General features: G+C 33.9%; 2 protein-coding genes across 5 annotated transcripts; both read left to right on the top strand.

Moving 5' to 3' along the window:
* Nucleotides 1-569: 569 nt before the first annotated feature.
* On the top strand, nt 570-60531 carry LOC143229901 (ethanolaminephosphotransferase 1-like). 4 transcript variants are annotated; one of them, XR_013016119.1, is made up of 10 exons: nt 570-593; nt 19977-20045; nt 23419-23487; nt 24079-24271; nt 36657-36919; nt 38014-38125; nt 40784-40832; nt 43908-44088; nt 47111-47335; nt 58312-60531. XR_013016119.1 is itself a non-coding variant. In XM_076462765.1 (10 exons), exons 1-10 carry the CDS (start codon nt 585-587, stop codon nt 58375-58377), a joined length of 1197 nt encoding a protein of 398 aa, XP_076318880.1. In that variant the 5' UTR covers nt 570-584; the 3' UTR covers nt 58378-60531. The 4 variants fall into 4 exon arrangements, 3 of the variants coding, with proteins under 3 accessions (XP_076318880.1, XP_076318881.1, XP_076318882.1); XM_076462765.1 differs by having other exon boundaries at nt 47150-47335; XM_076462766.1 differs by lacking the exon at nt 58312-60531 and adding an exon at nt 56137-56423 and having other exon boundaries at nt 47150-47335.
* A 12784-nt stretch (nt 60532-73315) lies between these two features.
* LOC143229902 (signal peptide peptidase-like) lies at nt 73316-102343 on the top strand. Its single transcript, XM_076462768.1, has 11 exons — nt 73316-73574; nt 76470-76568; nt 77589-77671; nt 78344-78432; nt 81512-81597; nt 82991-83116; nt 87277-87334; nt 88706-88826; nt 97554-97656; nt 98757-98842; nt 100621-102343. Exons 1-11 carry the CDS (start codon nt 73380-73382, stop codon nt 100697-100699), a joined length of 1125 nt encoding a protein of 374 aa, XP_076318883.1. The 5' UTR covers nt 73316-73379; the 3' UTR covers nt 100700-102343.
* Nucleotides 102344-103331: the final 988 nt, after the last annotated feature.

Here is a 103331-nt window from a genome sequence, read left to right on the forward strand (position 1 = left end):
TGTGAGAATCAATCCCACTATTCGTTGGTAAAAGAGTAGCTCAAGAGTTGGCGGTGGGTGGTGATGACTAGCTGCCTTCCCTCTAGTCTAACACTGCTAAAATTAGGGATGGCAAGCGTAGATAGCCCTCGAGTAGCTTTGCGCGAAATTAAAAAAAATGTTTAGTAACTTTATAAATGTTATAACTTCTACATCTATGAAAACAGCCAGTAATGAAATTCGAGTTAGTTAAGGAATATAATGCTGTTGGTAGACCAACTTCTCAGTCCATATTTTCATTTACACTGTGATTAATTTTGGTAAACATAAAATCAACTTACAATGCTAGTGCAACGCTAGAAAAATATTTCCTAGTGGTGTAAAACAACTGTGCACACACAGCTGTCTATCTTCGCTTCCTGTAACTTTTACATTGCACTTGTTCATACGGAGCACGCACGCTCTAGCACATATTTCTGTACAAATTTGGTATAGGTATTTTATTTTATGTGTCTTTGAAAACGATATCTGGCCCTATTTTGTTCGTTATAACGCGAGTTATTAACTGTGTCCGTCAACCGAAGTAACTACATCGATGTAAGTAAATGTTTAAGGTGAGGAAAATAGAATTATTAAAAAATTGGCTGTTTATTATCAGGGTTTTATTTGATAGACACTGTTATTGTTTGTTCGTTTACCGATAATTACAAAATGAACTTATTGTTTGCAACTGTTTTATCAGATGGAAACAATAAATATTAACAGTGTTTTTACGGCCCAGGCACCCAGGATTTTGCAGACTCTAATTTTTCGAGTGATTCCGGATTGTTTATGTATTAGCTAACACTTTTACCAAAATCTGATTGGACAAAAAGCAGGCGACTGTTGCACTCTCTGTGAAAACCGGATCCACAAAAATATCGACATATTATTGGCATCGATTTAGTAAGTGTACTGATCTTGTACTGATAAAGCAACGCTAATACAAGAAGAAAATATCTGGTAAGTGCAGAGTTTATATGTGAGTTACTTGTATGGAACGTCCGAGATGTCAGTGTGGGTGCAGTGGTTTAATATCAGAGGTCAAAATGCCTCTAAAAGCAGGCGGGAAACAGTCGCAGAGCAAATTAAAGACACGAATAAAGAAAAATACGAAGTATTTATTTCGACATTACATTGGAGAGTGATGAAAATGAAATGTCTATCGATACTTCTGAGGATCCCTTGGATTTTGTGACACCGAAGAAATGACACAAATCATCCAAAAAACTCAAATGTGAAAAAAAGGTGTTTTTCATAACTGTCTTAAAGATTCTATGCACCATGTTACTTCTCAGAGATCCAGAGGGCCTTGTGAACGTGATTAGAAACGGAGTTTGTAAGAAATCTGATGATACAAGACCATTTTCACCTCCCAACGATATAAAAGTTCTACCGGAGAAATGTATTAAGAGAAAAGCTACACTTGCACTGCTATATTAGTTAATTAAATTTAAAGAAATGAAATATTGAAGACTGGAACTGCTAGATAGCACTATCGTCGATCGAAGTCGAGGTTTCAGCTAGAACCTATTGTGCTATTTGTCCAGCATGACTATAAGCGAGCCGCACTGAAAGCAGTAGAGTAACATTGATCAAGATTATGAGAATTATCCCATTGACGCCAAGGACAAGACCTTCGTATCTACTCTGAAAACTACGAACAATAGTCTGAACAAATATCCACGAACACAACGAACTATGCTTGATCTTAGCCAAGAGACCGAGTGGGTAAGTCGACAACATAACACCACGTGTACATCCCAGTTTACTACTGTGTATAATGGGAGTCAAAAACTTGAGATAGCTTCACTAAACCTGATTTTTTTCGTGAAACTTTATGTGGAGTTTTAGTTCAACCTCAAAATGTTAAAAACAGAGTTTTAGCTCATTCCGGAATAATGTTATATATTAAGGTCTGCGATACAGCCCAAATCCTGAGTGCCTAGAAACACTGTCAACAACACAATAACACTAAAATCATATTTAATTATAGACGTTTCAGAATATCTTCAAATTCCATCATTTTGAGACAGTGTGTGACCTTTTTGGTAGATTCTATTTTATTTATAGTGATAGAGTGTAAGAAATTAAAGGATGACCATTACTTTGTAATATGTTATGAATTTTTTACATTTCTTAGTAAAGACAGAAGTAGTCTGAAGAGATATTATAGTCTTTGTTTAGAAGATATAGAGCTAGGTTACGTTTGAAGGAGTCTGGTATGGAACTTTCAAAAATGAGTGTATAAACCAATAATATATTTCTTATGGTAAACAGATGTGACAAAGAGATTGATTGTTTTTGTTTATTTGAACGTCTAAAAAACTAAGTTGTTGTTTTATTCCATCTTATATGTAAAATTTATTCATAGATGTTGTGAGTTTTGGTGTTCTAAAACCTTTTTGACGTAATCAATGTTGTTATAGAGTAGAATGGTATCATTAACGCACTTTCTATATAATATTGGTTTGTAATAAATGTGGTAATTATCGAGACATTGACGTTTGTAACATAGACCTAGAGGTGATTTCATCACCACTCCATCTGTCTGGTCATAAAGATGACCATTAAAAACGAAGTGATTGTCCTTTGAGAACCAAGTTAAGAAGCTGTCATAATATATGTTGGTTAAAATTAGAGTTCAGAACATTTTGGCTTGGAACATTTGTTTAATAATATTTTATTGTTTCATCAAGTGAGATGTTAGTGAATAAGGACTGAATATCAAAGCTGGCCACAATGAATTGGTCTGCATTAGGAAATTTAAATGTCTACTGAATAAAGGAAAAGAAATTGTTAACAATAAATTCGTTCTCAGTTAGTGAGCTTAGTATACACGCAACATATTCAACAAATTTTTATCTAATTTAACAGTGTAAGACTAAAGGGAGGGTAGCTAATCATCACCACCCACCGCCAACTTTTGGGCTACTCTTTTATCAATGAATTGTGGGATTGACCATAACATTATAATGCCCACACGGCTGAAAGGACGGGAATGTTTCGTGTGACGGGGATTCGAACCCGCAACTCTCAGATTACGAGTCGAGTGCTTTAACCACCTGACCATGCTGGGCGTTAATTGGTGTACTTTCGACGTAAAGACTGTTTATTTTACTTTACTTGTTGTTTAATTTCAAAATTACAAAAAAAAAACTTTCTTGTCAAGGTTGTTCAAACTATAAAACCCTGAAATTTAGTTTAAAATTGAATGAAAATGATAAAGAGCATAAAGAATGTGTGATGGCATGGCTAGATTATGAAAAGTAAGAAAACAGTGGAAATACAAATGTACGAAGTTAAAATGGAATTTGAGAAACAACGAAGGAGAAACATTTTAGAAAATCTTCTTGCTATAGTTCTGTTTGTGTTATCACGTTAACTTAGCCTTCCGTGCTACTGAAACAAGGGATATAAATAATATGATAATTTCCTTGCACTGGTTAAATTATTGGCTAAATTTGAACCCCACATACAAGAGCATTTAGGCCGTGTCATAAGGAATGAAATACAAAACTCAGTAAAACCATCTTAAACAAATTAAAATTAATCGATTTTAATGGTTAAAAAGGCAAATGGTAAGGCATTAGGGTAAGTAATATCAGCAAAATAATACACACTTTTGTTGGACTGTGTGTGTGTGTGTGTGTATTCTTACAGCAAAGCCACATTGAGCTATCTGCTGTGTTCACCGCGGAGAGGCCTAGCATGGCTAAGTAATCTGAGGATCACGAGTTCGAATCTGTGTTATGTAAGAAGGTTTTTTTTAAGGATTAAAGTTGTAGAAGGAAGACAATGTCACATTTTGAAATTTAATTTTGATAAGGCATTCTATGTTTGGTGTGTTATCTTTGTTAACATCGCGTAAGGATTTACGAACTCTGATATAGCTTGGACACTCGACTTGTAATTTGAAGGTTTCGCGTTTGAATCATCGTAAAATCAAACATGCTTGTTCTTTCAGCCGTGGTGGGCATTATAATGTTAGGGTCAACCCCAGTATTTGTTGGTAAAAGAGTAGCCCAAGAGTTGGCGATGGGTAGTGATGACTAGTTGCCTTCCCTCTTGTCCTACACTGCTAAATTATGAAAGTGAGGGCCAATGTATCAAAGATTCTAAAGCAGCATTTAAGATTCATTATATTAATGTTATCATTGATACAATTTGTATAATTACTGCGACCTAATTTGAGGCTCTTAAAACATGCGGAAATGTTTGCCTTTTTTTTAAATAAGATACGCCGAAACATCACACTTGAGTAGAAAAACGTTTGCAACAGTGGAATGATCTTATGATTAAAAATCAGCTTCGAAGGTTCACGCGACATGAGTGAATTAAAGATACAAGAATAACACCGTTTCGCAGGATTATGTCACCTGGTACCAATATTAACTATGTATTGAAATTTATCATACAAAATGCCTTACGTGAGAGTTACCCAAATGTATAGGTAACCCTTCGCATCTTCCTGACTATTCCAGTAATTATTGCTTCGGCAGAAAGAAATTGTGTTTTTTTCATCTTAAGTTAATGAAGACTCTCGTCCTTTCTAACATGTCTTAAGAAAATTTAGAATCGCAAGCGATGTTATCTATAAAAATGATATATCAAACCCTGCACGTTTTTTTTGATCCCATCGAAGATTTTAACGAGCAAAAGAGAAGAAACCATTGATATGAAAAGAGTATTGTGAGTTTGATTAATATGCGTTTTCTTATACTAAAGCCATATTAGGCTATACGCCGTGTCACCGAGGGGATGATTAATGTGTGTTTTCTTATACTAAAGCCATATTGTGTTATATGCCGTGTCACCCGAGAGGATTTGAATTCCTAATTTTAACATTATAAATCTGTAAACTTACCGCTTTACCAATGGCAGAGATTTGATTAAAATTTTGTATATATTTCTTTTACAGACGTATGTTGGGCCTGGCATGGCCTAGCGCGTAAGGCATGCGATTCGTAATCCGAGGGTCGCGGGTTCGCGCCTGCGTCGCGCCAAACATGCTCGCCCTTACAGCCGTGGGGGCGTTATAATGTTACGGTCAATCCCACTATTCGTTGGTAAAAGAGTAGCCCAAGAGTTGGCGGTGGGTGGTGATGACTAGCTGCCTTCCCTCTAGTCTTACACTGCTAAATTAGGAACGGCTAGCGCAGATAGCTCTCGTATAGCTTTACGCCAAATTAAAAACAGACATACGTCTGTTTGTTTGTTTTGGAATTTCGCACACCTGTCCACGTACTGACGTATATAACGATACAATTTCGATTCCATAACTATAAGGCCCGGCATGGCCAAGCGTGTTGAGGCGTGCGACTCGTAATCCTGAGAGTCGCGGGTTCGCATCCCCGTCGCGCTAAACATGCTCGCCCTTATAGCCGTGGGGGCATTATAATGTTATGGTCAATCCCACAATTCATTGATAAAAGAGTAGCCCAAGAGTTGGCGGTGGGTGGTGATGACTACCTGCCTTCCTTCTAGTCTTACACTGTTAAATTAGATAAAAATTTGTTAAATATGTTGCGTGTATACTAAGCTCACTAACTGAGAACGAATTTATTGTTAACAATTTCTTTTCCTTTAATCAGTAGACATTTAAATTTCCTAATACAGACTCCTAAAAGAGTAGCCAAAAAGTTGGCGGTGGGTGGTGATGACTACCTGCCTTCCTTCTAGTCTTACACTGCTAAATTAGGGACGGCTAGCACAGATAGCCCTCGAGTAGCTTTGTGCGAAATTGAAAAAAACCAACAAAAAAAAACATCCATAACTATTAATTATGTATTTCAATTATCATTATATGTGTTCCGTAAATTATTTAAAAAAAAAATAACTAAGCTGTATAAAGAATGTTTGAAAATATTTTTTTTAGAAATTAGATTGGTTGCCAGTTTTCTTCTGAATGCTAATCACGTTCACTTGCATTTAGTATTGCAAGCTACTTGTGGCACAGCTGTATGTTTGCGGACTCACACCGCTAGAAACAGGTTTCGATACCCGTGGTGGACAGAAAACAGATAGCCCATTATGTAGCTTTGTTATTAATTAAAAAACAAACAGTATTGCAAAATACAGAGCCTAGCAATTTTCATGACCAGAATATTAGGGGTCAAGGGTATTCCACACGTCATATTCGCCTCTGACTCCGCGAAGTCAAGATTTAGACTTGCTTGTCATATTCCATTGAGCTTTGATGAGCTCTGGTATTGAGCAATATGCATAGTAGGAAATGGATGTAGTGGACTTTAGTGTGATTGAAATTCTATTATATATATTCTTTTTTCTTGGAAAAAGTCTGTAAGGTATCGAATAATGAATACGGTATCAACAAATACAATAAGCCTAATATGTGACTGTTGTAATTAATTATGATCACATTTTGTCAACAAAGCTTCATCAGCCGATTGTTTACAGGTTGTCATGAGATTTAATTATATTGTTTTTTTAGTTTCCCACAATTACATTATTCATTATTATTTGATATTAAGATCGATGTTTGTTTGTTTGTTATTGGTAAGCGAAGAGCTGCACAATAGTTTATCTATGCAGTGTCCACCATAGATATCGAAATCCAATTTTAAGCATTATAAGCATTCAGATTTACGGATGATCCACTAGAGGATATTAATATCGAAACTTGGCTGTGAGTATAATGTGGACTCACGCCATAATATCTAGGGATTCTATCTTATATTTTTTATACGAGATCAAAAATATAGTCTGAAGAGTTACGTTAAAACGTATTTCTGAGCGTTTGTTTGCATAATAACAACACCAAAGAATACCGTTATTTGCTTTTTATGTCCGGTGGGCGTTCCTGGCCTTGGTGAGACCTGAGACTACAAGACTAATAACTGGTGCTATACTTCACGTTTCTGCTGCCGTTCGTAGTCGCTGATTATATAATCACTTCCTTAAGAATAATTTTTTTATTTCGATATAAAATAAACAACAATTTGGTTGAAATAGAATACCAAGAGCGTTAAGATGGCGGGAATATTTCCATGTGGTTTATGAGAGTATTAAAAATAAGTATTAAATCAGTACAGAACGTCCAGCAATGGCTCTTAAAAATCACCGTAAGAAGAATTACTGAATTTTGATTTTACTTGTGATCATTATCACGAATTTAAACCAGGGAAGCAGCAAAGATAGCCAGGCAGCAAGGATAGTCAGGCAGCAAAGATATTCAAGCAGCAAGGATAGTCAGGCAGAAAATATAGTCAGGCAGCAAAGATAGTCAGGTAGCAAAGATAGTCATGTAGCAAAGACAGTCATGTAGCAAAGATAGTCATGTAGCAAAGACAGTCATGTAGCAAACACAGTCAGCAGCAAGGATAGTCACGCAGCAAAGATAGTCAAGCAGCAAGGATAGTCAGGCAGCAAAGATATTCAAGCAGCAAGGATAGTCAGGCAGAAAATATAGTCAGGCAGCAAGAATAACCAGGCAGCAAAGATAGCCAGGCAGCAAGGATAGTCAGGCAGCAAAGATAGTCATGTAGCAAAGACAGTCATGTAGCAAACACAGTCAGCAGCAAGGATAGTCACGCAGCAAAGATAGTCAAGCAGCAAGGATAGTCAGGCAGCAAAGATATTCAAGCAGCAAGGATAGTCAGGCAGAAAATATAGTCAGGCAGCAAGAATAACCAGGCAGCAAAGACAGCCAGGCAGCAAGGATAGTCAGGCAGCAAAGATAGTCATGTAGCAAAGACAGTCATGTAGCAAAGACAGTCAGGCAACAAAGATAGTCATGTAGCAAAGACAGTCATGTAGCAAACACAGTCAGCAGCAAGGATAGTCACGCAGCAAAGATAGTCAAGCAGCAAGGATAGTCAGGCAGCAAAGATATTCAAGCAGCAAGGATAGTCAGGCAGCAAATATAGTCAGGCAGCAAAGATAGTCAGGTAGCAAGGATAGTCAGGTAGCAAAGATAGTCAGGTAGCAAAGATAGTCAGGCAGCAAGAATAACCAGGCAGCAAAGATAGTCAAGCAGCAAGGATAGTCAGGCAGCAAAGATAGTCAGGCGGCAAAGATAGTCAAGCAGCAAAGATAGACAGGTAGCAAAGATAGTCAGGTAGCAAAGATAGTCCGGCAACAAGGATAGTCAGGCAGCAAAGGTATAGTAGTCAGGCAGCAAAGATAGTCAGACAGCAAGGATAGTCAGGCAGCAGCAAGGCAGCAAATAGTCAAGCAGCAAGGATAGTCAGGCAGCAAAGATAGTCAGGCAGCAAGATAGTCAGGCAGCAAAGATAGTCAGGCAGCAAAGATATCAGGCAGCAAAGATAGTCAGGCAGCAAAATAGAGGCAGCAAAGATAGTCAGGCAGCAAGGATAGTCAGGCAGCAAAGATAGTCAAGCAGCAAGATAGTCAAGCAGCAAGGATAGTCAGGCAGCAAAGATAGTCAGGCAGCAAGGATAGTCAGGGCAAAAGATAGTCAGGCAGCAAGATAGTCAGGCAGCAAAGATAGTCAGGCAGCAAAAATCAGGCAGCAAAAGATAGTCAGGCAGCAAAGATAGTCAAGATAGTAGTCAGGCAGCAAAGATAGTCAGGCAGCAAGATAGTCAGGCAGCAAAGATAGTCAGGCAGCAAAGGATAGTCAGGCAGCAAGGATAGATAGTCAGCAAAGATAGTCAGGCAGCAAAAGGTCATAAGGATAGTCAGGCAGTAAAGATAGTCAGGCAACAAGGATAGTCAGGCAGCAAAGATAGTCAGACAGGAAGGATAGTCAGGCAGCAAGAATTGTCAGGCAGCAAAGATAGTCAGGCAGCAAAGATAGTCAAGTAGCAAAGATAGTCAAGCAGCAAGGATAGTCAGGCAGCAAGGATAGTCAGGCAGCAAGGATAGTCAGGCAGCAAAAGATAGTCAGACAGCAAGGATAGTCAGGCAGCAACGATAGTCAGGCAGCAAGAATTGTCAGGCAGCAAAGATAGTCAGGCAGCAAAGATAGTCAGGTAGCAAAGATAGTCAAGCAGCAAGGATAGTCAGGCAGCAAAGATAGTCAGGCAGCAAGGATAGTCAGGCAGCAAAGATATTCAAGCAGCAAGGATAGTCACGCAGCAAAGATAGTCAAGCAGCAAGGATAGTCAGGCAGCAAAGATAGTCAAGCAGCAAGGATAGTCAGGCAGCAAAGATATTCAAGCAGCAAGGATAGTCAGGTAGCAAAGATAGTCAGGCAGCAAGGATAGTCAGGCAGCAAGAATAACCAGGCAGCAAAGATAGTCAAGCAGCAAGGATAGTCAGGCAGCAAGAATAGTCAGGCAGCAAAGATAGTCAGGCAGCAAGGATAGTCAGGCAGCAAGGATAGTCAGGCAGCAAAGATAGTCAGGCAGCAAGGATAGTCAGGCAGCAAGAATAGTCAGGCAGCAAAGATAGTCAGGCAGCAAGGATAGTCAGGCAGCAAAGATAGTCAGGCAGCAAGGATAGTCAGGCAGCAAGAATTGTCAGGCAGCAAAGATAGTCAGGCAGCAAGGATAGTCAGGCAGCAAAGATAGTCAGGTAGCAAAGATAGTCAAGCAGCAAAGATATTCAAGCAGCAAGGATAGTCAGGTAGGAATGATACTCAGGTAGCAAGGATAGTCAGGCAGCCATGGACTGACCATTTTTTGTTATATCTATAGCTATAATTTATCTATTAAAACTTCCTTCTTATTAATTCAGCAGATTACGTTGTGCGAATGCAGCAATTGTATTAAAATGGTTCGAGATTCATTCTCATATTTATTATATCATTTATCATCATTATATTTTAAAATATTTTCTGGAAGGCATGCCCTTAGCCACTCCTAAAAATGGCATGATTTCCGTACCTGCAGTATGCTCTGTACACATCAAGTGTCACATTGTTTAGCTGTGGCAATGGTCTGACCACTTAAAAAGCAATATAACCAGTTACAGTTGTTGTTATTGCTTAGGAAATAATTTTAATGTGGTCAGACCATTGTTATTATTGTAATGATGTTCTTTTGTTGAGTGGATTCTTTTAACTTAAACGTTAACATTTCTACAAGCTGCCGTCAGCAGAATAGTGTTGTAACTTGTAGGCCTAAGTAACTTCACAAATTACGATCAAATGGAAACACTGTGATAATACTGGTATAACTAACGAAAAAATGCTTGGCTTGTTAATTGACTAGCTAAGTATACACGAAAACTAACACTGATACAAATATATTATTAATCCTAAACACTTCACAGATTTAAGCTGTCTGACTACCACCTCCCCAAATTTCGTATTTATAACATGAGGTTTTTCAACACAGTTCGTAAACTTCTTTAGTTACTATATTCCCAAGCACTCTAAAGCTGTGGCCCGGCGTTGCCAGGTAGCTATGGCGCTTGACTCGTAAGTTGAAGGTCGCGGGTTTGATTCCCTATCACACCAAACATGCTTGCCCTTTTAGCCAGTTGAGAGCGTTATAATGTGAGGGTCAATCTAATTATTCGTTGATATAAGAGTAGCCCAAGAATTGGTGGGGGTGGTGATGACTAGCTGCCCTCCCTCTTGTCTCACTTTGCTAAATTAGGGACGGCTAGCGCAAATGGCTCTCGTGTAGCTTTGCGCGAAATTCAAAACAAACAAACAAACCACTCTAGGTATAATTCACTATCATGCGCCTTTTAGTTAACATGTAAATTAAAATATTTAAAATATAAACATTGCCCTTTCCTAGATTGTAGAGTACTTGGAGAGTCCTGATACTAAAATTAAACACTACACTAAACTGACTATTTACCAATTGTTTTTGGAAGCTTTCTTTTCTGGAGCTCGTGGTATTTATGAACGGTATGGCCTTCCTGATCTTCGTTATCACTGGTAAGTTTAATCCTGGGTAGATGTTTCGGTGAGTTGTAAACTTACTGATAGCTCCAACCTTGATAGTCCTCTGAAAGTAGTTTGAACAGGAACTAGCAAGTTGAGTTTCTTCTGAGTTCCATGAAATTGTCATGTTGACTGTTTCCTTATCAATGCATCTCTAATTACAATTATGGTGTATGAATTTTGTCTTGTATCAACTATTCTTTTGGATTCACGATTCCTTCCGAGCACCTCCTTAGTTTTGGAATTTGTCACTTCTTGTGGTTGAAAATGTACAATCATATCATGTTATCTCATTGGAATCCACCTTTAATAACATTACCATCACAGCGAATTTTCATATTATCACTAGTTTAGATAAAATCATGTATATCGTCAATGGTATTTCTTAATCTCTCTACACATTTGGTTCAAGACTTTTCTAAGCACTTCTTTCTATGAGAGTATAGAAGATCCTCCAATGAAACTTTAAATCATGTTACAAATATCTGTGATGATGAGTTATTGCCTGCAGCGTAATGTAACACCGTAAGCAACATAAAAAGATCTTGATGCCTCATTTTCCGGTGTTCATCCAAATAAATGAGTAATTAATTTAACATAATATGGTTGTATTTCTCTTCCATTCTATCAGAAGATGGATGAAGGATTGTTGTCCTGGCTCTTCTGAATTCCAAAGATCATTATACAAATTGAATGGCATGAGTTGGGACTGAATGAAGTCCATCTCATGTTCTAAAGGTAATTTCAACTTTGCTTTCTTCGTATAGTTTGGCTTGTTTGTATCCAGAGGCAATGCTTAGAGTACAGAAATATTGGATGTCTTCCAAGGAATCAAGAAATTAGTCTATTAATTACAACAAAACTAGCACATAATCCACTTATGTAATCCTTCACCCTGACAAACATCACGGGAAACAAACCATGCACTTTCAAAAGGTTGTATGATCTTATCCTTTATCATCGGCTGTATCTCTGCACTGACTATATCCCAACTTCTTTGAGGAAGCCTACATGGCAGTTGTTTAACAAAGCTCGCAATGCCTGTTTCTATGTTGTAACAGATTATTACGATGAGTAGTGAACAAATAATTATAATACAGACAAAAACAGCATATAACATGTATTCCTATGGGTAGCACTGAATGCACTTTGTGCTGTTGGCAAGTCTTGCATCATATAACTCATCTCTAGAAGGTCTGAACGCTCATCTGACACTGTTTCCTTGATTTTTAATTCCTAAAAGTACAAGAAGAGGTCATAGCAAGCTCTTATTAGAAGGTAATCCCTGGCTTCTCATCACTAATAGTTGATCTCATAGTTGCTGGAACCATGGGGGATATAATAATATAACTTGGCATGGCAGCATAGAAAATTGGAAACACATAAAACAATAAAATTTTGGCTAAATATTTCAATCAATATAGTTGAAAATACTGCTTATATCACCCGGTCAAGCATTTCGATTTGAGATAATCGAAATATTTTGCACTACAAGCACACTAGTGTTTTCCATAAGACATGCAGTTACAAAAGAAAGTGTTCGTACCCCTGCGTCGTGAGTAGCTTTTTCCTCATAGCTTAAAAAGTATCACGATTAGGATAATGAAAGTAGAGTGTATTATAGAATTATTACACTAACACACATCTACATAAATTTTATGTAAATTAAACGACAAATAAACTGTTTATAAACAAATAACCAGAAATATTAGAAGTAGAAAGTGTTCGTACAGTTCAGGACGTGTGAAAAACTAATATTCCCATAAAAAATTTGATAAGTTTGGAGAATAAACTTCATTATACCATTCCAGAAGTAGACACTGCGTTCATAATTATTGGAATTTAGCCAACACAAAAATTATTTCCGGCAATTTAGCGCCGTCTCCGTCATTATCTGCTTGGTCATCATGGCGAACAGGAAACAACTGTTCAGTGATTTAAAAAAAAACAACGAATTATTGTAAAATACAAGTCTCGTGTGTCTCTTTCCGGTATTGCTACACAACTTAATGAGCCGAAATCTACTGTTAAAAGCATAATTGCCAAGTTTAACTTTACAGAATCAACTGCTAACCTCTCTCGTTCCTGACGCCCCACCAAAATTCCAGAGAGAACCAAGAGGAAGGTTCTCAGAGCAGTTAGTAGGAACACTCGTTTAACACGTAATGACATACAGAAACTGGTAAGGAAAACTGGAGTTGAAGTAAGCACCTCTACAGTTACGAACATGTTACGCTCTTCTGAGTTCAAAGCATGCCGTTCTCGTAGAACTCCATATTTAAAGCCTGTTCATTTAGAAGCACAATTGAGGTATGCAAGAAAGCAGGTAGATAAACCCTTTACCTATTAAAGTCAAACGAGACTAAAATCGATTTTTTCGACCACAATGATGTTCGCTATATTTTCCGTAAGAAGGGGGAATGAAATCTTCCAAAGAACACCGTCCATACAGTTAAACACGGAGGTAGCTCGATCATGCTATAGGGTTCCTTTAACTCTTCTAGTGTAGGCAGCCTTCACCGAGTCAATAGAATCATGAAAAAAGAAGGGTACGTTGATATATTAGGCACTTATATCAAGAATGATGCTCGGAACTTGGGGCTTGGGCGTCATTGGATCTTTCAGCACGACAATGACCCTAAGCACACATCGAAATATGTGTAATCCTGATTGCAGAAGAACCATATAAGCGTTCTGGAGCGGCCATCGCAGTCACTCGATTTCAACCCAATTGAAAACATTTGGCATGAGTTGAAGACCAGGGTTTATCAGCGTCATCCGAAAAACTTGCAAGAGTTAGAGGCCTTCTGTAAAGAAGAATGGAAGAAAATACCAATCGAGTACTGTCAAATGATCATAGAGAGCTATGAGGAAAGATTGCGCCAAGTAATTCACCTGAAAAGCTACACAACTGATCATTAAAGTAGATCCACAAAAACTTTCTGCACATCCTATGTTTGGTTATTTATTTATAAACAACTTATTTGTCGTTCAATTTACATAAAAATTTATGTAGAAGTGTGTTAGTATAATATTTATAATATAGTTTACTTTCATTATTCTAATCATGATATTTTAAGTTATGAGCAAAACACTACTCTGGATGCAGGTGTACGAACACTTTCTGTCGTAACTGTATGTGAATCTCTACAACTTTTATTCATACAAATAATTATCTACCTGCCAAGTATTTCACTGCCTAAATTACACAATTATACTATGAATATGAAAACAAACAACATATACACTATTTTTAAATGCTATCTTACAGCTTAATAGTCACTGTTACCTTTAATCATAAAGTCTTATCATTCACATGTGCCTTAATAATTGTGTTTGTTACGTAATTCATTCATTAATGTAATACAACACTCATGAAAAGCTCCATATGATGTTTCTACATGTTTGTGATACCACACACGTGAATTTATTTAGACACTAACATTACTATACACCTTTGTTTCCATTACACATAATCACCACAAACGCAATACAATAACATATTTGGCAAACTACCTCTTGATCTCTAATCAGTTTTACAGTGCACATTTACGGTGTAGGGTAAGTGTTTATCCAAATTGATTTTGCAAGATATAATGAACTTAGTAAGCATAAGTTTGACAGTCTGTATCACTTATTTCACCAAGTAATCTGACAGAGTTAGATAAGGTAAAATATATGGCCTCACCACATCAAACACTTTACCCAACTCAGAGAAAATTGGCTATTACAGTTAGCTAACTGACATTGTAAACCTCTTTACGTGTTCCAAACAAAGCCCAGTCTTCAGTCAATGCATAAGCAATGGACTGTGTGTAAATATCAGCAAATGGATAAACATTAGCCCATTTTGTGAAGTATTCGATGCCCATGAGTATATACCTTTTCCCATTTCTGGAAGTGGACCAGCAATATTTAGAGCTACTCTCTGCAGAGGAAAACCAAATTATTTTTGCTGTTGTTTTGGAATTTCGCACAAAGCTACTCGAGGGCTATCTGTGCTAGCCGTCCCTAATTTAGCAGTGTAAGACTAGAGGGAAGGCAGCTAGTCATCACCACCCACCGCCAACTCTTGGGCTACTCTTTTACCAACGAATAGTGGGATTGACCGTCACATTATACACCCCCACGGCTGGGAGGGCGAGCATGTTTAGCGCGACGCGGGCGCGAACCCGCGACCCTCGGATTACGAGTCGCACGCCTTACGCGCTTGGCTGTGCCAGGTCTATTTTTGCTGAAGTGTGCCTTCTGTTCTTGATTGTTTGGTTTAAATTTCGCACAAAGCTGGTCAAGGACTATCTGCGCTAGCCATCCCTAATTTAGCAGTGTAAGGCAAGAGGGAAGGCAGCTAGTCATCACTACTTATCGCCAACTCTTCGGATACTCTTTGATCAACGAACAGTGGGACTGATCTTCACATTATAACGTCCCCACGGCAGAAAGGGCGAGCGTGTTTGGTGTGCAGGGGATTCGAACCCACCACCCACAGATTGCGAGTCGGGTGCCTTAACCGCCTGACCATGCCGGACATCATCTTTTCTGAAGATTAACTTTTCCTTTCGATTGCACACACCAGACAGTGCTCGAACTAATACTGATATCTTGGCTCGAATGTAGCTACAACAAATGTTGCATCTTACAAAATCTGAATAATTTTAATACCTTAAAGGTGAAAGACCAGTAGCTCTAAAATAAGTTGAAAACCATTATCTGGTGGTTGATAACAACAATACAACACACCTTCCTGCACTCATAATCGGTCATTCAAATGGCATTAATTATATGTGTCCATGCTTCATTCACCAGTCTCAGCAAGACATGATTTACCTTGCTGAATGTCAAGGAGTACCCATGGTAGATCAGATCTGAGTCCTTTAGTTACTTTTTCCGTAGCTCTCTTCAACATAAGAGACAATAGAAAAGATATTCAACTGGATGGATTTTTTTATGAGACCACAATAAATAATAATTTCAGTGGGACTTCTCTCATCTTGAGTATTTCTGAGATGTAACAAACATTTGAAAAGGAAAGCTATCATTCTTTATAATGTGCAACTAATAAACATAATGACCGTACTTGAAATTGCATGGAATAATTAGATATTTACTTGACAAATTATTAGATATATGTATTGCATTTCATTAATAATTATTGATTCTTAACATTTAACAACAATTAAATCCAATTCAATAAGAACCCTAGCATCAGTAAATGGCTGTACACTGATCTTTATTCACTAGCTAGTGTTGAAATTATCTTTTGTTACTGGTCAAAATATCCAAAAAGAGAGGTATCAATCAGACATCCTTATCAATAAGTCCGTTGAATTTTTATAAGCATTAGCATAATGTTAATTAAAACTACATCTCCTCATCAGTCGCATTTAATTTATATTTTTTTACTTCAACTTAACTGTTATTAAATATTCACTGAATGCCAATAATGATTGTTTAAGTACAAAATACATATGTAACACCATACCATTTGAATATCTATGCCATACAGTTTAAAGTATTATCGAAATAATTGTTCTAATTTTTTGTTCATATTCTTAAATACACTGAGTGAAACTATAATAAAGTTAACAAATATCTTTGGTAATTGTACGGAAATAAATAGCTCTACTTATGAACAATTTATAGCCATTTATGCCAACTAATAGATATATTTATACATCAAACACTATGTTTGAACACTAGCACAAAATGTTTCGCGTATCTACAAACACATCGAATATTGACTATATAATGCATTGTAGCTCCATCAGTTTCTGAAAAATGTGGGGTTTTTCACACAAGCTGAATGACATAATGAGAATTTGTACCCGTCATTTTGCTATCTAAACACAGTCTTAAGTCAGCTCTCATCACAGAGATCAATCAGATTGTCAGCATCCTTATGTCAGGTAAAAAATCATTAGGCTTCTTTCAACTTCTTTAGATATTCATTTGTTTGTGATAATGGAAAGGCATCAGTGTAGTTAACCATTTTCACTTGTCTTAACCAGGCATCACATTTCATTCTACTGACAATCACTTTTGAAACCAACTAATCATTATCTAAAGATTGTATGATTTCGTATTTTAACATTTACTGTATTTCGGCACTGGTTAAATTCACAGTGTTTTAGAGAAGCTTTTTTGGTTGTTAATTAATCAGATGCTCATCAGCTGTACCTGTGTGATGATTTGTGACTGTGATTTGATACAGCTGATCATCTAGTCCCTTTAATACATTAGTATATTCCAACAAAAAGTCTTTGAACTACTTCCACTATCTTAAGTTCTATTTGTCCAAACTATCTTAGATTAGAGATCTCAGGTGTTTTTATCTATGTATTTACTTTTGGATGCGGCACAACAGATGCAACCCTACCATTACTGCTAGCATCTGCTACTTCCACTTTACTTGTAACACTAATGACTATTCCGGCATGTAGACGGATAACAGATTATCCATATTTGTAGAGTAGCATTGGGAATTCTCCCTTTGGCAGATAACTGCATGAGATAATGCAATTTACTTTCCGGATAGTATCCAGTTTATTTAACATGTATGGTCTATAAGTATAAAGTGCCTGATAAACTTTGAGATCTACGAATGTTTCAGGTGCTCTTGTATCAATCAGGAAATCTATATTTCGCTTCTTTACTCTGACAGAAGCATACCAATAATCATTAAAACCTGATAGAGGTAGGTTGACAACCATATCTTTTGGTATAAGTTGTTCTTTGCGCTCTTTTCAAGAGCTTTAGCGGTAGCATTCACTGCCTACTCTGAACTCTCTGAACTTGTTTTACTGTTGGTCAAACCAGTACCCTTGTTTAGCTAGTTACTTGGCAAAATTGGAAATTTTCACAAGAAAATAACCCAATGCTCCTCAGACAAAGCATACTTCACTCCTTCCTTCCATGGCAACATTATGGCAGAAAAATACGTGCAATTGATTAAAGTATATAAATCACAGGAAGGCTTGGTAACCCCACCCATTTCCTGAATACAGTAATTGTCGTTCAATGTCATGATTTGTAGATGCCTGGTTAACACCAAACTGGATTTGAATTTCGAATCACTTGGGCTCCTGGGTAGAAAGGTCTATCTGCGGTAGAGTAACTGAAGCTGCTGCCAGAGCGTTTTTTATTCTCATGTAATCAACTTGATGTTACCACTTCATACCAAATAGTGAAAAAGCCTGTGTTGGTAAGGGCAGAATGTCTTTTACAACCAGATGATATTATATTATCTCAGTGGGTACACTTTCCACGAATTTGTCAATAAGGATATCATCATCATCTGCTGAGGCTATTTCAAGGTAAGCCTTACCTGCCAATGGCACATATAATTCATGCAACTCAGTAATTATTATTTAACAGTCCAAACATTGCTTCCTTTGTGAGTGTTTGATGTATTCTAAGGACAGGTCATATCGGTTCAGAGCCAACTGTTGTATAACCTGATCTGGAGTCCAGTTATTCTAAGCAATTACTTAACTGAAACTCTTCAAGATGAGTCCAGATTATCATTTTCTGTTCCTTTAAATATTGACAGAGTGACATGCTTTGCCACTTCACAGGCAACAGTGATCATAGCCAAATATTCTCCTTTTCTGACTTCCCAGCTATCAAATGATAGAGGTGTCCTCAACATCGTTGGGACATTGTAATAGAAGTTTTCAGGGAGTTTGACATATTATGAGCAGTAGACTCCTGATATAAAATGAATAGCAAAAAAAGGCGATGCTCAAAGCAATTTTTTCATCTGTTTTGCGTACTCCCTAGCTCTTCTGTGGATCATTTCCACGTTTGCAGTATATCTCTTAGTTCAAGGAGGTTCACCTTTGTTACATGACCCATCACTTTAGCATTTTTGCCCACCATCTACTTGTAAAATACCTCCAATTAACTTGTGCAAACCACCAATGATACTTCCTGTCTCTTTTTAGATATCCTTTGGTCGCCTAGAATAAAGATAAAGTTGAATTAACAAAGTTTTAAGGCGACTTGAAAAGGTAACAAGTTTAACGCAATAAGAAATGCAGAGGATTTTCACAAAATCGAAATATTGTACATTTGCTGCTACGTTAAACTTATAATAAAGTTTTCTTCATTACCTATTTGGTTGTCTCGAGTCAAGGAGTTTCATGTAGACCATTCAATCAATCTCATAATCATTAAGACAGCTCTCAGTACCTGTTTCTTTCATGCCAAGTTAATTTTCAGGGAAAAGCATGTTATATTGTTCTGTAGACGACATTAAAGAGATGTATATTTTTTTCACATTTTGCATGTCTTCATTATACATCAAGCACAGATACATTCTGTATACTTGTTTAAATGCTAAACATACGGACTTTCACTCTGTCTGGACCCTTTTCAGACTATATTCCTAAAAGATGACGTTTTAGAAAGATTGGCCAAATACAACATTTCTTAACATCAAAAAATACCTTTCATTTACCCGGAATGACCAATGTTACATACGTGACTGGTCATTCTTCTTAAGTTATAGACAGAACTGATATCACCTGAACAGCTGTTGAAGGATAGTGTTATCCATGTTCTTACACAAATTTAATGTTACGAAATATCCTTTTTAGGAGAAATAGGTGTTAGCTTCCTCGATAATAACAAAGAAACAAAAGTAATTTAGAATAATATCACCTTAGTGGCTTTTTTGGGCATGCATTATATGAAACCTTTCAATGTGTGGAAGTAAGGGTAAATTCAAAACAAATACTAAAGCATTACAAGACGGTAAAACACATTATATGTTCAAATATTACACAAACTAAACATAATGCCGGTCATTGCAAGGTCAAAAGATCATACCATAAATAAATGATACGTAGCTATACGTTGTTAACTCTTGAGAGCCAAAACAGATACCAAATTTGTTTGATACATCACTATATCAATGAAGTATGAAATAAAATAATTTTGTATTTAACTAAAATTATACAATACAAGTGATACATTTTCACGAATGAAAAATATTTTTTACACGTGAAGGAAATATAGTTTCCTTAAATTAAATGCTTTAATTAATTATTTATTAATATGTGTGGGTTTTATTATTTATCATTATTATTTGGAACTATAGAAATATTGAAAAACGCCCCTATTATGTTTTTAGATGTCGCTCAAAATGACGGAGGGGCGATATTTGAAGAAAGAACAATTGTCAGGATTTGAACATTACAAAGTATGTAATATATACTTTCAAGCACTATTTTGTATTAATCACATTTTGTATTTTAATTATTTTGAATGAGCAAGTAAAGAAATTTTAACAACGAATTGTAATTGTTATAAAAAAAAAAAAGAGTCGCACCACCAGCGGTGATGGTGCGGTTTTTTTTATGGTAACAATTACAATTCGTTGTTAAAATTTATTTAATACTAGTAATGGTATTTGAAGTACTGTTTACTACAAATGCTATTTATTAGTACTAATACTAATGGTATTAGTAATTAGGAATGGCTCGTAATAGTAAACTAGCGTTATTAATTATGTATCTCATTCCGTGGAATTTAAATTACAAAATTACACTTCGAAGATTAAAAAGTAAAACAAAGAAAATCATCAAAATTCTAATTATACATCTAATAGTACCAGTTGTAGTACTAGTAGTGTTAACTTGTATTGCTTAATCAGTTTGTCACTAAATTAAATACTGCTAGAATTGAAAAGATAAATTATATTTGTTATGCTAATGCTAGTTATTGTATTGAAATGTATGACATGAATTGTGATCACCAGTTTTCTTCTACTTTTGAATTCTACAGCTTCAACCACAAGTTTTAGTACTTCATACTAATTTACTGTAGTCATGAGCTATGGTCTTAAGTGTTATATTTAAAAAACATTGCACCAACATTGACTAACAGTAACAGGTAAACTTATGCTCATGATATTAATTGGATACACTGATATGTAACATTGGCTTTACACTTAATGGTTTCTTCACACTTTATTATCGGGGAAGAAAAATTTAAAATTTCACTTCTGTATGTAAAACAGAACATGACGAACATAGTCATTTACATAAGACTAATTAAAATAGTAAAACTAAAATTGCATTCATATGTAAAACAAACTTAAGTATAATCAACTTGCTTTGAAGATGAAACTGCCTTAACTCTTAACAGGAGCTTAGTATCTCTATTCCACATCTTAAACTTGTGACTTGTTCTTCTTTTCTTTTCAGTTCAGAGAAATCAGAAGCATTTATGATATTGATTTTATTGATAAACTTGAGAATTTTAAATAAGATTTCCCATTTATTTTCTCAAGAGAAAATAGTATAAAGTTGTAACTAACTCTTTAATAAAGTATGACTTGCAAGTTCTTATTGCCCATGCTATGTAATTCAAAGATCTACTTGATATATTTTATATTCTTGATAATTAAATTATTGATTTTAAATTAAGGAATTTTATTTGCATTAAACTATATGTTATAGTTTATGGAATATTATATTTACAATATTTCTAAGAATAGAAGACCTTGCCTAATCAAGGGTATAGGATCTGTATTTTTATTCACACACATATTAATGGTAGGAATCATTAACACAAATATTACTGTATGTCTGATGTCCCAAGTAAAATTAACCTATTTTCATGCATGTTTAATGTACACCACAAACTATGACACACAAATATTACTGTATGTCTGATGTCTCAAGTAAAATTAACTTATTTACATGCATGTGTAATGCACACCACAAACTTTATGATACACAATTAATGACCTTAAATTATACTCTTTGTTGCCTAGTAACACTTAAACTGTTGCCATTATGTACAGCTGAACTTGCTTCTCATGGCCTCAGTATAGTCAGTGTAGGGGCATTCTCTCTTTACAACTCACTGTTACAATCATTTATCTAGATATAGAGTACAGTAACTTAGCACTTGACCATTTTATTGTAAGTACCAATAGCAGTCAATGGTAGTCTAAAATTTTGCTCAAATTTCCAAAGAAGTGGACAGTTTACAACTGTATCACAGAAGTCATTTTTTTTCAAACAAAAATAATATACTGTTATTTCACATCATTAAACATTCACCTTAAATATTCAGTAGTACTAAATAACTTTATTTATTATTACTGCAGTGATAAAACTTTTTTATTCATAAACAAGTTGAGTAAGAAGGTAGGAATGCATAAGTTAAAAATATTTGTTTCAAATAATAGGGAAATTTGTAATTAATTATGCAGTTTACATGAATGGGTATTGTTCCACAAGATGTAAGAAGAAGAACATTGGTGAATGATGACATAGAATATATACATATCTCTAAATAAAAACTTGTTCTGGTTTAGTTTGTCTGATGTTTTTTGATAATTTCATTGCAACACAGCATTTTCTGCCTGATGAAGGGTATTTGCAAGGTTGTCAGTTTATTGTACATTATCATTTATCCAAGCTTATATGAATGGACTGCCCAGACAGAGTTGTGTATTGATTGGGCTAAAGAGTTAGATTAACATGGTGGGAAGTTAAAAAAAAAAATGAAAGTGTGTTAAATGGAAGAACACACATGAATACTATGCTCACAGAAGGAATGGCTATCTTATGCAGAGATATTATATAAGACACTGAAGATTCAGTAAACATAGTAATTACCAGAAGCTTTGGATAAAATCAGTGTGTATTCAGGTGTGATAATTTTGAGCTATCAAGTTTCAAGATATTATCATTATTTTTAATTATAAAAAAATCTTCATACCTTTATTTTAGTAATTATTGGCTACCATGACCTCACTATATTAGCACTAAAAACCCTACTAGATTTTGAAAAATGTCACATGATTTTATTCTGGTCAGCCACTCATTTTATGTTGTGTTTTACATTTATACATATCAAATTTTAATAGAGAGATAACTTGAATTGAGTACTGAAAAATCCTTCTGGATTTACTACTTTTAAGATGCTTCTATAATTCTTGCACTACAAATCTTCACTTAATGATCATAGGGTTTTGGTTTTCCAAATGTAACAGAAATCAAAATATTGAAATTTATATTTTTCAAGATGCATGGTTTTGAAGAAGCTTGAAGTTACTGAATGGTGACACATCTGTTGATTCCTAATTTGATTCTGTGAGTTATCAATGTCAACATTTTTTATGTTTATTGTTACCTGCTAACTCTATCAATGCTATGAGCGCACGTCTCTTAAGGCACTGCTCCAAGATTTTGGAATTATGTTCCACTATGAAGAAAAGATGTTTGTTCCCCTCTAAACTTTTCAGTATTTACTGTTTTGAAGTTTGAGATAAGTAATGGAATATTACAACATATTTCTGAAATGTTATTATTTTGTATCTAAAATGAACCTATACTGCCAGAGTTATTTATCTATACACATGGCAGTGAAATAGTTAAACAGTAAATGTATAACATTTACAAGTACATTTAAAAATACATTTTAATTTGACATAAACTGATATATCTATCATTTAAGTTTTGGTTTTTAATTGTGACACAAGAAGGCTAATAAGTGATTTTAAAAATGTTTTTTAACAAAAGAAAAACTATGGACTAAAATATATTTCTACCTTTCAGTACAATTCAGTGGACACTAGTCCTTTGAGCAACTATGTTATGCACCCATTTTGGAATCAGGTTGTCAAGGTATGTAATAGATAAAATATGTTTATGATTATCTTGTTTTTAAAATCCAAATCATATTATTATGTAAATGTTATATAACTCTTTAACACAACACTGGATGACTTCTTATGAACAACAAATTAGAATAGCGTAGCTTATATTACCTTCATCATGCGAGTTTGTAGCCACTCACCTTCAGAGTTAGTTACTGAAACTGAAATCTTGCAACATCTATGGAATGGATTTCCAAGTAAAGGTGAGTGATAAAAAAGTTAAAGAATTTTCTTGATTGTTTCATCAACCCACATGTACAAAAAGACAGATTATTATGAAGTAAAAAGTTATATATCAGTGTTTAGTGTTCATTTCATAATTATTAAATGTGAAGATGTACATTACCTCTTGTTATGGAGATGTGGTTCTTGCATATTCCTAGGTAAATAGCATCATGACTGTAATTAAAGGAATTTGGAAAATGTTCTGTGTCTTCTGTAAAAGCTTGTATATTTAAATTATCCTGTATTTCTTTTATTGTGTTTCAAAACTATAAATACTTAATACCTCATGTTGCATGCTTGTCTTATATATTTCCCTTTTCTTTTTTTTTTGTAGCTCGTTCCACTTTGGGTAGCTCCTAATGTGCTAACTTTTGTTGGGTTTTTGTTGACGGTTTTTAATGCCCTGTTGTTGGCCTTTTATGACTACCTTTTTCGTGCCTCAAGTGACGATTATCCAGAATTTGCTCCTATTCCCTCCTGGGTATGGATTGTATGTGCAATAAACCAATTTCTTGCTTATACTTTAGGTGAGTACTCGAGTTGTGTTTTTGTTCCAACTTGGATTTAATTTATGCATGTATGAAACTATTTACTTGTTTAGAATTTATTTCAGTACTCAGATTATTATTTTTTTCAATCTGAGTACATGTTGTGCCTGTAATAAACATGTTCCTAGTGCAAAACTGCAGTTGACAACTCAAGTTGTGGTTTTTCCTCCCCTCTGAGTTTGGTTTGTGCATCTGATAAAGTTATTTTCCTGAAATGATGTACACCTGTGCATGGAGATAAGCTATCTTCCTTGTGCATCTGCCTTAGAGATTTGCATGCCACTAACCTTTAGTCATCTTCCAAATAAATTTACAAAATTTATCTTGATTTATACTACTGCACAGTGATGTTATTATGCAGCAAAATCCCTCAACCAAAAGGAGAGTGACACAACTTCCTCATGTGCTAGATCCTTCTATGTTGCTGCACTCTTGAAACTGTATTGTTTTCCTTGGCATTACACATTTAGATATGTTTCAAAATTTTGTGTTACCAATGTAATAAGATCTTTGTAGTTTCTGGACTTCAATTTTTTTGTAAACTGTTAATTCTCGCGTTCATTTTACTACTTTTTTTAAGTTTCTTGGAGTGAAGAATTTTCTTACACAAGTCAAGTTTCGACAATGGCTGCTGGAAGCACATTAAGAGTGGATGATGATGATAAGAGTGGCCATTGTGCTTATGATAGTGAGTTTCTTTATGCAGCCAGAAATTCCATTTCTGGTTGGTTTGACTGGTGTTTCCGAGGGAAAGAATTGATAATAAAGTTATCCCATTTTGGGTGCTTAATCCTAATCCTGATTGTTGTTTTATACACCCCCTTCTCTTGATAGTGATGTGCACACTTATTCCTTTTCAGATTAATTATGTTCCAAGGATCATATGTTTTATCCTCCTCACTTTATTAATTCTTTCATCGCATCTTATAATCATTCTGACTTTTTCTATCTCTATTTTCAAACATTGGATTTCCTTTTGTCTGTTTGGGGTAGGTGGCTGACCCAATGGGTTCAGATCAACTATAAAATGTCCAGTTTTCCCATCTTTGCCTGATCCTTTTTCTGTGCTTCATTTTCTTTTCTCTCTTTACCTCATTCCCTCCTGTTTTTTACATTGCTCATTTTTCCTATTCTGCCTTCTCTTTACTCACTTAACTCATTTGTTGTCGGGCCTTGTTGGATAGGGATACACTTTTTTCCCAAGTTTGCTTTTCTTCTTCCTACCTGAAGCATCTTTGCCTTGCCCTATTTCTGCACCTACATATTTTTGGAATTTCTCCAAACACTGTTGAATCTAGGACAGAGGCTGAATGTCACAAATCTTCTCTTATTTTTTTATTCTCTGGGCTTTTTCAAACTCACCATTCCACTAGTATCTCTTGCTCTGTTCCCATGTTATCACTCTCCTAAATCTCATATTTCCACCTGTACAACTGTGGTTACAAATATCAACCAACAGATGAGTTACTCATTCTTACCCACAGTCTTTCACTTCATCTTTCAGCACATTCAGTTTTCTGCTATATTGAACCTCTCTACCTTCTCTAGTTGAAAGAAACAATATCTGAATTGTTGCACAAACAAGCTGTCAAGAATGTTTAATACTCTCCTCGAGGGTTTTCCTCAAGTTTTTATGGTCTCCAAAAAGTCCAGATTGGCATCCAATCATTGATCTCTTTCTTATCAATCATTTTCCAATGATTCTGCATTCTTGTATGGAAAATTTCTCTCTCCTTTGTTGGGCCTTTTCTCCTGGCCAATGTATCATCAAAATTGATGTGTTGGATGCTTATCATCATATTCCCATTACAGAGTCTTCTATGTTTTGGGTACTTTTGTTTCATGTTGTGTCAGTTCCCTATGTTTTCAACCATGTGTTCAGGGCTTTTGCTTGCCTTCTCCATTGACTGGGATTACAATTCCATTATTACATGGGTGATTGGTTTCTCCTGTCACTTACATGGAAAAAGTTTGCCAGTCATATCTCCCTTTTTCTGAAGAAGATGGTCTGTCTTGAATGGATAGGATTTGGAGATTTAGACTTTCTTGCTCTTGCCCTCTATGTTGTTCACCTGGCAATTTTCATCAACTCCTTACTTAGCTTACATAGCATAGCCTTTTCTCCTTTGTGTACAAGCTCTGGAACTTTCACTCACGAAGATACAAGATTACCATACTACTTGAGAGGTTCTGTCACTTTTGAAACCATGGCTTAATTAGAACTGCTTATCTCTAGCTCAAACTCATATGGGTCTCCTCCAGTGGTATTTACAAGAGCAGTAGAATATCTTAAGACCTTTTTGAGATCTCTGGTTTGCCTATACCTTTCTCTTCTCAAGGACCTGTTGTGGTGGTCATGTTCATCCATTACTGCTATCAAAATTTCCATACCTCTATTTCTTACTGGTTGGAGTGCACCTCTGAATGACAGTTTTTACATCAGGCACATGGACTGAGAATGAGTGATTCTTCCATATCAACATGCTCATACATTGGCAGCCTTTGCTGTTAAAGCTTTCAGTTGGGACTGGTCTCATCTTTTCTTGTTTTCACACTCACCTCTCCACTTTTTACCATGTATCCTAACAGTGTTTTGTGGTAATCCTTATTTTGCCCTTTTGGTAGCATTGCTTTGGCCCTATCAGCCTTGGTTCTCCCTTCGGTGAAACTTGTACAGCCTTTCCCTCCCTTGTCATCCTTATTACTCTAACCTTACTTGTCAGTGTTTTATTAAGGAATCTCATCCTGATATTTTCATATTTGGGATTTATATGGTCCATTGTCCATAGTTAGACTTTCCTGTGAGGTATTTTTTTTTTTACTTTCTGACTCCTGTTATCCTTCTATAGTATTTGATGATTATCCTAACATTAGCCATCTGTCATCCATTTTTACATAACTCAATCTGGATGTTGGTTTCTGAGTATTCTAGTGATGGATTAGAGCTAGGTCATACCTCAGAAATCTGAACACGTATGGTTCTCATCTGACCACAGACTGAATGATAAATTCCCATTGACACCAGGTTTGGATTAAAGTGAACTTTTATGTTGCATTCCTTTTTCTGCTGTCAATCTAATGTCAGATTCCTGGATGACATGGTTTCAGTTGTGTAATAGGTCTGTACATGTATGTCCTAATTTTTTTTTTAAGTATCAGCATAAATTGCCCTCCTCCCACAGCTGATGCTAGTTGAAGAATTTGTTCATTTACACTTAACACATTCAGCTCTCTGTGGCATAAATACTTTATCCTTTTCCCACAGCTGATGTTGGTCCAATAGTCTGATTATAAGGTAGAGGTGTGCTTGAAGTATGATTTGAATGTGCCTCAATCACACTACACACATTGGCTTTCCAACCATTGTGTGCAAGAACTAGAATGGCCACATTTCTTTTCTGCCTCTGTCTGTAACATACAGAGCTTCTTAACCTCTTCCTTTTATTTGAGAGATGTACCCTAGTAGAGGTGAGATGCAGTCTCCCATAGGTGTGCCCCTATGAAGCCCCTGCCATCAGGTGCCACACCCTATTCGTTTCTTTCAGGCACTTTCTGAAAGGAACTCATTTAGGTTAAATCTTTGCACAGGTCTCATCACACCTTCAACATGGAATTCTACCTGTGTGAAAAGATGTGTATTGTTTCAGAAGTTAACATTTTCCTTGTCTAAAAGCATATTTCCAAAAGATAATCACCTCCTTACACACTTTTCATCCTTCCTTTCCACTTCAGGGGCATTTCACTAACACTTGCTTTTATCAAAAATAAAGTTTCATGAACATTAATCTCTGAGACAAAGTTCTTGGCTTATCTTTGACTGCAAGCTGACCTTTATACCACACATCAAGAAGCTACAGGTGAAAGGTACAAGAACACTGAACATCTTCCATGTTGTCCTTTCTTCCACCACTTGGGGAGCAATCAATGTTCTATGCTAAAGATATATCGTGCTCTTATTTGATCGAAACTAGACTATGGATCACTGGTCTACAGCTCTGCCAGGACCTCGACCTTAAAGATGCTGGACTCTATTCATCATCAAGGACTTTGACTCTGCACTGGGACTTTACTCACTTTATCAGTTCAGACCTTATACACTGAGACTCATGAATTTTCTTTGCACCTCCTCCATTTGCAACTGTCTTTACTGTATGCTTCAAAACTTTATTCCTTACCAAAGCATCCCACCTGGGGTTGTGTTTTCCTTCCTTGCCACAATTTTCCAGAACAGACGATCTGCCATTGGTCCTTTTGGCCTTCATATCCAGGAGCAGTTCGAAGAATTGCGTCTGTTCTCGGATAACATTGCTGTATTCACTGGTCAGCCCATCCCGTAATGGCTTATTACAGTCCCCAAATGTGACCTATCTTTAAGTTATCTGAGAAAAGCAGACACTCCTGATTGGAAATACTGTCTGTTATTTGCTGATCATTTTTTGAACCATCCTTCCATTCCTGTTTATACAGTTGGATCGAAATCAGGTGACTGTGTGGGCTCTGCCATGGTTTGTTGTGGTTCAGTGGCTGCTTGCAAAATTCCCTTTACAGCTTCTGTGTTCACTGCTCAACTGTATGCCATTTCTTTTGCCCTGCATCATATAGAACTTAAGCTGTACTCACATTGCACTATTTATACTGACTTGCTTATTTCTCTACTGGCCCTGGAATTGATTAACATTAGTTCTCACCCTGTTCTCACCAATAGTCAGAACTGACTGGTCCATTTTTCTTTAATATCAACTTCTATCCAGTTTTTCTGGATACCAGGCCATGTTGGTATTTGTTGGAATGGGCTTGCTGATACTGCAGCTTAATCTGTCTGCTCTGGCACTATCACTGCTGTACCTGTTCCATACATGGACTATGGTCCTGTATTCAAGGTTCGGCTCTGTGCCAGTTGGCAGTCGACTTGGAGTGAGCAACGTGAAAACAAGCTTTTCCAAAGAAAACCTTCTATTTGACTTTGTCTGTCTTGCTTCCATTAGGATTGGAAAGAGTAAGTTATTCTAACTAAACAATGCATTGGTCACAGTTTTTTAACTCATCTTTTTCTTTTATCTGGAACTGGTGCACCAGTGTGTAGTTTGTGTAACACTCAGGTCACAATAAGCCACATTTTACTGTCATGTCACAGTTATAACTCTCAACTATGGCACCATTTTAAACATGTTCTGTTCCAAGGTATATCCATAACATAAAACAGTGTTATTGGTGATGGTGACACTGTCCAAAATGGAAATGTTTTTAGTTTTTTAAAGTCCATTAATCTTTTTAATGCTATTTAAGTTTCTTTTAATTTCTACATTAGACATTTTTTTATGTGATTCCCTTTTTAAGAATCAAAGTACATCTAGTTTGATTTGAAATTAGAAAATGGCTGTAATATCAAATAACTTGAAGCCAGGACTGGAAAGGCCAACTTCAGGTGACTGATGGTGGTTTTTGAACTTACCTGTTAGTCTTCCTGGCAAGTTATGATAATTACAGTTATGCTACAGAAAGTCCTTTACAACTTGTATTACTGTAGTTTTTCTTTTACTGCTGTAGACTAGATGTAAAAATTGGATTTAATGCTATTAATGTTTTTAATTGAAAAATTAAACTTTGCCTTATTTTACCTTAATTTCCTTTCATTAATTTTACTTTAATTTTAACTTTTTACCAGATGTTTGGCACAGATAACCTTGTTGCTTTGTGCCATTAAACACCAAACCAACCAATCAATCATGAGCATAAAAGTTTAGAGATAGCTAGCACACACGGAGGACTGTGCAGGTCTTTGTTGCACAATAACCTCATTGTGCAGTAGTGCAAGTTTCTTATGAGGGGTGTCTAATGGCTAGTGGCATGAAAATCTCCAAGGTAGATGCATGGGGAAGACAGCTTATCTGTGTGAAGAGGTATTTATCAAAAATATATTTTCATCTAAGGAATATTTTAATACTCATGTAATACATGAGTAATGAAGCTGTTGTTGTTTTTGTGTTCCATCCTTAGTTGATGCGTTTACAGAATATCTGTTGTATATGTAGTACTTTTAGTGCAAAGTATACACTTGTGGTACCTTGTATATGGGTGAAGTTATCAGACTTGAGCATGGGATCATTTTGAACTGCAGCAGATAATACATGACACTGAATACCGTATTGCTAAGAGGGAAACAGTACTCATATCAATTTTCTTTGTCTTTTTGTCAGTCCATTTGGTTTCAGTTATATAAAATAGTGGCTAAATGTTAATCAGCATCTGTCTTATTTGGGTAACATATTGGCAATATCCTTGAAAGGCAAACTTTGTACCAGAAATGAAGAAGGTGGATTCACTGTTTGGACCTTTGTTGATGGTATTAGTAACAGCTCTCAAGTCTTAGTCATTTTGTCTTCAAATTTTCATTGATCAGAATGATAATAATTTTGACTTGACTGTTGTTGATGTCTTTTGTATACTGCCATGGAATGCTGCTTGTGGGACTTGGCATAATATCATATTTTCACGCTTGAAACATTTCACAAATATGCAGTTAAAAATAATATCTAATAATTTCAATATACGTTATCCTCTTTACATGCAAACTATTTTTGCTTTCCACTGACTTTGCAACTCCTATGTTGTTCAGCTGCACTGTATCATGCAAATAAGAAAGTAACAACTCTCCACTAATAGGAGCATAACATGCAATCATGTTATACTTTGTTCCCTCTATTCTCTAGAACCCAATCTCCACTTCTTGATTTGGCACAACATTATTAACGTGTTAACATTTTTTCTCATGTTTTCACTTTAATTTGAGCTTAACAGTTTTTGGGCTGTTTATTGAACAACTTATTTAGTTGTTTTTTACTTCATTTTATATGGTTGAAAACTAGTAATAATTAATTTTGAACTTCACTCCAGTTGAACATGAATTCTGAATTTCTTGTCACTACTACTATTTCCATAGTGACAAATATTACAGCATTTTAACCTGCTATGTGTCAGACTTCAGGCCTTAGACTTTCAGCTGAGAAGGTCACAGGTTTTCAATATGTTTGTGTCCATCATGTATCTGGCTGTATCTCTCTAGCCCATACCTGATATTCCTTTCTTTGGTAAATCTGGACAAGAATAAGACAACTTGAATATCCTTTTCCTTGGCAGTGCAAATTTGAATTTCACCTTGGATGCTTCCAGACCATCCCCAGCCTTCCTTGATATGATGTCGCAGGTGTTTTACCTTTTACGTGTATTTTCTTTTTCATCTTATTTCTTTCCTTTCATCCTACATTTGGCTACTTTTTTGGAATACTTAGTTTTTCTTTCTTTTCCAGATATCAGAGTCTATGATGAACAATTTATGGCAAAATTGCATTCAGAGGAGGGAAGCAGTGTTGCTCAGACTTTGGATAACTGTGCTTTATATATTTTCATATCTTGTTTCCATATTTAAACTCCCAGCAATTTGAGTCATTTAAACATATATGGATCCTGATACTTCTGTAGGGTTTCCCTGTGTTTAATTGTACCAACTCTATATGAACCTTACCACATTTCTCAGTTACCTGTCTTTCAATAATATACTTTCCATAGTTATTCACCACTCCGTTGCAGTGTTTTTGAAAAATACTTGTGTTCTTAAGTTTTCCATGTTAGCATGTTTATCCTCCTCAGGTTTTCCTTTTAAACATAGGATTTCTTGAGTAAGGACATACTGTTATCCAATTCATAGACTATTATGAGTGAAGCAGAAGGGGATTACTGCCCATTATTCTGATCTTTGATTGAATATATTTGGACAAGCCTGCTTTTATGAAAAGGGTTTTGTGGTCACCCATTGCACTATCTCCAGTGTTTCATTTCTCCAGACTCTCTACTGCATTATTTTCCTCCTTTTACAAGTGAAGTAATGGAGTCCTTACCAAGTACCAGCTCCTAGCTGCTGAGGTGGCAGATTGTGGAGGCTTCACTCTTAATGTTTTCAATCCCATTCAGTTAAGAGTTGGATGGTGGTGTCCTGTCATTGTAGATGGTGTAAAACCCTATTCCCCTGTCATGGACTGGAAATAATCCACCAAAATGTAGTTCTTCCCTCAGGCTGTGGAGCTACATCATATTATCTCTTGGATGTCAGCTCCCAGATGGTCTGGTTTTGGAAAGGAGCTGGACCAACTACCAAAATACAGCTGTCTAATTTTGGATTTGAGTGAACTACCACATTGCACTTTCCCTTCCTATTGTTGCTTGGATGTAGGATCCTCAGGTGGTTGGTGTTGGTTGTAGATCCACACATGTGCCTTGACTAGGATTGCATTTCTTAACCTGTTTCTCTTGTACTTCTTTGTCTTGAGAAAAAATTATTAAGATCTTCTTCCTACCATGCATTGGATAATAAATACCTGATGCTGCCTGGTTTTAGACTGGAATTGACCCATTAATTAAGGTCAAATGTGCCCTGGCCACTTTACACCAGGGGCATATCCTTCTATATTAAACATAGTAATTGGCTAAGGAACCCCCATGCTACCATATTCTGCTGGGTGGTTGCTAGGAGATTTTGGTTTGGAGAAAAGTTGGACTAGCCAATAAATGTACTGGTTGGCTGGAGAACCTTCATCCTCCCATTTCCTAGAAGGTGGCTTCCAGGAAGGTTGGATTTTGGAAGGAGCTGGGCCAGCCAACATAACTACAATCATAAATGTGCTTGTGTGGTGCAATCTCCTTTCACCCCCCACTGGTACAGTGGTAAATCTATGTTATTTACAATGCTAAAATCAGGGGTTCGATTCCCCTTGGTGGGCTCAGCACATATTTTGATGTGGCTTTGCTATAAGAAAACATGATTTAAGTTTAAAGATTCAACAATATACAAATACACCTGTCCAACTATCGTAAGTATTGCATATATGATTGGAAAGAAGGTTTTTTACCAATAAATAATGAAGTAAGTTATTCCAATCTTTGACAGAATTAGAGCATCCATGTTTTGTTTTGATTAAGAAACCAGTATAACGAAAAATAGTGGCATTTAAAGAGTCTGAAATTGCTGAAACCACTGTATGTTGGAGGCTTTGCCACCCTCGTCTTCCCAAAGAAGTTCTGCCCCTTGATCTCACTGTGAGCCTGCAATCCCAAGACTCCAACTTCTTTTAGGATTGGTCAGTTAAAGCTTTTACAATGGGTCACTGGTTAAAGTTTGTCATTGTGTTTATTGACTTTAATTCAAAATTTTATTGAACTATTATTTTATAATTTATGTTAATAAGTTTGGTATCATATTGTAGATTATAATTCAATCTTAAACATTATATATGAGTTAATTTCTTAATTCAAAAAATAAGTATTAAAATAACACACCTAAATATAGATTTTAATGAGTCATATGGCATGTTGAATACAGCACTGTTTGAAATTATGTTTGTTTGATGTCAAAATACAAAGTCTGTAGTTTCATACAAATGAGGAATTCAAATTACCAATATTAACAAGCTATAATATAAAATAAGAACCTTGTATCTTTTTATATTGCTGAGATATGGCTTATGTACTGAATCACATACAGTGGCCTGTTCACCTCTTTCCATTTTAATCTGTGAAAAGGCTATCATTCTTTAGAACCAAGATTTAAAGAAGATAAGTTGTGTCTGTAGTCTGCTCAAAGTTTCATACTTTATTAAACCCAAATACAGCTTAGTTATTAAGCTTAATAAATTATAGTGTAATTCTGTGGTATCGGTATAGTTATTTATGATTTTTTAGTAATTCAACTGTTTATATGAAACTTAAAAAAAAGTTTTTGTTTGATATCTTCCATGTGGAAAATGTAAAAAGGCTTAGCAACCTTTGTCCACAAGCAACTGAATTCAAATGTTGTTCCTAGAAGAGATAATTGTTTGCCTTACTTCTTTATTTATTGTTCCATACTGTAAGAAAGTTTAATAATATTTTTAAAGATTAATAATTTATAAACATATAAAATGTATAATAATTGAAGCGTGACTGTATATTACAAAATACAAATCCACTAAAACTCAGCCAAGACAGGGAACACTAAAGGTCAGTTTTATATTATAGGATACATAACATGAGTACATATTCACTGTGTGAATGCATGTTATGTAATGTTAGCTAGGCATGAATGGAACATTAATATAATAAAAGGATATATCTATATGTTAGTATGTAGTGTTATGAGACTTAAGCTACTTAGACTAAACATTTGTGTTATAATACGCAGTCATTCTATCATGAAAATTACATAAATTATATTTATTTCCTGATTTTTCCTGAAATATCATTTCTTAACCTCAAAATTACAAGAACTGACACACAATTCAAAACAGAAATCCACCGAAAAATCACCCATACTGGACTATACATTCCTTGGGACTCAGCACATGAAACAAAACAAAAACTCAACATACTAAGAAACCAAATAAACACAGCCATAAAACTATGCTCACCAGATAAAATTAACGATGAATTAGACAAAATAAAACAATACTTCATCAACATCAATAAGTTTCCTCCACAAACCGTAGAAAACATTATATGCACACACCAAGACAGAAAGCAAAATCAACCAACTAAAGTAAATACAGCTCACAAATCAAAAAACCACGAAACCATATACTTCCGTATACCATATATTCCTGACATCAGCAAACAAATAACCAACATTTGGCAAAAATTAGTAACAAAATATGACATTCCAGTTAATACCAAATTTATTCAAAAACCAGGCACATAACTGCGGTCTATACTATGTAAAAACTACACTGACAAACACCACACCAACATTATTTATAAAATACAATGTGATAACTGCCACGACTTCTATATTGGAGAAACAAGTAGAAAAATGGAAACCAGATTCAAAGAACATAAAAAGTCACCTTCACACGTTTTCGAACACTGCAAGTCAAATAAACACAACATAACCATAGAAAACACTCAAATACTAAATAAAGAAACAAACATAAACAAACGCAAAATTAAAGAAGCCTTACTTATACAACAACTTAAACCCAAAATAAACCAATATAAAGGAACGCCTTTATACCTATATTAATATAATAAAATAAATAAAATTATATATTCAAACATCTAATACCGCCCTCTACATTTCGACACACAGTTACACAACCCCTTTCAAACATGTGGTCAGCTTCCGGTCAGTTACCTCTTTCTTTGTGAACCTGACGATGACCGAAGAAGGTCGAAACGTTGTTCGCTCTTCTATGTAAAATATTTTCTCAACCCAAACGAGCCGTTTTTGCATATAAATTTCTCAACAAGTGGGTTTCTCGACATCACTGATTATAACCAAGTGTTTTTGTTTGTATTCTTTTTGGCACTGCTGTCCCTACATTATTTTACATTTATAAAATGTTTTTCATTACTTGTTTTTTGACATTTTCCTCCCTGACTGAAGGTTAGTGTATTCTGTGACTATGTTTAAAAAAAAATTAATGTTATGTATATTGTTTTTTTTTTCTCCTTCAGTTCATGCATAATGTAGGTGTTAGCTCACTAAAGACCCTGCTTCTACAGTGTACCGAGCATTGAATACTCTACATGTTAATTATCTAATGTTCATCTATTATTGGCTAATAATTCCTGTTTCACTTAAGTTTTCTAAAGGAACACAAGATTTCTGTGATAAAAGCTAGCTTCAAGAGGTAATGACAACATCATTTACACTAGAATTATGATTTTGTTTTTATTAGCACTTGTTGTTATGATTAACCCTTAAACAGCAGCCATCATTAATTGATGCTGCTGTGTACAACATTTTTGCTGTTTGAGGGTTAAGCAAAGACATCATGCACTGCACAGAGTGAATTTAGGTTTAAAGTAACATCAGTGCTGAAACAATTGTATAGTTATCTTGACTGAAACAAGGAAAAAGATGAAATATATGATGAATTGGTTGCTTTTGGTGTCTTAGCAACGTATTTTTTTTTCTTGTTTAGAGAAACAAATAAAAGTGTGACAATCATATTTAAAGTACAACTCTGTCAGTGTTGATTTTTGGCATGCATATTTATATTATACTTGTTGAGTATCTTTGCCATTGCTACATCTAGAGTCAACTGATTCTATGACACACACACACACACACACACACACACACACACACACACACACACACACACACACTTTATATGTACTTACTTTTAAGGGTGGAAAATTAGTTGAGTTAAATAATGTGTATTTTTCTTTTATCTCCTGGACATAAATTTTAAACAGTGAAATTATAGCTTAATAATAGACTTATGTTTTTTTTTAGTAACATGACATTGGTTTGTAATTTTCACTCACTCATTTGTTTACAGTATGTTAAAAGTCTTTGGAATAGAAGTAAGTTTATACTTTATGGCATTTTCAGATGGGATTGATGGGAAACATGCCAGAAGAACTAATTCCACAGGACCACTTGGGGAACTTATGGACCATGGGATAGATAGTTGGTCATCCCTCTTCATGCCAATGTGCCTGTATTCAGTATTTGGTTGTGGAGAATATAGCTGCAAACCTTTGCGTGTCTTCTTCATTTTGTGGAATATTCACATATGCTTTGTTCTGTCACACTGGGAGAAATACAATACAGGAATCTTGTATCTACCATGGAGTTATGACATCTCACAATTTGTAAGAGTTGTTTTTTTTCTCTACAAATAGGCAAATATTATGTCTATGTGATATGCATTTTTCCCCTTTGTTATATAAAGATTTTTTAATGTTTTTAAAGCATATGTTTAATAATAAATGACTTGGAATTAACAGTTACTATGTGGTATAAACTATTGGGTTATAGCATTTGACCATTGTCCATCAACAGACACTTTGTTGTTTGTCAAAACAACAATCAAAATTATGAAAATAAGCTGGCTTCAAGGACAACATTTATGGAGGAATCATACCATGATAATCAAGCAGTAAGCCTTTTCCAGTAACTTGTTACACACCATTGTTGCACATTAAGATTGAATTCAAGTAATGTTTTTTTTTTTTTATTTGGAAATGTAATACAGTGGAACCCTTCTGAAGCAGCCACCTTTGGGACTGAGACAAACTGGCCTGATTAGAGGGGTTCCACTGTACATAATTAGGGATTATGTAAACAAAAAAAAAGGGACTGTGATTTAATGACCGCTTTCAAGTCATGACCAAATCTGAGGAGTAACTGCTTAGAGGGGTTCTACTGTAATTACATTAACACAAACACAATTATAAGATTTAATAGTACTATATTTGTAAAAAATATGCAATCAAAACCACAGCACTTTACATCAGCTGACTATTTATATCTTCTAAATTCATATATCACCTAATGTTAGCCTTTAATTGTGGCTGATAAATTAATTTGCCAATGGCCAAAATAAAATGAAGTTCAAGCTTTAATAAAGCTCATTGTATATAGTAACAATACATGTTATTGTGAATAGTTTTAAGTGATTTTTTTAACTGCTGAACAAAATTATTTGCCTTTGTTACAGTGTGGAAAGGTTACAGAGTTAAGTTTGTGGACTTAAAAATAATTTTTGCTATATGTTACTAAGTTATTATTTTTCAAATATTTCACCTTTCAGATTAATATTTCTAGGAGTTCTTTTGTAAAATATCTATTGTACCTGCTCTGAAAGTCCATTAGGGCTGTTGCTTATAAATCTGAAGTGTTAAATAAGGAAGTGCTTCAACATTTTAAATAAATGACTGATATTCAAGCCTTTTCGTTTTGGCAGGTGTTAGTAGTGGCTTATTTGATTGCATACTTCAAATCCTACAAATTTTGGAAATTTATGGTGCCTGTTTTAAATGTCACAAGTGGACAAGTAGTCGAGGTTTTTCTTCATGGTAAGTTCAGACGTGCATTGTAGAACTAGTTTAGATAGCATGGGTATAGTAATTATAAAGATGTCAAGTCTACCATTGTAAATATTTTTGGAGTAAAGGTAAAGATGTAGGACTAGCATGAATATCTTGTAAAGAGACAAGGCATAAAACTACAGCTGTGTAGAAATGTAGGGTTGAGGTACGAAAAATCTCTCTCAGTAGGTTGTGTGAAAATATCTTTTTGATAAAATGAGTCTTACAGTGGAAATATGATATTGTAAGATTTTTAAAATGTTGGCCATAATAAATCTGTAAGAGTTGTTTTTGTGAATATTAAGGGAACATTTACATGCTAAAACATATGTCTGGGTAAATAGATGTTTTAAAAAAGTGAGATTTCAATAATTATAAGACATGCTTTTTACTCGTGACCAAAGATTATTGCTCTAGCATTTAAGAGGTGAAAGTAAAATATGATTAAAATGTCTTTTATTTTTGTTTTTACTGTTGTTTTAAATGTCTAACTTATATTTACAAAACTTGTTGATTGTGGTATAATTGCTAAATTTAAAGAATAATTTAAATTGTTGAATTGGAATTTCAGTAATACCAAATATAGTACAACCAGCTTATTTGAATTTGACTGGGTTTGTGCTGATACACTCATCTGTCAAAAGTTTGTGAACAGCAAGTTTTAGGGGGACTTATTAATTAGTTTACCAACATAATACAGCAACACTTTGACATAAGTAATTGCTGCTATTCTCTAAGTCATTTTTCCAATGTGGTTATAGCAATTTGTCTTTGTTCTCATACCAAAACATTGCCCATTTATCTATTTTTCATTTTGGCTGAAGCTGATGGTTTGAGGTAGCCACAAGACTTGAAAACCTGAATAAGTCAAGGAAGTTGAAAATTAGGGGCAAAAGTTAAGGGTAAACCTGAAAGATTGTTCCAAAACATGGAAAAGTTAAGAGAAAATGTGAGATCCTCCATTTTTCAACTCTTCTTTATGTCATAACCATATTGGTTAGTTATGCTAGTTTTAGCATAATGTAATATTGATCACTCACTGTGTGCTATTGTAGTATTGTCACATTTTCCAGATTGTTACAAAATCTATAGGTTCAAGTTTCTAGTTTGCAGAGGGGTGGGAGGAAATGATTTGTTGCAGGTGGATTGAATGAGGCGAGATGCGGTGTTAAAGTCAGTAAAATTAAACATACTAGATTGTAGAGGAAAATTAACTGAAGGATATAGGTAGTCATCAAAGTTGTAAGACTTGCAAATAAGAAGTTAAAATGTGAAGGTAAATAAAGGAGGTAAACTATATTAAATTAAAGATGAATCTTCAACAATCAGAATTCAGAAATAGTTACTGAACTTCACTAGGATGTCTTGAAGCTTTCAGTTTTAGGGCTAAATCCTCTCTTCTCTGTGGTACAAAAAATGAGATGTAAAAGTATCAAAACTACATTCAAAAAGCACCTTTTCTTGCTACCTGACCAATTAGAAAAGCATCTAAATGTACAGGATGTTCAGAAAGTCACTGTGCAGTTTTATTTCATTCAGTCTATTTCAAGCCAGCAACTGATAGCGTTGTTTAGAAACAAAATAAGAAGGATCCAGGCCTGTATTGATGTCAACATGGTCACTTTCAACATTGTTTATAATTGTCATTCATATTTACCTCCTGTATTCTATATTGAAACATGTCTGTTAATAAATATATAAGTGCACAGTGACTTTCGAAACACCCTGTATAAATGTCTCTGTTATGTGTGATAGTCACGTAATAGTCCTTTATATACAAAAATAAAGCAGGATACATTACAACATTGAATAAAACAGTAGATAAAATCCTTTATTGGACCATGTGCAGAAAGTAACATCTCAATTTTAGTTTAGCACATAATCTCAACTAGATTGATTTATTTCCTGATTAACCATCTTGATATGGTAGCAGTTTTTGTGAAGATACATGAACATTAAAATGTGACAGTCACATTGGGATTGCAAAGTTGGTCATATTGACTGAACCCACAGTGAGACATGTAATGGATAGTATCTCTACAAGTTTCATTGTTAGTGTATTTGTGTAATGTCATACTGTATTATGGAACGTCATTATCAAATAAACTCAAAGATAGTGTGTCTATTTTTTTTTGATATTTTTACTTTCATAGTGAGTGAGCATTTGTAATGTCCTGACAGCACTTTCAAATGGCTTGAATAATTTTTTGTGATGTGTTGTTGAGTTCCCAGTAAATTAATGATCGTGTGGACAGTTTATGTTTGCAAATTACCAAGTGTTACAACTATTTCATACACTGATTTACATAATTTCATTGACATATGTACTCTCTTTCAAACTCGTGTTATTATTTACACTTTAGTATCTTACATATTCTTAAACACTTGCTTTAGCTGTTATGTGTTTGTATTTAATCTTATTGAAATCCTTTGTAGCATACAATGGACAAGCCAATCGCATCTTTATGGGGTGTTCCAGGACTTCCTGTGTGTTGCATACAAAGCTCCAACACAGTATATCGTTTAGTAAAATGATGCATTTACGTGCTATGAAATTATTCAAGATGTTTTTATATGAATTATTTTAATGTTTGATTAATAAAATTAATGTAATTAAAATATAATTAATTTCAAATTATATTTCAGTTTGCAGTTTGGGAATGTCTCTACCAGTGAGCCTGTACAATATTTACAAGTAAGTATTATGTATCTATTGTAAAAAGTTGAAAACAAGCTAAGATGTGTAGAGAATATTATTAAATATGTTATTTAATGTATATTTGGTATATTTTGATCCATTATGGTGGTAATATGATATTTGAGAAACTTAATATTTCTTGAGTAAAAGAAGAATGATGATTACAAATATACTTTAAGTGCTTTATAGGAGATTGTAATAAATGAAAATTATTATATATTATAATATTTTTATATATAATATTATTATATATTAATATATATATATCTTTATTATGGGCAGGCAAAATTACTGTCAAATCTTTTGATATATCATGCACAGTTTTCATTGTAAAAATTAATAAAAATTATAATTTTTTCAAGGAAAATTTGGTGCATAATATAGGGGTATAAGAGAAAGTTTAAAGACACTACTTGAATGTTCTAAAAAACCTGTACTAGTAGTAGAAAATTATTGCTCCATATGTGTTCATATTTCTAACATTTCGTGATGTTCTTACACTCCTCAACAGTAGTCAAAAACTACCACTATGATAATTAGGATCATCAGTGGTCAAAGATGTTACCACCATTGTGCACGGGTGGTTGGTCCTGTTCTAATTTTGGATCAAGAATTCCTAACCTTCTACTTCTGTTCCTGCAATTGAGCCTGCTCCATCGTCAGACTAATTTGACCAACTGTGTCCACCATTTACATATGTTTTTGGTTCTCTTTTACCAATAAGGATTGGGTAATTCAGCTTTCACCCTTTGCTGCTTTGGTTGCACAGCTATGTGAAAGTTTTTCTTTCTCAAGTTGTTTTTTTGCATAATCTTTGAGTACATTGTCACATGAACTTGAATCAAAAGAATCTCTTCTTTCAACTATGAAATCCATTTTTATTTGCCTCTTGCCCTCAGTCTCCTTCTCCTTAGCTATTATATTCCCATTTTTTATTTTCTTTCAGAGGCTTTATATTATGATCCTGTCACTTTTATTGGGTATAATTGCATGTACCTGTTCTCCTCCTTGGCCTCAAGTTTATTTTTCATTGTGTCTCAGAACATTGGGTTCTTTGTTTTTGAGCTTTCCTAGTTGAAAATGCCTTACCTTCTGATCTCTCTTATTTCAGGGTCCATTGTGTTGCACCTTTCTTTTATAATGTTCCTCATACTTTTAAATCTAAAGCTTAAGTAGCTTATCAACAGTCATCTATTTTCATATTGGTTTCTTACATTTCTGAAATTAGGAGGGTCCACAAGGTTTCTAGTATGTGAGAAGACTTACTGTCCATGGGTATTGGAGGTTGCTTGGTTCTATAGGCACCCCTTAGGTTTGGTACAGTGAGTTTATGGACTTCTTTAGCCAAAGATAATTGGGTTAGGACAGCTCCATGTGTGATCTTGCTGTCCTGCTGTACTTGTTTGTAGTAACCAGTTGCATGGCCTGTCGATGTGGGACCTTATTCGGATGTGATGTTTCATATTTGGTCTAATCACCTCTTTTGTGTTTTTCCCCATACAATTTACTAACTCCTCTTTTCTTCTGATAGAGAAAAAGAAGAGAACCCTTGCTTCCACGGTTCCAAATTATTGGAGAGGTTGATAAGGATAATCGTTCTTCAGGGGAATTCCACTGACTTGAGACATAGCAGAATGCACTCTCGTGATGTTCTCATCATGCAGATCATGGATGTTTCTTCTTGTACCTATTTATTTAATATATGATCATAGTCTGACTTATTGCCCTCATCACATTACACATCCATGCTTGGCAAATTTCCTGTGATGTAACAGTCTGTTGAACAGTTTTACATCTAGCTGCCCATATGTGCAATACTTTATCACAGTGCCAGTGGTTTTTTTGGCAGTAACTTTTGTTCTCTCACCCTTACTGAGCAAAGCATATATTCTGCTCTGTGGTCTACCACTGAGTGATGCCCTTAGTAGGTGATATTTTCCATGGGTCTTTCCATTTGAATGCTTTAATTTCAGAAAGGAATTTTTTTTATTTGCACTGATCCCTCCATCTTTATATCAGTACAGAGTCCTAGCAGACAGTTCTATGGAGAGATATCTTTTCTGAATCTAGTATTTTCTTTATTTGAAAATGTATTTCATTTGGGTACCTCTTCAGAGAATCTTCTACCCTTCCTCTCCACTCCTGGTGGTGGTTTATCTTTGTTTTTTACCTTATCATGAATGAACCTTATAGTGTGAGGGCTCATGAGGTTTACAGCACATGGAGGGAATATTTTGTCATCCTATTGGTGTAGCTTAATGATGATAGAATGGCATAGTAAATGTTGATATGTGTAGGGGTGGGACTGCTATTGAAGACGTGGCTCAGGTGCAAAAATATTCTTCATGGCACAAGGTATCAACCATCAGACTTGTGAAGAGGTGAGTATCTGTCTGAAATACTTTTTATAGGTAAGGAAAATTTTAACATTAGCTTTTACTGGTGTTTTTGATAAAGATGATAATTTTTTGTTGTTTAAAGTTTATAAGTAAAATAATGATCTGTTCTTGTTATTTGTCTGAAATACATGAAAGTGTCGGATGTTAAGTTTTAAAGAGCCTCACATTTAAAATTAATTTATGGGTATGCCTTTTTTTTTCTTTAATATATGTATACATCTACACAATCAGCAACTGACTGCATAATCATGCTATAATCAGAGTCCGAGTTTCTAGTTTGGTAAAGATAAATATAGGCCAGTGTTTCCAGATATATAACTTTTTACTTTGTTTCTTGTTGCATGAACAGTTGTCCCAAGGGCCTGTTAAACAACTTCAAAAGTCCAAATGCGTGTTTGTTGTTCTTTTGTAAAAATAATTAAGTTTCTGTTAATAATGGAATTGCATTAAACATTAATTATTCTTAAAGTTTTCTTAAATGTTATTGTTTTAAGCTGTTTTCATTTGAGTAAATTCAAAATTATTTTGTATAATTAATGCATAACTTTTATTTTTTTACTGCAATTTCAACAGGTTTATCGTGCATAATTTTGAATTGTTGGCTTCATAAATATTGGTTTTGTTTGGTGCATAGATGATGATGTTTTTATTTCAGTATACCTTTTGTTTTCAGAGGTTATAAGTCCAACATTCTCAAACATAAAACATTTTATGAAAGCATGGTTCCACTTTTTCCTGTTATAATTCTTTTCATCATAACTTCTCTGTGGGCTATCTTCTCTCCAAGTGATATAATGAACACAGATCCTCGAATTTTCTTCTGGATGGTTGGAACAGTGTTTTCCAATATTTGTGTGAGTTAAAGCTTTATTTTTTGCTTGGTTGATGTAGCCTTATATTTTATTGATTTTAGGGATTTGAAACATTTTAATAAAACTATCTATAACAGCACTTGTATTTTTAAAACCAAATATTCTGTTCCGCATGGCACAACAAAAAATTGCTGTTTATTTGTACTATAATTATTGTAAAAAGTAAATTTATTATTAATTATACCAAAGGTCAAAAATAAAATATATTATTTGAAAATCTTACAGCTTCAATAATATCTAAACTTTAGTAATCTTTCATATTGGAAGACATGACATTTGTATAAATGTAAATTATTTACAAGGTCTAAATATGTTTGAAGTTGAAAATGAGTGTATAAACAAGTCTAGCTGGATCATACAGAAATATAAACCCTGATTTAATGCCAATATGAGTCGATTCCCCTCGGTGGGCTGAGCCCTTTGTGGCTTTGCTATACGAAAAACACACACAAACACACACGCCAGTATGAGATGTCTTTTGGCATTGACAATTTGGGTTTTTAATCACTATTCAAAAAGCACAAATTTGAGTTATTCCATTTTTTCAATTGTAAAATTAGTACAAGGAAATTATTCATTTAGAAAAATCTGAGAATGAATTTACCTTTTATTTTTTTCTTAACTGTATTAAAGGTACCAACAGTATACTTGTATCCTATGATAATTGTACCAACAGTATACTTGTATCCTATGATAATTGTGCCAACAGTATACTTGTATCCTATGATAATTATACCAACAGTATACTCGTATCCTATGATAATTGTACCAACAGTATACTTGTATCCTATGATAATTGTGCCAACAGTATACTTGTATCCTATGATAATTGTGCCAACAGTATACTTGTATCCTATGATAATTGTGCCAACAGTATACTTGTATCCTATGATAATTATACCAACAGTATACTCGTATCCTATGATAATTGTACCAACAGTATACTTGTATCCTATGATAATTGTGCCAACAGTATACTTGTATCCTATGATAATTGTGCCAACAGTATACTTGTATACTATGATAATTGTACCAACAATATACTTGTATCCTATGATAATTGTACCAACAGTATACTTGTATCCTAAGATAATTGTCAGGTTTAAAACTCTTTGGATAGATACTCACCCAATGTTTATCATTGTAACATAAAAACTGGTTTACTGGACTATGTGCTAATTCTGAGCCAATAGTGACAACAACTGTTTGATCATAAGTGCAGTTATTAAACTTAAAATGGGAGGGTTCTGTTATTTAGAGACCTTTTTATATCATAATTTTGTGATTGTTAAACAATAAACTAAAACCTCCTCCTTCCCATAGACAATTGAAGAAACCTTGAATAATTACATTGCATAAAAATATAAACTAATTTCTTTTCAAATGGTTCAACATGGCCAGCTGGCAAGGGTGCTCAACTCACAACATAAGGGTCACAGGTTTGAATCCATTTCATGCCAAACATACTTGTCTTTTCAGCTGTGGGGACATTATAATGTAACAGTCAATTTTACTATATGTTGGTCAGAAAGTAGCCCAAATGTTGGTGGTGACGATTGTCTGCCTTCCCTCTAGTCTATCACTACTATATTAGAGATGGGTAGTGCAGATACCCTTTATGCAAAAATTCAAAACAAATGAATGAACAAATCTCAAATATGTTTTACACAACAAGATATCTTCATACAGACTTCATGATCACAAGCATTTCAGACTCAGTAGCCTCGTCTTCAGGTCATCAAAAATCAAAATATTTTAAGAAATGAAGTTGACTTGTACTTCGAGAATAATTTCTGTTGCTAATGAGTTATAGTTCAATATAGGTTTGTATTATTTGTTTTAAAGTCCTCCAATGGTACAGAAGCAAGTTTATAAGCTTAAAAGCTGAAACTAGGGCTCATTTCTCCACAATGCACATAGCAAATAGACCAATGCTGCTTTTCTCTAAAACAGAAAATTACCAAATTTAAACTTTAAAAAATGAACCAGACATTTTGTCATGCATGCTTTAGTTATTGAGGATGTATTTCAGGCCTGCTTGAATAAAATCTTGAAACCATATCAGCTCAGTTAGTGTAAACATGTATGTATACATTAGGATAAATGTTATAATCTTAATAAGAAAGCATAATGAAAATCAGTTCAAAGAGTGAGTTAATAATCTTTCCTCAAGAGGTGTGCATTTATCATGGCAGTAAGTTGACGATGTAGTCATTAATTGGTGGACTGTCGGATATTGATGATATGAGTTTGGTTACAATTTGTAATGGCACAAAAAAGTTACCATATTTAGAAATCTACGAAAGTCAGTCTTAATTGATTTGATAAAAAACAAACATTGAATGTTTTGCTAGTTAAAACCCAGTAAAACAAGAAATGTAGTACAGGTCAGAGACGTGTGAAGACTATTTCCCTGATCATTCATCCTATGCATAAAATAATGAACTTAGGATCAAGCATTATTATGTGTATAAAGATAGAAAAAGGTAGTTAATTACACATGGCACTATGTTGGTTCCAAGCTATGGTATTTGTATTAGTTTTAAGTGACAGATGATAAATATAAAATCCTGAAAATTGATAGATTTTCTTCAATAACATGACTAAACTTTCATGAAATTCAAAGCTAGATGTTTGGCATATGTGGGAGCTGAACCTTGTGGAGTAACACCCGAGTGAAACTCGAAGGAGTGTTTGGTATATGAAGTGTTTTATAAAATAATTTCATTTTTTATTCACACAAAGTTCTTCGATAAATGTGAATTAAAGTCTTAAAATAGGTTTGCAAAAGTTAGACAATTAGTAATTAAAAATCCATAATAACTTGACAAACTGTGAGAAGCTTAGTTTTTGCATTAGAAGAATTGTAATTATTTATTTTGGATTTATTTTCAATATTATATAATGCTACAGTTGCTAATACATAGCGTATGCTATTCTGTTGTATTGTTAATGAACTGTGATTTTAGTGAATTTGTGATAATTATATGTACATGTTCTACAGTTGCAATTTGACATGCTGTATATATGATGGTTTGTGTAGTGTCGTCTCATCATCAGTCAAATGTCTATGACACGTTGTGAAGTTTTCAACTCCATGCTCTACCCAGTAGGGTTAGCAATGGCACTAGTGTTTGGTGTTCCTCTCTTTGGCCAGAAAGAAAATCTTGTGTTATGGACACTGACTGTATTCTGCGTTGTGGCCCATATCTATTATGCTGTTAGTGTGGTAGGTACAGAATTGTAATTTTTGTTATTGTTAATCTGTGTTGTTTCAAGTACCAGAATAAAACTGTTACCATTGTAAATATATTGTATAAAATAACCAAATATCATTACAAATACTTTTCTCCAAAGTTACATGAATTTCTAGACTTTATTTGTTAAATACAGTTGAAAAACTTGTTCCTAACTTAAAACAAGTAAAATTTTTTTTTTAATTTATGTAGTTGGGAATTAAAATTTAAAAGGAAATTTTTTCAGTAATTAAATATTTTCATTTTATACTTTATATAATATAGAAGATTATTTAATGTATTAACATGTATGTAAAATGTTTAGTTTTACAAGTCAAAAGTTAGATCAATAAAATAACTATGACAGTCCATTTTGTGACTTTTATAACTTTTATGAATATCTCTAATTTTCAGTGGAGACATTATTGTATTAATATTTTTCTCTACTACTACATTGAGACTACAAAAAATGATTATTGATGTAAATCTTCAATGTCTGAGTTTGGTGTATTTCATTTGTATGTTTCTAACTAGGAGATTTCCATGTTTATGGTAATAGATGATCAAATTACTTTTGGGCTAGCAGAGACCTTCAGATATGGTGTCTTACCTCTTTTCACAGCCTTGAAACTCTTGCCTACCACACATTCAATATGATTTCTTTGCAAATAAGCAGTAATAACCCTCAACTAGGAGTACAACACACACTACTGATACAGGTTAATCCCTCTATTTTATTTAGCTTAATTTCCACTTATTGCCCCTTGTTGTGGATTCCTGTATGTGGCAAGGGGACCTTCCAGGGAAGGTTCTGTTCTTTCAGTTTTTCTCTTCTAAGATCCAAACATCCACCCTTGTGTTTGCCATGCATGGTGACCTGTGAAGGGAAGGAGAGGATGCTGTGGTTGTGGGGTCCAACCCTAACACACCACTTTGGCCTTGAATTCTTGTAGACAGGCAGCCTTGGGGTGGCCCCCCCTTACATTAGTCAGCTGGTCCACTTGGACTAGGGTCAACCAAGTACCAGTGTTGGATGTTCTCAACAGGTGTTGTGGACATTATATCTGATGCTGGTGTTTGGGTATAGTGCTCATGAAACCCTGGCATTGCTGCAGTGTCCTTGTTTGGCATTGTAGTACGTACCTCATAGGGCTTCATGGTGGGTGAGGTCAGTGGACACCGAAATATTCCTTTTTTATTATGGATCCTCCAAATAAAAACTTAAATAAAATAGTGAAAACAGTCCATAGGTAAACGATCATGTCTTGAAGATTGTGAGCAGCAATCTTCAACATCTGTAACACCTGTTGTACTTCATTTTCTTATACTACATCCCCTTTCAGACAGACCTTTATGGCAGATGTCTCCCTTTTCATTCAGAAGGGACTAGAGGGACTTGCTGGCTCTCCAAAGTCAGTAAAGAAGCTTTGCTCTGGTAATATATTGGTGGAAACATTCACATCTCAACACAGTGAACTCCTTATGCATTCAAAGGCAATTGGGGATATACCTGTTGAGGTTACACCTCATGCTACTTTGAATTCATCATGAGGAGTTGTTGTTGAGAGGGATTTGAAGAACATCTCCGAATCAGAGATTCTCGCTGGTTTCTCCAGCAAAGATGGAATTATGATGCTGACCAATGTCCTCATTCTGAGCATGCAACGAGCATACATCAATGAACCACTACATGACGTCTTTGAGGGACCAAATTACTGACACTGGAAACATCTAAGAGGGTTTGGAATGTATGGCTGTACCCTGCAATTAACCTGCCTTGATGGTGGCAAAGACCATGATGCCTATGAATGTGAAACAGACCCTCATTGCATCAATTGCAATGGCTCTCACCCATCCTACTTTCATTCTTGCCCTAAATGGTTGGAAGAAAAAGAGATGCAGTGTTTGCAAATGATTCAGAACATTACTTACCCTGAGGCTTGAAAGTCGCATTCAAAACTTCTTCTCGGATGTTTGCAGCTGCACTTCATTCCACTACTACAGTGGGAGTGCAAATGGATCTCTCTCTGCCTCCAAAAGAATCATTCTCAAACCAAATGAAACGTCTTTTGACCTCCATAATTAAAAAAGTTGATGAATCAACGTCAACACCCATCTCCATTCCTAACATACATTCTAGCAAATCCCAAGATTCACTTCCTTTGGTTCTGGGTACTGGCATTTCCTCGGATGCATTTTCTTCTCCAACTCCAAGGTGCAAAATGATCATTCTTTCATGTCCAGTGTAGCAGCAGTAATTGACTGTATTATACAAGCAGCTGCTCAACGTATTCCTAAGACCTTGACACGTTTTCCATGACATCCTTGTCCTTAGTGAAATCATGTCTGCCACATGGCATGGAAAGCTCAAAAATGGGCCTGGGATACTTTTTGTAGGTATCCCACACTCTTGCACTGTATCGCTTTCCAGCAAGCCTGTACATATGCTTGGTGGGTAAGACAGAAAAGCCAGAAGGAATCTTGGATTAAGTTCACAACCAGCATATCTTCAACCAGCAATTCTAGAGTTGTATGGGACAAGATTTGACAGGTCAGGGGGCAATATAATTCTTGCCCCTCTCGATCTTCCTCTCTGATGGCAAGGAAGTAGCTGATGCCCGGAGCATTACCAATACTCTAGATGAAAGCTTTTGCTGGGTATCTAGCACTCCTGCTTTTTCCTCCACCTTCTTAGCCCTCAAGGCTCTGGCAGAGTGATCACTTCTTTCCTCTCCAGCAGATTGTTTGCATGTATAATCATCCCTTTACACTGGTGGAACTAAAATTGGCTATTCATTGGTCTGGCAGTACATAGGTCGGACCTGATGATCTACACTATGAAATGCTGCACAATATCTCTCCTGCCTTTCTCAAACAACATCTTGTATCAATATCTTTGACTCTGAGAAGGCTTATGATACAACATGGAGGTATGCAATTTTGTGAGACCTCCATATATATGGGTTACGTGGCCATTTGCCCATTTTTATTAAAATATTTTTAATGGACAGGGGATTACAAGTTCATGTGAGTTTGACACTTTCCTGTTGTTTTCTACAGGAACTTGGAGCCTCTCAGGGCTGTGTCTTGAGTGTCACACTTTTCAGTATAAAGATTAATGCCATCGCTGAACAACTCCCTCTTACTGTTGCAAACAGGATCTATGTTGATGACTTTCACATCTCATGTCAGTCGTCGAACATGAGGTATATTGAGTGGCAGCTACAGACTGCCCTCAATTGTTTATTGAACTGGACCACAGCAGATGGCTTTAACTTTTCTCTCTATAAAACTGTTTGCATGCACTTTTGCTTCCAGTAGGGTATTCACCCTAGTCCTGTACTCTGTATCGGTGAAGTTATGCTGCCTGTAGTCCCTGAGACAAAGTTCTTCGGGCTTATCTTTGACCATAAGCTGACCTAATACCACACATCAAGCAGCTATGGGTCAAATGTATAAGAGCACTGAAATCCTCCATATCCTCTCTTCCACCACTTGGTGAGCAGGTGAATGTTCTATGCTAAAGATATATCGTGTTCTTATTTGATCGAAACTTAACTATGGATCACTGGTCTGTGGCTCTGCCAGGACCACGGCCTTAAAGATGCTGGACCCCATTTATCATCAAGGGCTTTGGCTTTCCACATTTTCTCAGTTCAGAACTTGTATGCAGATTTATGAGCCTCATTTGCACCTCCACCATTTACAACTGTCTTTACTGTATGCTTCGAAACTTCATTCCTTACCAAAGCATTCCACTTGGGGTTGTGTTTTCCTTCCTTGCCACAATTTTCCAGAACAGACGATCTGCCATTGGTCCTTTTGGCCTTCGTATCCAGGCGCAGTTGGATGAATTGCATCTGTCCTCGGATAACATTGCTGTATTCACTGGTCAGCCCATCCCACCATGGCTTCTTACAGTCCCTAAATGTGACCTATCTTTTAGTCGTCTGAGAAAAGCAGACACTCCCAATTGGAAATACTGTCTGTTATTTACTGAACATCAATCAAACTATCTTTTAATTCCAATTTATACAGATGGGTCAAAATCAGGTGACTCTGTGGGCTCTGCCATGCTTTGTTGTGGTTCGGTGGATGCATGCAGAATCCTCTCTACAGCTTCTGTGTTGACTACTGAAATGTATGATATATCTCTTGCCCTGGATTACATAGAAGCTAATCAGTACTCAAATTGCACTATTTATACTGACTTGGTGTCAGTTCTCTTCTGCCCCTGTAATCACTTCGTGTTAGTTCACACCCTGTTCTTGCTGATATTCAAAACTGACTTCTATCCAGTTTTTTTGGATACTGGGGAAAGTTGGTATTCACAGGAACGAGCTCACTGACACTGCAGCTAAGTCTATCTGCTCTGGCAATATCACTGCTGTGCCTGTTCCATACATGGATTGTGGTCCTGTATTCAAGGCACGTCTCCCTGCCAGTTGGCCGTCAACTTGTAGTGAGCAACGTGAAAACAAGCCTTTCCAAATAAAACCTTCTATTGGACTTTGGCCGTCTTGCTACCGTAAGGATCTGAAAGAGGAAGTTGTTCTAACTAGACTATGCATTGGTCACAGTTTTTTAATTGATGGTTTTCTTTTATCTGGGACTGATGCATCAATGTGTTGTCTGTGTAACACTCAGGTCACAATAAGCCACATTTTACTGTCTTGTTGCAGCTATGATTCTCAATGATGGCACCATTTTAAACATGTTCTGTCCCAAGGTTTATCCATAATATTAGTGTTATTGGTGATGGTGACACTGTCCAACATGGAAATGTTTTAATTTTTTTAAATTCCATTAATCTTTTCAATGCTTAAGTTTTTGAATTTCTACATTAGACCTTTTTAATAATATTCTCTTTTAAGAATCAAAGTACATCTAGTTTGATTTGAAATTAGGAAATGGCCATAACATTAAATAACTCAAAACCAGGATTGGAAAGGACAACATGAGGTGACTAACGGTGGTTTCTGAACTTTCCTGTTAGTCTTCCTGGCGAGTTACGATAACTACAATTATGCTACAGAAAGTCCTTTACAATTTGTATTACTGTAGTTATAAAAGTGTAAAAATTGGTTTTAATGCTATTTGTGTTTTTTTGTAACTTTGTTTTGCTTTACCTTAATTTCCTTTTATTAACTTTAATTTGTACTTTTTACCAGATGTTTTGGTCAGATAGCCGAGTTGCTTTGTGCCATAGAACACCAAACCAACCGACCAATCCACTTCTCATTTAGGCACCATCACGTTCAGATGTTACAAAATATTGCTCGTGTTTTTGTCTTGACACTTTATTTTTATTTGCTTTGTTTCTGAAAGCTATAGTTTTTTTTTGTGTGTGTATATGTATTTCAGTCATTAAACATGTAATGTATGGCTTCAGATTCAACGATTTTGGCTGCGAAGGTCTCCGTCTTAGTTTAGTGGAAGATTTAACACCGTGAGACAACCAGCTTCTCTTGAACCTGAACAGGATCTTCTTTCCTTGGAGAAGATTTGCTTCAACATGTGTGACATGGAGTGTTTTTTCTTCCCTATCTTATGCCATGCTATGTCATGTATCACCTGCAAATGATGACAAACCTTCCTCAGCCTTTTTGTCTGGGTTTTTGTAGAACTCTGTATCGGTGATGTTTCGCTGCCTGTGGTCCCTGAGACCAAGTTCTTGGGGCATATCTTTGACCATAAGCTGACCTTCATACCACACTTAAAGCAGCTACGGGTCAAATGCACAAGAGCACTGAACATCCTCCGTGTCCTCTCTGCCACCAGTTGGGGAGAGGATCAATGTTCTATGTTCTTATTCGATTGAAACTTGACTATGGATCAATAGCCTGTGGCTCTGCCAGAATCTTGGCCTTAAAGATGCTGGACCCCATTCATCATCAAGGACTTTGACTCTACACTCTTGCTTTCCCCACCTCCCCAGTTCAGAGCTTATACATAGAATCTCATGAACCTTCTTTGCACCTTTGCCATTTGCAACTTTCTTTACTATATTCTTCAAAACTTCATTCCTTACCAAAGCATCCCACTTGGGGTTGTGTTTTCCTTCCTCGGTGAGCCATACTTTTTCAGAACTGGGTCTGTCCTTGAATAACATTGCAGAATCCACTGGTCAGCCCATCCCACCATGGCTTATTACAGTTCCCAAATGTGACCTTTCTTTAAGTCATTTGAGAAAAGCAGATACTCCGATTGGAAGTACCATCTTTTATTTACTGAAAATCGTTTGAACAATTTTTCCTTTCCAATTTATATGGATGGTTCCATATCAGGTTACTTTGTGGGCTCTGCCATGGTTTGGTGGTTGCATGCAGAATCCCCTCTACAGCTTTTGTGTTCACTGCTGCACTGTACACCATTTCTCTTGCCCTGGATCATATTGAAGATAAGCAGTACTCCAACTGCACTATTTATACTGACTCGCTTAGTTCTCTACTGGCCCTGGAGTCGCTTCTTGTTGGTTCACACCCTGTTCTCCTTGATATCAAACCCGACTGGCCCATTTCTCATCAACATCTACTTCTATCCAGTTTTTCTGGATACCAGGCCATGTTGGTATTTGTGGGAACGAGCTTGCAGATACGACAGCTAAATGTATCTGCTCTGGCACTATCAGCACTGTGCCTATTCCATACATGGACTATGGTTCTGTATTCAAGGCTCGGCACCATGCCAACTGGCAGTCAACTTGAAGTGAGCAACGCCTAAAACAAGCTTTTCCAAATAAAACCCTATATTGGACTTTGGCCATCTTGCTTCCGTAAGGATCGGAAGGAGGAAGTTGTTCTGACTAGACTACGAATTGGTCACAGTTTGTTAACTCATCGTTTTCTTTTATCTGGAACTGATATGTAGTTTGTTTAACACTCATATCACTATAAGCCATATTTTACTTTCTTGCTATCATTACGACTCTCAATGATGGCACTATTTTAAACATGTTCTGTCCCAAGGTTTGTCTATAACATAAGACAGTGTTATTGGTGATGGTGACACTGTCCACCTTGATAATGTTTTTAGTTTTTTAATGTCTATTAATCTTTTGAATGTCATTTAAATGTCTTATATTTCTTTATTAAACCTTTTTTTATTGTGGTTCTCTTTTAAGAGTCACTATCTCTCTAGTTTGATTTGAAATTAGAAAATGGCCGTAATGTCAAATAACTCGACATCAGGACTGGAAAGGCCAACTTCAGGTGACTAACGCTGCTGTTTGAACTACCCTTTAGTCATCCTGGTGAGTTATTACAATTTTACTGCATGTCTTTTAACACTTTTATTATTTTACTTTTTGATAATGGCTGTAATGACACATAACCCAGAACCAGGACTGGAAAGGCCAACTTCAGGTGACTAATGATGGTTCTTGTACTCACCTGGTAGTTTTCCTGGTGGGTTATGATAATTAACATTATGCAACAGAAAGCCCTTTATAACTTCTCTTTCTGTAGTTTCTCTCTTAACCTTGTAGACTGGATGTCAACTTTGGTTTTATGCCATTTATGTTTTTAATTGCTGTTTTGTTTTACCTTCATTTCCTTTTATGAATTTTACTGCATTTACTTTACTTTTACCTTTTTACTGGATGCTTGGCAAGTTAGTATTACAATTTTGCTACATGTCTTAAAACTTTTATTACTTTACCTTTTGATAATGGATGTAATGACACATAACCCAGAACCAGGACTGGAAAGGACAACTTCAGGTGGCTGACGGTGGTTCTTGTACTTGTTAATCTTTCTGGCAGGTTATGATAATTACTATTATGCTGTAGAAAGTTTTTTACAACTTCTTTTACTCTGATTTCTCTCTTAACATTGTAGACTAGATGTCAACATTGGTTTTGTGCAATTTATGTTTTTCAATGATGTTTTGTTTCACCTTCATTTCCTTTTATGAATTTTACTACATTTACTTTATTTTTACCTTTTACTGGATGTTTGGTGCTGATAGCCTTGCTGCTTTGTGCCATAAAACACCATATCAACCAACCAACCCATTTCAATTTCTTTGCAGATCCAGATAGACTTTTTTGTCATATTTGTGCTCACCATTGCTATATTACCAACATGGATTTGTTCCATGATTTCATTCCAAAATATTCATTCCCTGGAACTCATCCTCTCAATGAGACCTTTTTCCTTCAATCCTCAATGCTTGGATTCAACTTATAAAGTTTGCATATACACCCTTTACTCACAATTCCAAACATCTCTTCCAAGTGTCATCTATTTCTAGATGCTCTTCTGCATTGTCCTTTGAAGGAGATCATGCAGTCCTGGCACATGGAATATTTCTAATGTGTTCATCTCCCACTGCCTACAAGATGTGATCATTTCTTTCTCATCTGGATATTGAATTCCATCTATTGCTATTCTATATGCAATGGTTCAACTGTGTATCAGACAGTTTACTTTTCTATGTATCTTTCTCTAGGGTTAAGTCTGTTATAGATCGTGGATCCTATTCAGTGGTGAGTGGTGCTTTTGCACCATCTAATATCTGCTTATTTTGCTGACACTTACTATCTCACTGGGTATTTATGATGCAGATGTGTTTTTCTTTCAAAAGAACTCGCACTACTCAGACTTTCTTTGATTTTTTTCCAAAAGGTGTTCTTTTAGGTAACTTTTGCACTGGTCCATCTACCTTGTCAGCATTGGATTCTATTTAAGTGAGAGGAGGTAAGATGCTCTATGAGAAATTAATATTTTTTACAATGAAAATGTATTTCTTACAGATGCTTATTTCTTCTCCCTTCCTACTTTTTTACTGACAGTGCTTCTTTCATGCCACTTTCCATTGCCACATCTGTATGTCTGGTATCTAGTACTTCAAGATACTGGGTTTTGATGGGCAGAGCAGAGATTGCCATTTGTCTAGTTTTGTGATTAGTAAAAAACAATCTTTCATGCCTAATCTCAAAATGAAGGCTAGACTGAATAGTATAGAGGGAGTAACCTGCATCAGGAAAGTGGATCACATTCCTCCTTGTGGAGAGTTGACACATGCTTACTTGCATGCAAAAACACAGAAGAAACACAATGAATATGGGATGGGTGGGAGTTTCAAGGCTATTGGTGAGTAAAAACATTTATGCATATAAAAAGCAAAAATGAGAGAAAGAAGCTGTGGAGGTTAGTAGCTATCAGAAACACATTTAGTAACAAATTCGTGAAAGGATAGGCTTAACTGGTAGTGTACAGCATGTGTATAATATGTTTCTATAAAGGTTTTTCTGAATGAATTTAAAGCAAATCAAAATGTTACTTCTATCAGAACAAAGTATTAACAACTTAAGCTGTGTATAGTTCTTTGCTTCATCCCAAGTTTTCATTAATACACTGATATTTTAATAAAATCTTAAAATATTCATGCAATAAACCATTTCACAGTAGGTATCCCTTTCAAAAGATTTCTATGGAAGTCACTGTGTTACAATTCAAATTTAAGTAAACACCTTTACTACCAATTTATGTTTCTTACTTAAATATGTTATAGTTAAAGATGCAATTTAAATTGTATTTAGGTAATACTTTTGTATGTTATTTAATTATGCATGTTTTAGAATGCATAATTGAAAGATATAAACATTTTTTAAAATATACATCATGCTTTTTCACAGTTCTTAATCCTAACAGTATTACACAGTAGTGAAAATTTTGCCGAAACAAATAATCAGTAGTAAAGGAAAGGGAAATAAAACACGAAAAATTAACTATACATGAAAAGGGTAAAACCTGAAATTGCAAATTTAACCAGAGAAAAATCTTTAAAGATATTTTACAAACAAATAACAACAGATGTAATTTTTGTCTGTTCCCTAATTTTAATTATTTCATTGTATTATGCTTTGATAATAATTGCTAGACTTAGTGATATTGTAATGAAAATGAAAAATGTAAACATTTTACCTTACAGAAGCCTTTGATAAATGTTAAGGATGTTATAGGAGTTATGTAAATGAAATATGAAAACTATAAGGTGATGAAAAGTATTTTTATATTTAAAATGAAAAATCACTTTGCACTCAAACTACATTAACAGTTTGAGTGAAAATAACTATCATAGATAAATAACGTTTGCATTAGAAAGATATAATTGAAATAATGTCAGTACAAAATGCTTATGGTCTTTAACAAAATCTTACTAGGTTTTGTGAGCAATGCTCAGAGTTACCATATGTTTCTCACATAAATGCCCTTCCCCAGTTGAGTTGATACAAGGTGCAACTGCCTGAGGGGGTAAAAATGTTAATGTTTGAATTAAAACAAACTTAAAAAATTCCAAAGGTTTTGAATTAGGTTAAGACCTTCTGAGCCAGCTGATGTGATCAGAAAAAGGATGAGCATTTATGTTTGAGAAATGTTCACACATAAATGTATTATGTACCCAAGTGTTGGAGTTAATATATTTATAACATGTTCCTGTTGATGCTCTTTGAAGTAAACAGAAGTTTGAACCATCGTATTATAAATAACACTGGAAATAGTGAATAAGATAAAATACAAATAATGTGGGATTGCCTCTTTTATACAAAAATCAACCACCCCATCTGGTAGAAACATGGTAAGAATATAAATATGATTGGCTATCATTGAACCAATCAGACCATGTCTCACCACTAGAATATCTTGAATTCCATGGACTTATTTTATAGCGTAGCAGTAATGTGATGAATACACTCATGCTTTTCTTCACTGAAATTACTTCTTAACAAACATGTAGAAATTAGGGTATTGGCTGTTGGATGCACAACTCCACATAATTCAAATACATTTTGACCATAATGCTCTTAACTATACATTTGACAAAACTTCTTACATTTTCATCATTAACTTTCATAAAGACAAATTACTTGAGCTTTTAATGTTGTTGGTTAGTTATGGTGACGTTCAAACCATGAAGGTGCTGCTGATAGCAACTTAACATATTTTGTTATTTTTTTCCGTAGGTACAAGAAATGTGCCAACATTTTGAAATCAGCTGTTTTTCCTTGAAGAAAACATCAAAAGATTGATAATTTGTAGAAGTTATAAACATATTTCCGTGACAAGTTTTTGTGTTCAAAGTTAGTGTGCTTTCATGATTAACTCTTAGTGTGCTATAAATCGTGCCTATTTATATATGCACTTCTTTGACCACTTACTACACCCTTTTCAAAACATATATTTGGCTACGATGTCAATCATTGTGCTTGTGAGAGAACTGATATTTTATGCCAACTATGTTTTGTTAATTTATTAACAGTGTATAAAGTAATATTACTTTGATGATATGTAGCTTGTAGACTATTATTATTACTGTTATCATCACTCTGGTGGCTTCATCAACATGATGTTTTTCTTAAGTTTAATTAAATTAGATATTTCTTAGTTTCAACTGTCAATATATTAAAAGACTGACATTTTGGTCAACGTGTTAAACAGCTGTAGTTTAATCATTATACATTTTATGTTTTTGTTAATTTGAAAGAAATTATATGTCAGGTGTTTGTATTGTTTCATAGTTACAACATCCGTTATTTCATATCAAATTTTAAACTTTAAGGAAAAAATAACTCTAAATCTGTACCATGAACAGCTTTACTGTGAAATATTGTGGAATTTATATTTTGCTATTTTGTAATATTTATTTTGTGGAATTCACAAAGAAGAATTAGAAACAAATTCAAATTTTCATGTTTGTTTATAAGTGAGCTCTGATGTGTCTCTCCAGTAGACAACCTGCTTTGATTTTTAAAATTTCTCTTCCAATACATAGGGTTATATTTGCTGACAAATTATCATTCCTTGAGATATTAATTATCCATGTCTTGTTTTTCATACATTTTCCTTTTCTTTAAAGGTTTTTGTACTACACTTTTACCCATTTTCAGCATTTGGTCTGAACAATCAAAATGAAAGATAGCTTTAAAAATAGCTCTAGACAACAACTGAATGTGATTGGTTAGAGAAAATTATGTACCATACATATTAATATAGAGTAAAGTGATATAAGTAGTAGTTTATGGTTTCATGGGAAAGTGGCTGTTTGGGAATACCATGGGAAATTTAGAAGAGTTAGAAACAAATCACAGACTCACAATTTGTTTTCAATAGTTTCCTTACCTTAGCCATTCATTTCATTTCTGAAAATGTTCTTATGCAAAATTACTTTAAAAGTTATGAAAAGTTCCTTCTTTCACAAGGTATTAATTAAGTAGGGAACTTCGAGATTATAGTAAGCAGGAGTAATATAAACTAGTGATTCAAATCTTTATTTATTGAATTTTATTGTATTCAAGTAATAACAAAATAAAATTATTTATTACTTTTTTGAAACAAAACTATGTTTTTCAGAAATAAATTGATTCCAACCAAAAATACTGTTATCGGAATATTACGTAGCTTGGCAAAATTAACAATGATCCAATTTAAAAGGTCGGGTCACTGGACACTGACAAATCTTTGCCAATTTTTAATGTGTATTTTACTCCTTATTTCTGGAAGTATAAATACTACAGTTGGTAGAATAAAGTATCAAAATAAATATAGTAAGGAATATCATTCAATTTGGGTCTGCCGATGGGACAGTGGTAATTCCACAGATTTATAAGGCTAAAATCAGGGGTTTGAAACTCTCAGTGGACACAGAAGATAGCTCAGTATGTCTTTGCTATTAAACCCACATCAGTCAAATTAAAACTGAATGGAGTTATAAAAAGGAACTTTCTGTTCAACAATAAAAAATGTAATTATAAGGTGAAAGAAGGTATTTTAATCTACTTTAAAAACAGTGTCTCACAAGAAGATTTTTAAAACTTCAAAGTTTAGAAAAAGTATAAAAAAATAAATTGGATTTTACAATTTCTTTAAAAGCCAAAGCTAGATAATATTTAGTAATACTGTAATAGGGTCTACATAATCTGGTTAAGCATTTACACTGTTAAAGGAAAAATTCAGTGGAATATCAGTGACAGCTTTCCAAAGTTACAGAGAGCAATGAAATAAAAATAGTTTCTTTTAATAGTCACTACTTTCATATTTTAAACATAGTTTGAATGGTTTTACTCTTAAGTAGCTGAAATAATAAGGACAAGGCTTTAATGAATACCTTGTCATTTTCTAGTCAGATTACTTTTTCTTGTATCAAAACTTGAAGCTTAAAGAAATATAAATTTCTATGACTGGAATTGTTGTTGTTGTATTCTTTTAGCATAAGAATTATTTTCCTTCCATTTTTATTTTATACATGTATCACATGTAGTCATTAGAGCTTTATTCCATCAAATTTTGTAAGTTTTTCGTATGCATTACATGCCACAAACTGACAAACTCATTTTCATTTAATATTTAAAAGAATAAGAGAAATTGACAAATTATTTATTATATAAGAAAGAAAAAATGTGCATACACAAAAGCTGTGATGTAATCAAAATTTTATTTCAAGGATTTTGATTTTAAATACAACTTTTTCAGAAGGAATTTGATTTTTTTTAATGTATTAGCAAAGCATGGAATATTCCAAAACATGCTTACCATCTACTGACACTTATAGCAGTTTCTTGACCTTCAGTTTCACAGTCTAAGCATTGGTCTTACTTGCTCCTTTCTTTTATGCCCAACTTAAATGCCTTTGTCAATTTTTGACCTTATGACACCCTCCACCGACATCGGTGTGCCTTTTATCCTGGTGCTGTGTACAGGCACAACACTTTTTCTTCACAAAGTGTTCATCATGGTTTTCTCTGATGATGTGCTGTGCTTCATTACATTTTGGATTGCAATTTTGACATTGTCTTATGGATTTCTGTACAAACTATCATTTCTTAAAAAATAAATTGACATGCTATTTTCAGACATAAATTTTGGTGTTATTGTTGTCATTGCAGAAGATCATCAAACCTCCTCCCCTATTCCTCATCTGTTGTCTAGCATCTCCCTATGAGTGGGCAGAAAAGTCACTCTCAGTTGAGGCTCTCCATGATTTGATGTGTTGCAAGATGAGGTGTGAGACAACTTCTTTTGATGATCCAAGACATTATGGGGGTATTTGGAGTCTGTTTTCAGGTGTCTTTATTTACTAAATCAGTTGCTTATGTGGCCATTTTGGCTTGACTTCCTTCTCCTTTTCTTCAATTTGTTACTTAGGTTTATGAGAACCTGGGAGCTTTCCTTGGTTACTTTTGAGTTTATTTCTTACTTGATGGCAGAAAGATTGGGGGGGGGGCTACTTAGTTTTTCCTTCTACACCTGATATTGCTGGTTGAAGCTGTAGGATTTACTGGTTTATTACATGAAGAAATAGATGTATCTTGTACACTCATTTACATACTTTGTCTTACTTCCACCAGGTGGATGTATATTTCAATTTCATAGACTAGCTCTGTTTTCCTATATATGGGGTTCCAGACCTGACCTGATCACTTTGAACAGTTCACAATTTCATATATTTGTTTGACCTTTGCTCTTGCTCTGAGATATTTTTCTTCCCCCCAAAACTTGTATGTTGTTGAATAGGTACCTTGATAAATAGATTTCTATCTACTGAACCCCACTGTGAGTTACATGAGGGTCATTTTTTTACCCTTGATATTTGCAGGTGTCACAGAAGCATTGGAGTTGTGAATTGAGGTCACCTGTTTGTTTTTTTCCTTCTTGTTGTTGGCTTCTAGACTTTTTTGTACTCAAAGCATGACTGCATCTCCAACCTCTGGCTGCTGTTTCTCACTTTATGGATACTCTGAATAGATTCCAACTTCAGTATCAAAACTCATCCAGTTAGGCCAACTGTTGCCAATAGCATTGGTGTCTGCCATTGGTGAGTGGGGTCTGTAGGAGTGAAGTTATTACAAATGATGGACACATGGTATTCCTTCACAGCAGTGCCATGGGTATTTCAGGTTTTGGCATTGGAGTTGATCATTGCATTCTCTTCTCCACTTTCATTATTCTCTTATTAATCTTTGCTAGTTTCAGTCCCAATTAATCAGTCTAGTGTTGATTTTTATCCCAGGATAATGAATTCTTGATCAAAGGCGTGATGATGAAAGTTGATCCCGTTCTACCAGGATTTTACTCTCATTTAGTTATTGCACCAGAGACAATAAGAGATTGACAGACAACTCTTCAACTTTCCCATCTCAACCAATTATTTTATCCTCTCAAGTTTATAATGGAGTCTTTTTTTTCTTTTTTTTTTCAATGCTACATTGGCATTCTTCACCAGGCCTGTTGATGGCCAAGTTTAATGTTGATGCATTTCTAGTGAATCCACCCTGCCATAACCAACATTTCATGCACAGTGGTCAAGTTCTGTTGTTCAGGGAACTATCCTTTGGCTTAGCATCTGCACCATATGTTTCCTGCAGATTGTACAGAGTTTTCACATGTTTTAAGCTGGGCTTACCCAACTCTCATCTGACTCCAGGCTATGGTATAGGTAACAAGTCCCTTACTTATGTGGATAGTTCTATCTATTTTGAGGAAGTGGGTATCCATTGAATTACTGATTCCTTTAGGTGGAGCATCAATGCAGACCTTTAAGTGGTCACTGTGCAACCAGTGGATCAGAAATTCCAAATCACTGGACCATTCACTATCTATCAGGAGATACATCTTAGTTCTCAAGTGGTAATTGGACTGGATCAACTTTGCCTTCAGTGTGTCTATACCACTTCTGTGTCCTGAGTTTCATCTTTTCATAGATACCTCACTTTGGGGATGAGGTGTGTACATTAAAAGTCAGGAATTCCAGAGTATATGGATGGGTGACAAATTTTTCTTTCACATCAGTAATTTTCAACTTCTTACTTTCAAACAAAGGTCTAGATCTGTTGCAAATGTATGTCATCAAGATATTTTTTATGTTGTTTTCATAGTCGTCTCTCAACTTTCCTATCATGGGAGCATACGTTCTTGTGGCCTTGGTTTTTAATTTTTGGTTATTTTTCTATGTGCTCAGTCCCATCATATCAGCATCCTAGCTTGCCATTTTCCTGGGGCAATGGAGTTTATAGCAAATCACCTGTTTCAGTCCAATAGATTCTCCTGACCAAGTGGATTCTTCATGGCAAGGTTTTGTAATGGATTTACTTTCAGTTTGGGTCACCAACAATCAACACATGTCACTCTTTGACTCCTTAACTCCTATCTCCAATTATGGAGCCTTGGTTGTCTGGATGTGGCTGGCTTATAATTATGATTACTCCTGTACTGTTTTACTCGTGATGCAGGAATTTAGTTCCAGCTGAATAACATACCTTTGCTGGATTTAATGCATTTCCTCTGCTTGTGTTCCACTCTTATATTGGTACATTCCTGTTCTCTGAAGATGCTTTCATATTGAAAATGCCCTCACTGGCTCCTCCACCTCTTCAGTATGGGATTCTAGTTGTAAGCATCATCTGATGTTATGATTTAGAAGTTAACATTTTCCTAAATTGAAAATGTATTTCCAATAATGCTTCTCTGCAGTAACACTCTCCTCACTAAGAGCTGGTGTTAATGATTGAGATGGTGTAAGTTTCAGAAAAGTGATTACATTATTTGAGTAGGATGCTTATTTACAGTATCAGGATAGAGGGCACATTGACATAAGTGGAGAGTGTTACAAGATCAAAAATTGTCTGGTGCATTTATGTGGGGTATAAAATACTGGAACAACTGAGACAAATACTTAAATCGACAAAATGAAATTAGAGGAATAACAATAAGTATCAGTTAAGTTACACATCATTTGAAATACATTTTCAGTTAGGAAAATGTGAATGTAAACCACATCTATATATTTTTTTATCTTCAGGGTTTATAACTTACACATGCTTGTTTATGGTGATATAAAGAAACTTGTGTGTTAATGCTAGAATGTATACATAATAAAATATATACAATTACATGTAGGGATCGTAAAGACTATTTATTAAGATACTTAAAAAAAATGAGACACAAAAATAAGTTAATTGCTAGAAACATGGTGTATTTATTAAATTTAAACAGCAGACAATAACATGTAGACATACAAGTCCAAGTCTTGGGACCACATGCTATTCTCACTTAATGCAATGTTAAATGGTTTAAAGTCATTTCTTCAGTAATGTATAAATCAAATACATAATTCTCAGTTGCATATATGTACATTTGTGTACTTATGGTACATAAGAATTGAGTTCTCAGTTAATAACAACCTTCTCGGGTATATTGATGATACATTTAAGGTTATTTCTCTGGTAACTGAGCACAGACCACTGCTGTTTTTGATGCTATTTCCTTTCTACAGGTCCAAAGGTACATTTCTTAAACTGTGTTTTAATTATTCTCAGTTCAATAGTTCTTTAACTTGAAGACTGTTAAAAAAATAACAACACATAATCAGTACTTTAAGTGTTTTAACTGTGCTTACTGTTCTACTTGAACCTTGGGTTTACAACTGCACTACTTTATTCATACATACTGCAAGTAACGTAAATATCAAATTTTATAAAAAGTGTGTATTATGTTTATGATGATAAATCATGTATAAATATTATATAACATGATAAATACCATGGATCTTTCCAAGATGGCCTCATGTGCTTGACCAAATGAGCACAGGGTTGATAAAAGAGCTACAAACTGTTAGCTAAATTTATTACATATATATACAGGAAAAATGGCAAGCCATCAGTGAAATGTACATGTCTATTGGACAAAAGTTTAGATTTGCTGCAAAAATATTTGTACACAAGATGTGTATGTTAATTGATAATATAATTCTGACTCGCTCTGATGGATCAGATGGTAAAGTGGTGGTTGTGTGAACATTAAAAATGGTTTTGTCTGTTGTGCAGTTTCTATACTGTGTCTGGTATTTGCTCTCTTCTACCATGAACTGTAGCTAAATCAGCAGTGTCAGGTAAAGTGAATAGTTTAAAGGCAAATATATAATACAACTTTGAATGACAGTTTGTTAAATATAGCTTGGTGTGCTCACTTTGACCCCAACCCATCCATGCACGTAGGGTTAGATCTACAAACATATTTTTCTTTGATTGATTCATGGATACTTACAACATCAGACTGGTGCTTTGAAGTTTGGTGCTGTTGTAACCATTTTGAAAAACTGATTTTTATCAGACCTTGGGTGCTTATTCTCACACGTTTCGTTTTACTTCATTCAAATATATAAAATGTTAAACTCTTAGGTATTGGTGACTTGCTGTTGTCTTTGTTCTTTGCTAAATTTTGGTCAAAGAATAGAATATTAAGCTTGGTATACAGCATTTCCAAAACCAAAAAGTTCAAATTGCATGAAAACAACTGCATCCAATATCCTATCCAAGTGCTTTATTAAGTGAGATTTCCTGGAAATGAGACAAGAATGCATCAAGTTCATTGTGATGTCAATGAAAGAAAAAAACATTCAATAAAGAGATTGATACTTTAGAGTAATAGTCACTGAGGATGTTCATTCAATCTAAATAAGACACATTGTGGGTGAATGTGTGTGAAACTTTCTTCCTTCAATAATCTATCAGTGAAATTACTAATGTAACAAGATCACAGGGGAAAGAGTTTAAGTTTTATTATCATAATTATTTTTTTAGTTGTAATAGTGAGTAGCACATGTAATCACCTGTATCTTAATTAACAGTCAGATTTCTTTTTTGTTTTTTAATTTCTCATTAGTTGATATTATAATTTTTGGTCAATAATCTTCTACTGTTTCCAGGGAATTTCTGTAAAAAACTGTAATTGACTTTCTAAACTTCCTTTTTGGGAAGGTAAAAATGCTGTCCACTTATTCATGTTTTCTCTCTCTCTCTGATTTGAATAATTTGAACAGGGGTATTTATGTTTTTATGACTTCATTGTTACATTGAATGAGTGTGTTTTCAGTTGGTTGGATGTAATAATATTTTTTCTTTCCTTTCATATGATTCCTATATATTACCATTATTCACTTCATTGACATGAGATGGTCTATTGCAGTTAAAATAGTGTTACAGAGTCTTGTAGTGCTCCATAGGTCTGGCTATAGGTAATCATTGTTTCTGTTGGAGTCCATGATTACAAGGGATGTTACAGATTAAATTTTGATATCCATTGGGTGAACAAGTTTTTGCTGTGAATTAACTATATTCTGGTGGCTTCTGACAACTTCAGAAACTTTCTGTATGCATAAAGAGAGACATTTAACATGGAAGAATGTGATTATGTAATTTATTTCTTGTTATTGCATATTTTTATGCTATTCTATTGCTCTCTTTGCATTTTCACCCTCTAAAGAATAAACAAGTAAATTAAAGGAATATTATTAAGATGCATTTTAATTTGAAAATTTATCTTTTTAGTATATTTTTTTATGATTTTCAAATAAGCTGTCTTTATATATTTAGAGGATAGTATTTTATATTAATATATACACAAGTACATAATTTTTCATCTGCATTATGACTGCTCAATACTTTTTTACCTTGATCTAAACGTGTGCACTCAACATTTTCATTGCCTAATGACACTCCTCCTTGATTGAAATTTGGCAAATTTCACTCCCACTTGACAAATACTTCTGGCTTACAAGATGTATATATTTTTTGTTCATCATTACCATACAGTCTTTAACGTTTAGCCGTGAAGATGAATTGCCAACTACTGAAGAGAACTTATTTTTCAGAGTATTTTGAAATATATATATGTACTTTTCTGGTGATCCTTTTTGCCAAAATTTTTATTAGTGCTTTGTTCAAATATCAAACATTGTATTACACACATATGTGAACTTATAAGACAGTTCCAGTATGAGCCCTCTCCTGCTAGTAACAGCGGTAAGTTTACAGATTTACAACTTTAAAATCAGAGGTTCGATTCCCCTTGGTGGGCTCAGCAGATAGCCTGATGTTTCTTTCCTATAAGAAAACACACACACTAGTATGAAAAGCAATTTAATATTTTATTGGCAAGTTTTACAGAATAAGTAAATTATACTTGTTTGCCTTAAGCAAAATAGAATGAAAAAGTTGGAAAAAGACCAAAATGGTGGTTGACTCTTTACAAGATGACCTCTGGATCAAAATTAAATCTTAAAAAAAAGAGTAAAGTGATTTAAAGTAAGATCTTGTAATTGGATACAATTTGGCCATACAATGGAGCTCTGTATTTTGGAGCTGTTAAGCCTGTTTTGAGTCCATGCTATAACACAAAATATTGCCTGCACTTTAAACTGTGGCTATGTGAAAGAAGTTACACTCAGTCTCTTAGTGTGGATAATCGGTTGTAGGGTGCTGCTAACTGGCTGCCTTCCCTCCAATCAGTAGCTCAGAATTTGAGTTGGCAGTGGATAGCATTAACAGATTTGTCTTGAATATAAAATACACTACAAATATAATTTACATGTGTTGTAATAATAGTCAAATATTATATTTTGTTTAGCAAGATATAATATTTACTTCTACAGAATTTAACTTTTTTGACAAAACATAGCTCAGTTGTTAGCATACCAGACAATGGAGCTGAGGAGTGTATCCTCTTACCACCAATAAGAATTGTGTTCTGCACTATTGTGTACATGTTATATGAATGATGAATAAAATTATTGTTTGGTATGAATAGTATTTTGGCAATGTTTTATGCTTTATTCTGAAATTCACTCTTTAATATTTGAGTTTACAGAGATTTTTTATTTGTTTTATGACACAGCTTTGGCCCTTTACTGTTTAAGCAAGGCACTTTCTTATTTTATCCTGGAGCTCTATATCCAAGTCAAGCATCTTTAGTTGGCTTTTTTTCTTAATATTATTCAGACTTTAACATAAACTCTGGTTTTAGTAAGTATCTGCTTTGGCCTGGATGTTTTTATTTGTTGTGGTAGTTTGTTTTCATTTTTGAGACTTTACTTATATTTTAATAACTGTATAACTGTTCAGTTGCTTTTTTTTTTGCTGGCATGAGGAATTCGATGTAATAGTACTTCAAACCTAGTTACCATTGATATAACTACTGAAACAACTATGGTATTTATTCCCATTGGATACTATTCTTACTCATCTTGATTTCCATGTAAACAATTCTTTTTTTACAGATTATCCTCATACTTATGGTAGCTTATGTGAGTAAGCCTCAATACAGTTTCCATTGGTCATATTCATAAGTAAGCAAGTCTTCATTATGATATTCACATTAACCTTGAATTTAGTTTTATGCAAATATGATCTCCTCATGACTGAAACGCTTCTCTGATTAGTCCATTAGTCCATCACTGTCTTTAAATCCTGTCAGCCTAAATTCACAGCTAAACTCTGCTCAACTTAAAATTGGTCAAAATCATTTTGTTGCTGAAAAATTTATGTTTTTTATCATCCTTCCAAAACCACTGAAAATGTGGAAGTAAGGTCCATCTTATCAGTAGGAGTGATTTTTCTATATGTACTGCAGACTACTATTATCATTTTTTAAATGTAACTTCATTGATTATGAGAAAAGCTTTGAATTTATTGTGTGTTATCTCAGCCTTCAGTGTGAAATATTATAAGTCAATGTGGTGCATTTGTTATAGACTTTTCTTATCATACTGGTACCATTTTTATGTGTTAAATAAGAAATACTTTATTATTATCTCATTAAGATGGTTTAAATTCAGATTATTTTGGGCATAACAACATGGCATTACTGTAAACACATGATCTCTGATTTGTTAGTCTTGTACATAAGGTGTTGTGAAGGAGCCTGATTATTTCTCAGAGTTTTGGAAATTCTTCAGCTGGTCTTGGTTCATTAAAAATGAATCCTATATCCATAAAACTCTCTCAGTTGTGAAAAAAAAAAGAAAGAAAGAATAGACCCTATTCATAGAGTAGTTAAAACAAGATCCAAAATGTGGTTAGGAATCAAGCTAATTGAGCAAGACATGGTAGGAGATTACAGAAGTGGATATTCCACAAGAATATATAGAGTAGTTATAAGCTGTGGTAGTTGAATACCCATGAGTTTATATGTAAACATCTAGAATAGTCAATCGATATATAACAGAACAGGTGGTATAATAAAACAGTGAAGAAACAAATCTAGCAGAATGAAGACTATCTTTGGCTTCAGTATAAGCTAGCAGTATAAAAACTCCTTGGTCTTCCTGGACAGGACCTCATCTTAGCTCCAATGATTCACAGTGGACAGAATGAAGATAGCCCATTGTTTAGTTTTACATTAAAATAAACATAAAATATATATGTATGTGTGATATCAGATATCTCTTTGATTTACAGTTATAATGGCTGGTGTTAGTAGATATAATACCTAGACTATTAACAGTTTGTACAAGTAGAGATGATGGCTATGCGTTTAAAAACTCAACTGAAAGAGCTTTGTAACTCTTATTATTTTCCAATCTGACAAAAACTTTTCAAAGCTAAATGCATCTAAAGTTTCACAAGAATGACTGGCCTGATTTAGCTGAGTGGTTTGTTTGTTTTTTGAATTTTGCATAAAACAAGATGATACTATCTGCATCAGGTATCCCTAAGTTAGCAGTGTAAGACTAGAGGGAAGGCAGCTAGTCATCACCATCCACTGTCAACTAAATCATGAAGGAATGTCAAATTGACATTAAACTGAGTTTAGTCTAATAAATAAAGAGATTGGGTACGATATATAAAACAAAATAACATTGTTAAATTATTTGTCAAGATAAAAGATGAAAGAGACGCAAGATATGCAGTTATGTAGTCGTCAATCATCAGAATTGTGAATTAATAATCAGTGATGTCGAGAAAACCCACTTGTAGAGAAAAATATATGTGTAGTAACGGCTCGTGTAACTGAGTGTCGGAATGTAGAGGGCGTGCTTAGATATTTGAATATATAATTTTATATTGTTTATTTTATTATTATTATTTATTATATTTTTTTAAGATAGGTATAAAGGTGTTCCTTTGTATTGGTTTATTTTGGGCTTGAGTTGTTGTATAAGTAAGGCTTCTTTAATTTTGCGTTTGTTCCTTTATTTAGTATTTGAGTGTTTTCTATGGTTGTTGTGTTGTGTTTATTTGACTTGCAGTGTTCGAAAACGTGTGAAGGTGACTTTTTATGTTCTTTGAATCTGGTTTCCATTTTTATACTTGTTTCTCCAATGTAGAAGTCGTGGCAGTTATCACATTGTGGTGTTTTTCAGTGTAGTTTTACATAGTGAATCGTGAACTGATTTACTGTTTTTCTTCTCACAAGATGCCCTAATGTCAACTTTTTCAGTTGAAATTTTGTGTAAAAGTATTAAATTCTAATGTTTCTTATTTAATGGAGAATTTTTGGAACTTCTGTAAAGAGGGATATAACATCGAAACTGGCTTAAGGCTTTATGATGGGTTTATGAAGTCGTGTTGTGTTGTGTTTATTTGACTTGTGTTCGAAAACGTGTGAAGGTGACTTTTATGTTCTTTGAATCTGGTTTCCATTTTATACTTGTTTCTCCTAATGTAGAAGTCGTGGCAGTTATCACATTGTGGTGTTTTTTGTCAGTGTAGTTTTACACTTTTACTGTTTTCAAATACTAAATAAAGAAACTTCTCAGTGCCCTAATGTCAACTTTTTCAGTTGAAATTTTGTGTAAAAGTATTAAATTCTAATGTTTCTTATTTAATGGAGAATTTTTGGTGTTACTTCTAGTAACTAATATTATCCGTATAACTCTTCAATCTCATTTAACATATGGAGATGTCATCCAAAAGCCTGGTGGTTAGGGCACACAGTTCATAATCTGTGGGTCGAGGTTTCGAAACGCATCCATGAACATGGTCGTCTTGTGCTATAATTTGATAATCTATCCCACTTTTCGTTGCTAAAGAGTAATTATTAGTTGTTATAAAGTACAAAGCTACACAAAGGACTATCTGTGCTCTGCTTACCACGGGTACTGAAATTGTACCACTTGGGGCAAAAAGTAGTTCAAGAGTCAAAGGTATATGGTGTTGACGAGTAGCCTTTTCTCTAATATATCACTTCTAAATCGGGAACAGATAGCTTTGCGTGGGATTCAACAAATGAAACAAATGAAATTATGTTGTAATATGTGGACACATCATAAAGTTTCTACTTTCTATAGTGATATAGGAATTTCAAACATTTTACACTTGTTAGAATTTTGTACCGTCCTTGTGGCAACACTTGGTTCAGGGAGAGTTAAATTTAACTCATTCCATTCACACATTGTAATGGGTCAGGTAATGCCAGGTTTTAAGGGTAAAAATAATGATATCTATTCGTTGCTAGAAACCACAGGTTATCAATACTGTGGAGGGAAAAGATCACGAGGTGACGTTATAGTTCAAACAAAGAGAAATAGCTTATTTGAAAGTGCGAGCACTTTTATTTTTAAAATTTCTTATTCAATCGAAACAAGTTGGTTCAACTAGACTATAGAAAGGATAAAACCTATGGTTTGGTAGTTGATCTTGCGGAAGAGGAAGTTAAAACTATCATAGTTGGGTCAACTATTTTGTTATATACGTGGTATACTTGAGTTTTGTTTTCGTGATTTTTGTCTGGTTATTTTATTATTCACACCTAAAGGAACTCAGCTTAAGTTAATAACTACGTAATATCTCTCCCCCCTTATTTTATGTACGAATCTGCTGTTCTTGCTGAACATAACTTATACATGTATGGAAACTTGTTTTGACCACAAAGGTCACAAGCTGACCCACCAGTGAAGGGCGCTGATGTCGTCTACATCCTTGCACAACATGCAGAATTATAGCAGAATTAGTGTATTACCCATGAACAGAATAGGTATTATTTCCAGCAAATACACATAGACAAAACAAAATTAACTTGACGATTTTCAGAACCATATGTTATGCGAATACTACAAAGATACAGAATAAGCAAACATTTCTAGATCAAAATGAAAAGTGAAAATCAAACAATGCATGATATGTATGAATACCACTAGTGTATGATTTCGCGTTCATATAATCATCAAGTCCACATTCAATCCAGTCCACCGCTAGTACAGTGGTAAGTCTAGGGATTTACATTATTAAAATCAGCGGTTCGATTTCCTTCGACGGACTCAGCAGATGGCACCATGTGGCTTTACTATAAGAAAACTCCCTGAGATTATTTTTTCGCTAATGTATAATTACAGAATACGTACAGAAAATCGTGAAAAATACGTAGGTATTAAAAAGCTAACTGTTAAAGTGTGAAATTGTGCGTTTACAAATAAGCTGATAGTCTTAAGAAACTCATAACATTCGGAGAGGCAGAAAGTGCATCTCTCATCCCTATTGAAGAAACAGAATATTGTAAAAATTAAGATAATACGTCTTTAAAATAATTGAAAACCACATAATTTGAGTTTTGTACGACAGTGTGTGTGTGATTCCAAGTAGCAAAACCACCTCGGGTTATCTGCTGAGTCCACCGAGTGCAATTGAACCCCTGATTTTAGGGGTCAAAATTCGTAGACTTACCGCTGTACTAGAGGGGGAACGTGTACGATATTAAACAAAGTAGAAATAGTCACTGCACAAAGTGACAGAATTTGCGATAAAAATTACATTTTCGATATTTATAGATGTAGCTAAGATATTAAAATTAAACTGTAAAAATAAGTAAGACTGCTCTCATCTAGAGTGGTCAACTGATTCCCACTTTGCAATATTATTTATCTTATTATAATAAATTTTAATTACTAATTATATCTAGATACAAGGGTTTGATTTCCCGAGATGGACACATCTGATAGCTCGATGTTGCGTTGTTTCAAAACTCGCATATACTCAAAATTAATACCAATCCTACTTAGTTATAAATAGTATATAATTAAAAGAAAAAAAATTAAGTCATCTTGACAAAATTGCTAAACTAAAGTATCACTGAAATGCAATAGGTTTATAGCTGAACAAGAACTGAAAAAAAGCCTAAATTGAAAAATTTTCAAATTCTGAAATTTAGTCGTTTTACATTATATATAAGTAGTTTTCATTGCTAGTTATGAGAGGACGTTCCCTGAATCACTATATGGGTTCGAGAATAGCACGCGTCACTTAGAACTCAGAAGTTCAGCACCATGGCGGATGTCAACGTGAACCAGACGATGCCTGAAATAAATGCTACTTTAAATGAAACTAGCCAAAATGCAACAGAGAAGTGGAAGGCAACCCCGGAAGGAATGGCCTTTGCATACACTAGTTTAATTTTAATGGCCATATTACCCATTTTCTTTGGTTCTTTCCGATCTGTGAAACACCATAAGGAACAAAAGGTAGATTTTTTAAATACGGATGAGACACGTTTACAAATGGTTTCACTATTTACAGACCATTGGTATTGCTAGTAAAAATATGATATCTGATTAAGTACGTTATTGATTCAGGCTCTTTCGGAAACATTTTATTTTGTTAAGAAGGTGGAGTAGTAAAGTTTATAATAAAGTTTACGGAAATAAAATTTTCAAAGTTGAATTAATCTAGTAGTGTTTGTAATGCAAATTTTGTACAGACTTAAGAAGGATTCATAAGAGTTTCAAATTCTTAATATTAATAATGTTAAATCACACTGTGGAACTTGTTTTAGGAGATTAATTTTCTAAGTATAATGTTTCAGAAATGAGTTTTCAGACATGTAGTAACTAATATACATGGCAAATTGCATAATTTATTGAAAGAAATGTTAAATGTAATTTCAAAATTAGCAGCATGTAACAAATCACATAACTCGGATATTGCATGAACCATCATTTTCAAGCCTTTATCACACAGATACCCAATTTAATAAATATGGTTTCTTGCATGGTGTCCTCTCTTTTTTTATTAAATGAGTGAAAGAGTGAGTTAAGCGATGAGGTATACTATGTAGATACACCTTAAAATGTGTTGTAATGACTTATTAATTTTTTTGATAAAATATATTAAAATACATAATTTCTCTTTATTGTACTATTTACACTAATTGCCCATGTTCCCTTATCCCTATGTGGGGTTTGCTCCTTACATTATGGAATGGTGGTATAAGCAAATTTTAACATATTAAAGAGTTTGGTAGATTGTTTTTTTTTTTTTTAATTTTGCACAAAGCTACTTGAGGGCTATCTGTGCTAGCCGTCCCTAATTTAGCAGTGTAAGACTAGAGGGAAAGCATCTAGTCATTACTATCCACCGCCAACTCTTGGGCTACTCTTTTACCAATGAATAGTGGGATTGACCATCACATTATAATGCCCCCACAGCTGAAAGGGCAAGCATATTTGGCGCAATGGGGATGTGAACCTGCAACCCTCAGATTACAAGAACACGCCTTAACACGCTTAGCCATGCCAGGCCAGAATTTGGTAGATACAGAAGTTAAGTAACAACTTCTTCATATTAAATATCAGTTTTGCTGTTTTCATTTTCTGTGTTCATATAGCTGATTCTAATGAACTAACACTTTACATGATTTAAAGTACATGTAAATATATTTTGGAGTGTCTGGCCTCTGGTATGTTAATGAAAGAATTCTATAAATGTGCTAATAATTACTAAATTGCTGGTATCTCTTTGAATAACAAGAACTATTTAGTTTTATTTGTAAGGTCTCGCTGCTAATACAGAATTATTGCTTGAAAGTGTATGCTGTTATTGTCATGTATTGAGCCAGAAGTTTCATCATTTTCTTTTGGCACAAATCATTGATGTAGTTGCAAGAAAAAACAAATTATTTGGATATCAGTTTTGTTTATTTAATGTAAGTGTTGTGGAATTACTTATTGTTTTGTATGCCATAGTGTGTGCTTTAATAGTGTTAGTTATTGGAATGATAATTTCACAGTTAGATTGGATTAGTTTACTTAACTATATGCTAACATTGTTTTTACTGTAAGAACTGAAAATGGTGATAATTTTGAGACATCCTGCTTGTCTTCACTGTATCAGCCATGATATAAATTAAAATGTATGATTGAGATCTATTAGTTGTAAGTAAATGGTGTTAATGTGAACATTATAAACATGTAGGTAAATTGTATTTGCATAATTCAAACATGAAGTAAATCATATGGAAAAATAAAACAAATAAATTTGTTATGTTGTGGAATATCTCATAAAATTAAATGAATGTAATTAATGTAAAGGAAAATGCTTACGCAATTGATTGTCTTCATGAAGTGTCCTGCATGACAACTTAGGATAATAATACAAGACAAGTGAAACAAAACATTTTAGATTCAGCTTGAATCTGTACATTGTCTTTAACCTTGCATATCAAATTACAAATAATAATTTCCTATTACAGTAGGTTTTTTTCACTTGTAAATATTTAGTGTAATGTAGAGAGAAAAGTAAAAATAATGTTCCAATTTTTGTTTCTGTATAGCTCCAAGGAGTCTTGCTTGTTGACTGTATAGTTCTCATTAAGTAAAAAAACTATTTTATCAATCCCATAGTATATGCTTACATTTGAAAAGAAACTATCACCACTTAAGGTTAGTACATCCGAGAAATTTCAACCCTTCTGTGATGCCACATTGTGTTCTCTGATCAATTACAAATGAAATGCAACTTTGAGAATAGCTACAAGTGATGTTTAAACCACACTTGGTTAGAGCAGTTTGTAAATCATTCTAAAGTGGTATAAGCTGTAAGTTAGTTTTATTGAAAAATGATAACTTTGATCTCCTTTACAGATGAAGAAAAGAATTTCATGAGAAATTGAGAAGACTTAGCATTAGGCACATGTTTTTGTGCAAATGTGATTCTATTATGTAAAGGTTGGAAAGAGAGGATAGAAATCTATTGGTACTTAGAAAACAGATATGCAAAACAAAAGTCACTATAGGTATCTTTATGAGGCTTATCCAGAATTAAAAAACACATTCCTACAATTGTTAAGTCATAAAAAAAATGTGCTATAATTGCCTTATTAGCTCTGTTTTCATATGTGAGAAAAATAACAGGTGCTGTACGGTAAGGAATGACAGTCTGTGTGGGGAATTCCGAAGATTTGTAATGCTAAATGTGTGTAAACTGGAAAAACAACAAAACTGTTTCTTCTCTGCAGTTTTAATGTAGAAGACATTCTGTAATCAAAGTGTATGCAGTTGTATATTCTATTTTATAGCAAAATATATTGTGAGATTATATTTTTACCATACTTAGTACTGTGTAAATTGGTATTTTATTAGGAATCTGGAGAAAAACCTGACACCATGTCTCACAAAGATGCTGCCATGTTCCCATTGATTGCAAGTGGGGCACTGCTAGGAATTTACATATTCTTCAAGGTAAGGAATGTATTCCAGTTCCATCTGGTGGTATGACTATGAAAAGGTGAAGTATATAAAAGTATATTTCAAGGTTTTTGTTAAAAATTTCCATAATATAGAATCAGATATAGCTGAGATTTGTTATTTCCAAGGATAGTTTCCAGGTGAGAGATTTTAATGTTTGGGAAAAGATATGTTTGAAAGTTTTTCTTTCTCAAGAAAATTTGCTCTTTAAATATTGATAGAGAAATAAGTAAGAAATATTCAGTCAATTTTTATTATTGTAATTATTAATTTAGGTTTAACAGCATCATGTGATGAAATTGTTTCAGGTACTATGTGACCTTGAATGTGCAATAGAACATTTTCTAACAGTTTTTAATGTATTGAATGTTTTAAGGCACAAGATTCAGTGTGTATTTAAACTAACTGTTAATTTGAAAATGGTTTTGTCAAAGAAGCTTAAATATTGCTTGTATCTGGAATTATTGTGAGTGCAGGTGGAATTATTGTGAGTGCAGGTGTATACAAGTGTCCGTAGATTTGGCCTACAGTATGTGTTCTCTTCATGTATTTTGCTGAGGAAGCTGAATATATCAGTTTTAATATTTTGTTCCACTACTTGTACATAAAGATCTATGTTTTTCCTATTTTTTAATATCAAACAATTGAAACATTTTGCTGTTAATTTCATTATTTTTATACATTCGCTGATTGTACACTCCATTATATACAGGGTGTTCGGAAAGTCACTGTGCAGTTTTGTATATTAATAATTGTATAAGTGCACGGTGACTTTCCGAACACCCTGCACTTTGTAAGAATTTCAGTTGCATTTAGTGTATTTATTTACCAGACTGTGAAATTGAAGTTCTCATGACGGATTATATGAATTAGTGGTATATTATAAACATTTGTTAATGTGCTTATCTTGCAAAGTAGATTGAACTTGTTACTGCAGATAGCTTCAGGTTTTCTAAGTAGTTTTAATTTTTGTTTGACTGAAACGATTTATAAAACAGTTTTGTCTTTTTACAGATTTTTTCCAAAGAATACATAAATTTGCTTCTCACTGGTTACTTCTTTTTCCTGGGAGTTTTGGCTCTAGCACACATTTTAAGGTAACTTATTCCAGTTATTTCTATGCTTATTAAGACTAACTGAAAACTTTTAAAGTTTATACTTTGTGTAACTTAATTGTAGGACTTACAATATTTTTGTTTTGTGTTGCATTAGTGATAAGTATTTAAAATACCAGTATTAAATATTATTCGAAAAACATTTTGTAATACCCTTGACATTTCATAGGTAATCAGTTTTATTATTACCAGGTAATTTATGAATATTTGAAATAGTGAAAATTTTTGAATTTTAACATGGTTACTAAAGTAAGATAAAAAAATGTTTAAGTGTAGAAACTTTAAAAGGTAGTGAGAATTTTACACTGGAATATTTTGTTTTTTTTTGGGTGGGGGAGAGCTGTAGATTTTAGTTTTTTTTCTTGAAAAAATTATTCATCATATTACTTTATTTGTTTTCCAAATGTTATGTTTTAGAACAACACTTACAGTACAGTTCTGTTGATCCATCAGAGGTTTTTAAGATATTTTAATTGGTGTCATTATAAGTGTGACATCTTCTATTTGAATCAGAATTGTTGACGTTTTTGATTAAAATGTAAAGTATTTAATAATAAATGTATTTTCTAATATAAAATATAATGTACATATTAGCTAAGTGTGCAATTCACACACAGATAACTGTTTGTAGGTTTTTGTTTTAATTATTTTTAGCCCTCTTGTGAATAAAATGATTCCAGAGAACTTTCCAAATGAATTCTATCATCTGATCTTCAGTAAAGGACAAGGGGAACAGAAGGAAGGTTAGTTCTTGTTAAAGAAAACATAATGACTTGTAAAACAAGGGAAAGGGAGCAAAAAGATTAGTTCTTGTTATAAAAATCATGTAATTATTTTTGTAAAGCAAAGGAAATATAATGGATGGGAAACAGAAGGAAGTTTAGTTCTTATTAAGGAAAACAAGCAGTCAGATTGGACACCACCACCCTCATTTCCTGTTCTATTTTGATTTTTGCACGATACTTGCTTTTTATTACATTAACTGCTGAAAACCCAGCTTTGCAGAGATAATGATGTTGCAAATGGAATTAGGATTTGCAGAGCTTTAGCTCTGAGCAGTGGATCTTCATCTTTTACTGATATCGAAAACTCAGTTCCATGCTTCCAAATTTTGTTTTTAAAGTCTTCTCACAAGACAATAAGATTTTCTTCTGCAGAGGTAAATTCAGATGGGACTTTGTCTTGAATGGGTCTTGGATCTATGCAAACCTTTTCCATGTCTTCTGGAAAGTAATTTTTAAATCAGTTACTGAGCTGTATTAGGTTCTCCTCAATAACAGATTGTAGTTCATAGGTCAAATCAACTTCATTGGATGTAACAAACTGCTGTAACAGGGGGGAACAGTCTTTGCCATCATTTTATTCATTTTATTCTCAATAGTAGTAAGTTTTTTCTGAAGGTTGAAGCCTTCTCTGTGAGTTTCAGAATGCATGTGTTGCTTCCCTGCAGAGAGAAATTCAGTGCATTCAGTTTTTTGAAGAGATCACACAGTTATGCCAATTTTGACAAAAAATCTGTATCTAAGAAGTTTCTAACTAACACATTCGCATTCTTCTTTGAGATGAGTAGAGCTTTTGTCATAATTCGAACACACAGGACAGTACATTCTATCGGGAGAACCATCATGAGCTATAGTAAGTAGTACAACAAAGATGTATGCTCAGGTCCCACATCCTCACACAGTTTTTTAAAAAACTTTGCTTTCTCTGGCCAAATTTTTATAAAGTTCACCACTCTCAACACACTTTCCAAGACTAGGTTCAGTGGATTCAGATGCTTTGACACAAGGGCTTCCCTATGCATTATGCAGTGGGCCTACAGTGTATCGAGCTTTGCTTTGTGTGAGTGCCTGATATCCTCTATAACAGCTTGACATAGAGAGACCACCGTCAGTACAGACACCAATGCAGTTAGTCCAGTCTAAATTGTTGAGCATCTCAAACAAGTCTTGAGCCTTTGTACCTGCATTGATACTTTTACAAAAGAGGTCTTCCACAATTTTTTGTCACCATCCATGAATTATGTGAAGCAAATCAAATCAGTGTCCTTGTTATTATCTGTTGCTTCATCTAGCTGTAGTTCAAATTTCTTACCTTTCATTTTTTCAGTTAGCTGATTGTTGAGGTCTTCAGCCGTGTGTTGGATTCTATGACTGATAGTGTTGTCGGATAAAGGCACTTTTGAAAGTAGTCTTCCCACAGATTCACCAACCATAATGTTCACCATATCCACTGCAGGTGGTAAAATCAGTTCTTCTGCGATGGTGTGAGGCTTTTTACATTTTGCAACTCTATATGCCACCTTGTAGGATGCTAGCAAAGTCTTACTTGGTATTGATGCTTGTTTCAAAAATGTACCTTTTTGTTCTTTCAATTCTTTTAACTTTCTGGTAAAATAATCATGGGATTTACTAGCCATGTTAGGATTATTGGTCTCTGAGTGGTGTTTTAGTTTACTTGGAAGCATGCACTCTGGAGCCAAAACTTTTAGACATAATATACGCTGTGGACACTTCATAATTGAAATCTACCAAAGTGAAACCAAAATCTAGATAACTATTGTCATATTTCTGTTTCTTTACAACTTTGCCACTGCTCTGTGGTTCATCATCCTTTTCTTCACTCACACACTTCTTATTAATGTTCAAAAATCTTTCAGTTTTTGTGCACGAGGACTAAAAATCAACAAAATAATTCACTGAACTTTGCTAGACTAAGAAATGAAAAAGTTTGAGAAGTTACTGGTGTAGCCAAGAGTACAAGTAAACAGACATGTCTCAAACATTTGAGAACGTCATAGAAAAGAATGCAGTGCAACCTAATGTTAAAACTGTGAGCTACCTTAAGCTAGTAGTTTGCATGGTGTCTGACAGATGTCAGTATCACTGTTTCCCTTAAAAATTTGAAATAGTCTAGGTGTCCCATGGCACACTAACAGGGATGCCATGGTGCACAGTTTGGGAACCACTGGGTTATACTATGACAAAGATCATGGCATGTTATTCTGTAATGTATGTCAGGCAGAGAATGTGAAGCTGAATGCTGTTAGTTGTATATTAGCATGAACATAATAGTTCATAATAGTTAGTTCTGTGCACATGTTTTGTGCAAAATAAAACTGTTATCTTTGCAGTTAATACACCCTTTGCTAATAGGATGCTTAAGGGGCCATGCAGGCTACCTAACTTACATTTGTTATGGACCCACTGACATTTTTAGTGGCCATTGGCTCCTGGGTCCCTGCCAATTTCAAGTCCTGTTGAACTATCACGACTATGTTTTTAATCCCTCTAAACAAGCAAGTTAAGGAGCAAAGCTTGTATTAAGGACCTAAATTTGACTTGCAGACTTAAATCATACTGTCAATTAGATATGGCTCTCTGTTCTAGTCCATTATTTTTTGTCTTTACTTGGCAGTTGGTTATTAGTTTAAATTTTTAATCAGTGTTATACATCTGTTAAACTCTTTCTTATCAGTTATCTTCCTGTTAATTGTTATGAATTTTATTGATATGATAATTTAAGGCACGCAGTCGTCACTAGATTTAAAGTGTAGATGTTTGAGTTACTAAATACTGTGTTTAAGTATACATAGCTCAAGGTATTTGATGGGATTAGTAATGTGAGTGCAGTTGTTTAAATGGTCTAATTTTATGAATGTTGTTTGTTGTAGTTGATTATTTCGAATAAATACATCATTGATACTGCACTATGTTGTAATTTGATTATTTGTATGCTAATAATTTTAGAAATCTTAATCTAAAAATCAGAACTTTCTAAAGCCATGTTAATTTGAATATAAATATTTCTTGTTGCTTACAGAAGTAATCAACTATGAGTTTGACCACAAGGATCTTGTTTGTCTGTTCATATGTATGCTAATGGGTGTGTGGTATCTGTGGAAAAAGGTAATATTAAGTTTAGATTAAAACAAGCTATGTATTTATAGATAAACCTAGAAAGTAGTATAACTAATGAATTATACTTGTAAAGATTAGAATCAAACCAAATAAATATCTTAATTTCATTAATGTTTTGTTTCAATCATTGTTTTAACTTGAGCCTTTACTGGGACAGATTAATTTATACACAATTTAAAGAAGAAAGTTAGGTTACAGAATTCCTAGTTAAGTAAATAGTGATCAAAATGACTGGTGTTTAATTTAGTGATTTCTTTATTGGAGTGAATCTTTTTTCAGGGTAACTGATCATGTAAAAGTTCCTGTTATAATTGTCTTCAGTTGTTGGTTGGTATAATTCGGATTATTTATTCAAAATAAAACAAAGAATGCAGACTTCAGCCTACTAAAAACAAATTTTTTCTGATACAAATTAGCTTAGCTAATATCATTTACTGATAATCTGAAGTTTTCTATAGGTGCCAATAAAACAGTTTCACTTCGTGCAATTTTTTTCTTCTGTATAGTGCACAATGTATCTTCTTACTTTGATAAATACACAATTAAAACTTCAAAACTGAGCTAAATGACAAGCAAACATAGTAAAAATAACACTTAAAAATGCTTTAGAATGAATTATAGTGACCTGTAATGTAAATTCTAAAAGTTGAACCCTGGGATAAAGATCAAAGTTGGTAATAATAAAGAATCTTGTAAAATGAACATTTTATTTTTTAAATGTTTTCACTTTTAATGTTTTCTTATGATGTTCTGGTATGTAAAAAAAATTAACTTCTGAAAAAATGTCTTACTAACATGAAAAAAATATTTATACATGAAACTTTGTCTGTTTGTAGTTGGTATAGCATTCTTGTTAACGTACACAGTATATATTAACATATATTTACCTTTCAACTGTAGTGTGTATTATCATGGTTAAAAAAAACAGACATTGTTTTTATCTTCATGACAACACTTAAACTTAGTAAACTAGTCTTCTTTGAAAACGTAATTTAAACATTGCACCCTACTAATTGTTAATATTAATGATTGAGAAGAAGTGTAGGTTGGGATAGAATAAAAACAATGAAGGATACTGAGTAAAACATTTGTCATGAAACTAGTTGATGGTACTTTCACATTATAGACATTATTATACACCATGAAAGTTTGTTGTTTAATTATAATATAATACTTTAACAATATTTGACATCATCTAGGGAACTTTAGTTATGATAGTGTATTATTTTTATTAATGTTGCTTACTCTCTGTAGGTGAACCATAGTTGTGATAGATATGTATGCACATTATGTGTGTTTGTGTGTTAATTTTAGTTTATAGGGACCTTGTCTGTCTGGTTGAACATTTTTGAACATGAATATGAATATTTTTGTTTTACAGCATTGGGTTGCTAACAACTTGTTTGGCTTAGCCTTTGCTATAAATGGGGTGGAGCTCCTTCACTTAAATAGTGTGATCACTGGCTGCATTCTTTTATGTGGGCTCTTCTTCTATGATGTATTCTGGGTAAGTATGAGATATTCCAAGATGTTAGAAAAATATTGGGGCTTCTTTGCTTACCTCAAGCTCTTCTCTATTTGTCTTAATAAATTGCTTGTATGATTTTGTATTTATTAACTTAAAGTATAAATGTTATAAAACCTGTTACTTCAAGATGACTTGCAATATAAATTTTAATATTCATTAATTTCTTATTTTGTCCATAATCCAAATAAGGAACATCACTAAATGTACTGTTTCATTCATTTCAGTATTACATACTTATTAAAGGAAAGTTGGTTAAAATTTATCACATATTGGAACATGTGGCATTTTGCTAACTAACGAGCAGCTTGTTGTTTTGAATTATTCTGAATCAGTTTCTTCATATTGTTTTTTTATTTTAATTAACAATTCATGTTTCTGTTCAAAATTTAGTACATTGAATGTATTGTTAATCATTTAAACCATATTATCTCTATTATTGATCCCAATTCTTTAATATATCAAATGAAATTTAATATTATGTATAGGTGGTGATATTTAAAATACGTGAAATTAAAGTATAGTATAATAAAAGCTTTTTAATATAGTAAAATGTCTATTAATGAATCTTAACTATGAAGACAAATTAGCATGCTAACCCAAATTGATGAGGCTGTAGTATTATTTCTTAGCAAATTCTGTTGTGTTTGTTGTATTTCGGTCATCTTTCAGGCTGTCATTGTATTTCTGATTAAAACAATGTACGCTAGCTAAAGGAAGTAGTGTGTGCTCTGCTTCTTTTAAGCAGAGTTTTATTCAATAAAAAACATTACGTTCTATTTGTTGGACATTTTATAACTATTACGATTATGAATAGTTTATTTTTGGGCAGTTAATACTTCTGTTTTTAAAAGAAATGAAGCAAGAATATAAGAAATGCTCTATCTCTTTACATGGCTTGCAAGGTTCTAGCTCCTAGTCTTGACAGTTTGCTGGGATGCATGAGATTTGACCCTCTAGGTAGTGTATAAATATGTGCTGCAAAGTGCTCTATATGCATGGCAAATACAAGCACTTTGCTCTGAATTTTGTACTGTAAGAAACTAAACAGCATACAGTTTTCACACAACTTTCCACAAGCAACTTTTAATAGGTTTCATCAGTCATCATAAATTGCATAAAAATACAGCCGCTTGAAAGTACCACATGATTAACCCTTTCACCTTGGGTAGGTCATAGGGCACATGTCATAAACTTTCATATAGTTACATTCAAAATTTGTATAACTACTTTATTATTAACGTACATGAATAAACTCAGCATCAGAATGTAGACAATAAATCAAAGTTAATATTATTTTAAGTTCTTAATTTTAAAAGGAAATGTTTTACAAAATGTCTCCACCTAGTATGAGAACCATGATATTTGTTACCTATGTTTCCCTTCCTAATTTTTTACCACCTCTACAAGATGTATGGAATGTAATAAAAATTACTCATTATAATGTTGTTATTGCTTAGACAAATCATAATTCACAGTCTTCAATCTTACTTAGTTACAAAGGAATAAAAGAGAAAATCTGATCCCTCTCGCCATGCTCACTTGTCACACCATTTTTTAAAACTTGGCAGTAATTCTCTTTAACTTTTAATACTGTGTTATTTATAACCAATAGGAAGCCAGAGTTCTCTATCAAGTAATATATATTGCATTGTTATGTGAAAATAGAATTGTATATTTTCTTTGCATTTCAAACTTTATTCCCATGGGAACACACTCATGAAATTAGTTGAATTTTTATTGGAATTTCGTTGTATAGTTAGAAAGCCAGAAAAATTATGATAATTATGGATCATTGATTCATTTATTCAAGTTTTGTATGTTATTTTATGTGTTCTTTGATGCATTATTCAATGAAAAAGAAACTTTGATGCAGTAGTACAATTAACATAAAAGAGTAGGGTTAAGTTTCCCTGACAGTTGAGAGCAAAAATACAAACAAACCAGGGAAGTACTTTATTTTTTGTTTGTAATGTGTATTTATTTGTTATAATAAGAGTAACTTAGATGTAAAAATTGAAAATATTTAAGTTTGATAAAGTAAAATAAATAAATAATAGTTAATAACAATTTTTATAAGGTATACTCCCCAGTAGTTTTTGCAATATGTAATTTGATACAATAGTTTAAGGTGAACATTTTCCAGGTGATTTGCAGTTTATATGGTGGGAATAGTATAGTTAGATGAGTACAAAAGGTAATAAAATTTAAGTATAAATACATGTGTATTGTTACAAACTTGTGATGACTTTCTGTCACAATTTGCAGCCATTCTGGGAAGAAAGTAGGGAAAGTTTAGATTTTTTTTTAATTTTTTATGGTTATGATCTTCAAATTAACTGACCTTATGTAGAGTTAGGGTAAAGAAAATAAGAGATCAAATATAAAGTTTTTCTGGAAAAAAAACATTTGTTGTTTATCTAGAAGGTTTTAGGGATTATTTAAATGATATTTGAATATTCTGTGTTTTTAATTTTATCATAAAAATTACTTTGCATAAAGGGAAGCAACATGCAGTGTGACTTGTGTATAAAGATTTACATCCAACATTAACATGCTATTTTCCACTTGTAGAAGGTAAACATGTAGTGTACATTGTGAATGTAGGTTTTTCATTGGCACTGAAGTCCTTATTTTTCCATTTTTTTGAGTTTCATATTTTACTTATGAGACTTTCATAAATCTCACTGGGATGCTATAAAAAAGTTGAGAGTTAGGGACCCTGCATTGTGGGACCTTAGTAAAAACCCTAGTTTGTTAATTGCAATGCAAAAAAAAAAAAATTACTGGATGTTATAGTGTGAGAGTTCAGAATTATTTTAACAACCTGTGTAGTTTCTGCAAGTACAATATTTTGATTGTTTGATATTTGAATACATTTACATCTTAAAAGTTTAAAATATTTCATTGTGACAAATGTTTCTTGGGAAAAAACTAAAAAAATCCTTACCTTTGTTGTATATTTTAATTTCATTCTTTTAAAACTTTGATATGAAACTGTAAATTTTAACTTTGTTTTAATTCCCAAACAAGGTACATACACTTATTGACAGTAACTGATATACAACAAAAATAACTTTTTTTTGTGCTTAAATTATAAACGAGAACTTTTTGAAAGATTGTTGATGAGAACAATCATTTAATACCCATAATAAGCTTTAAACTCATTTCATGTTCATTTTTATATTTGTTTCTACATCTGTTTTTGATTTTTATTCTCTAAACAACAACCATCATGGCATGTATTTAGTTTTTTTTGAGGAAATGCAGACAAGACCTTGTTGGTAAAATGAAACTTTTGTTGAGTGCAAAAATAGTTAACTAAGATTACCTCACTTTGTTCAACAAAAAATGTCTTCCTATCATACTGTAATGTTCTGTATCAAATGATATGGAAATCTTATCAAACGTAGGTGATGCAGAAACTTAAGTTTGAATATACTGTTAGTTGGTTGTTCAGCAACTCATCCAAAGCTAACTTGAAACTATGCATGTTGTATGTTTTGCTCTGTGAATTGAATCATTGATCCTGGCATGAAAGCCAGTGTAGAATTTAGATTATTCCTATTTTCTGTTCAGATTACAATTTTTAAAGTTGCCATTTCTCATACACTCAGTTCACAAATCCAATACATCTGATGAATATCATATCATAAGTGCTACCATTCAGCTGTCTTTAATAAAACTACACTTTCTTTTGGTGATGTAATAAAAATAATTAGTATGATCAAAGTTTGTACAATTCAACATTTTTATTATTTTAAATGACTGTGGGATGAAATAATTCTTTATTTAAAAAAAAGAACTAAAAATAACCCTTATTCCAACCAAATCATAATATATTTTAGTAGACTAGTTGAATTTATAGCATACATTAAGTTGTATGGAAAATAAGAATGTGTTATGCAGTAATATTGCACGTGAAATAAATATTTCAGTGAAAACTACTATACACTTGTTAACTAATACCTTATTGAATTGTGTTTTAGATTTGCTAGTTTTCATAATGTTGTGCAACGGGATTGATTTTGTCACCTTTGTATGGTAGCAACGTGTTTATTAAATAATCTTTAAGAAGACTATTTGACTGTTATGTGTTACATAGTTGTTGGTTATAGAATTATATATTATATTTTATGCAGGTATTTGGTACTGATGTTATGGTTACAGTTGCAAAGTCATTTGAAGCTCCTATTAAGTGTAAGTATTTCTGTTAAAAAGCATAATTATAAATAAACATTTATAATGGCTCATTGAAATATCTATTAAAGTAATTTTGTAAAATGAAGTAAAATATATATGCGAAAACGGCTTGTTTGGGTTGAGAAAATATTTTACATAGAAGAGTGAACAACGTTTCAACCTTCTTCGGTCATTGCCAAGTTCACAAAGAAAGGTAACTAACCGGAAGCTGACCACGTTTGGAAGGGGTTGTGTAACTGAGTGTCGGAATGTTGAGGGCGGTGTTAGATGTTTGAATATATAATTTTATTTGTGAACCTGACGATGACCGAAGAAGGTCGAAATGTTGTTCGCTCTTCTATGTAAAATATTTTCTCAACCCAGACGAGCCGTTTTTGCATATATATTTCTCTACAAGTGGGTTTTCTCGAAATCACTGAAAATGAAGTAATATAGTTGAAAGAGATTGTGTTTAAACTAAAAATGATATAACTGGTACAACATGGTATGTATTAATTACTTTAATTTTGTTACAAGAATTGCAATAGTTTTTATAACATAAGGTGAGACTATTTGCCTGAAGTATTTTGGTTTTATAGTTGCATTGGAAAGTGTTAAAATAATGCTAATATATTATTATTTAATTTAGTAAACTATAGGGTGTGATTGGTGAAATTGGATAATAAAATGAGTTCTGTGTTCAACTTAGTATTTTGTGGGCAACCTCATTGATTGGAGAAATATTATGTAGGTCTTTATAGGTCTGTGACTTTTAACCCTTAAACAGGGTCTATCATCATTTGATGTTGCAACCTACAACATTTCTGTTGAATAAGGGTGAAGTAGGTTTGTACTTTGAAGGGGTGTTTACTTAAATATCCACTTTTTAATGCACATGTGAAGAAATTTACGTTATAATTACTATTCACAAATGAATATATGATATATATATTTTTTACTTCAGAAAAGGTTGACCCAAGGTGGCTAGGTGAGTTGAGGCGTTCGACTCATAATCTGAGGATCATGGGTTCGAACTCCCCCGTCGCACCAAACATGTTTGCCCTTTCAGCTGTGGAGGCATTATATGTTACAGTCAATCCCACTCTTTGTTGGTAAGAGTATCCTAAGAGTTGGTGGGTGGTGATGTCTAGCTGCCTTCCCTTTAATCTTACACTCCTAAATTAGGGACAGTTAGCGCAGATAGCCCTTGTATAGCTTTGCACAAAATTCAAAACAAACAAATCAGAACGTGTTTCTTATATACTTTTTAAAAGATTTTAAAATGTTTTTGTTTTTTCTAAAGACTTAAAGATATACAGTGTTCTTTAAATAGAAGGTTGGTAGTTATTTTGTTATAACTGAGTTCTTTTGGTTTTTTTCTCATAACAGTGGTTTTTCCTCAAGATTTTCTTGAAAGGGGTGTATATGGTACTAATTTTGCAATGTTAGGGCTTGGAGATATTGTAATCCCTGGAATCTTCATAGCTTTATTGCTTCGTTTTGACCACAGGTAAATTGTACTACATTAAATAGTATAGAACCATCAATCCAGTTATGTATCTTCTCTTTTTCTCAAATATATTAGTGGAGTTCCACTAAAATGAGTTTCAACAGTTTATTCAGCTTATTGGAATACTTAAGTATCAGAAAATAGTAGTTTACTTATAAGAGGTAACATTAAAATGTATATAAGATAATTTAGAAACATCAGTTTATTGAAGAACATTCCGTTGTCATACCACCAAACCAAGAATTTATTTTTGTAGATCACAAAACATTCAGAATTTTACTTAGGTTTACACATCTTCGAAGGTATGTATTAAACGAGATAACTGTAATTATTATTAATTAAATATGTAACTACTGAAAGAGGATTCTACTGACTCCAATATCTCTTCAAATTACTGTGTTAAAAGCTAATTCTGAAAATAAAAAAGCTAAAGAAAATTTTTATTCTGACTTTATATTTTAGGGTTAACTAATCCATTATTTTATGTTTTCAAAAGATGTAAAAACCTATAAATGTGATTAAACAAAGTTTGAGAAACAAAAGATAAATAGATTTAATTGATAATGCTAGAATTTATTCATAGTAAAAAACATAAAACTTTACATTTTGTGACACAATGCAAATTACAGCTGTTCATTTTATCTGACTGCTTTAAACAACACAACTGATCTGGTATAGAGAATAATAAAGATTATTTTTCACTGTGAAAAAAAAAATTTTTTTTTTTATACTCTTGATATAGTAACACAATGTGCCTGAAAATAAATGATTCAAAAGAATTTACTAAGCAGTGTGTGAATATGGTATTATTTGTAGTGGTCAAACTACAATAATTTAAGGTCATATAATGTATCGAATTATATAGTGTAAGAAATAAAAATATTCAGCTGCAGCAATACATGAGCAAGTAACAGTTTTCTTGGATAATATTAGAATTGAAGCTAACAGTTTCCTTACAAAATAAATCAGTGAACATTTAGTATTAATACTGTATTGAGTAGGTGAAGGTTCAGCTGGAATTAGTATATGGTATGACATGATGCAAAAGGTCAGTAAACTGGTTAAGTAACAGAGAATGTAATGTCACTTGTATTTACAAATTAAACTTGAGTCTGACAAAAAATGTTGAAATATTTGACTTTTCAGATAAAAACCACTGAAAATCTTGATAAATTGTTTTAATTGTGCATCAGTTACACTGTCTTTATTTCCAGATTTCAAGTCATACACAAGTGGCAGTCATTTATACTTATAATTATGTTTACATAATAAAATGACGTAAAGAATTTTACTTGTTTTGTTAAGTTGCTCAGTGTTTTTTGTGGTACCACTACTCCATGATCTTTGCCTGGATTATATATAAACTGACTTGTAATAAAATTTCATATTTTGTGTGAACCTGTGCAGCATACTTAATTATTACAGAAAATGTTATGAACAGTTAGGTTTTTGCTTTCTTTTGATATACTGCACATGCTCAGTCATATCTGATCACGTTGAGTATGGCAAGGCCATTGTGACTTCTGTTTGTTGGTAATGTACTAAAATAATTACTATTTTAGGGTGTTTCATTGTTGAAGATACAGGGGCATAACCAGAGCTGTAAAGTTTGGGAATGTCTTTTAAAAAAAAAATGAATTTTTTTCTTTTAACTAAGTTATTTACCATATCCTAAATGATGTTTATAAAATTAAAGTATTCAGAATTGAAGAGAAGTTTTTTATATAAAAGTAAAATCGAAAGGTGATTGACTTTTTAAATTTTTTTAAAATACTAGGATGTTTCTTCACTTGTTTTCTATATCTTTGCAGTATAATTTTCTTCATACACATATCCAGAATGTAGCATATGTAATGTGAATGATTAAGGTTTGAAGTTTATTGAGTAAATTGTAAATTTTACCAAAACTTTCCCCTCGGTATGGATTCCTGTATGTGGTGAGGGGACCTCCCAGGTAAGGTTCTGTTCTTTCAGTTTACCTCTTCTGGGATCTAAACATCCACCCACGTGTATGCCGTGTGTGGCAACCTGTGGAGGGGAGGAGAGTATCCTGGTGGTTGAGGGTCCAACCCTAACACACCACTTTGTTCTTGAATTCTTGTACACGGGCACCCTTTGGGGTGTTCCCCTATGGGTCAACCAACAACCAGTGTTGGATGTTTACAACAGGTGTTGTAGACATTATATCTGCTGGTGTTTGGGTATAGTGCTCACGTAACACTGTCATTGCTGCAATGTCCTTGTTTGACATTGTAGTGCATCCCCTTGTAGGACACCATGGTGGGTGGGGTCAGTGGGCACCAAAATTTCCCTTTCTTTATTATGGATACTCCAATTAAAAGTCTTAATAAAATAGTGAAAAAGCAGTCTATAGGTAAATGACTACATGTTGAAGATTCTGAGCAGCAATCCTCACCATCTGTCCCACCTGTTGTACCTCATTTTCTTATATTTCACTCTCTTTTAGACAGACCTTCAAGGTAAATGTCTCCCTTTTTCATTCAGAAGAGACTAGAGGGACATACTGGCTCTTCAAAGTCAGTAAAAAAGCTTTGATCAGGTGACATATTGGTGGAAACATCCACATCTCAACAGAGTAAACTTCTGTTGCATTCAAAGGCTATTGGAGATATACCTATAGAGGTTATATCTCATGCTACTTTGAATTCATCATGAGGAGTTATTGTTGAGAGGGATTTGAATAACATTTACAAGTCGGAGATTCTCGCTGGTTTCTCCACCCAAGGAATTTCTGCAGTGAGGCGTATCTCCACTCAAAGATTGAATTATGGTGCCGACCAATGTCCTTATTCTGACGTTTACGTCACCACATCTGCCTGCCACCATCAAGGCAGTTTATTTTAATTGCAGAGTATGCCCATACATTTCAAACACTCTCCGATGTTTCCAGTGTCAACGGTTCGGTCACTCGAAGCAGTCATGTCGTGGTTCCTTGATGTGTGCTCATAGTGGTGGCAAGGACCACGATGCCTATCAGTATGAAACATAGTCTTATTGCATCAGCTGCAATGGTTCTCACCCATTGTACTTTCCTTCTTGCCCTAAATGGTTGGAGGAAAAAGAGGCACAGTGTTTGAAAATGATTCAAAACATTACTTACCCTGAGGCTTGAAAGTTGCTGCCCACTACTTCATATCGGATGTATTCTGCTCCACTTTATTCCATAACTATGGTAGGAGTGCAGATGGATGTCTTTGTGCCTCCAAAAGAATCATTCTCAAACCAAATGAAAAGTATTTTGACCTCCATGGTTAAAAAAGTTGATGAACCAACATCAACACCCATCTTTGTCCTTAATATACATTCCAGTAAACACCAAGATCCATTTCCTTTGGTTCCAGGTACAGGCTTTTCATTGGGTACATCTATTTCTACTACCCCAAGATGCAGAACTATCATTTATTCATGTTCTCAGTTGCTGGAATCTTTTCCAGCAACAAAGACCTGCCCAATCAACCCAGAGCAGAATACATTGAAGTAGACAGACCTCCCTTGAATAAAGAGAATAAAATAAAAAGACTTGGTTGTAAACAGAAGGGCTCTCCACCAAATTTGCCTACATATAAATAAGGATAGCCACTATAATACAATGGAACTGCCAAGGTTTATGTTCTAATCTGGATGACATCAAAACACTGATTGCTTCCTACCATCCTGCGTGTCTTTCCTTACATAAAACATTTCTGAAACTTGCCAATACAGTCGCTTTTCAGCAGTTTTCTTTGTACAGAAATGACATGCTGTCTGATGGAGGAGTACATGGAGGGGTGGCACTGTTGGTTGATCATCATGTGCCCACCCTGTCTTTGCCACTTGACACATGTTTGGAGACCATACCCATCTGTTTCCTTGGGTCGTACCATCACTGTTTGTTCTCTCTACCTGTCACCTGAAGAGACCTTGATGCTCTCATTGAACAGTTGCTGTTTCCATTTTTAATCTTAGGAGACTTTGATGGACATCATCCCCTTTGGGGAAGTGCTGATATTGATGGGAGGGGTTGCTCTATATAGCCTATGCTCTCTGATCACAACCTTTCTCTTTTTCAATACTGGTTCTTATACTTATTTTCATGCACCTGGTCTGTCCTTTACTGCTACTCATCTCTCAGTTTGATTCTCTCCACTATTCTCCCACTTTTCATGTTGGGGTTGACAATAACCCACAAGACAGTGGTCATTTTCCTATAATTTTGAGAGAAACTGGCTGTGGACGATACCACCCGATTCGCATGTCCTGATGGAAGCTGTACCAAGCAAACTAGCCCTCTTTCACTGCTCTCGTAGAACTTGATCCTACCATCATCTGTAAACTATCAATAGACGACTGCATGGCAGCAGTAACTGACAGTATTATACAGGCAGCTGCTCAGTGTATTTTTAAAACCTTGACATGTTTTTTACAATAACCTCATCTGTGGTGGAATCTTGCCTGCCACATGGCATGGAAGACTCAAAAATGGGCCTGGGATACTTTTTGTAGGTATTCCACACTCTCGCACTGCATCGCTTTCTTGCAGGCCCCTGCACATGCTCAGTGGGTAAGTCATCAAAGCCAGAAAGACTCTTGGATTAAGTTCACAACAAGCATATCTTCTACTACCAGTTTCAAAGTCATATGGGACAAGATTCAAAAGGTCAGTGAGCATTATAATTCTGTCTCCCCTTGATCTTGCTCTCTGATGGTCATGAAGTAGCTGATACCCAGAGCATTGCTGATGCTCTAGGTGAAAGCTTTTTCCAGGTATCTGGCACTTCTGCTTTATCCTCCACCTTTTTTAGTCATCAAGACTCAGGCAGAGCAATCACCTCTTTCCTTTCGAGCTGATTGTCTGTGTGATTATAATCGTCTCGTCACACTGGTGGAACTCAAACTGGCCCTTCGTCAGTCTGGCAGTACATTGATCGGACACAATGATGTACACTGTAAAATGCTGTGTTATGTATCTCCTGCTTCTCTTGCTATTCTTCTGATTGTTTTTAACTAGATCTGACAGGAGAATGTTTTTCCTGATGCTTGGTGCCAGGCTATTGTCTTACCTTTCTCTATGCCTGGGAAGGATCCCAAGATTCCTTCAAACTACCATTCAGTTGCTTTGACAAGCTGTCTCTGTAAGACCTTAGAGAGGATGGTTAATGCTCATCTTGTTTGGTTTCTCGAATCAAACAATTTCATCTCACCCACCCAGTGTGAGTTCCAATGACAGCCCTCCACCATGGATCACATAATTTGATTTGAAATGCCAATCAGAGAAGCCTTTCTCAAATGACAACATCTTGTATCAATATTCTTTGACATTGAGAAGGCTTGTGATACATCATGGAGGTATGGCATTTTGCAAAACCTCCAGTTATATGGATTACGTGGCCATTTGCCCATTTTTATTAACAATATTTTAATGAACAGGTGTTCATTAAACCCAAATTTGTGTGGGTTTTACACTTTCCCGTTCTTTTTGACAGGAACATGGAGTCCCTCAGGGCTGTGTTTTTAGTGTCACACTTTTCAGTATAAATATTAATGTCACCACTGAACAACTCCCTCTTACTGTTGCAAATGGGCTGAATGTCGACGAATTTTACATTTCCTGTCAGTTGTTGAATGTGATGTATATTAAGCGGCAGCTGCAGTCAGCCCTCAATCATTTATATTGAAGTAAACCACTGCAAATGGTTTTAAATTCTTTCTCTAAAACAGTTTGCATGCATTTTTGCTGCCAATGGGGTATTCAATCTGATCCTGAACTCAGTGTTGGTGAACTTCTACTACCTGTAGTCCATGAGACAAAGTTCTTGGGGCTTTTCTTTGACCATAAGCTGACCTTTATACCACAGATCAAGCAGCTATGGGTCAAATGTTCAAGAACACTGAATATCCTCCATTTTTTTTCTTTCACCTCTTGGGGAGCTGGTCGATGTTCTATGCTAAAGATATATCGTGCTTTTATTTGACCAAAGCTTGACTATGGATCACTAGTCTACAGCTCTGCCAGGACCTCAGTCTTAAAGATGCTGGACTCCATTCATCATTAATGCACTTTGACTCTGCACTGGGGCTTTCCTCACTTCCCCAGACTTACGAACCTTCTTTGCACCTCCTCCATTTGCAACTGTCTTTACTGTATGCTTCAAAACTTCATTCCTAACCAAAGCATCCCAACTGGGGTTGTGTTTTCCTTCCTCAGTGGGCCATCGTTTTTCAGAACAGGTGATTTGCCATTGCTTCTTTTGGCCTTTGTATCCAGGAGGAGTTTGAGGATTTGGATGTGTTCTTGGATAACATTGCTATATCCACTGGTCAGCACATCCTATTATGGCTTCTTACAGTCCCCAAATGTGACCTATCTTTAAGTCTTCTGAGAAAAGCAGACACTTCCAATTGGAAAAACTGTGTGATTTGCTCTTTTGAGCCATCCTTTCATTCCTATTTATACAGATGGTTTGAAATCAGGTGATGCTGTGGGCTTCTGCCATGGTTTGTTATGGATCAGTGGTTGCTTGCAGAATCCCTTCTACAGCTTCTGTGTTCACTGCTGAACTGTGCACCATTTCTCTTACCCTGAATCACATAGAAGCTAAGCAGTACTCAAATTGCAATATTTATACTGACTCGCTTAGTTCTCTACTAGCCCTGGAATTGCTTCACGCTAGTTTTCAACAATATTCAAAACTGACTGGCTTATTTCTCTTTAACATCTACTTCTATCCAGTTTTACTTTTCAGGCCATGTTGGTATTCACAGGAACAAGCTTGCTGACACTGCAGCTAAATCTATCTGCTCTGTCTGTTCCATACATGGACTATGTATGGCTCCATGCCAGTTGGCAGTCAGTTTGGAGTGAGCAACATGAAAACAAGCTTTTCCAAATAAAACCCTCTATTGGACTTTGGCCACCTTGCTTTTGTAAGGATTGGAAAGAGGAAGTTGTTCTAATCAGCTACACATTGGTCACAGTTTTTAACTCATCATTTTATTTTATCTGGGACTAATGCATCAATGTGTTGTCTGTGTCACAATAAGCCACATTTTACTGTCTTGCTGTCGTTACGACTCAATGACTCAGTGTTATTGGTGATGATGACGCTGTCCATTTTGGTAATGTTTTTAGTTTTTTAAAAGACATTATTCTTTTTAATGTTATATAAATTTCTTTTAATTTAAACATTAGACCTTTTTTAATGTGATTCCCTTTTAAGAATCAAAGTACATCTAGTTTGATTTGAAATTAGAAAATGGCTGTAGTATCAAATAACTTGAACCAGAACTTAAAAGGCTGACTTCAGGTGTCTAATGCTAATGTTTGAACTATCTGTTAGTCATTCTGGTAAGTTATAATTACAATTATCCTACAGAAAGTCCTTTACAAATTGTATTACTGTAGTTTTTCTCTTACCGATGTTGACTAGATATAAAAATTGTATTTAATGCTATTTATGTTTTTAATTCAAAAATTAAACTTTGTTTAGTTTTACCTTAATTTTCTTTTGAGGTTTAATCATTTTGCTTTAATTTTAATTTGGTACCAGATGTTTGGTGCAGATAGCCTAGCTGCTTTGCGCCATAAAACACCCAACCAACCAACCAACCAAACAACCCAGGCAGATGGTTTTGTACAAAATATAACATGCAAAGAAACTATAGCTATGTGCAGAACAAATTAATTTCCATAATGAAATAAGGAATACAGATCCCTTTTTGTTATTATTTTCTTTTTTTTTTATCACAAAAGCAGAAATATTAATCCAGGTGCGTAGAGTGACAGTAGAATGCCACTGTTCAGTCTGACGAGGGTTAGTGGTGGGTGGTATTGATCACCTTTCCACTTATCTTGTGAATGTCAACCTGTTTTTTATTATTCGCGAACCACAGATCTTATTCTTTTCTCCATCTTCACAAAATCCACCTTGGAAATGTTTTTTTGGTTTTTGAAAGTCATTAATCTTTTTAATGCTATTTAAGTTTTTTTTAAATTTTACATTAGAACTTTTTTTAATGTGATTCCCTTTAAGAATCCAAGTACATCTAGTTCAATACAACATTAGAAAATGGTTGTAATCTCAAATAACTTGAAACCAGGACTGGAAAGGCCAACTTCTGGTGACTAATGCTGCTGTTTGAACTACCCATTAGTTATCTGGCGAGTTATAATAATTAAAATTTTGCTACGGGTTTTTTAAAACTTGTATTACTTTACTTTCTGAAAAATGACCATATTGTCAAATAACTTGAAAGCAGCACTGGAAAGGCCAACTTCAGGTGACTGATGGTAGATTTGGAACTTACCTGTTTGTCTTCCTGGCAAGTTATGATAATTACAATTATGCTACAGAAAGTTCTTTACAACTTGTATTACAACTTTGTATTACAAAGCAACTAGGCTATCTGTGCCATAAAACAACCAAACCCACCTAGTCAACTAACTATTTTATAACTGTAGCAGTTGAAGGTTGAACTTGCATTCAGGATCAGTTTTACTCTACTGAAACAAAGGCAAAAGTTGAATTTTTAGAATTTGTATGAAAGTAACCTTTAAAATGCTTTTTTTGCTACACTTCTGCTGGTTAAAGTATATGTGTAACTTGATATTATAGAAATTATTTTAACACATTTTGAATTTGTAATATTAATCATAGAGGAAGATGACAAAATTAGCAGTTCTCAGTGTGTATTTACAGAAAGTTGTGTGACTAGATGTATTTTTTACAGCCTGAAAAGAGAGAGAAATGTATACTTTTATTCAAGTTTCTTTGCTTATTTCGTCGGACTAGTAACAACGGTTTTTGTAATGACGTACTTCAAGCATGCACAGGTAAGTATGTTTTAATTTTGTTTAAATAATTGTCAATTAAATTGCTCTATCTTGAATTTCACTAGCTGTCTATTGTTCACTTACTTTTGGAGGTATAGTATAATACGAACTGGCATGTGGGTGTTACATGTATTCAGAGGGAGACAGTTTGATTTATACAACAAGGATTCTGCACATGTACATACCATTGTATGGTAGTAAGGAAAACAAATATTTTTTGAGTGTTTACTGGTATGTTTTTCAGTAATAGAACAGTTTTATTTTAGTTTTTTTATGCACAGGCTCATCTCAGTATTACATACAATTAACCATGTAAATCTAGCTTGAAACAAATTAGCATTGTCATGGTAAGGATAAATATGATATGGTGATGTGTTATACAGCATTCAAAAACAATTTTGCAGAGTGATGATGAGAGGTGTATTTTCTGCATGAGACTTGTTCAGTAGACTAAGACTGCAAAATGGAAATAGATCTTCAGTGTGTATCTTACTGTAATTGTGGTTTCTGGTTGTCTACTTGCATGTCATTTTAATTTTTAAAAGAACTGTACTGTTCAGCTGTTTTGTAAATATTAAGTTAGTGTTAATTATATTCTGCATGTGAAATATAAAACAGCAATTTTCTGTACTTTTATTGTACAGTTCAACTTTTCCAAGTTTTATCTTCTATTTTCTAATTGTAATGTTACATATTTTAACATACTTTATTTGTATACTCATGATTTTAAATGCTGCATGAGCTACTTTATTATAGCATAATAAATCTCTCTCTCTTGAGCTTATGCATCTAAATGGTGGAATTGAAATAATTTCATCTGGTCTTAGACAGTTCTTATAATGTTAGCTGTCTTCTCTGTTAAACAGAGACCAAACACAGTTTTATTAAGCAAGTTTTGTATGAAAATAATTCTTTCAAAAAACAAAAATGAGAAAGACTGATAATCATACAACTAAAGATAACTCTTAAAAATTGATTTTTAAATCTATTGATTTTTTATTGTTCAGAGGATTACTGAACAATTGAATTTTAAACAAAAAACTTGGTTGACTAAAACTAGTCTTTGTGTATGTGTATTCAAATGTTTATTGTATTTTTAGCCTGCTCTACTGTATTTAGTACCAGCATGTATTGGAGCACCTTTCTTTGTAGCTCTTCTAAAAGGAGATATTAAAACCATGTTCAAGTAAGTAATGTGTGTAGATAATTCCAGCAAAATAGTTCTAAAACATAATTCTACATTGGCGTCAGGGTGCAAGATGTTTCAAGTAAATTATTGTGTTGTTATACTCCAAAATATTTCATCTCAAGAATAGTGTGTAACTTTTAAGCCTAAAATGTGACTTTTACTGTTCTTGGTCATCAAACCTGTTGAAGTTATTATAAATTGTGCAAATGAAAGTTTGGAAATAAAATGTGTTTAATAATAGTTGTTGAGTGTAATGCAGGATATATATTACCTTTTGTGAAATTTGTCTACTTTAATTATGCAAGAAAATTATTATATTTTAAAGATCAGTAAAGAATTTGAATAACGTTTAGACAAAAGTAATACCTAAATTCACTCCTTACAACCAATGAAACTACTAGTTTTAACTACAAAGTGAAAAAAGAAATGATTGCCTTCCTACCATCAGAAACTAAGGTCTTTAACCTGTTGACTGCCAAGTATTTCAGCTGCTATGGGTTTTTTTCATCAAAATTGAGTAATTTTTAAAACAAAGGAAATAAGCAACAAATACTATTTTTTTTCTAAGCCAAACTTACAGTAGTACACAAAATGACGAAATATGTACAAAACCTGAAACAATAATTCGTCTGTGGCACTGTGTCACCGATTGGCTTGGACAAGTTATCTCGTCTACGGCACTGAGCAGGTTAATATTGAAAACAGTTTACCAGTCTTGTTTATACTGCTAAGACTTTTATTAGTTTTGGTAGTAATTAAATAAAACTAATTAAAAAGGAATATTTCAAACTCTTACTATGAAGAATACAATACATAGAAAATAAAACCAGTGTTTTCTGTTGTTTCTATTTTTTCTACATATTGATGTAGTATTTTTTCATTCATACAGTGTGGATTATGTTTACTTCGTTATGTTTTAATGACACTTAACCTGATTCTGGTATTCCACCTCCAATTTCCAATTTGTTATTTTAAGACAAATCACTGATTTTATTTACCTTTCTCTGTGTATTTTGTTTCTACCTGTTACAAAATTCAGCATAAAGAACTGACTAAATAATTTATATGGTATCCCAGCAGTATTTTGTAAGATTAATTACAACTTCTTTGGGGTCTGTATCAAATAAGCTTTGTGGACCTGTGAGGGAGTTGCTACACAAATGAACAGCGTTGTTAAAAATACAATATGACTGATTTGTAATTCTTGTGTTAAAAATATCACGATTGATTGAATCTGAATAACAGAAAAGTAATTCTGAATTTTAAAACTTGTTCAAAAGCTTCCTTACTTACAAATTTGAATAATTTATTTCTATGAAAGCTGTTGCACATGACAAAAAAGTAAACTTTGTTATTTGATTATTGCCAAAGTTTAATTTGCCGTTAAGAAGACTGCATTTGCTTGATTATGACAATCATTTGACGACAAACAAAAAATATGTAACTGATTTATCTTAACGAAGTGCATGTGTTGCAGTAGTAAAGACAAACTGACAACAATATTATATATAATTATTTAATATGTGTAGTAATATAAATGAGGTTATTTGCAAGGGGATTCTGTGCTAATTTAACCTCGTATGTAGCTGTGTGTTTTCTAACTACAAATCCAGTTATTAATAGTACTGTTTACAGAGTTCAAGTAATGTAACTTTAGAACCCTTAGTTCAATCTTCATAAACTAGCTACATCACTTTGTAAGAGTCAATCACTTGAAACTTGTAATTGTTCTGTGTTTTGATGAGTTGCTCAGTACGAACACTTTACTTTACCAGATACGAGGACCACCCTGAAGAACCAAAGACTGATGCTGGGAATGATGAAAGCAAAGACAAAGTTAAAAAAGAGAAATGATGTTACTGTACTTAAAAATTGTGTATGTCTGACATTTATTGTATGTTGTCAGCACAATTTCATTTGATCCTTAAATGTTTAGGGTTCTCTGCCCTCGGGTTTCTTGTTCAGAGGTTGTTTTTTTACCTTAATGTTGCAAAACCTTTGCATTTCATGGCACATTTGAGATATCCTACATTTTTAGTGCATTTGACTAGAAACAATACTGTTTCGTAACAATATACATTTAATGTGATTTTCTAAAAAAAAAAAAAGAAATTGTGTTCCATAATTCAGTGGTATCTCTTGTAAACTATAGATTGCCATATGATTAATTTTATTAGGATTTTTAACTGATTAAACATGAGTAACTTTTACTTCTGGAGTATGAGATTCACAGTGTCTGCTCACATCTTTCTTATAGGAGTTGTGTTTCATCTACTAAAATGTATTTATCATTGTTTTCCAGATACATCTTTTATTTTGAAGAAGTGTTTTGCATTTCCTAGTTATATTAATATCATAAGTTATCTAGCATGTTCATTGGGTTCATCTATTCTGTCAGTTTCTCATTTTTCTGCCCATGGTTTATTTGATATCATTGTTTATCTTTTCCAGTAACTGCATATATTGAATGCTTTCATGTTTAATCTGCATTTGCCTCTGAACATCTGATCAAAACAGTCGGTGCATTTTCTTTTCTTTTTGTTGTGTTTGCACAAAATACATTTGAACAGGAAATCCAAGGAAAAGAAAATCCTTTATCATAAGGAGAAAAACATATATATATTCATTTTTTTTGGAGGGGTGATGGAGTAGATTTTTGATATCTTTTGATTCATTGTTTCTGTTTATAAGTTTTCCCAACTGGGAAATGATCTAATTTGAAATCGTAAGAGGACCATTTTGACTTGTAAAATAGACATTAAGATCTTCCAGTAATCTTGATAATTGGATAATAGTTCATTGATATGTCTTATTTCAAACACTAACAGATTTTGAAGACTTAAAGACATTCCTACAGTAAGTTATGACAGTGTTCATTCAAGCCCCCTGTAATACCTAAATGTAATACATACCACTACAAAATGAAAGCTGGGTTATCTTGTGCATGATTGTATTCTCATTTTAGCATCAAATGCATTGAAACTGATGTGATGCTAGACTTAAATGCACATGCCTGTAATATGGTTTTTTCTGTGACTGAAAGACATTAATATTTTGTTTTTCTAAAATGTTGATTCAAAAGCTAGTTTAGCAGCACATTGAGTTATGTGTAATGAGATTATATTTTATAAGTACTCTGGGTATAATCATATTAAGATTGTTTTGCTTTTGTTTTAACCTTACCCATTACATTTCAACAATTCAAAACAAAACCTTTCTTAATATTGAAGGCTGTAATTATTTGGAAATCAAGATGTAAAAGTTGTTAAAGGGCAAAATTAATGTTTTAGAAGGATTATTAGAAATTGTGCAACAACTGTTTGGCTTTTATGTTTTTAAATTAATGATATTACGTTTAAATATAAAGAAAGAATTATGAAAGATTAATGAACTGAATTTGTATATTTATTTGTAAAACATTTTAAGAATGGACGTTTAAACAACTTTGTACAACAACAGAACTATTAAAGTGAATTGCTGTTTAGAATGCATAAAAAATGTGAATTTGTTGTGTTCTTGAAATGGTGTCATTTTGAGTAATAATTGTTGTATAATAAAAAAATATACTTAAACATTTTTTCCTTATTTTACTTAATTTTGAATTTCATATAGAAGCTTGTTTTCCAATATTTAATAACAAAAATGGTTTGTGTTAAAATGACCTTCTGATTCATTTGCCAGAATATATATATGTATGTGTGTTTATTTATATTAATTTTCTTTTGGTGGACAGTGTGTGCTGAACTGGCCCTCTGACCTGTTACTGCATAATGTCTCAAAGCATCTTTGTATTAAATAAATGTTTTTTGCTTTAAGATTTATGGTCCTTCAACACTTGTTCTAAATCTCTAATGTATAATGTAGTGTTTTTTTATTGTTCCTTATACCTTTCTTATAGGGACTGTATAGCAGTTCATGAGGAATGTTGCATTGGTTCTTTGAAAAATCTTTAATATACAATGGCAAAACATAAGTTAGAGGTCAAATTCTCTTCATTTGAAGACATGATTTTAGACTTATGAAAGTGATATGTGGAGGTCTTGGGGCAAGAGTCCAAATATACTAGTGTTCCTCAAGTAAAAAACCAAACTAAATTAAACCATGTTTCCAACTGTTTTGTACAATGTTGCAGAAGAAGTGTGTCTAAAGGCATGGCAGACTTCATAGATGAACCTTTCACAAATTGACAACTATTTATCCAAAAAGCGTTAAATCTGAATATCTCTTTCAAGTGGCATTATGTGAATTTGAAGTGAGTATTATCAGATGAGCACTCGGGCACAAAACATTTTGCATTTTCCCATGTAGATTTTTATGAGTTGGCTTAGATGGTCCACACACCACCTGTATGCATGCTACTTCTGGAATATTTGTTACTTAACTGTTGTGAAACAGTATATTTATTATGTAAAATTGATATTGGATAAACTGTACAGCTTATCTGTGGTAGGACAACCATTTTAAATTACCCTGTCTAGTTGGTATT

This window comes from Tachypleus tridentatus, chromosome 10 (assembly GCF_004210375.1).
Source record: "Tachypleus tridentatus isolate NWPU-2018 chromosome 10, ASM421037v1, whole genome shotgun sequence".
Taxonomy (NCBI): Eukaryota; Metazoa; Arthropoda; class Merostomata; order Xiphosura; family Limulidae; genus Tachypleus; species Tachypleus tridentatus.

What these genes read in the sequence shown, in the direction of transcription:
- LOC143229901 (XM_076462765.1), top strand. An exon ending in AGTCGAGGTTTTTCTTCATG is followed by an intron (nt 38,126 to 40,783) that starts GTAAGTTCAGAC and finishes ATTATATTTCAG; the next exon opens with TTTGCAGTTTGGGAATGTCT. An exon ending in CAGTGTTTTCCAATATTTGT is followed by an intron (nt 44,089 to 47,149) that starts GTGAGTTAAAGC and finishes TGGTTTGTGTAG; the next exon opens with TGTCGTCTCATCATCAGTCA.
- LOC143229902 (XM_076462768.1), top strand. Translation starts at nt 73,380, where the DNA reads ATGGCGGATGTCAACGTGAACCAGACGATGCCTGAAATAAATGCTACT. An exon ending in TCTTCTATGATGTATTCTGG is followed by an intron (nt 83,117 to 87,276) that starts GTAAGTATGAGA and finishes TATTTTATGCAG; the next exon opens with GTATTTGGTACTGATGTTAT. An exon ending in TTGCTTCGTTTTGACCACAG is followed by an intron (nt 88,827 to 97,553) that starts GTAAATTGTACT and finishes TATTTTTTACAG; the next exon opens with CCTGAAAAGAGAGAGAAATG.